Source organism: Acipenser ruthenus, chromosome 1 (assembly GCF_902713425.1).
Source record: "Acipenser ruthenus chromosome 1, fAciRut3.2 maternal haplotype, whole genome shotgun sequence".
NCBI classification, from domain to species: Eukaryota; Metazoa; Chordata; class Actinopteri; order Acipenseriformes; family Acipenseridae; genus Acipenser; species Acipenser ruthenus.
The window spans coordinates 63627699-63756788 of record NC_081189.1 but is presented as its reverse complement, the minus strand read 5'-3'; the positions used below and the strand labels follow the sequence as shown (position 1 = coordinate 63756788).

Below are 129090 nucleotides of genomic sequence, written 5' to 3'. Positions count from 1 at the left end.
ATACTGCATCAGCAAGGTCTCTCCCAGGCAGAAATTTCAAGGCAGACAGGGGTTTCCAGATGTGATGTCCAAGCTCTTTTGAAGAAGCACAAAGAAACGGGCAACGTTGAGGACCGTAGACGCAGTGGTCGGCCAAGGAAACTTACTGCAGCAGATGAAAGACACATCATGCTTACTTCCCTTCGCAATCGGAAGATGTCCAGCAGTGCCATCAGCTCAGAATTGGCAGAAAACAGTGGGACCCTGGTACACCCATCTACTGTCCGGAGAAGTCTGGTCAGAAGTGGCCTTCATGGAAGACTTGCGGCCAAAAAGCCATACCTCCGACGTGGAAACAAGGCCAAGCGACTCAACTATGCACGAAAACACAGGAACTGGGGTGCAGAAAAATGGCAGCAGGTGCTCTGGACTGATGAGTCAAAATTTGAAATATTTGGCTGTAGCAGAAGGCAGTTTGTTCGCCGAAGGGCTGGAGAGCGGTACACGAATGAGTGTCTGCAGGCAACAGTGAAGCATGGTGGAGGTTCCTTGCAAGTTTGGGGCTGCATTTCTGCAAATGGAGTTGGGGATTTGGTCAGAATTAATGGTCTCCTCAATGCTGAGAAGTACATCTGATTGGCCCCAAATTTATTCTGCAGCATGACAACGACCCCAAACATACAGCGAAAGTCATGAAGAACTATCTTCAGCGTAAAGAAGAACAAGGAGTCCTGGAAGTGATGGTATGGCCCCCACAAAGCCCTGATCTCAACATCATCGAGTCTGTCTGGGATTACATGAAGAGAGAGAAGCAACTGAGGCTGCCTAAATCCACAGAAGAACTGTGGTTAGTTCTCCAAGATGTTTGGGCCAACCTACCTGCCGAGTTCCTTCAAAAACTGTGTGCAAGTGTACCTAGAAGAATTGATGCTGTTTTGAAGGCAAAGGGTGGTCACACCAAATATTGATTTGATGTAGATTTTTCTTCTGTTCACTCACTTTGCATTTTGTTAATTGATAAATATAAACTATTAACATGTCTATTTTTGAAAGCATTCTTACTTTACAGCATTTTTTCACACCTGCCTAAAACTTTTGCACAGTACTATATATATAATATAGATATAGATATAGATATATATGTTAAACTGAATCTACTGTCTTCAGTGGGGTTTCAGTTAATGATCTCTCTGTTAGTTACTTTCTGTTATTGTTACTGCTAAAAGAGGTAAAGTGTTTTCTTTATATGTTCTGTTAGAAAAACGCACAAGTCTTCAAAAGAGATAAATAACATTTATTTAAAAAAAAACTGTGAAGTTAAAGTTAATTGTTTGAGAAACAAAAAAACACATCTTAATTAGAAGGAACACCATGTTTTTTTTATTATTATTTAGCATTTCAGTTAAGTAACATAAAAAGATGTTCTACAAAATAAATAAGGGGAAGTGTGTTTTGAAAATCAACATAATATGCCAGTATAAAAAAAACAATAATAGTCTAATCCAGGTTTTGATTTAACTGTATTGGCACACTCTCTTGCTTTTAAAGTTATACTAAAAAGCATCTGTATTGATGTAACATATTCTGATTACTATAAAATTTCACTCTTAAAGAAATTGTACAGAAATGCAAGCTCATTTTCTTAATTCAGGTTATTGTAGCAGATTATTTTTTAATTCACGATAGATCCATAGTGTATGTGCTACAACAGGAACTGAAAGATGCAAGGAATATGCAGTTGTACTTGTGTCCCCATTTCTTCAATAATGTTATTCTGTTAAGTGAAATAAAAAAAGGTGGTATACCACGCACATATCTATAGTTAGAAGCAATGGGTATGATGCTGCCCACTAATTCTGACCTATTGGAAGGTTTGCTGAACCAACATCATGATCTGTACACAATTTCTTTTAGTTACAAAGTTAACAACACAGGTAACAAGTTCTGCTGAAGTTTACTGAATAACAATTGGCAGAATTTAGATAAATAACTGATAATTTGTAGTTGGTTACATGTTTGCGTTGACAGTAACATAGTTTATCAAGGTTATGTTTTGGTAACATGGACATACATGACAGGATATGGAAATCCGAATAGAAACAAACCTACAAAAAGGGGGCTTTTATGTAAAATATATTTCAATTTGGCAATAAGCAAAATTAATTTGTAAAAGTGGAGCATTTCATTAGAAAACTTGCTTTGTTATAATTTTTCTCTTCTTATAAATACTCAAGACTGGGAAGATTCAGGCTAAAGTCAAGCAGCACTGTATAGAACAGATCTGAGGTCCTGTCTGGTCATTGCACTTTATTTTAAAACAATAAGAAATCCACTTCACAGTCCGGTGTTAATCATCATCTTTACCTCCTGTTTTGCTTAGCTTTGCAAAGGAAAAGAAAACAACATTATAAGATGTTTGCTGCTTTAAAATTCAATGTTAACTTTATTACAATTACTATGTCATATAATATGACTTTATGCCAAAAATGCAATTTGCAAATGCATAACGTATAACTGTAAATCTTACAAAACAAGTAACAAACCATTTGTAAGGTAAATTTTGTTACTACATCTGTAACATTAACATTTATTTTTTCTTTCACCAAAAAACTTTAGATGAATTAAAAAAAAAAGTTGGATATTCAGGAAACTGAATACAAAACAGCCATTTTAACACCAATTGACACATTAGAATATACAGTATTTATGAAAGTAATTTAATGGCTGAAAACTGTTTCTAGTTGTATAACATTAAAAGACTGTTAACCAACTTTCTTAAGACTAACCCCTTATATTGCGATGTTAATTCAGCATATGCAGATATTTTGAATACAACACTAAACTGCAGCATTCTGGAACCTGCACTAGGTCACACTGTGTGATTGCTGGAGTGGGTTTGAACAGCAACACATCAAATTATACTTACCAGGAAGCAGCAAACATTTTTCATTTACAACAATGCATTTGAAATACCTGAATACTCCCAAATTAAAAGGTAGAAAAAAAAACAACCTGAGAACCAATAGCCTTAACATTAACATTGCGTTTTCCTTTCTTAACACATGGTATAGATTGAAAGTCACGCTTTATCATTTCGTAAGTGAACAAAGCCTATGTTTCTGATAACGCTGTTCTTCATACTCTACCCAGTGAACTGCACAACAGGTCTGACGCAAAGCTACCCAACATGCAAAGTGGGAGATTAATGCACGAAAATGGCACAGCTATAGGAAACTATTTCCAGTCTGTCTGCCATCTCTGCACTTACTGGATATCAGTGGAAAATAATGAATCGCAGTTTCACATGACAGGTGCACACTGGTCTTTTGTCTTTCTATTGTATGACACTAGAATTTAATATCCTGCTGAATAATAATACAAATAAAGTTGATACAAAATTAGCAGCACAAATAAAAATAATAATTTTAAAAACAACTTACATGCTGTATGATGACACATGTTCAGTCAGGGTTGATTGAAAGAAAGAAAAAGAAAAAATCATTTCATATACAAATTATTCTTTCAAGCGAGGATAAATGTAATATGTCTATTGTATGCGAAAGCAACGTACCTTGATTACATCTACCCAGTTCCAGCCACGGGGCAGCTCACCCTTGTTATCTGTTGATTAAAGTACACAAAAATCAAATATCAAAATAAAAATAGTGCAGATAATATTATAATTTAAATCCAAATGAGGACATCAGCTGTATGTCAAGTTGCTCAAGCTTGTGAATGTTACTCACTAAGACTGGGGCAATACGTTACTGTAGGATGGCAGGCTGTTGGCATTGCGTTACACTTAACAGGACGAATTTACTTGCTATCTTTATTGGAGTCTAAAGCCCCTTTCACACTGGCATGATCTACCCAGGTCAGAACCTACCCGGGCAGGACCTGGTGTCATGAGGGTTGGGTACACGATTTCACACTGCTTTGCATTAATGATAACAATAATAAATAAAATTTGAGGGATTATTTAAATTATTTCAAAATCATCACATCACTGTTGTATAACAATTACAGACAAGGGGACTGTAGTTTTCAAAGGTTGGTAACTTAAGTTGAATATATTTTTTAGTAATTAGACTATGAAACCAAAAAACAAACAACATTTTTCCACATATACATCAACATCACTGTGCAAAACAGAGCATTTAACTTTAAGTTTTAGACTTTTAAAATTGATATCGCAGACTTGTTTATAAAAGACTGCAGGAATCAACATTTACCTGTTCACCACAATTGAAGTAACCTGTCATTGAAATATTGCCACCTTACAGTGGACGAGAACGACACTTGGGTTTGATTTAATTTTATTCTCAAATGACCAGTAACGATATAAAGTTCTTAGAATCATGTTTGTTATAAAGATTTTCAAATGATTTATTAAGATAATAAACATAGCTGAGAATAAATACAGGCCAAATAAACTATAAAAGACAATGCCAAGTCTACACATACACTTGTCACAGCGACAGTTTTTATAATAGTGTTGGCCTAATAATAATAATACACATTAAATAAAAAAAAAGAAACACGAAACGCTGTTCTGTTTTATTTCTTGCTACCACAATATACAGAAAGATGCTTTTAGGGAAGTTTGTTGATATTTTAATAATGCAAATATGTGTTTGTAAGTTTTTTTTTTATGATTATGTTACGTTACCGTGGTAACAGGTTTGTGACAGGTTTGGGATGACTAGGCTTCTGCTTAGTCACCTCGAACAGGTATGAGATGACAATGGAAAACTGGTTCTGACCTTAGTGTCTTGGTATTTAATTTACTGTGTAGAATTCCTGTTACAAAAAAGTCAAAAATGATGTTTAACTAGTGTCTAAAAATACAATAGTCTGAAACCGACTGGCCATTGAGTTCATTTATCCCAGACGACACTGCAGCATGTGCGGTAGGCAGGCTGGATCCTATCAACTTGAGCAGCTAATGTGTGCAAAACTTTTAATCGGGGTGAACAGTGTCGGAAAAAATGAACGACTGCTAATTCCGGGACTGCAGACAAAATGGAACACCAAGCAGTGTGGAGTAGTGGTTAGGGCGCTGGACTCCTGACCGGAGGGTTGTGGGTTCAATCCCCAGTGGGGGACACTGCTGTTGTACCCTTGAGCAAGGTACTTTACCTAGATTGCTCCAGTAAAAACCCAGCTGTATAAATTGTATGTAAAAATAATGTGATATCTGTATAATGTATGTAAAATAATGTGAATCTGTATAATGTGAAATAATGTAAAATGTGATATCTTGTAACAATTGTAAGTCGCCCTGGATAAGGGCGTCTGCTAAAAAAATAAATAATAAAAATAAATAATAAAATAATAGCTTCAGTATAGATTGGAGTTACCCGAAGTAGTTCATGCCAAAAAAGTAATGAAAGTTATTTCCAGTAAGCCAGTTAGTAGGAAACAGTAATGTCCAATAGGTCTTTACAGGTATTGTTAGAACTTACATGCACATAATACCGGCTCTTTAATATACGCTGGGAAAAAAAATATTAGTAGTGCAATAGTCTTAAAATGATCAATAGAATGCAGTGTAAAATTTGTTTTATAATTTTGAATTTTACAAACCTGTTTTTCCTGTTAACTTCCTCTTTTGTGATTTGGTTAACTGCTCTTTTTTTTCCTTTTTCTTTGAAGAGCTGAAATTAGGATTAATGACATTCTCACTGCTGGATGTCAACGTCTGCAAAACAGGATAAGTGTGTTACTTTTAAAATGCTTTTGAGTGCTGTTTTAAAGTGTTAACACGCCATGCCTTCTCAAAATTGTACGAAATAATTATTAGTTACTTCTATACAAATCTTATTTTTTTCATAGATGAAGCCACTGGAATGTTTAAAGGAAAATGTCTAAAATGCTCAAAGGGTTGCCTTTAGACACACATTTTGCATTATTTAAAGAGCTCAAATTAGCAGATGGTTGTTTCTCATGATTTATGGAAATGTCTGTATTCACAGAACGCCGAATTTCTCCAAGAAGCTTCCTTTCACTGACAAGGGGAAAGCAGACTTACCAGTGCATTGTTTACAGGCTGATGGGTTTCCATAAGCTGTTGCTGGTTTTCTTTTGCCCATTCAAACAATGTATACATCATGGCAGTCCCTAGATTTGCTTCAACTTGCTCTTCTAATTTGGTAATAATGGTCTTCTTTACCTCTGGGCAACTGATAAATATATATATAAAAAAAACACACAAAAACCGTCATGAACAATTAAATGGGATCCTACTGCTATTTCTGATGCAGGATGACTGGCTGATAAAGAATCATGTTTCCTTGTGTTCATAGCTTCCTCCTGACAAAAACATCTGCTAGACAGGAGGCAAACTACAAAACAGTGTCATCAAACGTCTTTCCCCTTTGCAACGTCCCCTCTAAGATAGTGAGCTTTAAATTTGTATTTATTGTTTTTACAAAGTTATCTTTATTTTGTGTGTTTTACATTCAACTTGCACAACTTATGTATGAAGACAAGATGTTCCTGTTAACTTAGATGTAGACTATGCCTTGGAATTTTAACAACTTGTTTGTTTCTGCTGTTCCCTCAGTGACAGCATCTAACCCCAGTGATGTTTACAAGTTTGTGTACTCACATTCTGTTATTAAAAAAGGCATCCAGGGAGATTTTGGGGGCTGTTTCTGGATATGTTTCAGGCCAGGAAATATCCAGTAGGAATGCTTTTGCATCTTCTAGGTCTCCTATCTGCAAAGTTTCAAATCATTCTGAGACTTAAAGCTGGCAAATTTACAACATGTGAAATTATATTATGGAAAACATATTTTTGACTTGCTATCTTAATGAGACTGTAATCCAACTGAATAAAATAAGAAACAGTTAGTTAATAAAAATGCATTTCACCACAGTTCCAGTAATAGAACGTGACTGAAATAATCATACATCTCAGCTGTGTACCAAATATAAGGCAACAACATAGCAACTGGCTGTACCGAGGCTAACCACACTTTGTAGGTGGCTGAAGGCATGAGATTTGCCTCATATCGAGCACAAGATGTGGAATATCACTGTACAACTGCACAAACATCTCATGTATTATTATAACAGAGACAATCCAGCCCACTGTAACTCACCCTGTATTGAAAAGAGACCGGGCTGAGCTCTTTAAAGCAGTCGTCTCCTTCATAGATGGACTGAAGAGCTTCCAACTCCATCTACCAGGAAAAATAGAATTCCCAATAAATTAGGATGGACCGTGTTTCTTAAGCACACATTTAAAGTGATAGGGCTCAAATGTGCAGTTTTGAAAGAATGAACATTATATTAAGCATGTAAAACAAAATCGGGTACTACACAAAGTTAAATAAATCTGTGTTAAAACCCTGCATCAGGATAGAGTTGCACTTGTCAGGAAGGTGAAATCGTCCCCTCCTCTTCAACAGCTTCCTTCCTGTCAATAACCAACCAGCTGCCAGTAACATGCTTCGACACAGTGACTAGCGACTTTAAGGGCTGACTTGGTGACAATTTTGGTCAAAAGCGACTAGCTACAAATCTAGCGATTTCCAAGACAGTCATCGGAGAATTTCAGAGTTATAAAACTGCCAAAATGTTTTGATTACCCTGTATTATGAAAAATGAAAATGAAATCCAATAATGCCCTGCCCAATTTGAATACGCAAGGAAAGTCAAAGTTGGTTTGAATGTATATAAAATTTAATCCGGGCAGGGGGTCATTTTTCATACGCTGATCAGAGGGGGACCAAATTTTGCGTGACACCAGCATACTCACTCTCTTTCACTGCCCCTCCACCAGAGTTCCAGTACTTCAGTACTTCTAGATTTAGGAATACACCACTGCATACCATGTGTAGATGTGTAGTTGTTGGTGTGTCGATGTACTTTGATTGTTTGCTGACTTTTGCTTTGAAATAGCAAGTTTCAGATCTGAAAAGCTGGCAATACTGCCCAGAAGACACTGCTGAGGTGAAATAACCCAGGAAGTGCAAGTGTAACAAATGTCCTGAGAATAAGGCGTGGAAACTGAGAACTGTTACAGATAACTTGTTTTATAATGTAAATACTGTATACGTGGCCATAACTAGCTATCAGGACACAGAGGTTGTGTCCTCGGTTGTTTTTTTGCATCATCAATGCTGATGCTCATGTAAAAATTATTTTAAAGTACAAAAAACTCCTTAATTTTATTTGCTGGTTTGCCGTGCAACATAGATTAGGAGGTTGAATAGTAAATACCAAGCACTCATATAAATATTGCCAGCTACAGCTTGAAACCTAAGTTTGACCTCGGTAGAATGTCAGCACTGGTTACAACACTGTCAGTATATGCTTTCTTAACATGTGTTTCTTCATAACCGAGTTCAGACCAGAACCCACTAACAAATAACAACACACTGAAGCAATACAGTACATTCACTTTTTACCATGTGTACAGTAACAGCCTGTCAAAAGCTGTCAAAAAGCTTTGTGACCAAGATGGAGGCTATATCATAATACTGTAATTCAAAACCCCAAAGGTACAAATTATATGAATTCTAAATAGTGAAGTCTGTTGTAAATGATGTATTCTATTTGTTATTAATTATTATGCTATAGTATACTATTATGCTTTCAAATACAAATTTAAAAACGTTTTATTTGGAATAGATAGTTGAGTGCTACTATGTTTCGTTTTTTTTTTCTTATTTATATGAAGCGTCTAGCTAATTTGAGGGATGAGTACTGGCAAATCAAGGTCTTTGCTTAATTGCTTGCTATGTTTTTGATTAGTATTTGTTTTAACTTACATTTAGTCTTTACGGGCTGGGTTTGGGATGTTGTGGAATTTTAAAATAATACAGTAACTTGTGTACTAGACTGACATAAATAAAACGACACAGAAAGACTCGTCGTGGTACGTTTTGCGTCAAGCTTTACACACCAATGCAATATTTCGGTAAAGTCTTTGGTATTCTGTTTTAATTTATTTTCCAAAAACATGTGTGTTCCACTATCCACCCTGAAATCTATCGGGCTACTAAGCACAAAAACAAATGTCAAAACTCGACATACACCTCACGCGTGTTATCCAAGAATCTGATCTCATCGAAATTTAAGTTCAGTAACTTACCTCTTGATCTTCGTTGGCTGTCATGGTTTTTACAAATCCCAAATGCTCACAATGTACACGATTTATTAAAAGTTAAAATGCTCCAGTTTAGCCTTAGTAATAGCACCTACGCTAGCTCCCCTGCCAGTCATGTCAGCGTCACACTCCGTGAACTTCCACCCCCGCCCGCTAACCTCCCAAACGACGCCATGGCCCTGTTCACGTGATCTGGGTGGAAGAGAATATTTAAAAAAAAAAAAAAAAACAGAGGACGGTTCCGGTTCAATGGAATAGATCAAAGTGACGAGTTAATATTTTGTTTACATGTAAGGGGTAATATATAGTTGCAGTGTTGTGTGAAAATACATTAATGTAATTTTCAAGAATTGTAGCTAGCAATAGCTGTATGTATAAGTAAACCAATGAAAAATGCATTTGAATCTATGGTTAACTTATACAGACGACTCGCGGATAAATAGTACAAACTTTAAGCACATGCTACCCCCCTTCGCATTGAGCATGGAGTGAGAAACTACATCACTTGCACACCAAGTTTGCTTATTTATAGGGCAATACCGTGTGTTCGTACCTCTACTGTCTGATACGGCTCTCTGACTTCCCTATATTTGATGTTATCACGTGAGGTATAAAGATCATATGACAACCCTGTTCCGCCTCTGGAAGGAGAATAATTGGATCGTGGCTTGACCGTTGTCGACACTCAAAGTCTGATTTGCCAACAGCTGTGTCAATCAGGGATTTTGGGTTCATCTTCCTGGGTCGTGTCGTTGGAAAACGGATTGCCTACTTATTGGAGCTCTGGATGAAGACGATAAACCACATATAAAAAAACAAAACAGTAAGAATTTGTGCACTGTACTGAATTTTCTAGTTCATATGCTACAGTTAATCATGGTACGATATGGAACTATGTAATGCAAGCCACAGAAATGTCGAGTTCAATAATGAATGTGCTACACCATGGAAAGTACTGTAGCTAGACTAGAGCTTTTATTTATATATTTTTTTAGGAAAACGGGAGGCGTAAGATAATACAACGTTTACTCGTTGTTATAGTGTGTCAAATCTCTGTATAAAAATATGATTGAAGATTGTGTGTTATGCATTGCCTTGCATTGTTTTTACTTAACAAGGCAGCAGTGTGGAGTAGTGGTTAGGGCTCTGGACTCTTGACCAGAGGGTTATGGGTTCAATCCCCAGTGGGGGGACACTGCTGTTGTACCCTTGAGCAAGGTACTTTACCTAGATTGCTCCAATAAAAACCCAACTGTATAAATTTGTAATTGTATGTAAAAATAATGTGATATCTGTATAATGTGAAATAATGTATAATGTGATATCTTGTAACAATTGTAAGTCGCCCTGGATAAGGTCTGCTAAGAAATAAATAATAATAATAATAACAAAGAAACACTAAAAAAAATTAAGTGCAAGTATTAACTATTGATTTTTTAAATATATATATATATATAAATTATACAAAATGAATACTTATGATTTTAGTTTGTATGTTGACATTTGATACAAGTCGATACTGGACATGTGCTTACTGCACCACAGTTATATTATTATTTATTATTATTTATTTCTTAGCAGACGCCCTTATCCAGGGCGACTTACAATTGTTACATTATTTCACATTATACAGATATCACATTATTTTTACATACAATTACCCATTTATACAGTTGGGTTTTTACTGGAGCAATCTAGGTAAAGTACCTTGCTCAAGGGTACAACAGCAGTGTCCCCCACTGGGGATTGAACCCACAACCCTCCGGTCAAGAGTCCAGAGCCCTAACCACTACTCCACACTGCTGCCCCTGCCTGTGTTTTGTGAAAAGCAATATGCGATGTGGTGAGAGAACACATCCAACATAAAACTATCAGTCGTGATCACTATTGCACTATGCCATTTCTCTACAAGTATGCCAAGGTCTAAAGATCCATCTTCATTTACTATAGGTTTTGATTCTTCAACAAGGGAAACAAGTTTGTTTTCCATTTTTTGACGGCCAGTTTTTCATGTGGTGATAAGAGTGTCTAGATCTATACAGAAACATATTTTAAACAATTGGGATAGTTTTCCCCATATGTAGAAAGTCACTATTGTTGTTCTGCCCATTATTCTAATTTGACAGGGGTAACTACTAGGATCCACTGAGTTAGACTATATAGCCTATATTATTATTATTTATTTCTTAGCAGACTCCCTTATCTAGGGCAACTTACAATTGTTACAAGATATCACATTATACATAAAGCAACCTAGGTAAAGTACCTTGCTCAAGGGTACAGCAGCAGTGTCCCCCACCTGGGATTGAACCCACAACCTTCTGGTCAGGAGTCCAGAGCCCTAACCACTACTCCACACTGCTGCCCACTGTACAGTTAAATATGTAATTACAACATGGCATGCAAACAGATAACTATCTGGTTATTGTTTTACGTGTGCAACACTATTTCTATATATGTATGTATTTCAGATTCTGTTCCTGATCCAGGGAAGATGAGCCCAACACAGTGGGATCTGCCTCCAGAGCTGTGCTGTCGGCCCATGGCCTTTGTGGCCCTGACTGGTCTTGACATGGTGTACAACGCCGTTCACAGGGCCATCTGGGATGCATTCTGTGCCAATCGAAGAGCCGACAGGGTCCCCATTTCCTTTAAAATCCTTCCTGGGGATCATGAGTACCCAAAATGCAGAACTAAGGTAAGGAGTTATTCTTCAGAAAACAAATTACTTTATTTATTTATTAGGAGACGTTCAGTGCTTGCCAGATTTCAGGTAGCTGATAGACCCCAGAAGTGTGTCTCGTCGGTTCATAAGGGGGGGGGGGGGGGGATGTCAAAAGGGAAACAGTTCTCAGCCTGTATGTCTGGCCTACAGGTTTGTGAGATAATAAATAAATAAATAAATAAATAAATAATAGTAATACTAATATGGTGAATACGTGCATGTGCGTGGGTTGCACAAACTCCAACCTGTCAGTGCATCGGGAGCATGCCTTTCCAGGGAAAAAGAGTGCCGTATTTTAGAATATAGCATGGGATTGAGAAGCAAGCACTGTGTCAGGTGGAAATCAGATGCGGTACCTTCAGTGCACATCAAATGTTTTTTTTTTTTAAATAAATATATCATTGAGGTTTTATAGGAAACCACCATGAACACACACACACACACACACACACGTATGCAGAAGTATTCATCCCCCTGCAAAGTTTTCACATTTTGTTGAATTACAAACAAACTTTTTTTATTCAAAGCTGTAGTGGTTAAAATGAACACTGTTATATGAGGAGGAGGTTAAATGTCAGCAAACCTTGCAAAGAAAAGGTACAAAATGAAATTTACTGGTTGCATAAGTATTCAGCCCCTTAAGTCAGGACTTGGTAGAAGCACCTTTTGCAGTAATTACTGCTATGAATCTTTTTGGATAGGTCTCTACTAGCTTTGCACAGTAGGATGGTGAAATGTTTGCCCATTCTTCACGGGATAATTGCTCCAGTTCTGAAAAGTTTGTTGGGGATCGTCGATGGACTTCAATTTTCAAGTCTTGCCATAAATTTTCAGTTGGATTCAAGTCAGGACTTTGATTGGGCCACTCAAGAACATTAATTCTCTTCTTGTTCAACCACTCCAGTGTGGCTTTGGCTTTGTGCTTCGGGTCATTGTCCTGCTGAAATGTGAATTTCCTCCCCAGTTTCGAGTCTTGGCTGACTCAAACAGGTTTTCCTCAAGGATTCGCCTGTACTTTGCACCATCCATTCTCCCCTCTATCCTGACAAGCTTCCAGTCCCTGCTGAAGAGAAGCATCCCCATAACATGATGCTGCCAGCACCATGCTTGACAGTTGGGATGGTGTTGACTCGGTGATGTGCAGTGTTGGGCATACGCCAGACATAACGCTTGGAATTTAGACCGAAAAGTTCTTTGTTCTTTTTTTTTTTGTAATAAATAAGATTTGAAAAATACAAAGCGCCTTCAAGTCAAGGCTGTTGCGAAAGTACGTATTGAGTACAGTATACAGTAATGAAAATACATAAAACTAGCTGCAGTGATCGTGGAAAAGAGTGGATTGAAAAGGGGTTAAGTATGAAAGTGGTTATGAAGAAGTTATGATGTCATTTTTAAGATCGTGGTTATCAGAAAAGCTGATTCATCCAGCAATTATCGTGCTGCTGAAAAATTAGTGTAATGTAAAACAACACAGGCTGGGACAAAATTGCTATTGTGCCCACTCAAAGGAAATCGTTTTGAGGACTGGGTCGTCTGTTTCTTAATGTCCTTGCTTACCTAACGAGTAAGTAAGTTACAGTATTTCAGTTACATTACTGTTTTTGACAGAAACCTACGGTCATAATATCAGCACTCACTTTTAAAATGATATAGAGACTTAATTCTTGTGTGTGCATCATCAGGATACAAAACATGTAAATAGTTCTTATGGCATTACCATATTGGAATATAAACCTGTATTTCTGGATTACAAACAACTATCCGAACTTTACTGCATTAGAAAATTTGTACCATTGATGTAATGGTGAGTAAAGAAACGTTTTATTTTTCCATATTCATTGCTGAAGTTGTCTTATCTGCTTTATATTATGCCATCTTATCAATCCTCATGTCTACTGTACATTATTGTAATGTTTTGTAATTTATCGTCTTTGAAAAGATTTCAGTGTCACTGTCAGCGGTCTGCTGTCTGTGACAGTCTGTGGCCTGTGATCACAGACAAAATGACAAAAATGTATTATAGGCCATAACAGACAATCACTAAACTAATTACAGAGTGTACAGTGCCTTGCGAAAGTATTCGGCCCCCTTGAACTTTGCGACCTTTTGCCACATTTCAGGCTTCAAACATAAAGATATGAAACTGTAATTTTTTGTGAAGAATCAACAAGAAGTGGGACACAATCATGAAGTGGAACGAAATTTATTGGATATTTCAAACTTTTTTAACAAATAAAAAACTGAAAAATTGGGCGTGCAAAATTATTCAGCCCCTTTACTTTCAGTGCAGCAAACTCTCTCCAGAAGTTCAGTGAGGATCTCTGAATGATCCAATGTTCTAACCTAAATGACTAATTATGATAAATAGAATCCACCTGTGTGTAATCAAGTCTCCGTATAAATGCACCTGCACTGTGATAGTCTCAGAGGTCCGTTTAAAGCGCAGAGAGCATCATGAAGAACAAGGAACACACCAGGCAGGTCCGAGATACTGTTGTGGAGAAGTTTAAAGCCGGATTTGGATACAAAAAGATTTCCCAAGCTTTAAACATCCCAAGGAGCACTGTGCAAGCGATAATATTGAAATGGAAGGAGTATCAGAACACTACAAATCTACCAAGACCCGGCCGTCCCTCTAAACTTTCAGCTCATACAAGGAGAAGACTGATCAGAGATGCAGCCAAGAGGCCCATGATCACTCTGGATGAACTGCAGAGATCTACAGCTGAGGTGGGAGACTCTGTCCATAGGACAACAATCAGTCGTATATACTGCACAAATCTGGCCTTTATGGAAGAGTGGCAAGAAGAAAGCCATTTCTTAAAGATATCCATAAAAAGTGTCGTTTACAGTTTGCCACAAGCCACCTGGGAGACACACCAAACATGTGGAAGAATGTGCTCTGGTCAGATGAAACCAAAATCGAACTTTTTGGCAACAATGCAAAACGTTATGTTTGGCGTAAAAGCAACACAGCTCATCACCCTGAACACACCATCCCCACTGTCAAACATGGTGGTGGCAGCATCATGGTTTGGGCCTGCTTTTCTTCAGCAGGGACAGGGAAGATGGATGGAGCCAAATACAGGACCATTCTGGAAGAAAACCTGATGGAGTCTGCAAAAGACCTGAGACTGGGACGGAGATTTGTCTTCCAACAAGACAATGATCCAAAACATAAAGCAAAATCTACAATGGAATGGTTCACAAATAAACATATCCAGGTGTCAGAATGGCCAAGTCAAAGTCCAGACCTGAATCCAATCGAGAATCTGTGGAAAGAACTGAAAACTGCTGTTCACAAATGCTCTCCATCCAACCTCACTGAGCTCGAGCTGTTTTGCAAGGAGGAATGGGCAAAAATTTCAGTCTCTCGATGTGCAAAACTCATAGAGACATACCCCAAGCGACTTACAGCTGTAATCGCAGCAAAAGGTGGCGCTACAAAGTATTAACTTAAGGGGGCTGAATAATTTTGCACGCCCAATTTTTCAGTTTTTTATTTGTTAAAAAAGTTTGAAATATCCAATAAATTTCGTTCCACTTCATGATTGTGTCCCACTTGTTGTTGATTCTTCACAAAAAATTACAGTTTCATATCTTTATGTTTGAAGCCTGAAATGTGGCAAAAGGTCGCAAAGTTCAAGGGGGCCGAATACTTTCGCAAGGCACTGTAGATACTGAAGAATTTTGGAGGGTCCACAACTCTATTTCTTGTCGATCCCCATTTAGTCGCTGCCTGTGTTGCTCAGTGGGATCCCACTGCCCCGCCACCGGTTCAAAAATGTAGGATTGTGGCACCTGTTCCCTAAAATTAATTGGGTCTTCGACTTCATCTTCGATGTTTTCAGCGGCAGTCGCCATGTGTGTTTACCTTTTCGTACGTAACTTCCGGTTTTATTCCGGCCAGCATGATTTTTGAGTGGGTGTGGCCATACACCACTCAAAATCCATCATACCTTTGAAATCTATACAGAAATGTATTGGTGTGTTTGACCTGCAAGATACACTTTAAGTATGTTTTGTTTTTAGAGGACATCCTATGAATGGTACATCCCCAAAGGAATTCTCAAAACTGGTTGGATGAACAAACACTTGAACCTGGTGCCTGCACTGGTGGTGGTCTTCTATGAGCTTGACTGGGATGAGGCGCAGTGGAAAGAGAAGCAATCTGAGTGTGCAACCAAAGTGGAAATAGTCAGGTACTGTATGTATGTTATCAGAAATAGCAATAATGTGTGAATAAGGTCTGTTAAATTTCATATTCCTCTGGATTTATTACGTTGATTTAGTGAAAGTTTGATGAAACCTTTCATCACAAAGTCATACTGCTTAGTCTTCTTACTCTAGTCATTAGAAGGGAGCCTGGGTAAAAATATAACAAACATATGGCAAGGGATTTTAAATCATTAAACTTTTTTTTTTTTCTAGGACAAGTTTACAGGGAAGAAACACAAAGGTAGCAGTGGTATTAATTCAGAAGAAAACACCTCTGCCCCCAGGTAAATTTGACCAAGGAGTGGCAAACCCATGTTTGCAAATTAGTTTAAATCATGCAATAAGGGCGATAACAGGGCGATAACACTTGTCTTTTGTATATTAAAGTTGTGTCAGATAGTCATTTTCATATAATTATTTATTTTATTTAAAATAGATTGCACATATTGGCTAAGCTCCATGAGATGCGTTTTTAGCTTTCAGCTGTTATTTAGACATTATTGTTCCTTATCTTCTATCCAGTTATTTGTGTCCTTTCTTTGGTGTCAATAGGTGAGGACCTGATTGCATCTGAAAGGGCTGCAGCTCTATGTAATGCCTGTGATCTCTCAGGAAAGTCTCTTTTTGTCCTTCCACACACTGATCATCTTGTGGGCTATATTATTAGGTGAGCTATTCTTAAGTGAGCCATTTCTTTTTTGATTATGTGTTTTGTGTGGGATTTTCCTCCCATTCCCCAAAGCATGTGGAAAATGAAGGATTACACGTAAAAGTACACTTTTCATTAAGTGTTCAGGTATGCGCACAAACACAGGTCGACTCCTACCTCTAGCACAAAACTGTGGGAGTGTGTGTGGGAGTGTTTTGTTTATAGACACAGAAATTAAGCAGACGTTTGTAAAACGTTTGTGTTTCCTGTTGTCTTTTACTGACTTGCTTTCTATTGTTTTTTTTTGCAGATTAGAGAACGCTTTCTACGAACATTCTCAGACCTATTACTATGCTGAAATAAGGAGGGTGAAATCACATAAAGAATTTCTGAATAAAACAACTCACCAGGTAAACGCTACACTACATGTTTGAATAGTTTCCTGAAATTGACCCTGTACGTTCAATTGTATTGAACTTTTATCTTCTTGACATTTCTTTTTTATGTTGTCAAACAGACTGCTTAAGAGTTACCAATTTAAACACTGATTAAGCTAGAAATAACTAACGTATTGCTAAAATTGTGAAGTGTCAACACTTAGAGAAACAGTACCATAAACAAGGATCACTTTGTGCCACGTTTAGCATTTCAAGTTCAAACAGTGTTTCAATGCAGCTCATTAACTTTGACATCATGAGGGTGTGATCTATACATGTTGGCTTCAGACATGCTAATTTAATTTGCTGCATAGTCAGCTCTACGTACATAGCTAAGGGTTTAACAATCTTAGTTAATTTTAACATGTCCTACCATGCATGCTGCACATTCAGAATAAGCCATGCTTTGCTTCAGCAGGCACTTGCATAAAGGCATCATATTGATGCATCTTTCCTGTAAATGGAGCAAAGCCCACAATGGACACAGGGAGCCTGGTTTATTGTAGATATGCAAAGAAAAGTTCTCATTGGGGTTCCCTTTGGCTAAAAGGTGTGTATATATATATATATATATATATATATATATATATAGCTGTAGACCTCCTAAATAGGCCCATACACGTATACATAGACTTAAAGAATAAGGACTGTTTTAAATACGAAGGCACAATAGAATATATTAAAAATAAGAACGATCCAATTAATCTTTTATACAACAATAACCATTTCTCAGTTATTGTATTTAAAGACAATGAAACCGGAAGAAAATCTGAATACTGTGGCATAATTAAGAAAGATAATCAAAATAAATCTAAAACAGTAAAAATAAACCAGGTTAAGGTAAATAATAAAATGCAAAATAGAGAGTTAAACATGAATAGGACAGAGAATTCAAAACAGAAAGATAGGAGACCCAAAGATAGACATGGTACCAAATACACAAAAGATAAGACAGAAGACATAGTATTCAATTTATCAAGTAAAACTTTAACCACACCCCAAAAAGCGGTACTGAGTAAAGGACTTAAATTTATACCGACTAAAAGATACATCGATAAAGATAAACTGGCCACTGAATTAAAGGAGTGGGAGAGACGCATGAGATTAGCAGAATATTTTTTCAATGAAAATATCTCGGATTCAGAGGGTAATTATGAACATGGGATTAAGGTTAATAGTACAAGCACATGGACTCCTCTGGATGGAAGAGATAAATGGTTAGATATGTATATTGAAGTAGTTAAACAAGAAATAATAGTAGGACTAAAGAAAAGATGTAAACTTAATTTAACCAATACTGAAGAACAAGCTATGACTGAGTTGTTAAATGATGATGATATAATGATAAGACCAGCAGATAAAGGCTCAGGAATAGTGATAATGAACACAGATGACTATATGAAATCTGTAGAATGTGAATTAAATAATACATATACATATGAAGAAGTTAAAAGCAATAAGATCAATAAATCGGTAAAAGAGGTTAAGGAAATTGCGGAGAGACTATACAATAAAGGCATTATATCAAAAGAATTAAAAAAATACATGCAGCCACATAATGCAAGAACAGGCCTAGCAAGAGGAAATCCTAAAATGCACAAAGAACATCACCCTATGCGAATGATAGTCAGTACAATTGATCCAACACACACAATAGCTGAAATAGCAGAAAAACAACTTAGGTCGCACGTTGAGAAATTACCAAGCTATGTTAAGGATACAACACAATTTTTAAAAAGACTTGAATCAATAAAACACAACCTTCCAGAGAATACAATTTTATTTTGCATGGATGTAAAATCCTTGTACCCAAGTGTCCCTCGTAAAGAAACTTTAGAAGCTTGTCAAAAAGCACTAGATAATAGACTAGATAAATCAATACCTACAGCAGAGGTACTGAACATGATCAACATAGTTTTAGAAAACAATTATTTTACATTTGTTGATAAGAATTACAAACAAAACGATGGCACCGCAATAGGATCTAAATTAGGAATGCATTTTGCCAGTACATACATGGGGAAATAGGAAGAACAATTACTTAGAAAATCAGAAAGAGAACCTTTAGAATACATTCGGTTTGTAGATGATATTTTTGGGGTTTGGACACATGGAGAAGAATCTCTTTTCCAGTTTCATAAAATGGCAAATGAAATACACAGTAATATTAAGGTGGACCTTCGATGGACAAGGAAAGAAATAGAATTTTTAGATACCATAGTAAAACTTGAAGAAGGTTCAATTGAGACTGACCTCTTCTGTAAACCTACTGACATGCACCAGTATTTACACATGTCCTCTGCACATCCGATACACACTAAAAGGGCAATCCCAAAGGGTCTAGGAATAAGAATACGAAGAATATGCTCAAAAGAAAGTGACTATGTAAAACAAAGAAATGTATTAAAAACAAATCTTAAAAAAAGAGGATACAAAGAAAGAATTATAGAGACGGAGTTAAGAAAAGTGGATAAACTAAAAAGAGATGATCTACTAGATTATAAAAATAGAGATAAAAAGGTCAAAAGAGTCCCATTAATAATGACTTACTCTAAACTTTTGCCCAATATTTCTAAGATAGTTTGGAAACACTTGCGGATTCTACATAATTCAGAAAAATTTAAAAAAGTATTTCTTAAGGCCCCAGTTGTAGCATTCAAAAGAGAAGCTAATTTAGGTGATATTTTAGTTCATAGTAAACATAAAAGAATAATTGACAAAATAGGTTCTACTAACATATGCACTAGTAGATGTAAAGTGTGTAAACACATAGACAAACGTAAAAATATAATTAAGCATAAGAACACCACATATCCACTAAAAACTAATACCTACTGTAAAAATAGCAATGTTGTTTATGGAATAGCCTGTGAAAAATGTGATGAAATCAAATATGTTGGAGAGACTGGAACTACTTTATATAAAAGAATTCAGAACCACCTTTCGTTAATTAGAAATAAAAAAATGAATGAACCAATAGTACAGCACTTCACCAGTCAGGGACATGACATAAATGATGTAAAGTTTGTAGTATTAGAACAGCTCAAATTAGACAATGCGACATATAGAAGAATAAAAGAAAGTAAATGGATAAATAGACTGAACACGATTATGCCAGCGGGACTCAACAGAAAAGAATGAACTAATTAACTTCAATAAATATATAACATTTAAATAAATAAACAAAATTCATTCAAAAGTTGTGCATGCTGATGCGATGTGGAGGCCAAATCTAGACTGATCCTCAGAGCCAGCATTGCATGATATAATAAAAATATAAGTTTATATAAAGTAGTGTTAATTAGAATTAATACAGATTCAAAGATAGAAGTAAAAATGATGTCATAATATATAGAACACCATTACATCATGTAAGAATAAATCATGAATTTGAATGTAAACAATAACAAGTAGTTGTCATGCCGTCAAAAACCTATAAATACCTCCAATGTTTGGATTCAAACACAGGCTCCCTTGAGAAAGATATGTACAACATATCGAAACGTTGGGCAGCTGGCTCTTTGAGCTAAAATATATATATATATATATATATATATATTTTTTTTTTTTAATCAAAACTATTGCATTGCAGCTTTTGTTTGTCAGACATCAGTTCAAGATTGGATTTTTCAGCGAACTGAAGCAGGATACACAAAATGCACTTAAGTAAGTACCTTCTTGATTAAACATTCATAATAATTTATAAGATAGAAGTTTCTAAATCTACATAGAGATATACAGATATATATATATATATATATATATATATATATATATATGTATAGCTTTTATAGGGATTCAGTATTATATGTACAGTACAGGGATGGCAATAAGACTCCTATTGCATAGCAGTTTCACCCATTCCAGGTTTTAGTACAAGCTTAATGAGCCACACTGTGTATGTAACAAGCTCATGTGTGTATTATGAAACACAAACCAGGAATGGATCAAACTGCTATTTCCATCCCTGCAGTATATGTTTGTTATGGTATTAAACATAATTCTTTTTTATATGTTTTTTGTCAGAAAAGAATAACCTGCATCCTGCCTCCGTAATTTTCTCTCTGTTGTATTTTAATAGATATTACAGAACTGCTTATAACCTAGTACATGAGCTGAGAGCCCATGAGACCAACATGCTGGAACTAAAGACAATGGCTGGGTTTATTAGCTACAAGGTGAGTGAAGCAAGATGAATTCCTTCAGTTGATGAAAGCTCCCTTGTTTTTAGTACTGTACAATACAGACCAGCCTAAGCATTTCCAACCTTTGTGAAAGTTTAAAAAAACTAAAAAAGGTGTGTAACTTGGAACACGCAATTTAGTCACATTGTAAAATATAATATTATCAGATGTATTTTACTTTAACAAAAACATTGCATTTTGGTGTAAATGCATAGGTATAATCTGGTCCATTGAGTTACAAAGAGTATAGCCACTTAAGTTGATTAACATGTTGTTTATCTAAAGTGACACTGGTAATTTCATGGGTTTATATAGCCAGTTTATTAAGGGTACCCTTCGGTACTTGGTTGTCTCCATTTAAAAAAAATTACAGATGAAATAGTGCAAGCATGAAACATTGAGGGATACATCTGAATGGCTATGCTGGTTGGAAATGCTTGGCAATTTAGGAATAAATGGTCCCAAGATAAATACATGTAAAATCTATACACTAATCATTATTAGAAGGTTGTTTATACCTGGTATATGTAATATGCTATAAGTGTGGTAAATCATATTTATTTTTTGTATCAGATATGCCGGCTCTGTTTCCAGCACAACACTCCCTTGGATGCCATTGCCCAGTTTCGGAAGCACATTGACCTGTGCAAGAAAAAGATAGGGAGTGCCGAGCTTGCCTTTGAACATGCTGCTTGGATGTCCAAACAGTAAGACAAGATGCACATCACTTGCAAAATGCCCATTGTAACTAACACGGCACAGATCATTTTTAAAGGGTCAGGCTGTAGGTCTTCAAAGGTTACTAACCACTGTAACGCTGTTCTATAATGGAATGTCCCAGACTGTGGTTCATACATGAAGTGATGAAATGGTACTAAATCTAAATTATGTACTGTTTGGTCAGTGGGAAAGTATTCAGGATCCCTTCAACAGGGTAAGGGGGTAGGTGCTCAAAAGAAACCCCTCACATTATTACTGAATTATAATACAATAAAACATGTTCTTGGATAGCTAGACTCAAGTTATAAACCAAAATATATAGAAAAAAAACTTGTTTGTACTTTCTGCAGGTTCCAGTCATTTGGTGATTTGTTTGATGAAGCTATAAAACTGGGTCTAACGGCTATCCAGACTCAAAACCCCGGCTTTTACTATCAACAGGCTGCTTATTATGCACAGGAATGGAAGCAGCAGGCTAACCAGCTCTGCTACCACGATGTAAGTCAGAGATTATATAGCTACGAGTGCTTGTGGCAGTAAAGGTGGCTGTTATGTTATCTCACCAGACTTGAATGGGGAAGGATAGTTTCAGCACTGATAAAGTAATAAGTAAACAAAAACAGACGTATGTTCTGAGGTGCTATTTTTGCAAGCTATGTGTTTTTTGGTTTTTTTTTTTAAACAATATTTATTATATAACAGCTGAAATTCTATGCAGTACTATTTGGATCATCTTATTTTTTTCTCTTCTTGAGTAAAGTGTGTTGCATTGCTTAATCACAAGCAGCACCGAATGAATCATTCACCATACTGATGCTAACATGTCAGTTTCTTTGAAAGTGCAGTAAATTGGTTAAACCCAGAGGACTGCAGTTTAACAACGCTTCAACTAAATCTATATCATTATACTTGCAGTCAGATGGTTTTGATTCTCTAGCAGTACAGTTAGCAAAGGTATAGTCAAGCTAGTTCATAGTGATTGGTATAGGCTTCTTTATTTATGATTTTTTTTGTTTGTTTGTAGCCGTTCATCAGCTACCCCAGTCCTGACCCTCTAGAGACCTCCACTGGATCACTCGATTTCTATGGACAAAGACCATGGAGACAGGGACACCAAAGTAGGTAGAAGTCTATGGATAGTAAGAACCCAGAATAATTGTGATTCATGGAAATGTTGAGCCAATTACATTATTGACAGGGTTAAATGTGTTCTTCTGCAAGACAAAGAGGTGTAATGTTTATGAAACAAATTCCTAGTAGTCCAGTATTTTTCCTTTTTTTTTGTGTGCCACTAGATATTAGCATAGGCAAAGAAACAAATAACAAAAAAATGCTCTCGAGGCATGTAACTAGCATTTTTCTCCCCATTACCTGATCAAATAAGTCAATTCCATAGTTTGTCATCTAATCCAGAGCTGGGAATTTGAATCAAGGGCACTAATCATCAGTTCAATATGTACAATATCTGCACAATAAATTGTAATCATTGCCCATTACTTACATCCCTGCCTGCAGTTTAGTGGTGATTTGTTTTAATGTTATAAGTAGCTGTAAACCAATACATATTTTATCTGAGACTTCACCTTGTGAGCCACATTGGTTCTATGTCAATAAATAACATAATAAAGCAAGAATATTGTAACGTTCATAAATTCATTCTAGAACTATTGGGCATATTGTGATGGCAGGAACCTTGGTGGTAGACGTGACTACACGAGCAAGATAAATAAGTCTCTTACTATTTTTTTATTTTTTTTTATCAGGAATCTTACAAACTTTCATTTAATAAACAATATAAAATTATTATTTGACATATTTACATGTACTATAATAAAGATAAGAATAGTGATGCTTATAAAGATTGAACTGAGGCAAGACGATGGACACAGATTGGGCTTACAATTGTTTTATGGATTTTAAATTAAACTTTGCAGGTATTGATCCCCCAGACCCTGAGAAGGAAAAAGGAGGTATCCTTGCTCTCCAGTGTAAAGAACGAGATGTTCTCCACTCTGTAAGTATTGCTAATTCATCTGCCCCCCCCCCCCAAACGCTTAAGTAATATTCCAGGTCTTCAAACACTCAAGTTTTTTGCTTCTCACTTTTGTTACATTTACACTGAATTAAAAAAAAAAACAGGCACTTGCATAAAGGCATCAAATGTTTGGGAAGTGGTGATATTCAAGTAACATGAATAATAACCCCTCATCATTTCATAGCATTTTTTGTTTTTACTTAATTGTCAGTTAAATATATTATTCATTTCTGATGTTCTTTCAGGAACTCATAATTGCTCTCCTAAGTAATGCTGTAGCTCAGTTCAAGAAGTACAAGTGTCCAAGAATGAAGAGTCACTTGAGTAAGTATCTTCCTATGTAAAAGGTAATAAATGTGGATCATCTTTTACATTTTTTTAAAGTTTTTTTGTTTTGTTTTGTTTTTTCAGTGGTACAGATGGGTGAAGAATACTATCATGCAAAAGACTATACTAAGGCATTGAAGTAAGTTGAATCATTTGGGTTTCGTCAATAGTTACAGTAAGGACACAAAACGTGTTAAAATGGGATAAGTCTAGAATTGGTAGCTTAAACATTTAAACCTTTTCTGTAAGTGGTGGTTTACCATCTAAACATTTTGAATAAAAAACTTGCTATTTATGTTTCTTTTCAATAATGCATTAAAATCCATGCTTGTCTGTCTTTCTTTCAAGATTGCTAGATTATGTGATGTGTGACTACCGTACAGAACGGTGGTGGACTCTGTTGACTTCAATCCTGACCACAGCTCTGAAGTGTTCCTACCTGATGGGACAGGTGAAGGACTATATCACCTACTCTTTGGAGCTCATCGGCAGGGGTATCCTTTGTTTGGGACTGCAGAAAATAAGGCCTGTTATGGTTGTGTGTGTTGTGTTTTTTTTGTTTTTTTTTAAGCAGTAGTGTTAACAAATCCTTTTTTTTTTTTTTTTTTTTTTTTTTTTAATCCACTTTGTAAAAATGACGATTTTAATTAAGCCAATCATCATACAAATGCATATTTCATACAGAGCCTGTAAACTATACCAGTTTCTAAATTGGAGCCACTGGAATAACTTCCAGTTATTCCAGTTCCAGTTCCAATCATGTTCTTCCATGCCTTTGTGGATCAGAAGAAGAGTGTTGTGAAATTTAACTGTCTATTATTGTTTGGTTTCCTTTATATAAAACCCAGCTTCCACCCTTCAAGAGGACCAGAAATCTCGAATTGAAAAGAATTTTATAAAAGTGCTGATGGTAGGTTGAAAAAAAAAAAAAAAACATATTTTCAATGTAATATTTAAAACAATCCACTATTAGACACTTAGTTTAGAAATCTACTGTAATTTACATAAAGGTAAACACCCTGTTTTAAATAGAATGCATCAGTTACAACTGCAGTCTTGTTTATTTAAATGTTAGGCAGAGACTGGGTTAAGCTTATATACAAGTTGTTGTTGTTTATTTTTGTCATCTAGCAATTTTTATGTTTTATATTACCCACTAATTGTATTAACTTGACTGTTTACAGAGGTATAATAGTAGTCAAGGTTAAGTGGAAACCTGGTCTTAAAGCTTCACAAGATTTCTACACTCCCAATTTCTCCTCTCTGCTCGGTATAAAGCTGCTTATAATACACATTACCATAACCGTAGTTAGCACTCCTTCCTTTATTTCTCTGCAGAACGAGTGTCCTGAACCGGAACCGGACTGTGATTCGTCCGCTGTGATGGCAGCACAGAACCTCTGGGCAGATCGTGTTTCTCTAGCAGGAAGCAATGACTTCACCATTGAAGTGCAGGATTACGTACCTTTTGGTGAGCAGGGCTGTGTTTTTAACCCTGAAATGCCTGGGGCAATTTACATAGTTACAAAGTATTTCTCATTTTACAAAAACATTTCAGGGCATTTTTAAAGTAATTTGAGAACAGAACATGTTTACAGATGTATCTTTCATTCTTTGCTACATTGATTTTGGATTATGTACTTGTGACCGGGTAGCGTCGACCAGAAAGCTGCAGTTCAAGCGCTCACGCTGCACAGCACCTTCACCATCACTATTCTACCTGTGATCACCCTTTTTATACACCTGTAGTCTAATTAATCATTTATTCAGTTTTCAGCTCCAGCCCATTCCCACATGTTTTTGTGGGGAGGAATTTAACCCCTTCCCTGCCACCCAATATTCCCCACACACCTGTGCACCGGCAGGGCTTTCACACTGCCACAGTGCTAAAATGTTAATGTAAGCTGTGCATTCTGTTAAACATACTTGGAACTATTACAGGGTACAGTACTCTTTAGATAAACTTTTTTTTTTTAATTACTAAGTATGCATGGAGATGTGTTCACTTTATTTTTATTTTTTTTTAAAGATTCTTGGAGTAGCTTCCCAAAGATGTGGTATGCTCAACATACCTTTCTCAGTGGGAGTGTGTTTTTTTAACTTTAAGACTGCCATGTGATTTCTTACTTTGAACAGAATCAATCTCTTGTGTTCATTTCCTATTATTTGTTTATTTACAGTGCAATGCAAAGCCAAGTTTTTGTCTCCAAGTTTCCACGTTGACATACCTGTTCAGCTGCATGTTTACCTAAAGACAGACTGCCCTCACCCTATCAGATTCTCAAAGCTCTCTGTGAGCTTTAATAACCAGGTAACTCAAAATATCCAAGTTGTCGGAGTTCATCTGTCATTGTTTGCCGCACATGAATTATAAATTCCTAGCTGTGAATGATGTTACTGCACATGCATATTGAATTGGCAATGAATAAATAAGTTAATCACTTAATGAAAAGCAGTATTTATTTAAGACAAATATTAGGTTTCAACATTAGGTTTTAACACTGGCACATATTTCCATTCTCAAGTTTTGCAGGTAATCTGAATATTTTTCTTTGAGATTGAAATATAAGCAGAATTGATAATAAATGAAATAGTAAAGTAAAACTTTAAAAATGTAAACAATCCTGCAAATTAATTTTTGTTTTAAACCTCAAGGTCTTTTTTCTGTAAGCAAAAAACAATCAAGAACTAAAACTGTAAGTTAATTGATTCTAGGGCAACCAAGTTGCTTGTTCTCATTTTTATAAAATCAAGACCAATTTTTCACTTAATTCAGTAGTTTTTTAAAATGTATTTATTAAATGAAATAAACCCAGTTCTAATCTCCGATTTATGTTTTGCCCTCAGGAGTACAACCAGTACTGTGTGGTTGAGGAACCCTGTCAGTCAACTGATTTCCTAGAGCCTTCTGCACAAGGGAACATGTGCCTGGTCCCCAGGAAAACAAGAAAATACACTTTTAAATTTGTTGCAAGGACTGAAGATGTGGGGAAAAAAATTGAGGTAAATACCATTATAGGTGACCAAATAAAAGATAATGGATGGTTGTGGCAAAGTGGCTGATTGTGTACAGGTGCAGGAGTGATGCAGTACGCCGTGAACAAACAGAGAATTGTAATCCAGTGGGAAACGGGTTTTTAATGATTATAATCCTGGTCTGGTGACCAAACAGTAACTCCAGGCAATACACAACAATGTGTACTGCACTAGAATAAATCAACGGGCTACAGTCCCAAATAATAAATACACGTATCTTTCCCACAATGTACAAAACACGGTCACCAGTCCTGGGTGCGTGCTGTAGTGCTCGTGGTGGGTGATACAGTTTATTTCGTGACAGTGGTGAAGTGCTGTTCCGGCTTTGTGCTGGCCCAAGGTGACAGCTCCGGATATCTGTTAGCCGTCTAGTGATTTACAAAACAAAAGACAATTACTAACAGCGACAAACAAAAACATTCACAAATACTTTTTCCTTTAGGGTTTCTCCCAGTCCTTCCAGTTTCTCTTTTTTTAAACCAAGCGAAGAAGTAGATTGCGATTCTCCGTCCCCTTTTATGCTATCACACATGACCCCTTGGTAAACGAGTGCAGCTGTCTCTACTATCTGCAGCTGCTAAGTTGTTTCCCTTCCGGGTCAAACAGAGTGTCGCCTTATTCTAGACTGACCGACTTCCCAGCCCGGGGAAAGAACTGTCAGGCCAGCCCGTCCAAAGAACTCTACTTTCGCTGCTTAGCGCCCTCACAGGTCGGGAGGGAGATTTACAACCAAAACTCATTGTATTTGTGTCACAATGTTAAACATCTGTAATCTGTCAAATATATCTATAATGACCCCCCACCCAACAAGAATGTATTTTTTTTATTTGTGAATGGCTGCCATGAAAAAGAGGTTAGTTTCCTTATAATACAAAGTAGGGCAGAACCCCAGAACACTAGTACTTCTTACAGGGAAGGATTTGGTGGGAAAAAAGGGAGACTGTGGTTAGCTTCAATAACACTGTACGCAATCTCTGTCCGTCAGATCACTGCAGTTGACCTGATGCTGGGCAGTGAAAACGGAAGGTTTGTGTTTATAAACTGGCGTGGAGCAGGTGGAGATGCAGCTTCTACCCAGGAGGCTTTGCAGGCGACTCGCTCCTTCAAGCGCAGACCCCGGCTCCCTGAGAACGAGGTGGCCTGGGATGCAGTCTCAATCCAGGCAAACACCATGTGAGTGCTTTAGCTCACCAATTTACTTTTAGTATGATAAAGTGCTTTTATTATGTAAAGTATTGCTCCTTTGCATTTGTAATACATACCAATAAATGAGAAGGCAGGCAACCACGTGTTTTCAACCACCTGGGCAAGGGAGTAGTCTCAATAATACTGCTGCATACCTTCCAAGAGTTTAGAAAAGGATACATATAATATATAAATGATTGCTATTGTTAGTGTGATGAGGATACATTGTACAATTGTATGGGTTAGAATTATTTTCTGCCAATTGCAGCACTTGGTTACAAGCTACTATAGAGGAAGTTCATTATACACTGACTACTGTTAATTTTAGCATCTCATGTAATTTACCAGTTTGTGACTATTTGACTTGTTCTACCTGTTAGGGTAATTTCCCGAGTTCCAAGGATTTCTGTGCAGCTTCATCATGAATCTCCGGCACTGACTAATGAAATGTACTGCATGGTGGTCAGCATTCAGTCCCAGGAGGACACTGTTGCCAAAGATGTCAAGCTTACAGCTGGCCTTAAACCAGGTCCGTGAATTCTGCTTAAACAGATAACCTGATTTTTTTTTTTTTAAAAACAATTTTATTGATACTAAATGCAATGTAACCCTTATTCATTCAGGTCAAGATGCTAACCTGACACAGACGACCTATGTCACTTTAAATGGCTCTGAAATGTGTGATGACTCCCATCCTGCTTTGCTGCCTGATATTTCTATTGGAGAGCTGCAGCCAGGACAGAAGGTAAAATAACAGTTTAAAAATTTGATTGAAAATAGTCTGAATCAATCAGTTCAAATGTAATGTTTCTAACTTTATTCACCTGCAGGTTGAAAAATCATTGTACATCCGCTGTGAAACAACAGGAACAAGAATATTCTTGGTCCACGTTTCCTATGCAGTGGAAACGACTGTAGAAGATAAAGAAATTGTCTGCAAGTGTCATAAGGTATATTAATGATTTTGTATTTGTGATGAGTCTCGTTCATTTTTAGTTTTGCTCAGTACTAGCATTGTATATTTTAACCTTGAGAAATTCTGATTTGGTTTTATAATCACAATAAAACAAAAAATAAAGTGAACTAAACCAACAAGTCCATTAATTTTCAAAGGAGATATAGAACCTTGAAAATAAAATCCCCCCAATTGTTGTTTTGTGACATTAAGGTAAAACATATCCTTTAGTCACAATTACCTTTTGCCTTTTTTATTTCTCATTTTCTCCTTGGAAGGAAAATACTTTAATTGAAGTGTAAATTAAATAATTGCCAGTAGTTGTCATTCATGAACTTATTTGTCTATGGAATAGTAAACAGTAGTAAAGGTAATCATAATGTTTTGTGTTTTTAGGATGAAACTGTTAACATAGAAACCGTTGTCCCATTTGATGTAGCTGTGAAGTTTGTTTCCTCAAAGGTGAGTGCATTGAATAGATCATTTGACTAAGTTGTATTGTTATTTAGAACCTTTTCCTTTTGAAAAAACATTTTCCCTTGATTTATATGAATTCACTTTTTGCAAGTAGTTTAGCACACTGTTTTAAGTAATACACTAAAAAAGCATTGGGATAGTATTGCAAGAGTATATCCAGTACTTGTTGAAGGAGAGTGATGTATTAGTTAACAGAGGTGGAAACACACTGATAAAGGAAAGTTCTCTGCAGTTTGAACATCTAGATCGAGTGTATGTAGACATCCCCTTCCTCCTAATGACTGACATCCTGAGTGCTTCTCCATGGCCTCTCAACTTGGTCTCCAGTGAGCTTCAACTGGCGCCTTCCATGGCAGCAGTGGATCAGCTGGAATCTCAAGTGGAACAAGGTGCAGTTTAACAAACATGTCTTTGTTACAGATGACCTTAATGATTATACTTTTGTGGAGGTTATGCATGTTATAATTAGAGGTATGTTTTGCTTGAACAATCTGCTCACTGATGATTTGAGATGCAAGTATGTTTGTGTTAACAACAAGCCTTGTTTCTCTTGTCTCTGCAGTTGTTCTGCAGACAGGAGAGGGTGCCAGTGAGTGTTTTTGCTTGACTTGCCCACCAGTGGCCAGTGGTGCAAATGGAGTAGCATTAGGTTGCTATGTTATCTCCTGGAAAAGGTATGTGCAATAGAATAAACTTAATCTAAAAGCCCACTAAAAAAAAGTTAAAAAATTAAACGTAATATTACTGTGGCCTCATACTAATAGTTATTAAGAAAAAAAAAAAACTCTTGCTTGCTGCCAAAATGTTTTTATTTAGTCACCTTTCTCTTGTCATTGTCATTGTCATTGTGAGTGACTCTGGGTTTGGATACTCCAATATTAAGTTATTCAAATGTTTCTCTATATCTATCTTTACCTGGGTTTGAGCCTGCCTGGAGAATTTTGACTGCCTAAAACTAACTTTCTCATTCCATTCAAACCATATGCCAGTGTGACATTTCAACTGAGCTCACAGACAGGAAAGGAAACGTATAAATCAATATTGGCTCAACAGAGCCACTCAAAATGATTGCATACAATATAATAAGGCAAGTGAAAGGCGAGAAACTTACTGACTATGAAGTCTCTTAAAACTCGTGTAAAAGGTTCATATGTTTTCTTTAGTTTTGAACAACATGTTACTTGTAGATAGATATTATTGGAAATGGTGTTTTAACTTATTAATAAATCACTAATAATTCAGACTGTCCATTAAATTCACTTATTGTTCTTGTCCAAACACATTTTTGCACTGTAGAAAACTGAAAATGGAATGGTTGCATGCCACTAATACCTTAAGGGCAGGATTTTCAAAAGTTCGTAAATGATAGCTCCAGTGTTAATCAAGAAATCAGTATGCAGCATTGATTTTGGCATTTTCAAGCGGTCGTTATGAAAATATTTTAGTGTTTTCTATACATGTGGTTAAGAATGAGATTTATGCACTTATTTAACCATTTCTGACCTTACGGAACGTTTGTTGTAGTGCTAAAATTATATACAGTTATTTGCACCCAGTGTAATGTTACTACCAAGAAATTATCAATGCAGCTGTATCCTATTTGAATTCTGCATACGTACATTATATGACAGCTGACATCTACTGTAGACTTTTTTTGAATTATACAACTGAAATCTTGGTATATAACATGGCATATTAGATATTACAATAAAGTTTCCTTAGGTGACTGTGGATTTGCAATGTGTCCTTGCCTTTTAATACCAGTGTCTTATCCACACAAGAACGAAGAACAGGCGTCAAGGACACAGAGCGATGCACTAGGAATGTGATTGAGATCATTGACATGGATTTTGCCTAAACGTATTTCGTAATGTTGTCAGACTCCCCCCACACTATGTACAATGTACACTTTCACCTTCACTCGTTTGTATGCATATAAAATGTTCTTATACTACTGTAAGTGTTCGGTGGCTCTTTCTAATCATGTTGAGTTTATTTATCGCGGAGGCGAGCAAAGAGTACCAGATAAAATGCACGATTAGAGAAATTCAGCAAACAATTAATTATAAACAAATTGTGTATTGGGTTAGGGAGTTCTATAAGAATTTTAAAAGCTTAATAAATATATAATGAAGTGTTATATGCATGCTATACATGTATAATAACTAACAACTACAAACACCAATGGCACTTGAAAAGTATGTATTAATAGCCTACAATCGTACATACTAAAATACATACAAAAGTAGATCTCATAAGCAAATAAATATACATAGATGGCTTATGGTATCTTTTTCTTTTTAACCAAATAAAGATTGCAAAATGCACATTAAAAGAGTTGTATATAGTAAGCTGTGGCAAAATATCCCCCTGAATGAGGGTAAATTACTAATGGGGTTTAAATTATTATTTTTAATCCATGCCGTCTGATTTTTACCCACACGCCAGATAATCGTAAATCAGCATTTTATATGTGATGTGTTCTAAATAAATATACATTCTGCATGACAAAATGCACAATTTTGAATTAACTTTGCAAATTATACACAACATAGATATTCTCATTATTTTTTATTTCCATGTGGCTGCTGCTCGCTGGTGGGAGAGTCGTCTCCCTGTACGCTAGTAGTTTCCATAACAGCGAATTATGCTTCCATTCATTTTTCTTGATCTCGTTAACATGCATTTTGATTAGTAAGTTATCTAGTCATTGAGACAGGAAGTGATGTATGTGTCCTGCGACAATTAAGCTTTTAAACAAAAAATGTGTTCATTAACAACCTCATTGACTCAATTTCAAAGCATTAACGGATTAATTTAATTAACACATTTCGTTTTGAAAATCACTTGCTACTAAATCTCTTGTTACTATACCACGAGTTCGATACAATAACGCTGTTTTTTGAAAATCCTGCCCTAAATGTCTAAAGTCTAGTTGCTTTTCAAAAATTCAAAACCTGCACTAAAATCCAACCCCCATTTTGGTATGGTGGGAAAGAATCGTCAGTTTAAGATATATCAGTAATTATCTGTATAATTAATGCAAAATACTGGACTGCATTCTACATCAGACCAGATACATGTGGCATTTAATACATATTTTAATGCAGTACAACCATAATGTATGTTACTTTAATATTTTGTTTTTTTATTTCCCAGAAAATCTGCTAGAGAAAATGTACCTGTTGTAAGCACTGTGATCACTCTACCACATGTCATCGTAGAGACTATTCCACTATATGTTCATGCAGGTAAGTTTACAAATCATGTAACTTACTGAGATACATTTAGGCTTTATTGGATACATTTATATTATTGCCTATTGAAAATATTAGTTTTACTAAACTAATAATGTATGCACATTTGTGTTACTAAGTTAAAGAATAGTTGATTTTATTGTTGACACTCAAACAAAAAAAAGTTGCTGTATTTACGTTGTTTAAGTATTAACATAAACTCCTGTTTGTAATTCAAGATCTACCATCTTTTGGCCGAGTCAGAGAGTCATTACCTGTCAAATACCACATCCAGAACCGGACAGGGTTAGTGCAAGATGTGGAGATGTCTGTGGAGCCTAGTGATGCCTTCATGTTCTCTGGTCTCAAGCAGGTAGAGTTCATTTTATTTTGTACAGGTATGTTTTACATGCTAAGCTCGGACAACATTACATCACTTGTTGAGTTTATTTGGTAATAAGGAAATATCTTCGAATGGCTGTGAAGTATCTGAGTTATCTTTATTATTATTTATTTCTTAGCAGACGCCCTTATCCAGAGCGACTTACAATTGTTACAAGATATCACATTATTTCACATTATACACATTATACATTATTTCACATTATATAGATATCACATTATTTTTTACATACAATTACCCATTCATACAGCTGGGTTTTTACTGGAGCAATCTAGGTAAAGAATCTTGCTCAAGGGTACAGCAGCAGTGTCCCCAGCTGGGATTGAACCTGGGATTGAACCCATGAGACCTAACCCCTACTCCACAGTAACAAAAATAGAAATTGTTAAAGTGCATCAAACATCAACAACAAAGCTCAACACTTGAATTGATATATGCCAAATTGAAAATTGTCAAATTTACAAAACTGAAGAATCAAAATGTAAATCAAAATCTTAAATAAACTGATTACAGTTCAAATTTCCAATTTCCAGTTGAGCATTCTATTGAAGTGAAATACTGACATTCTCAATTTGCCACTTTTTGCAAACTGTCAATCACAGGACCCTGCCCACAATGATCAGGGAACTCAGGGCTCAACTCCAGCAGTCTGCCAACCCATGCAAGCAATCAGGGGCCTTGGATTGCATGTTTCATGCAAGGCATGAATTCTCTCCTTTTTTAAAAGTTATATTAACAATAATATAATCTGTATATTCTACATTAGTTAGCTTTTAATTGTGTTATTATTTGATAACAATTTTAGATAGCATCAGTAACCTTGTTGTAGTTTAGAATTTTGCTACCATTTTTATTGACCTTTAACTAGCATTTAATTTATTAGTAAACATTAACATCAATTTAAGTACTGTTGTTTAAAAAGATAATTGTTTTCTTTTAAATCTTAATCTGAGACGGACCAAATTCAGCCAAACTGCAGGATCTGCGTGAGGTTCGGGATGGAGAGCTGCAGTGTTGTTCAGCCATAATTCATAAATACCGAAGATAATCTATTATAGAATATATTTGTTGTACCATATTTACTTTAATACTGGCAACATTTTAAATCGTTAGAACAAAGGAGCTTTGTTGTTTATTAAAACCATAATGTATCAGTACCCCAAATAAAATGGAAGTATCTATCCCTTTCTGAGTTTTAACCACATAAAAATGTATTTCAAAAACTAGCAGAACACAACTGAATTGAAACCAATACTGAAATAATCTGTTCTACAACAAAGTGAAGTCCTTTACTACAACAAATTTGCTGATGCTATCACACAGCTTGTATATTCGCACACGTTACCTGTGTAACACGTGTCATAACATGCAATCCAATCAGGTCTGCATGGGTTGTCATGTTGAGTTGAGCCATGCGTTCCTAATCATTGTTGGTGGGGGCAAGCCCTGTGATTGGAAGTATAGCACTGGAATAGAATGAGCGAGTGACAAACTGAAAGTACATCACTTGAATAAGAATAAACAGAAATAGGAAAATTATGAGTTGGAAATTCAAAGTTTAATCAATTTATTTCAGGTTTTACTTTCCATTTTGATTACTGAGCTTCAATTAGTGTTGAGCACTATTTATTTATTTATTTATTTATTTATTTAAATTTAGTCATTGCCAATTCATTTTTATTATTTTCTCCCCAATTTGAAATGGCCAATTATTTTTAATCTCAGCTCAACACTACCACCCCTGCGCTGACTCGGGAGGGCGAAGGCAAACACACGCTGTCCTCCGAAGCGTGTGCCGTCAGCCGACCGCTTTTTTTCACACTGCAGACTCACCATGCAGCCACCCAAGAGCTACAGCGTCGGAGGACAACGCAGCTCTTGGGCAGCGCCCAGCCAGACTACAGGGGGTCGTTGGTGCGTGGTGAGCCGAGGACACCCTGGCCGACCTAATCCTCCCTCCCCCCGGGCGGCGCTCGGCCAATTGAGTGCCGCCCCCTGGAAGCTCCCGTCCTCGGTCGGCAAAGGAATAGCCTGGACTCGAACTCGCGACGTCCAGACTATAGGGCACATCCTGCACTCCACGTGGAGTGGCTTTACTGGATGCGCCATTCGGGAGCCCCTAGCATTTTCCATTTAGCAATAATTAATTCTTATATTGAACTTTTATCTTTTTGACACTTGTTAATTCTGTTGAGTGTTGAGCTTTGTCGGTTTGATGCACTGACTTTCACAGTTTCATTTTTTTTTTTTTTTTTACTTTTGCCTCTCATCCTACATTCACTAGAGGCAGGGGGGGAAGGTTAATGGTTATACTCATTAATCTGCACTCTATATTGATGCCTTGGTGATGCTTAAAACTAAGTTAAAAAAATTCACTGTGATGTAATGACAGAAACTCAAAAGGATTTTGTCTGCGACTAAGCAGTGTGTATTGCATTAATGTCTATGGTGACCCACTCTGACTGTGTTTCCCATTTGTTCCAGGTTCGATTGCGGATCCTGCCCGGCACCAAGCAGGAAATGTTGTACAACTTCTATCCTCTCATGGCTGGATACCAGAACCTTCCATCACTCACCATTAACCTGCTGCGCTTCCCAGGATTCACTAGCCAGCTTTTGCGCCGCTTCCTGCCCTCACGCATCTTTGTTAAGGTATGGTTCATAGAAGGAAACCTGCAGTTGCAAATATAATAACCATCTCCGTTTTATCTGAAAACAGTTCCACACATTGTAATTTCTACAATGTGAGTAATTAGTTTGTTCACTAAAGGGCAGTCCACATTTTTTTTTTCCCTCTCAAATAAACTTTAATTACAGTATAGAAATTAAGATGGAGCATTTAAAATTAACCAACCTTCAACGACAACAATTTGTATAGTGACGAATTTAGTACGGACACCTATATATATACAGTGCCTTGCGAAAGTATTTGGCCCCCTTGAACTTTGCGACCTTTTGCCACATTTCATGCTTCAAACATAAAGATATGAAACTGTAATATTTTGTGAAGAATCAACAACAAGTGGGACACAATCATGAAGTGGAACGAAATTTATTGGATATTTCAAACTTTTTTAACAAATAAAAAACTGAAAAATTGGGCGTGCAAAATTATTCAGCCCCCTTAAGTTAATACTTTGTAGCGCCACCTTTTGCTGCGATTACAGCTGTAAGTCGCTTGGGGTATGTCTCTATCAGTTTTGCACATCGAGAGACTGAAATTTTTGCCCATTCCTCCTTGCAAAACAGCTCGAGCTCAGTGAGGTTGGATGGAGAGCATTTGTGAACAGCAGTTTTCAGTTCTTTCCACAGATTCTCGATTGGATTCAGGTCTGGACTTTGACTTGGCCATTCTAACACCTGGATATGTTTATTTGTGAACCATTCCATTGTAGATTTTGCTTTATGTTTTGGATCATTGTCTTGTTGGAAGACAAATCTCCGTCCCAGTCTCAGGTCTTTTGCAGACTCCATCAGGTTTTCTTCCAGAATGGTCCTGTATTTGGCTCCATCCATCTTCCCATCAATTTTAACCATCTTCCCTGTCCCTGCTGAAGAAAAGCAGGCCCAAACCATGATGCTGCCACCACCATGTTTGACAGTGGGGATGGTGTGTTCAGGGTGATGAGCTGTGTTGCTTTTACGCCAAACATAACGTTTTGCATTGTTGCCAAAAAGTTCGATTTTGGTTTCATCTGACCAGAGCACCTTCTTCCACATGTTTGGTGTGTCTCCCAGGTGGCTTGTGGCAAACTGTAAACAACACTTTTTATGGATATCTTTAAGAAATGGCTTTCTTCTTGCCACTCTTCCATAAAGGCCAGATTTGTGCAGTATACGACTGATTGTTGTCCTATGGACAGAGTCTCCCACCTCAGCTGTAGATCTCTGCAGTTCATCCAGAGTGATCATGGGCCTCTTGGCTGCATCTCTGATCAGTCTTCTCCTTGTATGAGCTGAAAGTTTAGAGGGACGGCCAGGTCTTGGTAGATTTGCAGTGGTCTGATACTCCTTCCATTTCAATATTATCGCTTGCACAGTGCTCCTTGGGATGTTTAAAGCTTGGGAAATCTTTTTGTATCCAAATCCGGCTTTAAACTTCTCCACAACAGTATCTCGGACCTGCCTGGTGTGTTCCTTGTTCTTCATGATGCTCTCTGCGCTTTAAATGGACCTCTGAGACTATCACAGTGCAGGTGCATTTATACGGAGACTTGATTACACACAGGTGAATTCTATTTATCATCATTAGTCATTTAGGTCAACATTGGATCATTCAGAGATCCTCACTGAACTTCTGGAGAGAGTTTGCTGCACTGAAAGTAAAGGGGCTGAATAATTTTGCACGCCCAATTTTTCAGTTTTTTATTTGTTAAAAAAGTTTGAAATATCCAATAAATTTCGTTCCACTTCATGATTGTGTCCCACTTGTTGTTGATTCTTCACAAAAAATTACAGTTTCATATCTTTATGTTTGAAGCCTGAAATGTGGCAAAAGGTCACAAAGTTCAAGGGGGCCGAATACTTTCGCAAGGCACTGTATATTGTTGTTTTTATTTTGAATTGCTGTACCAGGATTTATCAGTTTCTGCTCCAGACACCTTATCAGGCTTGTTTAAGCTTTCCGTGATATATTTTAGCACTTTTTTTATTTTTATTTTATATAAACAGTTCACCTTTTGCTGCTATTACTTTTTTGATGCAAGCTGTTCATCTTCTGAAAGTTTGAGCACATCATAGATTATGTTGTATATTAGTGTGACCTCTTTTTGCACAAGATCAGGAGACGCACAGTGTTGCGTGAAGTTTTAAAGGTTGTTGCATTCATGATAGGGGCGGCACGGTGGCGTAGTGGTTAGCACTGCTGCCTCACAGCGCCAGGGTCCTGGGTTCGAATCCAGCCTAGGGTACTGTCTGTGTGGAGTTTGCGTGTTCTCCCCGTGTTCGTGTGGGTTTTCTCCGGGTACTCCAGTTTCCTCCCACAGTCCAAAGACATGCTGTCCAGGCTGATTGGTCACTTTAAATTTCCCTCTGTGTGAGTGTGTGTGTGTGTGTGGTGCCCTGCGATGGACTGGCGTCCCGCCAGGCAGTAATCTATTTCAACCACACAAGCATATTGTGCCACAACTTGGCTAACCTTAAAAATGTTTATTTAACTAAGCTGAATAGTAAGGTTGGAAATGTACTGTATTTCAGAACTTTTCAAATAATCAAACAAGTTTTAATGAGATTTATGTGGACCAAACAAGTTCTTCTGGATTGAACCATCTGGCAGTTGTCTTTCAGAATGGGATTGAAGTAATCCGTAGAAATTACATTGCTAACATTTCGAAACGAATGCCTGCAAGTGGTATGTAGGGCAGCAGTTGTTTGTTTTAAACAAAGTTGTGTCAAAACATTCCCAGTATTGAATGGATTTTGTTTGGTGTTCTTTCTGTTTCTCTCAAGTTCAAACAACTATTACTTTTTAAGGAGACAAAAAGCAATTGTACTGTAGATTGAATTTAAAGTTGATCATGTTCATGTTTTGGCATACTTAGATATTTAAGAGCTAAACTGTATCTCGGTATAAACAGATTCTTGTATTCATTGTTCCTTTTTTTTTTATTAAGCCACAGGGACGGCAAGTTGATGATGCATCCATTGCTGCTGCTTAAACACTAAAGAAGAAAACATTTGTTGCATATTGTCAAATTAACCATAAATTGTTCCGTATCAGTATGGTGGAAATTCAGATGTGAACAAACAATTTACCGTCGGTTTCTGGCTAACTTTAGTTAATTAAGATTTTCATTGATCCAGAGTGTGCTGGTTTGAGATTTTCAAGAACAAGCAGCATATTTTTGTAACACATCTTTTGCTGAGTAACTAGATTATATTTACTACCCAGTCTTTGATCATGCATGTTAAATACTTTTGGGAGTCATTTTTACAAAGGGTTTAATGTTAATCCTGTATAATAAAATCGTGTTGTATGTGTTTACGAAATATGGCATAATTCATGTACTTTGCCATTAAAATTCAATTTAATAAGTTGGTGTTTGTGTTTATTTTACAATGGATATTGAAATGTATTGCTAGAATTTCACTTGGCATCCTATGGATTTTTATAAGTGACTGGGTAATGGAATCCACCCCCTCTTAATTTACAGCATTTGGATTGACCTATTTATTGAGCTTTTTCTTGTCTCATGCCATTTTTAAACTGTAAAAATCATGTAAAACTAATGAAGACATTCTATTGTTCGAAATCTTATCTTAAAGTTCACAAAGTTGGCTTTTTTATTTTAATTTTTTAATTTATTTATTTTTTTCACAATGAGTTTCTTTATTTGCTTTTTGTTATAAAAATTGTGCTTTTAAATCAGAAATGCACCAAACTTGGCACATTTGTAGACCTGAACATTTGTGAATTTGTAGACATCCCAGAGAAAGTTTTCCAGACTATGAAATGTACTTCCTGTACAGCAGGTAATATGCCCCACCTTAAGGGCTCTACACACCAGACATAGTAGTGGTTTTAGGCACACGCATCCCATGCAATTGCGTGCGGCCCAAGGCAGCAAGGAGGCCTCTGTTGAGGCTTAGTTACTATTAGAAAATGTATTGTAACACCCTAGGCAATGGCATTGTTGCAGGACTCTTTCGTTTTTTAAATGTAATTTCAAAATGTATTTTCTAAAATTAAAGATTGACTGGTAGGTCTGTCCGGCCTGGGCTTTTTACATCTAAATATCAAAACCTCACCTGACATGTTAATCTCAGCAGCAATTTCTTAAATTGCCTTGCTCCTTTCAGTTTTATCATGATACTCTTTCTTTTTTGTATTATATAAACATGGAAATAAACATGGGTATTTCTCATAAAGTAACTACAGACACCATTTCTCCAAGCTTGCTGGAACCATCGCTGGTAACATCACATGACCCCTTTGTTTGTTTATTTACTTTCTTTTGTATTAATAAATCCTGCCTGTGCCGGTGTTTCAACTCCAGCTCCCATGTCTTTCTATATTGCCTAAGCAGCGGCTACCCACACACATGACACGAGCACCCTGTCACCTGGGCGGATACTTTATTTGGCTAATTTGTTTGGATCGCCAATAATACCTCCACCAGTCAGAGGGTTGCATACAGTACTCCTAGCGATCCTGTGACAAGGACTGTTTAAAATAAATAAATAAAAACTTACCAGCTGGAGATCAGCAGGAACAGACTATGGAAAAACAAAGATAAAGAAAATAATCTCTTTGTTAATAATTATCTTTGTTTAATTTTTTTGTAATATAGTTATAAGAGATGTCTTCTTTTTATTGTGAAATGTATGTACCTATACAGGCTCCACCTAGTGTGTGGATGTTTGTATGGATGGCAGAGGGACTGCGCCCTGCTACTGAAGACAATAAAGCTTTCAATTGTGCCTGCCCAGAGGTCTGACTGACTGATTGACCAGCATGAGAATGTGGGGAATTCTATTCCCGTGATTGGTTGATCCCGTGATTGGTTCCACCTGGAGCAGGTACTGCTGTATAAGAAGAGAGTGAACTGAGTTAGAGCAGAGCTAAAAGCTCAGTCCAGATCAGGCTGAAGTAAGAAATATAGAACTCTGTAGCTAAATGAGAAAAGTGATTGACAGGTTTGAAAGGGAAATAAGCAAGCTGGCATTTGTTTTCTTTGTTTTGTTTTATTTTTTGGCGATGTCTGTATCTGTGGGCTCATCAATGTTGCAATGGATTGTACGAAGTTATAAAATAAATAACACATTTGTGTTTTTACCGCACCTTGCAGTGTTTTGCGTATCTAGTGTTTTGACTAGATACGAAAGAACATGATTAGTTTACTTACCGCGGCAAAGGAGCAGCGGGTCACAGTCCCTATTAACAAAGAAATTGAAAAGCTCAGCAATTTCTATACACAAAACTAACCATAAGTTTTTACTTAGCCAGGAAATAATAATAACAACAATAATAATAATAATGCCAGCGCACCATTTCAAAAAGAAAAAGTCGCCTGGTTTGCACATATGGTAAAAAAAAGTCAAATAAAGGATTAATAAAGAAACAAAACATTTATAAAGTAAATAAGTAGGCTATTAAAGAAGAAATTTATATATGTTTGCAATAAGCATCACTTGTTTGTTGTAAACACACAGAGGTATAACTAAATTGCCCATCATCTTTCTTTTTTTTTCTTTCTCCCTCCTTCCCTTCACTCCCTCCCTTTACTAGGATATATTTCAAACAAAATGGAGCAAAGAGTGATAAGGAAGACATAACAGTAACGGTAGTTGAACTAACAAATAAGACTAATTACAGATGTTTCTGCCATAATAAAATTAGATAAGTGTTTGCTGGACTAATTAAAAAAAATCGTTTGTCACTTCCATTTTGTTTATACATAGGCTATGCTAAAAATATATATGTAAACAATGCATTGTCCTCCGACGCTGTAGCTCTGAGGTGGCTGCATGGTGGGCCTGCAGAGTGAAAAGAAGCAGTCGGCTGATGGCACATGCTTCGGAGGACAGCGTGTGTTCATCTTTGCCACTCCCGAGTCAGCGCGGGGTTGGTAGCAGTGAGCTGAGCTTAAAATAATACAATTGGCTATTTCAAATTGGGAGAAAAACGGGGTAAAATCTATTGCTGACTACTAAATTTATAAAAAAAAAAAAAAAAAAGATTGAACTAACAACTAACAAATAAGACTAGTCACATGGTTTCTCACTTATGTATGAATAGTATTGCCTAGTATAAGTATTTATAAATGTTTTTTAGGCAGAAAAGGATGATGGCAATATTGTAACCGATAAATATAATAATAACACAAAAAAAACGGAAAAAAACCCACCACTGCCATAGGATGGTAAGAAAAATATTTTTTGTTTGTTATTTCCAATTAAAATAAAATGAGTTGTTTGCAACTTGACTAGTAATATTGTACCTGGCTAAGTCCGGTAAATCTCGATATGCTTGTGATGAAATGCCATTACGTTATGGCTTATCAAGCAATGGCATAATAGTGTCCTTGTAGAAGGCAGAAACTTCATGCGGGCTTTTGAAAATCTTGTGCACTCCGTTGAAGGTTAGACGGAGACAAGCGGGGTGGAGAAGGCCACATTTAATTCCGGCTTCGCGCAGTTGAGCTTTAACAGTGTTGTATTCTCCATGGCGCCAGGTCAGGCTAAATAAAAATCTTGCTTCCACGAAAGTGGAGCTGACCCTTTTCCCTAGACAGACGCATGATGTGTTCTTTCACTTTGTAGTGATGCAGCCTTAGAATTATTGGCCTTGGGGCTCTCCGTGCTGTGGCCTCAGTGCCAGGGAATGGTGAGACTGATCCACTACCGGTGGTGAATCAAAGCTTTACCTGCCAAACACCTCCAGGAAAAAAGTCTCAGTAAAAGTAGTAGGGTTACTCCCCTCCAAACCTTCGGGTACCCTGATGATCCTTATATTCTGTCTCCTGCTGCGAGTTTCTAGATCATCCACTTTGTTCAACAGCTTTTTATTTTGGGTCTCCAACTGATTGCAGCACAACTCAAGAGCCCCGATTCGTTAGCTCACATCTGTTGCCGTATGCTCTACATCTGTAAGTCTTTGATTAAAGGAGATTGCTTGAAGGGCAGCAACAGAGGAGCAGAGCTCAGTACATAGACCAGATAATTCAGCAAGGATGATGCATGGAGCCGCCCTGTTGTCACTAGCAGCAGCAGCAGCAGTCTGCAAATCGTTGGGCTCTGCTTCGGTCTGATTTTGCTTATTCCTAGACTTGGACATGCCAAATAGATGCGAGAGAGGTTCAAAAATACTGATAATAAAGAAAATCAAGCTATATAAATGTTTAAAATATTATGAATAGGACGAATGTACAAAAAAACCATGGGGGCTGTTTTGTAGCGTATCATACTCCATTACAGGCTTCCCACCAGTATTGCCTTGATTTTTCTAGCACTTTTCCTCCGCTTTGAGCGTCAGAAGACTTCATTCAAGCTAAATATTTGGTCTATTTTGACAGCTCTTATCTTTAAGTGAATAATACAGTGCTCACCCTTTATAACGCTATAGTGGGGAGCCATAGTTACAAGACCGTGCTATTTGTGTTCCACCTTTCAATTAGTATAAAAGGGCTACTGTAATGGCATTATGGCTGCAAATGGGAGCCACGACCCTACCACGTTATAACCAATTCCGCACTATAACGAGAAGCGTTATAACGTGTGAGAACTGTATATTTAAAAAGTCCCAGTAACTCATGTCCTTTACCTTTCTAATCTCTAAAATATGTGAGGTAATCCTCAAACTGATAACATATTTTCCGGTACCACAAAGTTATTTTGCTTATTAAGATACAAGTATATATAGAGAGATGTTTTCAATGTATAACACCAGCTCTGGTTAATTATTCCAGCCTTGGTCTAAAATATATTTCCTTCTCAACAGTAAAAACATACTTTTCAGTGTGTTCTCAATAAGCTTATTTCTTTTCATTTACAAGTGTTTAATAACAAACTTGGCTTCTCTGTAGCTAAAAATCCCCTACTTCAGCAGTCCTTGAGAACTTATCGATAAGGATTCGAGGGGCCCACTTTCTAACCGGAGTTACTTTTAATTAATAAGAAACTTGACTTTAAGCACTTTCCTAAATTCATTGCATGAAGTCATACTTTTGCTAGATTCAAGACTGCTCATAGTCATATCTCTATTGATAAGAAGAGGCCTACATCCTAATCCTCACTACCAAGCTCTCATTAATTTTACAGATAACATAATGAGGTAATGGACATTAGACCATTAACTTTTTCTTGTACCCTACAGTACTTCTCGTTAGTGAATATACAAGATTATACAGAGTAAGAAAATCTTGAATTTGAACAGCTGCTGACTCATTTGCCTTATCTCCTAGAAGTCCAGTGGTTAAAGAAAAGGGCTTGTAACCAGGAGGTCCCCAGTTCAAATCCCACCTCAGCCACTGAGCTCAGGGTCATTGTGTGACCCTGAGCAAATCACTTAACCTCCTTGTGCTCCGTCTTTCGGGTGAGACGTAATTGTAAGTGACTCTGCAGCTGATGCATAGTTCACACACCCTAGTCTCTGTAAGTCTCCTTGGATAAAGGCGTCTGCTAAATAAACAAATAATAATAATGTCTAATGCTGCTTTGCTAGGTACAGGGGCGGAGCCACGCTTGGGCCTGAGGGGCCTGGGCCTGCCTATTTTGCTCATGGGCCCACCCAGTTATGGAGTGATTGACAATTTTAATTTTCTCATGCCAAGCTGAATGTACAGGCAAATCCTGCATGCACCAATTATCAGACAATTAAAACCAAGGTTTGTAGAATGATCGTCTGACCATGCTATGCCTTTAACATACAGGCAATTTTTCTTTTCACTTGAAGGCACGCATGCAACCAGCTTGCTAGCAGCTGCTGTTTAGTTTTTACATTTGCAATTAGATATCTAATTACCTACAGAAAATTTAGCCAACTTAGCAGTAAACCGTAGCTATATTTGCATCTTATGCATTAGCTAAGTCCCGACAATCCAGTCTTTTTAATTTTGTAAAAAGAAAGAGAATTTTTATTGTGTAATAACAGTTAATGAAAAATAAAAAAACTGAAATGTCTTGGTTAGATAAGTATTCACCCCCCTGAGTCAATACTTGGTAGAACCACCTTTGGCAGCAATTACAGCTGTGAGTCTTTTGGGGTAAGTCTCTACCAGGTTTGCACATCTGGATCGTGCAATATTCGCCCATTCTTCTTGGCAAAATTGTTCAAGCTCTGTCAAGTTGGATGGGGATCATTGGTGGACAGCAATCTTCAAGTCTTGCCCCAGATTCTCAATCGGATTCAAGTCTGGGCTTTGACTGGGCCACTCCAGGACATTCACTTTCTTGTTTTTAAGCCACTCCAGTGTCGCTTTGGCTGTGTGCTTGGGGTCATTGTCCTGCTGAAAGGTGAATCTCCGTCCCAGTCTTAGGTCTTTTGCAGACTGAAGCAGGTTTTCCTCAAGGATTTGCCTGTATTTAGCTACATCCATTCTGCCCTCTACCCTGACAAGCTTCCCAGTACCTGCCGATGAAAAGCATCCCCATAGCATGATGCTGCCACCACTATGCTTCACAGTAGGGATGGTGTTACCTGAGTGATTTTCAGAGTCTCCCACATGCCTTTTTGTAAATTCCAAGCAGGATTTTACATGGGCTTTTTTTCAGAAATGGCTTCCTTCTTGCCACTCTTCCATACAGGCCAGATTTGTGGAGTAACTGAGCTATTGTTGACACATGGACAGTTTCTTCCATCTCAGCCATGGAGCGCTGTAGGTCTTCCAGAGTTGTCATTGGCCTCTTGTTGGCTTCTCTGACCAATGCCCTTCTTACCCGGCTGCTCAGTTTGGGAGGACGGCCTGCTCAAAATAGATTCTGGGTGGTGCCGTATACCTTCCACTTCTTAATGATCGACTTGACTGTGCTCCAAGGGATATTCAATGCCTTTGAAATCTTTTTATACCCCTCCCCTGATCTGTGCCTTTCCACAACTTTATCCTGGAGTTGTTTTGAAAGCTCCTTGGTCTTCATGGTAGTATCTTTGCTTTGAATGCACTACCCAACTGTGGGACCTTACAGAGACAGGTGTACTTAATCTGAAATCATGTGAACCACTTTTATTAAGAACATAAGAAGAACATAAGAAAGTTTACAAACGAGAGGAGGCCATTCAGCCCATCTTGCTCGTTTGGTTGTTAGTAGCTTATTGATCCCAGAATCTCATCAAGCAGCTTCTTGAAGGATCCCAGGGTGTCAGCTTCAACAACATTACTGGGGAGTTGGTTCCAGACCCTCTCAATTCTCTGTCTAAAAAAGTGCCTCCTATTTTCTGTTCTGAATGCCCCTTTATCTAATCTCCATGTGTGACCCCTGGTCCTTGTTTCTTTTTTCAGGTCAAAAAAGTCCCCTGGGTCAACATTGTCTATACCTTTTAGGATTTTGAATGTTTGAATCAGATCGCCGCGTAGTCTTCTTTGTTCAAGACTGAATAGATTCAATTCTTTTAGCATGTCTGCATACGACATGCCTTTTAAACCCGGGATAATTCTGGTTGCTCTTCTTTGCACTCTTGCACTCTCAGCAATATCCTTTTTGTAATGAGGTGACAAGAACTGAACACAATATTCTAGGTGAGGTCTAACTAATGATTTTATATATATTGTAATAAATAGGTTTATAATCACTAATGTTACGAATATAGAACAGTGGGGGTGTCTTATATTGTAACATAGAGAATTATAATATTTAGTTGATATGGGTTTTAACCTGAAATAGGTGCAACTGTTATAAAGTATGGTTTGTTGTAACGGCAATGGAGTGACCACTTTTGATGAGTGGCGCTGTTTCAGATAGAGCTATGGGAAATAATAGACCTATCTAGGAAGAGAAAAGGGAACTCTGTGATTGACCTGTGACCCGGATCTGAAAGGTGGCCATCTTTAAGAGGGGCAAGGGGAGTTTGCAGAGGGGGGAAGTGGTTGGAGTTAGTGAAGAGTGAGAGGGGGTTTACAGACAAGAGTTATACAAAAGGACATTTGTGTGGTCAAAGAGTGTCTTTTTGGACATAAAACAAAGACTGGACCTTTGAGTGTGGAGTCTAGCCTCGAAGTCCAGTTAAACCAAAGTCTGTTGGAAAAGCTGACTGGCCATGTGCTCAGCGCAGGAGTAACCAGAACAAGGGAACCAGAATGGAATAAAGGTTTCCTTGGAAGACAGTAAGTGAAGCAAATAAATACTTACTACAGTGTAAACAAAGCAACGGAGTAGTTGCTAAGAGACTGCAAAACCCCACTCAAGAGCAAACCAACCAAGTGCAGGTCAGGTATACACTGCCGAATGTATATAGTGTAAATAGTGGTCTGTGTGAGTGGAATAATCAAGGGTATGGTACACCAGAGTCTTACACAACTACCATTGTAGGTAAGGGTACTCTGGTGGAGGTAATGGTGTCAGACTGGCAGTGATAAATTGGCACACAGACAGTTTAAAGGCTACCACTGGTTGGTAGTGAAGATTTGAGTTGTGTTCTTTCTGTTACCTTCACCTTCTAACAAAATAAATATTGCCAGCGGCTGATGTACAGCAATTACAGTTGTGGACATTGTAATCATTTACACCACCTCGGCCATCCTGTTACACGTGGTGTCTTGTGTGGGATTCTAAGCAGCTGAAACAACCTCAGTCACCTACAGCACTCCAATCCACAACTGAGATGGCATCCTTAGAAGATTTAGTGAAGGCACTGGTACAAAGCACAAACGCTTTTGTACAGAGTCAAGAAGCAACTAACCGCTCATTGCTACAGGCTGCAGCAAAGCAACAAGAGGCTAGTGAGAGGCAGCGAGATGCAACAGCGGCACAGTATGAAGCAACCAAGGCACAGCAGGAGCAAATACAAGCTCTGGTAGAGCGACCGATCATAGCAACCTTAAGTTCAGATAAACCATCTTCCATCAGATCTAGTCATGTGCTTCAGAAGTTGACTGCGGAAGATGACATCGAAGCGTTCCTGGGGGCATTTGAGAAAACAGCCACCCGAGAGAAATGGCCAGCAGATCAGTGGGCGGGGATTCTAGCACCCTTCCTGATAGGAGATGCCCAGAAGGCCTACCACGATCTCCCCTCAACCGTCGCAGATAACTACGAACAGCTGAAGGCGGAGATCCTTGCCAGAGCCGGCGTCACTACTGCAATGAGGGCCCAGAAATTCCACTCCTGGCTTTTCAACTCAACGGTAGCGCCCAGATCCCAGATGTTCGACCTGTTACATATAGCGCGAAGATGGCTGGACCCAGAGGTGAATGATGCAGTGAAGATCGTCAACATGATAGTGATGGATCGCTATCTGAGAGCCATGCCAGCTCATTTGAGGAAGTGGGTGGGGCGATGTGATCCATCTACCATCGACGAGTTTGTGACCTTGGTGGAGCGACAGTATGCTGCGGAGGAGTTGGCCAGACAACCCCTTCCATCGCAGCCAGGGAGTCTTCAACACACCTCTGCATCCGGGAAGCAACGCCAAGCGCCCAGACCGGGTAAGATCGTGATAAAAGGGGGAGAAGTTGAAGAGCAGTCACCGACTGTGAAGGGACTTAGTCGGGACAGTGGGGTTAAAATTCAGGGGTATAATAGATTTGCTGAATACATTTGTCATAAATGCCACAAAAAGGGTCATATTGCAATACAGTGTAAAGGTATGGAGGAGCCTATGGAGTGTAATGTAGGACATAGTTACTGTGGATGTATCACTGTGGCAGGGGTAGCCATTTGTAATACACCTTACATTGTCAACATAATAGTAAATGGAAAGGAAGCAAAAGCTATCGCAGATTCAGGCAGTTCAATTACATTGGTACGCCCGGAGTTTGTGGAAACCAATAAATTGGATGAAAGTTTTAAAACCGGAATTACATGCATTCATGGGGATGTACGATACTATCCCACCACCAAAGCCAGATTTTGTTGCAACAAGACTGCACTGGTTGTACGGGTAGGAGTCATCCCTAGTCTGCCCCACCCTGTAATTCTTGGTAGAGACTTCCCAGGTTTTAAAAGCCTGGTACAATTCAGCGGAGAATTGGAATCATCCGAGGTAAGAAGGGAGGGGGCATTGGAACCTCCAGACAGCTTGTTTGCTATGTTTCCATTCACTGACCCTGACCTCTTTCTCAGACACAATAAAAGTAAAATAAGCAAATCACGTAAGCAAAGACGGCTAGAAAAGAAAAGAGGGCCGCCTGTGAGGTCTGTGTTGCTGGGTAATTTTGGTAATGGGAACCAAAAGGGGGTTGGCACCCAATGTAGCCAGAATGACATTTCTAATGAAACAGGGGATGTAATAATTGATACTGGACCTGAGAATGAGACATGGTTTGAGTCATTTAAATTATGTGGTCAATTCGGCAGAGAACAAGAGAGGGATTCAACTCTTGTAAATGTAAAGAAGAGGGTGGTATCTGTTAATGGTGTGCCAGTGGAGGGCACTGTTGTTAACCCTAGAGAGCATTTTATTGTGAAGGACAATTTGTTATGAGAGTGGAACAGTTGTTGGTCCCTCAGACCTATAGAAATACTGTAAAGAAATTGGCGCATGACCATTTGTTCGGTGCACACTTGGGGTGGGAGAAAACATATCAAAGAATCTCGCAGAGATTTTATTGGTTGGGGATACAGAAAGATGTAGAAAAGTTCTGTAAATCCTGTCCCGAGTGTCAGCGAGCTGGACCTCGCCCACACTTTAGAGCGCCTCTGGAGTCAATGCCCATAATTGATGTCCCCTTTGAGCGCATAGCCATGGACCTGGTGGGGCCTTTAAATAGATCAGCGAGGGGCCATGACCATGTACTCGTCATTCTGGATTATGCGACCCGATATCCAGAAGCGATTCCGTTAAGAAATACAGCTTCCAAGCACATTGCAAAGGAGCTAGTGCAGGTATTTTCGAGGGTTGGAATACCAAAAGAGATCTTAACGGACCAAGGTACTCCCTTCGTAAGTAAGCTAATGCGGGACTTGTGTGCAACATTGCATATTAAACCTATACGAACCTCTGTTTACCACCCACAGACGGATGGTCTCGTGGAGAGGTTTAATAAGACCCTGAAATCCATGCTGAGGAAGGTGATCAGCAAAGATGGAAAAGACTGGGATTTATTATTACCGTACTTGATGTTTGCTATCCGGGAAGTCCCTCAATCTTCCACTGGGTTCTCTCCATTTGAGCTGTTGTATGGGAGACAGCCCAGAGGGATTCTTGATATAGCAAAAGAGACCTGGGAAGAGGAAGTATCATCAGGTAAAAACGTTGTAGAGCATGTGCTTCAAATGCGGGATCGGATTGAGAGGGTGACCCCAATCGTCCGTAAGCATATGGAGCAAGCATAGACTAGGCAAGCCCACTATTACAACAAGTCCGCAAAAGCTAGATCTTTCCAACCTGGAGACAGGGTAATGGTGTTAGTACCAACTCCAGAGAGTAAACTGTTTACTCATTGGCAAGGACCCTTTGAGATTATTGAGCAAGTGGGTACCGTAGATTACCGGGTGAGACAGCCGGGAAGACGAAAACCTGAACAGATCTACCATGTGAATCTGCTAAAACATTGGACCGATAGAGAGGCCTTGGTGGTAACCCCCCATAATAAGCCTGATAAGTGCAGACCTCCTCCGAAGGTAACCCCACACAGAGTACCGGGTGGGGTAAACCTAGGACCTGATTTGAGTGTTAAGCAGGTTAGTGAGGTAGAGAAGCTGGTGGTTGATAACCGTGATGTCTTTTCCACTTTACCAGGCCGGACTCGAGAGCTCCAGCATGAGATTATCACTCCTCCTGGGGTCAGGATAAAACTGCGCCCCTATAGAGTGCCGGAGGCAAAAAGGGCGGATGTTCTAAAGGAGCTGAAATCCATGTTGGACCTCGATGTTATTGAGGAGTCCTCCAGCCCCTGGACCAGTCCAATTGTCATGGTCCCAAAGCCCAGCGGGCTATGGAGGTTCTGCAACGACTTTCGTCAATTGAACGAAGTGTCTAAGTTTGACGCATATCCAATGCCTCGTGTGGACGAACTTATAGAAAAGTTGGGCAAGGCTAGGTATCTGACGACCCTTGATCTAACGAAAGGGTATTGGCAGATTCCGTTATCATCTGAGAGTAAGGAAAAGACAGCCTTTGTAACACCTTGGGGCCTATACCAGTACAAGGTAATGCCATTTGGTCTGCATGGAGCTCCGGCTACATTCCAGCGCCTCATGGATAAGGTCCTGAAGCCGCACGCCGAATATGCATCGGCGTATATAGATGACATAGTGATCCATTCGGAGACATGGGAGGATCACATTATCAGGGTAGGTGCTGTCTTGCAGAGTCTCAGGGAAGCGTCGTTGACAGCTAACCCTGAAAAGTGTTATGTGGGGTTAACTGAAGCTAAGTATTTGGGCTATATTGTGGGAGGAGGACAGGTAAAGCCTCAGTCCAGCAAAGTGGACGCCATCAAGAATTGGCCACGACCATTGAACAAAAAGCAAGTGAGGGCCTTTCTTGGTTTGGTAGGCTATTATAGGCGGTTTATACCAGAATTCTCTACAATAGGAGCGCCACTTACTGACTTAGTAAAAAAATCTGCACCCAACATGGTCCGGTGGACTAATGTTGCAGAGCAAGCATTTCAGAAGTTGTCAAATGCCTTATGCAGTGAACCGGTGCTGGCAGTGGCAGACTTCACAAAACCTTTTGTGGTGCAGACTGATGCTTCGGATGTAGGCATCGGAGCAGTCCTCTCGCAGGTAATAAATAATGAAGAGCACCCAATAATGTACCTCAGCAGGAAAATGCTACCGAGGGAAACCAGGTATGCAGTAGTTGAGAAGGAATGTCTGGCAATCAAGTGGGCAGTGGAGGCACTGAAGTATTACTTGATTGGTAGGGAGTTCACTTTGGTTACGGACCATTCTCCTCTCAAATGGATGAAGGAGAATAGAGAGAAAAACGCAAGAGTAACCAGGTGGTTCCTTACACTTCAACCTTACAAGTACAAAGTGGAACATCGTAGTGGTTCGAAGAATGCGAATGCTGACGGACTCTCAAGAGTACATTGTGGAGTGAGGGGTTCCACCGAAACTAGTTGGTGGGGTAGGAAGGTCGCTAAAACCAGTAGGTTTAAGCTGGGTGGGAGGATGTGTAATAAATAGGTTTATAATCACTAATGTTACGAATATAGAACAGTGGGGGTGTCTTATATTGTAACATAGAGAATTATAATATTTAGTTGATATGGGTTTTAACCTGAAATAGGTGCAACTGTTATAAAGTATGGTTTGTTGTAACGGCAATGGAGTGACCACTTTTGATGAGTGGCGCTGTTTCAGATAGAGCTATGGGAAATAATAGACCTATCTAGGAAGAGAAAAGGGAACTCTGTGATTGACCTGTGACCCGGATCTGAAAGGTGGCCATCTTTAAGAGGGGCAAGGGGAGTTTGCAGAGGGGGGAAGTGGTTGGAGTTAGTGAAGAGTGAGAGGGGGTTTACAGACAAGAGTTATACAAAAGGACATTTGTGTGGTCAAAGAGTGTCTTTTTGGACATAAAACAAAGACTGGACCTTTGAGTGTGGAGTCTAGCCTCGAAGTCCAGTTAAACCAAAGTCTGTTGGAAAAGCTGACTGGCCATGTGCTCAGCGCAGGAGTAACCAGAACAAGGGAACCAGAATGGAATAAAGGTTTCCTTGGAAGACAGTAAGTGAAGCAAATAAATACTTACTACAGTGTAAACAAAGCAACGGAGTAGTTGCTAAGAGACTGCAAAACCCCACTCAAGAGCAAACCAACCAAGTGCAGGTCAGGTATACACTGCCGAATGTATATAGTGTAAATAGTGGTCTGTGTGAGTGGAATAATCAAGGGTATGGTACACCAGAGTCTTACACAACTACCATTGTAGGTAAGGGTACTCTGGTGGAGGTAATGGTGTCAGACTGGCAGTGATAAATTGGCACACAGACAGTTTAAAGGCTACCACTGGTTGGTAGTGAAGATTTGAGTTGTGTTCTTTCTGTTACCTTCACCTTCTAACAAAATAAATATTGCCAGCGGCTGATGTACAGCAATTACAGTTGTGGACATTGTAATCATTTACACCACCTCGGCCATCCTGTTACAATATATATATATATATATATATATATATATATATATATATATATATATATATATATATAACCATCTATGGTACACACCTCAGTATTTGAATATATGCAACTGAAAAAAAATGTTAATCAAAATGTAATTTTTTTTATTGAATTTTAGTTTGGGGGACATGAATCACCACAGATAATACATATGTTGCAAATAAACCTACCAAATAATGCCTGTGCAAGCTACATACTGCAAATCCCAAACTGTTTGTGAGCCTTTTACTAAGCAATTTCTGCGACTATAAAAAAGAAAAATCACTAAAATGTTTGGGATTATTATTATCACGCTATTTTCAATAATTGTATAACATCGCTCAATATTAATGTGGGTGTGTGACAGAGATCAAATGATTCTTGATGTTAGATCTCCCTCCCGACCTGTGAGGGCACTGTATAAAAGGAACAGAGTACCCTTAACTAAATGGCATGACAATTTATTCCTTAGGGTAGGTGGAAGTCGGTCATTTAGGAAGGGGGCGGAGCTACGGTACCCAAACTCAATGACTCGGACGGGAAACGGCGTGGCATCCCGGGATTGGAGGAGCGAATGCGCTCGTTAACCTAGGGGTCATGAGTGAGGGTATAAATAGGGGTCGTAGTGTAAGTGATCTGTTCCTTGGTAAATGGTTAGTGTTTCAAATCTACAAGGAGTCTGCGTTGCAGTATCGTGAACTGTGAGTTTTGTCTTGTGTTTGTTAACTGTCGTCTGTTTTTAATAGACTACCAGTAGCACGATCCGGAGCTGTAGCGAAAGCCAGCATAAACCCGGACATCACTTTCACCCCTGCATTTCACGGAGAACTGTAATACACCACAAGCACTTATTCACTATCACTAAGAACTGTGTTTGTGTTTTGTGTTGGTTTGTAAAACTGGACTTTTGGTTACGGGTCAAACCCGGGGATTTACAAATACGGAGTGATACACGCCGCTGTATCGCTTCAACATTATTATTTACAGGTGTTCGCCATAAAGCTCTGGACATTGTTCAATAAATCAATAAACACCCTTGCACCTGGAAAACATTGTCTGTCTGTTTTGTATCCACTCTGACCTGCACGCACCTGTATTCACTAACCACTTTGCCACAGGGTGTAATAGTACTGCCAATATAGTTCACAGGCAGGCACATTGGCAGGAATTTCAACTTTGTATGCAAAGCTGCTAAGATGTTCTGCACCACCCCGCCCCTTTTTGCCTCTGGTGTATACTCTATCAGCATATGAAATACAATACAAACCATAAAATTGCAATTAAACTACCCAACTATACAACTAGTTAGAATTAGTTTATTTAAAACATCTAAACAGTGTGTTTTACAACAGTTAACATTGGTACATAAGTAATGTTGTATTCTGGCGAGCACCACATGAGTCAACCACAACATTTGCTCTTCGACATCCTCACGTTTCAGGAACAAATAAAAGAGGCTTTGTGAGTTGCAGGATTGACTCTGCACATACCAGACTGACAAGGAAGCTACACTTAGAAACTACTAGAAATGAAGCTTAACCCAATAATCTTTATATGGGTTAACAGAAGTCAGGCAGCATATAGTTTACCTGCACTTACCGTATCAGAAAAGAGCACATAACCTTAGACATCTGTACTTTTTTCTCTTGCTGAGAGCATTTTGTCTTTCTATGCTGGGCACCTGACAATTGTTTCCTTTTACTTTTTGGCTCCATCTTGTCAAATAATAATTTAAGAGCAATCGATGCTGACAAACAACAATGACTCATAGAGCAGAATGAGCAGAGTACTCCTCGCAGTACAGCCTTAGCACCAACGCTAACTCACCCGTCTCTGCATAAACTTAAATATTCTAGCGTGGCTACAAATGTTTTGTTTAAAGCAAAGTATATGGGTTAAGTAAAAGCGAAAAATCATCATACAAAATAAACAGGCTAATGGGAAAACTTTCAAAACGTTGACCCCACCATTGAATGTGTTGTACACAATTGCGTACACAGCGTATGTCTGGCTACGCCACTGTGCACAGGGACTACACCACTTTACTTCCTCAGGTATAATGTCTTTGTTTGATGTAAACTACTCTCAGGCCTGCAGGCTTTAGATCCTTAATTGCACATTGTTTTGAAATATTCTTGAGCAAGCGCTGGGCAAGGGAGGTTTAAAAATACTGCACTGATGTTTATTGAAACTACCCTCTATGTTGTTACACATCAAGAAGTTAAACTGTGGGGCTCCTGAGTGGCACATCCAGTAAAGGCGCTCCATGTGGAGTGCAGGATGTGTCCTATAGTCTGGACGTCGCAAGTTCGAGTCCAGGCTATTCCTTTGCCGACCGAGTACGGGAGCTTCCAGGTGGCGGCGCTCAACTGGCCGATCGCCGCCCGTGGGGAGGGAGGGTTAGGTCAGCCAGGGTGTCCTCGGCTTACCGCGCACCAGTGACCCCTGTAGTCTGGCCGGGCGCCTGCGGGCTTGCCTGTAAGCTGTCTGACAGCTGCATTGTCCTCTGACGCTGTAGCTCTTGGGTGGCTGCATGGTGAGTCCGCAGTGTGAAAAAAAGCGGTCGGCTGACGGCACACAGTTCGGAGGACAGCGTGTGTTCGTCTTCGCCCTCCCGAGTCAGCGCAGGGGTGGTAGCGGTGAGCTGAGCCTAAAAATAATTGGCCATTCCAAATTGGGAGAAAATAATAAAAAAATAATTGGCAACAACTAAATTAAAAAAAAATAAAGGATAAGTTAAACTGAAATCTAAGTAGTTTCCCTCATCGCCATTCATGGCCTTTATTTTTATACACAATTCAAAACTCGGTTGTATCTGCTGGTGTACTGTAAGACGTACAGTATACACTGTCTTGTTACTGTGAATGGTGGGCCAACAACAATCATCATCAAGAAACTATTCTTTGTAAATAAAGTATTTAAATATTTATTTAACTACATGTACAACAGAACACATGTTCCCAATATTCCTGTACATAAGGTTCATTTTTATCTATATAGGTCTACTGCTGCTCCTACTGCTCTCCTGTAACTTTTCACGCTCATCAGAGCCTCAGGCTGAGCCAATCACAGTGGTACTGCACCATGTTTGTCACGTGACACCACAAGTTGCTTGATTTCTAGGCAGGTATAGCACGGGGCACTGCCACGGGGATGATTCCTTCTCAAAAAAAAAAAAAAAAAAGTGCCGTCAGCCATCCGTTTTTTTTCACACTGCAAGCCCGCCATGAAGCCGTTACAGAACTACCAGCAGGCGCCCGGCCAGCCACAGAGGTCGCTGGTGCGCAATGAGCCAAGGACTCCCCAACCGTAGTAAACCCTCCCCGCCCGGGCAGCGCTTGGCCAATTGTGCGCCGCCCCCTAGGAACTCCCGGCCACGGTCGGCAGTGGCATAGCCTGGATTCGAACTGGCCATCTCCAAGCTATAGGGAGCATCCTTTTACTGGATGCACCACTCGGGAGCCATATGAGTAAATTATCTTGATTAATTGGTGACAGCCACTGTCTATGCATTCGCAGACTTAAACTAATTACTGAGAATACCAATCTGTTCTGCAATATTACCTACAGGCCTTTACCCCTTTAACCCTTTACATTCCAAGCAATTTTTGCCAGTTTTACATTAATTGCATTTCTCCCTGTAAAAATCTTATTTTTTAAGTCCTAGAGGCATGACTGTTGTATAAAATCAAAAGAACAAAGTTATCTGGAATAAAAATGCTTCAGAAACTCTTACAGAGGAGAAAATGTAGGAAACAAAAAACACATTTACAAAAAGTAACAATTTATTGGGTTATACACTATGAAAACCTATATAACAAAGGGTCCTGACAATTTGAAATGAAAGTTCAATATGTTGGGAAGTTGCATACAAAATTTCAGCCCAAAGGGACAAAAAACAACCAAAATATGAATCGTTTCGAGTACGCACAGCTCCGTGCTTCCTCAAGATGGCCGACTTCCTGTTTCCGCCCACCGTCGAGTTGACCCGCTATGGGGAAGTCTACTACCAACCTTACACAGCGCCCTTTCTGGTCGGGTGGGAGATTTACAACATTGATTCTTTCTCTCTTTATCACACTGTCCTATTGTAAGCGACTCTGCATATAATCCACAGTTCACAGCCTACCTCTGTAAAGCGCTGTGAGCCTGGAGCCGATCAGCCAGCCATGCCCTCTGTAAAACTGGTTCAACAAGTATTTGCACACTGCCTGGGGCAGTAGATGTGGATGGATACTGTTCTACATTTCACAGAGGGCAGTCTCCACTCTGGGTCTGTAATTATACGCGTAAAACAATCACATTTAGATAACTTATTACAAGTAATTTGCTGCTGTAACAGATACAGTTGTAGTCAAAAGTTTAAATACCGCAATGGAAATTTATATTTTATCGAAGTTTCTCGAAAACAAATAATTATATGAACAATCTTTTGTAGCATGAATACCTTTGAATTAGCATTTTTGGAATTGTGCAAAAGAAAAATGCTGAAATAAATAATTGTAGACATCTATTTCATGTAACTCTTTTTTCCTCATCCACAAAAGCAAAACTTTTGTTACAAAAGATTTTTCCTGAGAAATTATACATTTTCATTGGGGTATGTAAACATTTGACTACAACAAAGCATGTGAGAGGAGGATCCGGTTCTAGTGAGTACTATTATGTTTTTAGTAAAACTGATTATTAAAACATTACTTTCTGTCAAAAATACATTTGATAACTAGAATTGACACATTCACACTTAGAACAAAATGGTCTGCAAAATATTTATTACAGCAATAACAGGGTTTTTAAAGTTTTTTTTTTTTTAATATTTATTTCCCTGGAGAATAATTCAATCTCACTTTTACATGAAGTGATGAAAACTTGGGGTAAAGTGAATCTTCTGCATCTCAAGGGGATCATTCACAAGACAACCCTAGGCCGAACACATCACGATTTCAGCTATCTCAAAAAGTAATTTAACCCCAAGCCGATGGGGTCGTATTTCGGCTTAGGAGCCTAACATACACTGACCCTTTTTGCACATACCATGTTGTTCTGATCAGCAACTGCTGTATTCAGGTAATTTCCAGACAGTGTTTTTGACTCATTGCAAGAAACCCCTTCACCTGAGTTTTCAGTACAATCATCCTGAAAACAATCCTAATCTAGTGTGGTTTCTCTAGTACTCCCATGTTTCATTTTCTCCATCACTTACAACAGAAGCTATTAACTGATCAATATGTCTCTTGATAACATTACCCTCTACTTCAACAAGGTAAGTAACAGAACCCAGTGTCTTCACAATTTTACCTTTTAACCATTTCCCTCTATCGTCCCTCCCTCTGTAATTTTTCACCAGTCCATTCTGACCAGATTGGAGAACTCTTAATGGAGACCTGTGTCTGGCATCCTGCTGCTTCTTTTGTACCATTTGTTTGTTCTCAAGCTCTCTTTGGAGGCTTGGTTTCAACAAGGACAACTGAATTCTTACTGTCCTATTCAGGAAAAGTTCTGCAGGTGTTTTCTGAGTGGTTACAAGAGTTGTGTTTCTGTACACAAGAACATTTGCTAACCAATGTTTCAGTGACTGATGTACATTTTTTGAATTGCACAAAACACGCAGCAGCCCCATTGGAGGCTGGATGATAGGAAGCTGACTTTGTATGTCTCACACCATTCTGCTTTAAGAAATTGCCAAATTCTTCAGAAATGAACTGAGGACAATTATCTGAGACAATTTCTTCTGGTAGCCCACATGCTGCAACCAAGGTACGCAGTTCCTCAATTGTTTTAATGGTAGTGGTAGAACCCACAGGTATAACCTCAGGCCACCTAGAGTATGCGTCAATTACAACTAGATACATCTGTCTGCCTTTCTCTGCAAAGTCTATGTGTAGCCGTTGCCACAGTCTATCTGCCCACTTCCAGGGATGAAGGGGTGCTTTATCAGTTTAACTGGCAAGTATTACACTCTCCAACTATAGTTTCAATATCAGCATCTATGTTTGGCCACCAAAAGTAGCTTCGTGCTAACAGTTTCATTTTTACCATCAGTGGGTGTTCATGTAAGTCATGTAGCAACCTTGGCTGCATTGCATCTGGAATGATAACCCTTATGCCCCAAAGAACACACCCACTTTGAGTAGAAAGCTCCAGTTTCCTATTTAAGTAGGGTTTTAGTCTGTCATCACTTACATTATTAGGCCAACCAGACATTGTATACTCTACACCAGGGGTGGGCAATTCCAGTCCTGGAGGGCCGGTGTCCCTCCTGGCTTTTGTTCCAACTGTGCTCTAAATTACTTAATTAGACCAATAATTGGTAATAATTGGTCCAATTAAGTAATTTAGGGCAAAGTTGGAACAAAAGCCAGGAGGGACACCGGCCCTCCAGGACCGGAATTGCCCACCCCTGCTCTACACCCTTGAGAGTGTGGGATCCTTTCTGATATATGCTTACCAGTTACTGGCAACTTTTCAGCAAAATAAATCTGATGCAAAGTCTCCACAGTACTACAATCAGGCTTTTCTAATGGCAACCTTGACAATGCATCTGCATTGCCATGCTTAGTTGAAGGTTTGTACTGTAACTCATATTGATAGGCAGACAGTGTTAATGCCCATCTCTGCATTTCATTAACACATGTGAAGCAAAAGCTATGGGTTTCTCAGACCCATCCTGCATTACATGAGAAATTACCGCGCCAACTCCAACAGGAGAGGCGTCACATGCCAGACAGATAGGCAATTCAGGATCATAATGCACTACTACAGTGGAAGAAACTAGCTGCTGTTTAGCTTCCTCAAATGTCCTCTGATATTTTCCTGACCAACACCAACTTTTCCCTTTTTCTAATTGCTCAGTCACTGGTCGAATCAGGGTAGACAGGTTCTTAATGAATTTACCATAGTAGTTAAGCAGGGCAAGAAAAGATCTCACTTCCGCTACATTTTTATGTATGGCTTCCAACTTTTCAGTAGTTGGGTGAATTCCTACTGCATCTATGTAATGTCCTAAATAAGTCACTTTAACCTGGAAAAACGTGTATTTTCCTTTTTGCACTCTTAATCCATATTTTGCAACCTCTGCAACACCAATTCTAGGTTTGTAAGGTGCTCGTGCTCAATGTGGCCTGTGATGAGAATGTTGTCTAGATAACAGATTACATTGTCTAGCCCTTGTAAAACTTGATCCATAGGTTTGTTTGTTTTTTAAATACAGCAGGCGCACATCGTTTCTTTCCCCTCCTTCATTTACATCAATTTAACCAATCAGAGGATATTACAGGCATGACCAATCATATTACAAATGAATGACAGAACTGTAACCAATACTTTTCTTACACAACACAAGTATTTCCCGCCAGAGTATCTTAACATTAACGTCATTAATATTAATATTTGCTTCAATATACCACACATATGGTTGAAGATTTTTTTAAATTGTATAAGCTTTGTGAAATTTGCAGTTAACATGGTTCATATCATATACAAGCACACAATGGCTTTCGTTGTTGTAATAAAACTGTTACTGTGCAAATTGGAGATTATTGATTATTTTGTTAACATTAATTATGCAGGGCGATTTCATAGATTGCGCAATATTGTCGGAGCGCCGCAAAAGCTGCATCGTTTAAGGATCATATCTTATATGTACAGTGTCAAATATTTTCCTTTGCAAAACATGTTTTGGAGCGGCGTTAAACCTGGAGCGGTGCCAGAGGCTTTTCTTGCTCACGTGCCTCTCAGGCACTTTATCCACCACTCCACGCTCCTGGCAAAATGGTCCCACTCCGCAAATAAGTGCGAAATAATAATAACAGAATTAGAAAAATATTATTAAAATAGCATACTAATAAATACAAATTTTAAAAAAAATGTTACAACTTCAATGAGACGTCGATTCCTTGAGAAATCGCCTCCTCTTCTTCGTCCTCGTCAGATGACAGCAAATAATTGTCAGAATTATCCCTAGTTTCTGACTGGTGAAAAAGCATTTCTGACACTTCTTCCACTGTAAATTGCTGCCCTGAAGTGACAGCTTTTGTTTACTGGGCTTGTTTTGAAGCCAAAATAACAAACTAAATTATCTGTGCTGTTTAAGCACAGTGGGCTCTGTTCATAAAAGTGTCAGTGTTTAGAATTTTTTAAGAAATCTTTTCCAAACATTCCGTGTTTACAACTTTTCCTTAAATCACGAGCGATACATGAAAGTTTCATTTCGAAAAACCGACAGTCGGAGCGGGCTTTCTGTCGGATTGTCATGCATAAATTAAAATAGACGCTGCCCACGGACCGCCCACGAGACAGAACAATCGGAAGACAAAGGGAGCTAAGTCGATCCACAAATTGTGGCTGGAACGCAAAAAACTGCAAACCAACTTTGAAGAATGTATCAACTGCAAGGGACATAAACACATTAAAGTTTGCTGCAAGGTTACATATATTATAATGGTGATGGTCACCGAATTGTAAATTTGGAGTCGCTGTTTGACTGTAGCCTCAGCATCATTATTTCTATAAATGTTTCTCTGAATCGAGTCACGGTAGATGTTATTACTGCTCCTATTTTATGTGTAAATAGTTGCTATTTCTAAATTGTCATAATTACATATTTGTTTATGTAGGTCATGACTACTGTCACAGACACCCATAGTTATGTATTATGTATTTATTTTATTTTGTAATGCTACAGAATTAGTGTAATGATCATGAACTATGTAATATGTATCCATACAAGTATGGCTAGTTTCATGAGAATATTTGATTTTTATTGTCAAGGTTAGTAAACCCAAGTAAATAATGGTACCTACGTGGCAGTAATTTAAAAATATATTTCATTCTTTTGGAAATTGTATGTATTATCGATGTTTTTAACATGGGTGTTTTGCCTCATCCGACTTGTTAAACTTTGTTCTTGTAACATAAGATATGAATAGTTGAAAAATAGTGTTATTCAACATTGCCACGCTCTAATAAATAAAACTGCTAAGCTTTATTTAAAACCATGATTATAGTTTTCAATCTAGATGTTTTCAGGAAAAAAATGAAAGAATACAGTTTGGTTAATGAATATGAATCTGTATTCATGCAAGATATGAAAACCTATTTTTAATATTAACCATTTAAAAAGCTAATATGGTGACATGCATTTTGGTTGCGTTTCATGAACATTTAAACCTTAGGCATCGACATACAGCTATGGCCAAAAGTTTTGCCACCCCCATATAGAATTAACACATTTTGGTTCATAAAGTCGAATGAAACCTGCTGAATAATGTTACGTTACCATATTGAATTACATACCACTTTGTAGTTTTCCATATATGGACAAAAATGTAAAAATGTAACATTTCGAAATCTAACATGAAATACTGTACTATTATTATGGCTTCCGGTAGACTTTTGCGATATCATTTTGTAGTTTCTTTGATTACATGATAAATAAAAAATATAAATTATGTTCATTATTTTTTTATTATTTTTATTTAATATATGTCTCAATCCTAAAATTCTAGGTGCTGCAAAACTTTTGGCCATAGCTGTACTTAAAACTGAATCAGAACAGGAATGCTTGGCAAAAATGGAAAGTTTCTAGAGATATTTGTTTTTTTTTTTGCTGCACTGGCAAAAATGTTGTGGCTATGCCAGTGCTCCTTACTGATCCCCTCCGGGTCTCTCGAACGATCCAGTGGCGTAGAACCCCATTACCATTTGAACTTTCATGTGCACTGGTAAAGCATGAGTTCTAGTCATTTGGCTTTCAAAATCTCCCCTCAGTTCCTCACACAGGTCGCAGCTGTATTTAGTCTGAATGTTCTTTTCACCTCATGATTGGGCATGTTTAAAAAAGAAAGAATGTTGCATAGCAGCCTTGTTTTTAAGGTGATATGCTGCGAGGGCTACGATTGCAAATGCATTTGCATTAGCATGTTCTGCCAATACCGCAGCCCGCCCATGTTTTGTCCGTGTTAAGAACAGCTGAGACGTGGTGTGAAACATCGACTGAAAAAAAGGTCCTTCTTTAAAAAGTGTATGATGAATCGCTTCCCTTTTGCGACTTTTATAGTCAATGATATGCAAATTAGGAAACTGACTGTTTTTTAGGATTTGTCGGATTGTGGAAAACTTTTTGGTATGACATGACGTCATTCAGTTGTCGGAAACGACGAAATACGTATTTGATGAATTACAATCAGTTCTTATACCGTTCTTGTTGATAATAACGAATTTTGAAACTGACAATTTGACGGATAGTGCCCAGTATCTCACTGAACCCCGTTGTCAGGGTTGCCAGGTGCTACTCATAAAATCCCTCGATTGGTGATCCAATTTCCCCCCATTAACAGACCTTTCCCCCCATTTACACAATATCCGTATTGGAAAGGGGGAGTTGCATAGAGAGTATTTACCGTCCTAGGATTCAAAAATAATTCAGGTGTTGCTGTAACTAACTAAAATATTAGGCATCACTAAGAAGATTTTCAAGGTAGTCCTCACTGCTAGAAATGCTGTAAATGTGGCTTGTGAATTTCTGGAGCATATGTGTGATTGGCTGAAAGCTCCTGCAATCTTGTCCCCTCCACTGCAAGCCATATTTAACATCCAGGAGGCTTCCTTGTGTTTTAACTTGAAGGCAATTTCTCAGCTTTGTCTACCACAATTAATGTATTATTATTATTATTATTATTATTATTATTATTATTATTATTAATAATAATAATAATAATAATGTACAGAATTTCTCTGAAAATATTTTCTATAAATCAAGAGCCAACATAATCTAAATATTACCTATATACTATATTCGATGCAGTGGAGGAGTGCGTGTGTGGATGATGGAGGAGTCAAGTGTAAGGCGGGACTTATGGTAAAAGGCATGTACTATTGGCTATTGCAGTAGGCCATCACTGTCAGAAGTCAGGGTTCATATTTTTAAAATATCATGAGAACACTATGGAAAAGTACTAAGGAGCTCACTAGAGGACATAAAATCCCCCATTTTGATCTGAAGCCCCCTATTTGAAAAATATTTCCCACCACATTTCCCCTCCATGGCTTTGATTTCCCCCTACAAATGGGAGGTTCTTCCCCCCCCCCCCAATCTGGCAACCCTGCCCATTGTTCGCCTGCCTGTATATTCCTTATATGGCAACCTGTGATGTCTTGGTTTGGCATGATGACTAGAGTGAAGCCTCATCTTTCAAACAAGACCAGTCTGTCGATGATCCTCCCCTGGCAGTCAAAATATGCAGTTGTATTACTTGATAAGGAAGTTCAACTTTAATTTGTCTTTTTGTGTTCATTGTGCAGCCTGGCCTCCCATGAAGGTGTTAATCAGGTGGAGTTCAAACAAAACCAAAAAAAGGTGTGTAACTTTAACAACTGAAAAACGTAGCAACAACTAGGAACTGAGGTAATGACAACAGGGAGATACAGACAGTACTGCAAATATTCAGTTAGATATTAAAATGCAAAGCTTTAGTGACAAGACTTGAAAATGCTCTGTGTTTATTCTGGTATGCTGAACAGTAAACTCCTCCCATAAAGGTGTTAGTTAGGTGGGGTTCAAACAAATAAAAAAAGGTGTGTAACGCTGACATCTGAAATACATAGCAGCAACACGGACATGAGATAATGACAACCAGAGAGATACAGGCAGTACTGCAAATATTCAGGTAGAAATTAAAAGGCACAGCTTTTAGTCTTGTATGCTGGTGTGCTGAACAGTATTACTATATTTCAGAAAAAGTTCCAGGGTTATTTATGAAACAAAAAATGAAACTCTAGCAATGGTATGGTTGTCTTGAAATCTAACAAATAGGGTCAATATTAGATGTGGTTATTATTGATTTAAATATAAAATACATTTGTTTAAGTGGAAATGCGAAATTATGACGATATTACGTATTTTTTGGGTGACTGGGGTTTATTCCAAAAGACTATATTTTTACTATTAAGCATTAGTACTATCCCTAATGGTTATGTGGGGATGTCCATGGTATTTCTGGCTGACATCCCACCACACCGCTGCAAACTGCCATACCTTAACGGGACCGGCGTATATTTGAATCAGTCTTTACCAACGCAAGTGATAAATGGAGAAATGATTTACAGCAGATGCTCTCGGTACAAATGGGTCAATACTTCTAGGACAGAATTTTTAAATGACACAGAAAGCTGCTTGGATGGCTGGGAGTACAGCACAGAAAGATACACCTCCACCATAGTTACAGAGGTAAGTGGATAAATACTACAACACTTCTTAAAGAAATGTGATGATTTTATTATGCTATGTACTATTTATAATGTATAAAATATATAAATATATATATTAGATAACTCAAAACTGACAACCAGAAATAATAAGGTCATCAAACTGGGCAGTTTTTTGCTATCTTCTTGACATGTTTTCTGACAGACCCATAATACCAAAATTACTGCCATCAGCAAGCTCTGATGTGCCTGAAAACAAAAATATATATATATAAACAGTAATATGTTTATTTTTGTTTGTTTGTTTGTTGTTGCTTTAAAACATTATACAAATTGACAGGAAACAGTACTTAAATATGCATATATGGAAAAATGAAAAATGATAGGGCAGCAGTTTGGAGTACTGGTTAGGGCTCTGGACTCTAGACTGGAGGGTTGTGGGTTCAATCCCAGGTGGGGGGTGCTGTTGCTGTACCCTTGTGCAAGGTACTTTACCTAGATTGCTCCAGTAAAAACCCAAATGTATAAATGGGTAATTGTATGTAAAAATAATGTGTACAAAATAATGTAATTGTATGTGAAAATAATGTGATATCTGGTAACAATTGTAAGTTGCCCTGGATAAGGGTGTCTGCTAAGAAATAAATAATAATAATAATAATAATAACTACATGAGGCATCATATGTTGGACAGGAGGGCAGTGAAAGTCCCACATAAAATATTGTGTGATGGCAGCTTTGTAAAATATAACAAGGTTAATTGTACTTGTATTATAGCCACAGCCAAACTATGTAGTGAATGGTAAAATACAGTCTACACCAAGTATGAATATAAATCTCGAAACATTATGTCTTTATCATGCATGCCAGGCATACTATGTCAGAGGTCAAAATAAAAAAAAATATATCAGGTCGCCATCTGACTAGGTTAATGAGATGTGGACAGTTAAGTAGAATTGGTGGTCATTTAATGACATCTCTCAAACTACGGGCATCTCTCAAACTTTGTTTGAACATGGCACTGGCAGCTGAGAAAATTAGACAAGCAAACATAATTCTGAAGGTGTGTTTAAAGCTGCAAGTACCGGTAGGTGCATCCAGCTGCTGGCAGCTCACAATACAAGTTTAATATAATTACAGTGTATTAATATTATCAACATGACTGATTGAACATGCCAAACATTTCCAGAATTGGCTGGTGCTCAACTAATTTTACAGTTTGTAGCATAGGCCAGTCATGCTGGAGCGAGAGGGTGTAAAACGAGTTGAGCAGCTGGCTCAAGCAAAGAAAACAATCAAATGTCATTTATAATTCTGTTTATTATTTATTTATTAGCAAAGATACATTATAGAAAATTAGATGCATGTCCTTTTATCATTACATCTGTTATCTTACTGTACTATAATGCATCTAATAGCTGTAAAACTCGATTGGTTGTATATACTAGATTTATATTAAGAAATTGTACATATGCAGGGATCAGTGTAGCAATTTTTCTGATTTTTTTTTAAAAGTCAGAAAAATCCGATTTATTTGATTTAAATCTGGTTTTTTTTTAAATTTAAAATAGATTTTTTTTATTGTTTTATTTTTTTAATTATGGAAATTTGTTTTGTAGTACCGTAGCTGTAGCTCTACACCTCGAAACTGTAAATTTAAGGATGTTGGAAATGGTGGTTTGTGAATATTTACATGCCAAACTAAATTACTCAATCTTAAATGAATACATAAATAAAGCAAATTATTTATCATTGTAGCTTCCTCTAAATGTGAAGTAAAATATGTGAACTACAAGAATTTAGCGATGGAGTACGCCAGAGAAAAATACCCCTCACTCTTCCTATTCATTCTTTTCTTTTACTTTTCTTTCTTTGATTTCCTCTTTCTGTGTCAGTCCAAACACACGCAGTTGTTACTTAGGACTACTTTGCTTTTTATAGTGTGTTCAATTATTAAAGTTCCTGATTGATTACTAAATAAACCTGGTTTCAGAAGGTCTTAACACAGTGCTCAATTGTCTATTTGGACTGCACTGTCACCAGAATCGCTTAGGCGAATATTTTAATGATGGGGCAGGCGCTCTATAACAGGGCAAGACAAGGCAAGCCTTCAGAATACCGTTTTAGTGCAGTATTTTCTTTTTACATCTTCACTCCATTTATGTGCACAGAATCGGGGACATGCGCCATTCACGTTTGCACTCGCACTTGCGCTGTGATCAGAATACAGCCCTTTAGTTTATAGACAGTTTTAGTAAATAGACAGTGAGTTTAAGATGTTTGTGTTAATAAATGATTTTTAAAATATACGTTTCATGTATTTTCCTTGCGAAACTATATAAAATAGGTAATAAATGAAACAATGATTTAAATCAATTATTTTTTTGTAAAAAAATCAAGTGATTTAAATCAGCAATTTAAATCGACTTTATTTAAAATCGGCCAACCCTGGCAGGGATGAAAATAAGACTCCTATTGCATAGCAGTTTCACCCATACCAGGTTTTAATACGAGCTTGGTTAGCCACAGTGTATAGGTAACAAGCTCAGGTGTGCCTTATTAAATTCATAGTAAAACAAGGAATGGATCAAACCACTATGCAATGGGAGTCCTATCTCCATTCCTGATATGTGTTCCAGTTCCCAGTTCCCAACTCATCTTCCAAATTCCAACTCTTTCAGCAGGGTTTTGCACCTGACCTGACTGGTAATAGATACTTGGAATATTGTAAAAAAGTTTAGTGGTTCATCTCAGGTCTTTTTAATTGTGTTTAACATATCCTCCCCCAACCTTGTAGTGTTAATTGTCATGTGATGGTATTGTCAAATGGTATTCACTGGTAAGATCTGTGGATGAAATGACAGCAGCTTGGTCAATTAAATTGGACCATTTAATATTATCAGTTCAAAATAAGTGTTAGTTAGACTGGTAACAGATGTTGAATAAATACTGTATTTTTTGCCATGTAAGTGATTTTTCAACATCATGCCATCTTTACAGTACAAAAGATATTATAAGAGTGATGTCCAAACTTTAAACTCCACTTATACCTCTTATTTATTTTTCACTACTGCAAACCACTTATCGGCCAATTGGAGTGAAGACCAACAAGCAGCCTCTCTTCCTGCTATCAAGCCATCACCTTTAAATGTTTAATTGAACCTAGGCATTCAGTTGAATTGAGTAAGTATAGACCTGGCTGGAACAAGGTCCTGGTTCGGTCTGTACAGAAATGGCCACAAGTGAGTACCACTTAAAATGGTTTAAAGATATCCTCCAGTTAAACCACTGGTCTAGAAACAAGATTGTATTGCACATGACTTTGGTCATAAAGCATAGAGCCAGTGCTTGTTTTTTTTGTTTTTGTTTTTATCTCTAGCTGTGAACAGTGCCGTGTCCTGTTTTCTGTTTAAAACCTTTTTATTTATAATAAATCGGCGCAAGCAAACACCTTCATCATTTCATTTCATCTGTCTGTGTGTTATTCATTTCCTGGATCTGACGGCACCACTCAGCCAGCCGTGTGACATATGGTGTCCTGCGTGGGATAACAGCGCCTCCAAGCATCAGACCAGGAGAGGTGTTTTTGTGTAAAAAAAATAAATAAATAAAATAAAAAATTATTTTCCCTTTTGGGAAAAAAAGAGCAAATGGGAAGAAAGGGCCACAAGCAGCAACCTCAGCAACAGCAGGAGGAGGTGAAGGACACAGAGGAAGTCCGCCTGAAGGCCAGGAACCCAGGGCAATATGACCAGCCATCGCCGGTGTGCCCCCCTCTGCGAACAGAAGCATCTGTTTGCAGACTGTCCTTTCCACAGCCCAGGAGGGAGGAGACAGAGCCTTTCCCATCCTCTGAGGAGATGCTGGACTGGGTGTCGGACCTGGAGTGTAACTGGGAGGACCTCCCAAAGGTTGTTGACCTGCTGTGGGCCAAAGATGGGGAACATTGGGAACACTGGGAACAACAGTACTACCCAGTGCCCTTTATGAACCCGGCAGCCGTGGTAATCAACTACTTGGCTGCCGATATGGGACTTCCCCAGCAGGTTGACTTCCAAGTAGGAGGAGCCACACCTATCTGCACCCTCACTGGGCTCGAGGGAAAATGCCAGCTGTCCCCATCTCCACCAGCAGAGGGTGAATGCCTGCTGGGTCCACTTCCACCAGCAGAGGGTCAATGCCTGCTGGGTCCACTGCCACCAGCAGAGGGTAAATGCCTGCTGGTATCACTTCCCCGACCGCCATCTTCACCCCCAAGAGGAGAAGCAGGAGTTACCTCTGCCTCCATCACCACCAGGGGAAGAGGTGCAGGAGCTGCCTCTCCCTTCACAAGAAAAAGTACCAGGACTTGATGCTGGCATTCCTCAGCAACCACTGCATAGTCTGCTGAGGGGAGCACAGCGGGAAACAGCCCGGCCGCAGTGGCTACGAAAAGGGCCAGCACCGCCGCAGCCACTGCCACAGTGGCCAACCACAGCACCACGACTGGTCCTGACTCCGGCACCGCCCAAGGATGCCAGCCTCGCTTCGCCCAAGGATGCCAGCCTCGCTTCACCCAAGGTTGCCAGCCTCGCTTCGCCCAAGGATGCCTGCCTCGCTTCGCCCAAGGATGCCAGCCTTGCATCGCCTGGGGCTGCCTGTTGCTCCTCATCGCCTGGGGCTGCCTGTTGCTCCGCATCGCCTGGGGCTGCCTGTTGCTCCGCATCGCAGCAGGAAGTACTGTGGCCAGAATCCCACCAAGGGGAGCTGTCAGCCACAAAGAAGGGGGAGGAGGTCTGGAGACCACCAACCCCAGCAGCAGTTTCACTGCCGGAGATTGTGGGGGAGGTCAGGAGACCTGCTCCCACTGCAGCACTTTCGGCTGCAGGAGATACTGTGGCCGGAGCCCCGGAAGAGGGAGCTGCCAGCTACAAAGAAGGGGGGAGGTCAGGAGACCACCCCCCAAGCAGCTTTTCCGCTGCCAGGACTACCCCGGCTGGAGGAGCCAGACTGGGGACTATTAATGTCTCTGCTGACAGCATTTCCGCTGTCAGCTGGGAAGCTGCCGGCATTGCCACAAGCAGCAGAAGAGTGGCAGGAGTATGCCACCTCGCTGTCAGCATTGCTGCTGACAGCCTTACGACCTGTGGGCCCCTTGAAGCCTCCGGTCCTGGCCCAGGACTTTGTGCTGGACTTTTGGGCTTTTAAGGGGGGAGGTGGCCGTTGAGGCCATGTGTGCTGCACTCAAGGGGGGGGGGGGGTATATGTGGCAAGGTGCCCTGCCCCTGTGTGCATTTCTGTATTGTATGTTGCGTGTGGTGTGTTAATGTTGGTGTATAGATATGGCTGCACGGGATATAAATTGGTGTGTGCAGCACGAGTTATTTAAAATGTATAATTGTATTTAGGCACGGGATTGCACATCACTTCACGTGCATTTAAAGTATATAATATGTGAGCACGAGGTTGCACATAATTAATTCACGTGCTGGGATTCAAGTGAATAATTAATTAGTAATTGAATCCCAGCACAACAGTATATATAGATGCACGTTTCACTCACTCGGGGTTGTGTGTTCGGTGAGTGGAGAATGGGTGTGGAGAAGGAGGTAAAATTAACGAAAATAAACTAAAATAATAATTGATAGTTGTCTGACTAACCGTGTTTCGTTTGTCTGTCTGTCCACTGTTTTGTTTAGTGTTAATCCTTTTTGTTTGTCTCTTTATTTTGGCCTCAAGTGCCGTGTCCTGTTTTCTGTTTAAAACCTTTTTATTTATAATAAACCGGCCCAAGCAAACGCCTTCATCATTTCATTTCATCTGTCTGTATGTTCATTTCCTGGATCTGACGGCACCACTCAGCCAGCCATGTGACAAGGGGATACAGCTTGGACCAAACCCTTAATCAAAATGAGGGCTCTGTAGTTAAGAGGTTTCATGTTTGTTTTTTTGAAGTTCAGGACCAAATGGTTGAAGGATTAGCAACTCTTCTAAAGCAAGAACTTGAGACTTACAATTTACCACACAGACAATCAGAGTTTTCTTTGCAAATCGTTTAGCCTTCTCAACGTTTTTTCTCAACATCTCTGAAATGAACAGCTGTTCTTGACAACTAAAGTTGGATTTCAAGTTCTGGGGCAACATGGTGGAACTTTAAAAGCAGAACAGTAAACACAGTGTATGAAAATCAAATGGCTCTGCACGAGTGCTTTGAGAAAATTCATGACAAGGACATAGTTCAGCAATCTTGTGGACTGGTTAAGCTTCTGGGAGATAACGGTACCGAAGGAAACATGTAACATTATGATTCTGCAGGCAAAAGAACTCTTCGACAAAGTAAATCACTTGATGTCATTTGATCTTATTGATTCAGAACACTTCCATCAATTTAATGTGGATTTTCCCAATGAACTTCTGCACATGGCAGTGACGTGTTGCCCAATGCTGTGCAAAGAAAAACTAGAAAGTGAATTAACGGTTTTGTACAGCAGTGCAGAATTTGAAAGTGTAAAAAAGAGTGTTGACATTCTTTAAAGTGATGGAGGAGAACAACCTTCAGGGCACTTCTTCAGAAACCTTTCAACTGACAGAGATCGTCTTTACTTCCCCAGGCACAACAGCGGAATCACAGAGATGTTTCAAGACACTGAAACGTATAAAGACTTTCATGTGCAATACAACGATGACCTAAAACAGACTTAACACACTTGGTGTACTGATGATCGAAAAGGAGCTTATCCGCAGTATTCCCGACTTTAACCATCAGGTCATAGAAGTGTTTGCTTCTCATAGGCCTCGTACACACACAGCCTAATGCGGTTGCGGGTTCACCTTTTGCTCTTAATACGGTTTAAGTACACACACAGTTTTGTTGCAAATGGCAGTGACAACCTCGCTAGTTAATCCTGTTCGGAACAAGTAGCGAGTTGTGTATTAATTCAGTATATATAGAGATATATATATATATCAATCAGAGTAGTTGTATAATATTCTCTTGTAAGAATTTTATTTTTGGTTTTGGAAACAATATGAGACAATTCGTGTCCCCAAACGCCACAGTCTCATCTGTGTGTTTTGGCACTCCAGGAAATGTCTCAGTAAATGACAAAGCCGCATACGACTCCTATTTAGACATGGGTACATTTTTAATCCAGTCATTTGGAGAGCACTCAAGTTGTTCCCACCAGCCTTCTGGTCAGAAGATCGCCCAAATGTTTCGATCTACCGTCATGGTACTGCAGATCGTCACCACTGTATTTAGCAGTAAAAAAAAAAAAAAAAAAGCAAAAAAGATTCAGATCGATCTTCTAAGTCAATGCATAAGACATTTTACAATGCTATAATAGAACAGTGTGAGAATTTAACGGAATATCATTACAAACATTTTAAAATGTATGCGACATATTAATTGTATAACTGTTAGAAGAGATCAGCGCTATAAACGTAATGATCAGCAAACGCTAAACGTTTCTACTAGACTACAATAATGTTACGCAATAAATAATAATAAAAAAACATGATATAACACAACACGGTTGTCATAGCATATATATATATATATATATATATATATATATATATATATATATATATATATATATATATATATATTAGCTCAAAGAGCCAGCTGCCCAACGTTTCGATATGTTGTACATATCTTTCTCAAGGGAGCCTGTGTTTGAATCAAAACATTGGAGGTATTTATAGGTTTTTGACGGCATGACAACTACTTGTTATTGTTTACATTCAAATCCATGATTTATTCTTACATGATGTAATGGTGTTCTATATATTGTGACATCATTTTTACTTCTATCTTTGAATCTGTATTAATTCTAATTAACACTACTTTATATAAACATATATTTTTATTATATCACGCAATGCTGGCTCTGAGGATCAGTCTAGATTTGGCCTCCCCAGCGCATCAGCATGCACAACTTTTGAATGAATTTTGTTTATTTATTTAAATGTTATATGTTATTTATTGAAGTTAATTAGTTCATTCTTTTCTATTGAGTCCCGCCGGCATAATCGTGTTCAGTCTATTTATCCATTTACTTTCTTTTATTCTTCTATATGTCGCATTGTCTAATTTGAGCTGTTCTAATACTACAAACTTACATCATTTATGTCATGTCCCTGACTGGTGAAGTGCTGTACTATTGGTTCATTCATTTTTTTATTTCTAATTAATGAAAGGTGGTTCTGAATTATTTTATATAAAGTAGTTCCAGTCTCTCCAACATATTTGATTTCATCACATTTTTCACAGGCTATTCCATAAACAACATTGCTATTTTTACAGTAGGTATTAGTTTTTAGTGGATATGTGGTGTTCTTATGTTTAATTATATTTTTACTTTTGTCTATGTATTTACACACTTTACATCTACTAGTGCACATGTTCGTAGAACCTATTTTGTCAATTATTCTTTTATGTTTACTGTGAACTGAACTAAAATATCACCTAAATTAGCTTCTCTTTTGAATGTTACAACTGGGGCCTTAAGTATATATATATATATATATATATATATATATATATATATATATATATATATATATATATATATATATATAAAGGTTGGGAAGCTAGCAGTGAGCTACCGAAAATACGAGGTATGACACAGGCCCGGTTTTTGGGATGGAACCGCATAACAGTCTCGCGTTTTGATTGGTCCATGTCTGTCACATGAATATGTCGTCACACGAGTGGAAACGCTTGCAGGCATTTTTAACATTGTGATCAGAGAGAGAGAGTGATCTGCTTTCCACAACCTTACCATTAAATATAATGTGGTATTACGCTGTACTGATATAACAAACTATGGGTGATTACTTTATATGAATTATCATGTTATGCACGAATGTAAGAATTGGCTTTCTGTAACGGCGTACTTTTTAGCATATATCTATAGTCGTTTACGCGATATTTTTTAATATCAAATATATGTCTTCCACACTATTACAGTTTTGTTAGAGGATGTATTAGTTTAGATCTAATGTAATCATAGATTTACACATAGACTGCCCATGTTTTCATTCACGTCCCAAATTCTGGCCCGCTTTGCTTTTTAGATAACGTCCCAAATTCTGGGCCGATTTGGTTTGCAGATAACGTCCCAAATTTTGGGCCGCTCTGGTTTTTAGATAACGTCCCAAATTCTGGGCCGCTCTGATAACATCCCAATTTCTGTGCCGCTCTGATAACATCCCAGTTTCTGGGCCGCTCTGATAACATCCCAATTTCTGGGCTGCTCTGGTTTTTTAGATAACGTCCCGGAATTCAGGCCAGTTTTTGAGATATTCTGCTTAGCCGACAGCCGAGTTTCTAAGTCATGCATGCACAGTTTTCCATAAACTGGACCGTTAATTCATTTAAGAGTAACCCTTAGTACATGAATCAAAGTTAATGTATGTAACATTTAGGAACATGGTATACCAAAAAAAAAAAAAAAAAAAAAAAGGACATCTCATTTGCTTATGTAATGTCCATCAATATATAGTGAGGCATAGGGGTTTATCAGAACTTCTGGGTTTAAGAGACCAGTGCCCTTCAACAACTTCAAATAAATCCTATGTATTGTATTAATCAACATTTCCCTTATCTATTCCTGATAGTTTATACTGTAGGTCAGGGGTTTTCAACCTTTTTTTGAAACTGTACCCCTTCTATCTGGAGGTTTCTCCCCCCACCCTGTTTATTTAAAAAATTTGGGTGACAAACTGCTGGTTTAGGACAGAACAATAAACAGTAGGCTTAATTCTTAAAACTTTTAACTACAAGTATTTGGATGCACAAAATTAAAAAGACAAGTATTGGGTTAGGAGCACACCTATTTTTTTGTAACCTTGATGGCCTTTTTTAAATTTTGACAGCCTTTTGTAAAAGTGAAGGCCTTTTGATACCCAGCATACACTGCAATACCCAGCAAAGTTATACACTGATATTCTGATAGCACAGCAATTCAAATGAAGTTTGTAATTGGTTGTGTTCCTCAAATACACAATAAAAAGTGATATTTATAGGGTATACAGTTATACAGCGATACAGTGGTTTCGGACATCTAAGAACAGGTACTGCAAGCATCTGGATTCATACCCAGAGGTACTCTGTAGCCTCCTAGGACATTTACAGCTTGTTTGACACCCTTTTGTAGTTGCCCGTTTCTGCATATAAAGCAAAATGTTGTTTGTCAATCTCTCTTTTTTCTTATAAATCAGTCTTTGCAGGAATCATTCCAAAAACACTTGAATCAGTTTGGGACTACCAGTCTGACACTACAGGCCTTTAAATTGCAGTACCAATTTGCAAGTTGCTAACTGGTTGCGTTCCTCAAATTTGCACTGCAAAGTGATATTTTAAAGAATAGGGTATATAGTGCTTTTTTTCGCCTCTGCTCGCTTTTGGTGCAAAACTATGCTCCGATACACTCAAGCTGATACTGTGATCACAAAACACTTGGAATGGACTTAAATTGGTGCTGCTGTTGCATAAATACACTACAAAATGTGCACATTTCAGGTCTTATATATAATGGACATTTTTTGTATGTATTTTGCTATAGGAAATCGCGGTCGGGGGGGGGGGTGGGGGGTGGGTCCTCCTGTCGTACCCCATGAGTCCACAAATCCTGGGCCAACAAACTCGCTAGTACTCTCTTTAGATGCACAACAGTCTTAGCTAAAGAAAATGGGTTCCTTCGAGTTCGTACGACCCACGACCGCCATTGGCCGAGCCTTACCCCGATGGTGTTTTTATAATGGGATTTGCCATAGGGAAGGGGATGGTCTCTTATCGTACCTGTATCTCCACGACCCCTGGGCCAACGAACTTAGAAGGGCACTCTTTGCGTGCACAAGAGTCTTCGCTAAAGAAAGACATCAGCCACGGGTTCATACGCCACCCCACCGCCAGATGGTGTGCGTTGACCCAAAGGGGTTTTATAATGGGATTTCCCATAGACATTTTTCAGGGTGCTATATCTCAGGTTCCGGGGGTCCAAGAGACTTGAAAATCGGTATGGAGGTCCACCTCGGGGCCCCTGTCGCCTCTACACGTTACATACAATCTTTGCAACAGTACAATTTAACATGTTTAATATTTAACCCATTACTGCATGACTTTTTTGTTTTTTGTAAAATTTTGTTTGCACGTTTCATTTGGCAAGTTAGGAGTATGTATATTAATATTTTAATTACCTTTTGGTTATTGACTTATTGTCATAAAAAAAAGCAATTTAATGTAATACAAGGTTGATTTTGGTCAAAGATCAAAATGCTAAGAGTCCTGTAGATTGTAGTGAATATGCATTAATTTTCTTATCACTTACAGTATAGATTTAATTTACAGCAGCAAAAACTTAAATATAGAAATGTATAAACCTCTTTTATTGATTGCTTTTACTGTACAAAACAGCAAAAACTTTGTAAAACTGCAAAAGTACAAACTAAATTGTAAATTTCTTCTCAATTAAAACTAAATAAAATATATACATTAATACAATAAATAAAACACACACATAGGTAAACACTATACATTTCAAAATTCTAAATTCAGTGCAACTTATTTTAAAAACAATTATTTGAACAGCTAACCATTCAATAAATAACATTTAATTCAAGGTTAAAACAGATCTGTAGATATTTCATCAATAAATACACATATTATAGCTTACTTTAAAACTGTCTTTTGAAGTTTTTATTCTAATCAGTATTAGAATATTTTATATTTCATTACATAACTACAATTGGATTTGAATTCAAATATAATATTAATAACTTGTACTAAAAATGTTGTTGTTTCTAAATATGAATACAAGATCTCAACCAGTTAGTAACAGACTACAAGAATATTTCTGCCAAACCATGTGAAGAAAAAAAACAACTTATTTTCCCGTTATCTTTGACATTCTCCAGCCAGTTTAACGGTGAAATAATCTGAAGCAGAATCGTGGGTGAAGCCCAACTTCGCATTTGATGCATTTATACATTGTGTTTTTTTTGCAAGTAGCACATCTTCTTGGCTTCTCAATTCCATCAATAAGGTGTTCCTTTCCATCCCTGCGCACACTCAGTGGTACTCGTTTGTCAAGGAGCTGTGGTTTACCCATTTGATGTCCAATAGCTGGTCGAGAGGCATAGGACAAAATGCAGGTTTTCACTACCTCCCATCGAAAATCCAAAAGTGACAGTGTTTTGGTCTTGTGAGCAGGTGAACGGCGATAAAGCAGCCAAGCATTCTGCATGGCAACATTAGGGAAAAATGCAAAAAAGGGGCCACCACCACTTCTTGCTTCTGATGCCAATTCGATAGCTGCCAATATTCTGATCCATGCGATCAGTTCCTCCCATGTACGTGTTGTATTTGGACAGCAATTGCGGCTGAACAATTTCAATATGCTGTTTTTGTGACCGTGACCATCTTCTGGCTGTCTGTAATGTGTTCACTCCAAAGGCTGTACTGGCAATTGTTACAACGCTGTTGTCATTCCATCTACAGATAACAAGATCAGAATCAGACACTTCCCTCCTGAAGTCAAAGCTTCCTCTTTCTTCTTTTTTCATAGCATCAACAGCCTTCAGTGGACACTGTTCAATCCTGTTGGCTCTGATTGTACCTGTGGCAAGAATATGTTAACTGTACAGCACATCAAAAAGATAGAGTGAGGAAAAAAATATATAACCGATAATCTAGGTCCTTTGGCATAGGTTTAATCAATGACATCACCACTGATCTCCCAAGGCCAAGCTCAGGATGGTATTTTGGTGATGCTCCACAGTAAGGATCAAACTGCAGCAAATAGCCGAGATGCGTGTTTAGGCACCAGATCTTGTATCCCCAGCGGATTGGTTTCCCTCTGAGAAACTGCTTGGCGGAATGTCTGCCATAGTAAGGTAGCATGACTTCATCGATATCTAAGTTCTGCTCAGCTGGCCAGAATTTGAGAAAATGTTTGTTTAACAGGTCGAATACTGGGCGCATCTTTCCCAACTTGTCACCTTGAGGCAGGTTGGTGTTGTCAGCGCAGTGAATGTTAGACATGATTTCTTCTAAACGATTGATGGACAGCCCTTGGGTAACAGCTTGATTTATCACATCGTTTTCCCAGAACATCCTTCGCCTTGGCAGTGGGACATAACCAGAAATGAACAGAATGGCAAGAAAAACCTGCATCTCTGGTTTTGTGACACTGAAGTTGGCTTTTCCTTTTTGCAATGCATAAAGGTTTGACATCTCCACAATCATCTCAATGACTTCATCGTCAAAGAAAAGTTCAAACAGACCTCAGTGACTTTGAAAGAGGGGTGATTGTTGGGGCGCATTTGGCAGGAGCTTCAGTGACCAAGACAGCTCAACTTGCTGATGTTTCACAAGCAACGGTGTCTAAGGTGATGTCGGCATGGAACTCCGAGGGAAAGACATCATCAGCAAAGAGTGATAGTCGTGCATTAATTCGAAGTGCAAGGATAAACAGGCGAGCAACTGCAGATCAATTGACTGCAAATTTCAACCTGGGGCGTGAGCAGCCAGTTTCATCAAAAACGGTCCGCCGAGAACTCCACAGAGCGGGATACCATAGTGGCCCAACGCCCTATTAAGTGACTTTACATTGGTGTTTCCATTTTTTTGTCCACTACCTGTATCTAAATGAATTCCTGTGAAAATGCTTTGCATTTTGAATGGACTCACTGTCTATTTAGAGATATCTCTAATTGAACAGGAAGCTATTGAGAGATATCGCTAAATGAACTGGAAGTTATTTTGAGATATGTTAAAATGATATGTTAAAATGAAAAACTATTTCACAGACCCTGATTAGTCTACCTAAAATTACATAAAGATTAATGATAATCAGGTTCTGTGAAACCAGCCATTAATGTATTTGCTGTTTGCAAAAAAGATAGTAATTTGTATTTCAGTGTTTTCTGACTGGGTGATGTCTACAGTTTGTGGTAGAATTCAGAACTAAAAAAACAGAGATGTACAGTAGGTACAAATGTAGCATTTGGAGTACAAAGTTGTCTTGCATTATAAATCCTTTCTTAATTTTTTTTCAAAATAATAAGATTGATCGAGACACTTTTTGAAATCCATAAACAAAGTGCTGTGAGGTCTTGTCTTGCAGATTCTTTAACAGTACTGTACGGCAGGGAGCTGAGAAAATGCCTGTTGCTACCAGTTTGTAAAAAATACAAGTAATAGGGCTCCCGAGTGGCGCATCCAGTAAAAGTGTAAAGATGCGCTGTATAGCCTGGACGTCGCGAGTTCGAGTCCAGGCTATTCCACAGCCGACCGTGGACGGGAGCTCCCAGGGGGCGGCGTTCAATTGGCTCACCGCGCACCAGCGACCCCTGTAGTCTGCGTTGTCCTCCGACGCTGTAGCTCTGATGCGGCTGCACGGTGAGTCTGCAGAGTGTAAAGAAGCGGGCGGCTGACGGAACACGCTTCGGAGGACAGCGTGTGTTCATCTTCGCCCCTCCCTACGTTATGATACCAACATGTCGTTAGAAATAGTTGTAGTAATACACGCTGATTAGTTTTAGATATAGTGCCAAGCTCAAAAATGCTTTAACGTGTGATGTTATTTTTTTTAGGTTTTTACAACATTATATCCGTGTGTACACATATTTTTATTTGGTGCTTGTAGTTTCAGGAATATATTACTTTGCACTCTCTGTGCCATACTGTATGTATCAATACATTTACTTTAATTAGGAGGCTATGTGGTCCAGTGGTTTAAACAAGGGCTTGTAATCAGGAGGTCCCCAGTTCAAATCCTGGCTCACTCACTGAATCACTGTGTGATCCTTAGCACATCACTTAACCTCCTTGTGCTCTGTCTTTCGGGTGAAACGTTGTAAGTAGCTGCAGCTGATGCATAGTTCACACACCCTAGTCTCTGTAAATCTCCTTGGATAAAGGTGTCTGCTAAATAAACAAATAATACTAATTAACTTCAAATTCAATGTAATGTTAAATGAAAAACAAACAACAAACTTGGTATATGGTGTTCTTCGGGGTACTATTTTGCTCTTGTTGTGATCAGAAATAGATCTGGTTGCTGTTCTGGTCTATTTTTCACAAATTTCATTTGAATGTACACCGTTATGCAAATAACACTCAAACACAGGATTACTGACTCATACTTGCACAAAAACAAGTCACAATGTCACTCCAGTTCTTAGGTTCATGCATTGGCTACTTCATTTTTGTATTGATTTTAGTTTTGCTTCTGGGTTACAAGGCACTTCGTGGCATTGGACCTGTCTATTTGAGTAAGCGTCTTAAAGTTTTTAATCAGCAAATGCTAGGGTGACCAGATTTCTAAAAGTTCAGAACCAGGACACAGATTAAAAATAGTTTTAAAACTATACACAGGTAATTATACTGTACAGTTTACAGCAGTTAGAGTAGATATTTACAAATATACTGTAAACGAATCGACCCTCTTCGCGGTTCGTTGCCCCTTTTAAAACACTGACCCAACACACACAAATGGATTTTGAAAGCGCGGTTGCGCTATTTTTAATGAAAACACAAAAACAAAAATAAACAAACACACACCTAGCTCTCTTTGAGCACTAACTAAAACAAAACAGGAACCTAAACTAAACAACAGGACAGCTAAGCTGTTTACCTGCATCAAAAACACACAGAACAGCACACACAAAAAGGACTCACACTACCTTTTCCTTTTAAATTATGGCTGTATCCACACACCAGCACAGTCGGGCTTCTGCCCTCTTCAGCAGCCGCCCTGAGTAGACTGACTGCTCTCCTTATAAACCCTGCACTTGGCTCTAATTTTTATTAATAGCCAGGTGCCGGTGATAATTAACAATAAAATAATTAAACAATATAAACCAAAATGTGCCTTACGCACATGTTTTCCTATAGGGAGGATTTAACCCCCTCCCTGCTGTCTCATAATACGTAAATGTGGAAACCTTTTACACTTTTTCATTCTGATATGAGCATTTTCTGTTTGTTTAACAGTGGAATCTGGTGTGTGAAAAGGACTGGAAAGCACCATTAAGTACCTCTATATTTTTTGTTGGTGTGCTCGTAGGCTGCATTGCATCAGGACATCTCTCTGACAGGTATATTTATATATACACATTCATTTTGCAGTTTTTACATGCTTTCCCCATGATTATACTATCCATTTACTATCATTTGCTATTGCTTTCCATGTTTATTAATAAGCTTTGCCATACATCTACAAGCTTTACAATGTTTACCAATCTTTTACCATGCTTTCACTATCCTTAATTAGACTTTGCTATGGTTTTACTATGGTTAACCTTTATAAAGACAAGGCCATGTTGTATTATTTCATCTTACATAAAATATAAATGCACACTCCCTGTATAAGACTCTGTTATAGGAGACCAATACAAAATCCAATACCGAAACATACAGAAGCATATTGTAATCCAAAATATAATAAACCATGCCACAAAAAGTTATACCAGCAAAATGTAATCAAAATGGTTCGCCCACTGTGACAAGGATGTTGAGTGGTGTATGGTGAAATGATCAGGCAACAACAGTGTTCACTCCAAAAATGTCTGTATTTATTTAATTGAACAAAACAAAAGGTTCTTTAAACAAAAAACAGGTCGCCCCTATACCAGCAATGGTATAGGAGAAGAAAACATGGCGGGTTGCAGTCCCAAACAAAACAAACAAAAACACTCCGGTAACTACTATGTGCTTCCGCCAAGATGGCCGACTTCCAGTTTCCGCCCACTGTCGAGTCGACCAGTCTACAGGGAAGCATACCCTCCATTTACACAGCGCCCTTTCTGGTCGGGAGGGAGATTTACAGCTTAGACTCTTTCTCTCTTTGTCACACACACCCAAAAGGTAAAATGTTATTTTATCTGACTTTCTGACAATGAGGTTAAAAAAGCATTTGAAAACAAGTTCAAACAGTATTTTTAATGAAACATTGATTGCCTTTGTACGCAACTGAACAGCAAAGCAAGAACAAACTTATATTTAAAGCTGCAGTGTCTCACAGTGATGTGTAATTAATTTACATCTAGCAACAACAGAAAACTCATAAGGGACTGTGACAAGAATGACGTGTGTGGTGACGTCAGGCCAGGAAATGAATGCACAACAACAATAACAGACTGGAGTACAACTACGCTGCTGCGCGTTTATTATTAAATAAAAAGTTTAAACAAAACAAAACACTTTCTCAAAACAGAAAGGCACATTGGCCAAACAAACAAATATGGAACAAACAGAACACTAAAGGTGTAAACCAGTGCTGGTAGCAATTACTTACTTGTCTCTTTCCTCATATGGACAACCCCCACCCCCGTGCAGCCAAAGCTGCATGTCTTTTATATTACGGCTGAGGGATTAACTGGTTATTAATGATCCTGTTAACCCCTTGGCCATAGTCTGCATGAGTCTAATAATGATGTGTTACAGCTAATCAGTAGCTGACAGTCACACATTCTCATGAGCAAATTAAAACAGTAATAAATAATGGCGGACGGCACCTCGCTCATCCTGCCAAACATAATATAATACAAAATACAAATCATAATATGCACAGGGGCGGGTAGTACCCCGTCACAGGGACAATGTATTAAAGTGATCCCACCCCATTTGTTTGCAGATATGGCAGGAAGGTGGTCCTCTTTCTCACCATGGCGCTGCAGACTGTCTTCAGTCTCATTCAGGTCTTCTCTAATAGCTGGGAGATGTTTTGTGTTCTCAACTTTTTGATCGGACTTGGACAGATCTCAAATTATGCTTCAGCTTTTGTTTTAGGTAAGTAGAAGTAAAAAAAGTTTTTGGCTTTAGTTCTCTCTAGAATTGGTTGATGAAATCAAGTAAGCATATCAAATGGACTACATTTTTTAATGTTTCTTCTTGATACACGCTACACACACTGAACTGCTCTTCTAGTTAAATCATATTGTCAACATATTACAGTGGTCCCCCTTTAAGGCAGCCCGTTATACTGTGGAACAGGTTATAAGGCGGTACGGTCATGGCTCCCATTTGCTCATTTATGCCATTACACCAACATGGCAGAACACAAACAGCTTGGTCTCTTAACTATGGCTCCCGACTACGGCGTTATAAAGGGGGAGCACTGTATCTATTGATGACCGTGAATGTTAGTGCGATGGAACCAAATGGATAAAAAAAGTACAGTGACACCAAAAAAAATGTCATATTGTACCTTCAAGAACTCCTGAACCACTGTAGTTATCGCCTTAACTTTTCAGCACGCTGGAACTCAAAAAGGATAGCAGATACACACTTGTGCTTTTAATATGTCCTAAAACTATTTTTTTATAAGTCTGGAAAAATGTATCCTTCTACTTAACTATGCTACACTTTATCCTTTATCCTTGGTATTTTGTTAGAATTCATTTAGCAAGGTTTACATGATTGATGGAACCGCAAACTGTGGTTTCTGTATAAATTATTATCAGTTAAACTACAGCGGTGATAACTACAATGGCTAAGGAGTTCTCAAAAGTACATTATGATCTTTTTTATTGGTGTCATTACTTTTTTCTACATTTGGCTCCATCGCATTAACATCCATGGTCTCCAGTAGGTAACACTGAATGCTGACACATTATTAAAACAGAAGAGCCATTCTGTGTGCAGTGAGTATCAAGAAGATATCTTGAATCTGACCTCTCAAACATGATCTGACCTCTCAAACATGGCCCCTGTTCAGTGCAAGTTTTCATCCATAACAGATAGGTACCTCCATATGCGATTACTAATTTGAGATGGTAAGGTGGAGACCATTGGTCAGTGTGATGTGGAATGACCCAAAAGTGAGCAACGATACCTTGAACCCCAGTCTTTCTTTTGATTGTTTTTTGTCTGGCCAAAATAAATGACCTTGGGTGGCAGTGACACACTGTATAATGCTTGGGGTTCTAGTGAAAATGAGAAGCCTGCTTATAGAGTTCTCAATGGAGACATGGACCTCACCAGAGCCAAAGTAAAAATGTCTGGAAAACAAAAAATATATAGTGTAGGATTCAAAACTGTTCTCCATTTGGTATTAATTTATACCCTGTTAGCAACATTAACATCACTTTTCCTCAATAAAGGCCTCGATGCGACAAGCAAATGTGTCCTACGATATACCGCACCACGACAAAAAAAATTAAACATGTATTTTTGATATGAGCCGTTCACACTGCCTGCGATGAGACGTGCGACACTAAAGCAACACTGAAGCGATGAGAAAAAAATAGGACTGGTGTCTATTTTTGAAATTTTGTCATGCGGCAGCTAGGGAACTGACCAATGAAGAACAGCTTCCATTTCCGCTTTTGTGCATTCGAGGAGATTTTTGGAATCGGGTCCGAACCGGGTATCTGTCATTGGAACCGGGCATTTTGTCTGATTCCGGTTCCGAAACTATTTTGAAAAACGTGTCCGTATATGTGAGCGGGGGCATCTTATATACATATAAACAAGCACTAATCCTACAGGTCTACATCAGCATAAAAACCATTAGAAAGACTACAACTATCACAGAGCAAAAAATAAGTCAAACTAAACTCATCACAGCCACAATCAGTCAGTAGTCGAAACATGGACAACAAAAAACAAATATACAGCCTATCAAATGTATTTTGGACAGAAAATAATTGTAATGGCTTTATTTTTTTAATAATCAGTTTTATGAAAAACATAATATTTCTTACTGGCACCGGATCCTTGATATTTGTATCTGGTTCATCAGTTCCAAAGCAGGAACTGGGTACCCGGTTTCAAAGGAACTGGTTCACATATCTCTAGAAGAAAAGATCTTTCTCGCAGTATCAAAATACCCAGAGCTGTACAATAAAGTACACAAAAATTATAAAGACACTCAATGAGGGAGAACATCTAGCAGTCCATGTCCAGGGAACTGGATATAGCTGGTGTGTATGATTTGTTTACCTTTACTGAAATAAGTATTCTGAAAAGCTATTATGTATTCTATATTTTTATTAGCTGTATAACAGGACTATCATACATGTGATTTTTTTCCAGCTGATGATACAATCAGAGGAGAATTGTCTATCACATCGCGCGCACCTGTCGCCACTGGTGTGAAAAGTAGTGTGGCAGCGAAAGTACTGTACCATTTTATCGCAGGACAAATCGCATCGCGTCTGGTGTGTGGAGACCTTAAATGCTTAATTCAATTCCTGCTGATTCTTATTAAATGAAATATAAGGCTCTTAAGGTTGAAAGGACATTATCCAGGACATTCAGCACCTTATTGCATAGAGGATACCCTTCCCTACACTATGAACATATCTTAAATCTTGTATATTTTTTTAAATGTATTTTAATGTTTTTCTAATCCATACCAATCCAAGTTATATGCCCTTTGATGAAACTTTTCTTCCCCTTATCCATTATATGATTTGTATACAACTGCAACCCTACAAGATATGTATTTAAGCATCTCCTGTAAGATATACAGTATATACAGTGCCTTGCATAAGTATTCACCCCCCTTGAACTTTTCCACATTTTGTAGTGTTACAGCCTGGAATTAAAATGGATTTAATTAGGATTTGTTGTCACGGATCTACACAACATAGTCCATAATGTCGAAGTGGGGAAAAAAATCTACATATTTTTCAAAATGATTTACAAATAAAAAACTGAAAAGTCTTGATTGCATAAGTATTCACCCCCTTTGCTGTGACACCCCTAAATAAGCTCTGGTGCAACCAATTGCCTTCAGAAGTCACATAATTAGTTGAATGGAGTCCACCTGTGTGCAATTAAAGTGTCACATGATCTCAGATTAAATACACCTGTTTCTGGAAGGCCCCAGAGTTTGTTAGAGAGCATATCTAAACAAACAGCATCATGAAGACCAAGGAGCTATCAAAACAAGTCCAGGATAAAGTTCTGGAGAAGCACCAATCAGGGTTGGGTTATAAAAAAATATCCCAAACTTTGAACATCCCCCGGAGCACCGTTAAATCCATTATTAAAATATGGAAAGAATATGGCACAACCGCGACTCTGCCTAGAGAAGGCCGTCCACCAAAACTCAGTGACCAGGTAAGGAGGGCATTAGTCAGAGAAGCAACCAAGAGGCCAATGGTAACTCTGAAGGAGCTGGAGAGATCCACAGCTGAGATGGGAGAAACCGTCCATGGGACAACTATAACCCGGACGCTCCACAAAGCTGGGCTTTATGGAAGAGTGGCGAGAAGAAAGCCATTGCTGAAAAAACCCCATATCAAATCCTGTTTGGATTTTGCAAAAAGGCATGTGGGAGACTGTGGCAAAGTGCCCCCCCCCTGTGTATGTTATGTTACGTGTTGTGTGTAAATGTTGGTGTATAGGCATTGGTACACGGGATATAAGCGGTCTGTGTTTCACGTGTGTGTAAATTGTATATTTGTATTTAGGCACGGGGATGGCACATCACATCACGTGCAAGTAAAAAGTAATATGTGAGCACGGGGAATTGCACTTTAATTAATTCACGTGCAGTTGTACCGAGATTCCAATTGAATGATTGACTAGCAATCGAATCTCGGTACAACTGCATAAAAGCTGCATGTTTTCACTCACTGGGGGTTGGTGTTCGGTGAGTGGAGAACGGGTTAGGAGACGGAGGGTATTATAAAGTAAAATAATAGTAAAAGAAGCTCACCGTGTTTGTCTGTGTAGTTCGTTTTGTTTGTCTGTTTATTTTGGCTCAAGTGCCGTGTCCTGTTTTGTGTTCTGTTTGTTAAACCTTTTTATTTATTTGTTATTAAACGCTGAGTGCAACCATCGCACTCAGTTGCTCTCATCATCACCGTCTGTCTGTGTGTTTCTCTCTCTGGTCTGAGTTCCTCCCTGCAGCCGTCTTTGTCACACGTGGTGTCAGAACCGGGACAACAGCGCCTCCAGGGCTCAGGCCAGAGCGGGAACCGCAGTTTTTTTTGTGGAAAAGTAAATAAAAAAAAAAAAAAAAATGGAAGGCTGGAACTGGAGAGACGGCTGCAGTGAGCTGGAGGATCTCCTCGGCAGGTTGGAGGACCAAGGTTGGTGCCTTGCCTGCGGGGTGTATGGGCACACGGTGGCTGTCTGCCCCTTCCAGGAAGAGGAGGAGGAACCAGCCCAAAGGAGGAAGGTGAGCAGAAGGAGGCAGAGAGGGGGAAAAGTGAGGAGGAAGCAGAGGGAGCCAAGGTGGTGCACCATGTGCATTGCTTATGGGCATGAGGACGAGGACTGCCCAGAGCAGGAGCCAGGGGAGGAGGAGCCCGAACGTCCTGCGCCTGAGTGGGAGGAGCCCGAACGTCCTGCGCCTGAGTGGGAGGAGCCCGAACGTCCTGCGCCTGAGTGGGAGGAGCCCGAACGTCCTGCGCCTGAGTGGGAGGAGCCCGAACGTCCTGCGCCTGAGTGGGAGGAGCCCGAACGTCCTGCGCCTGAGTGGGAGGAGCCCGAACGTCCACAGCCCGAGTGGGAGGAGCCCGAACGTCCACAGCCCGAGTGGGAGGAGTCGGTGCGTCCACGTCCCAAGAGGGAGGAGTCGGTGCGTCCACGTCCCAAGAGGGAGGAGTCTGTGCGTCCACGGCCCAAGAGGGAGGAGTCGGTGCGTCCACGGCCCAAAAGGGAGGAGTCGGTGCGTCCACGGCCCGAGAGGGAGGAGTCGGTGCGTCCACGGCCCGAGAGGGAGGAGTCGGTGCGTCCACGGCCCGAGATGGAGGAGTCGGTGCGTCCTATGTCCGGAGGGGAGGAGCTGAAGGCCCAAACCCCTATTTTTTTTTGGGAGGGACGAGGGCGTGAAGCTCAGGCTCCACAGCAGCCGCTGTTTTTGCTGCTGAAGGGAGCCCAGCGGAGACGCCTGCCACCAGCTCTACCCCCGCTGTCGGAGGAGCCGGCAGCGCCACCAGCCCTACCCCCGCTGTCGGAGAAGCCGGCAGCGCCACCAGCCCTACCCCCGCTGTCGGAGGAGCCGGCAGCGCCATCACCACCACCCGAGGGAGAGGAGCAGGAGCTGCCTCTGCCTCCACCACCACCCGAGGGAGAGGAGCAGGAGCTGCCTCTGCCTCCACCACCCGAGGGAGAGGAGCAGGAGCTGCCTCTGCCTCCACCACCTGAGGGAGAGGAGCAGCAGCTGCCTCTGCCTCCACCACCACCACCCGAGGGAGAGGAGCAGGAGCTGCCTCTGCCTCCACCACCACCACCCGAGGGAGAGGAGCAGGAGCTGCCTCTGCCTCCACCACCACCCGAGGGAGAGGAGCAGGAGCTGCCTCTGCCTCCACCACCCGAGGGAGAGGAGCAGGAGCTGCCTCTGCCTCCACCACCACCACCCGAGGGAGAGGAGCAGGAGCTGCCTCTGCCTCCACCACCACCCGAGGGAGAGGAGCAGGAGCTGCCTCTGCCTCCACCACCACCACCCGAGGGAGAGGAGCAGGAGCTGCCTCTGCCTCCACCACCCGAGGGAGAGGAGCAGGAGCTGCCTCTGCCTCCACCACCACCACCACCCGAGGGAGAGGAGCAGGAGCTGCCTCTGCCTCCACCTCCCGAGGGTCCGCTGCTGCTGCCGTCGCCTGAGGTCATCGAGGGTCCTGCTTCGCCTGGGGTCGCCGGGGCCTCTGCTTTGCCTCGGGTCGCTACACTGTGGCCGGAGCTCCATGAAGGGGAGCTGCCGGCCATAAAGAAAGAGGGGGAGGTCAGGAGACCAGCTCCCCCAGCTGCACTTTCGCGGCAGCAGATAGTGTGGCTGAAGCCCCGGAAGAGGGAGCTGCCAGCCACGAACAATTGGGGGGTGCCAGACATTCCACCATGGCCACCCCCAGAAACAACTTGCTTCCCCCTCTTCCGGGACTTTGGGACTGAGGGGGGAGGTGGCCATTGAGGCCATGTGTGCGTTGCACAAGGGGGGGTATATGTGGCAAAGTGCCCCCCCCTGTGTATGTTATGTTACGTGTTGTGTGTAAATGTTGGTGTATAGGCATTGGTACACGGGATATAAGCGGTCTGTGTTTCACGTGTGTGTAAATTGTATATTTGTATTTAGGCACGGGGATGGCACATCACATCACGTGCAAGTAAAAAGTAATATGTGAGCACGGGGAATTGCACTTTAATTAATTCACGTGCAGTTGTACCGAGATTCCAATTGAATGATTGACTAGCAATCGAATCTCGGTACAACTGCATAAAAGCTGCATGTTTTCACTCACTGGGGGTTGGTGTTCGGTGAGTGGAGAACGGGTTAGGAGACGGAGGGTATTATAAAGTAAAATAATAGTAAAAGAAGCTCACCGTGTTTGTCTGTGTAGTTCGTTTTGTTTGTCTGTTTATTTTGGCTCAAGTGCCGTGTCCTGTTTTGTGTTCTGTTTGTTAAACCTTTTTATTTATTTGTTATTAAACGCTGAGTGCAACCATCGCACTCAGTTGCTCTCATCATCACCGTCTGTCTGTGTGTTTCTCTCTCTGGTCTGAGTTCCTCCCTGCAGCCGTCTTTGTCACAGAGACACAGCAAACATGTGGAAAAGGGTTCTCTGGTCTGATGAGACCAAAACTGAACTTTTTGGCCTTAGCGCAAAACGCTATGTGTGGCACAAAGCCAACACTGCTCATCACCCTGAGAACACCATCCCCATGGTGAAGCATGGTGGTGGCAGCATCATGTTATGGGGATGCTTTTCATCGGCAGGGACTGGGAAACTGGTCAGGATTGAGGGCAAGATGGATGGAGCCAAATACAGGGAAATTCTAGAGGAAAACCTGTTTCAGTCTGCAAGAGACCTGGGACTGGGGCAGAGGTTCACCTTCCAGCAGGACAATGATCCTAAACACACAGCCAAAGCTACACTGGAGTGGTTTAAAAACAAGAACCTGAATGTCTTAGAATGGCCCAGTCAAAGCCCAGACCTCAATCCGATTGAGAATCTGTGGCAAGACTTGAAAATTGCTGTTCACCAACGGTCCCCATCCAACTTGACAGAGCTTGAGCAATTTTGCCAAGAAGAATGGGCAAAAATTGCAGGATCCAGATGTGCAAGGCTGGTAGAGACTTACCCAAAAAGACTCACAGCTGTAATTGCTGCCAAAGGTGCTTCTACCAAGTATTGACTCAGGCGGGTGAATACTTATGCAACCAACAAATGTCTTTTTTTTTGTTTAATTAACTTTTGTGTCACAATAAAAAAATATTTTGCACCTTCAAAGTGTTAAGTATGTTGTGTAAATCAAATGGTAAAAATCCCAATTAAATCCATTTTAATTCCAGGTTGTAACACTACAAAATGTGGAAAAGTCCAAGGGGGGTGAATACTTATGCAAGGCACTATATACAGTATATATATATATATATATATATATATATATATATATATATATATATATATATATATATATGCCATGTAATACCAATATCAAAAGTCCAGATAATAATAATTATGCAAGAAAAAAAAAGCGATTGGCCAGCAGTTTAATTTTACTTAATTTTATTATTTAGGCACTGAGCTCCTTGGCAAATCTTCACGAGTCGCATATTCAACCCTTGGAATCTGCGTATTTTATGGGCTGGGCTACATTATTCTTCCCCTGTTAGCATATTGTCTTCGAGGCTGGAGGATGCTGCTGCTTGCGATGTCCCTTCCAGGACTGCTTTATATACCATTGTGGTGGTACGTGTGCACATGAAGTAAATCATCTCCTTTCCACTAAAGCCAGAGCTTGAAATAGTCCCGTTATTATTTACACTTATATTGCAAGAGCTTTTAGAGCGTTCCAGTGCAATTGTATTTAATAATGTGTGGTGTAAAATACGCTCAAGATGACCTGCAATCCCTCATGTGTTTTTTTACTAGCATTCTAGGTCTATCTCCACCATAGAATAACCTGCATTGCAATACTCTTCACAGTCAAATGAATACTTTATACCCTCGGAATATACAAAATATGTATGATATGCATGCTTAATCTGTATGCACTATTTTTGCACTGATAAAATGTTTAAAAACGTCACCAGGATATGCTCCTTTGTATTCAGTTATGCTATAAATATTATCTGAATATAATAACACTAAGGGTTATGACTCCCTCAATTACAGGTTTATACCCGAGTCACCAAGATGGCTGCTTTCCCAAGGCCGAGTTGAAGAAGCAGAAGCAATCATTCGAGGAGCTGCTGAGAAAAATGGCGTTACACCACCGGAGAATATATTTAGTGAAGAGGAATCTATGGAGTTTTTGGTATCTCTTTCTTTATGCCTTTTCTAATAAAGATATTTCACTTTACAGTACATTTCACTGCAGCTATGTTGTGATGAAACTTGGCAAAGACCGTCCTTAGCACTAGTTATTATCAGAATCTCAGGGTAAATGGAAGCTGTCTTTCTGTCCGACTGTCTGTCTCTATATGCCACAGGCACATTTTTGAATATCTGTAGAAAAAACCCTTTAGCACCAGACCTTATAAAAGTTTACCACCATATTTTTTGCAGTTTTCACATACTGTGCATTTCCCATAGTTTACCCTGGTTTGCAATGTTTTTTAATATGCTTTACCATACCTAGCTGTTCTTTACAATGCTTACCTATGCTTTACCATGCTTTCACTATACTGTATTACACCTTGCTATGCTTTTACTATGGGAAACTTTTATAAGGGTGCTACTGAAAGTATCAGAACCCAGGTGTGTTTTACAGTGGATATACTGTAGATCAATGCAATCTACTTGTTAGAGCACTTAGTAAGACCTGCTTTTTAAAGCAAATTCACTTCTAAACACTTCAGAAATCAAATATATTTATTGAAATCCTTAAGGTGAGATGCTTCAATACCATTTGATTTTGACCAAACAGGATGGACAAAACATCAGTGCAAAATTGCACTGAAAGAATTACAATATAAAGATTTTAGTTATTAATTTACGATTAACATCCAGTCAATTAAAAATATTTCAATATTGATTAAAATATGACCATACAAATAGCTCTTTACAGCTGTGGCAGGAGAATGGAGGGTAACTGGCACTGATTTGGCTTGCTTTTCATCCACTTTCAGCAGCTAACCTCTAAAGAGAAGAGCCAACATTCATACACCTACATTGATCTTATTAGAACTACTAACATAAGGAATGTGAGCATTATTACCTTCTTCATCTGGTAAGTTAAATGTCTTAACCAAAACATCCAATCACTGGATTGTGAAATAGGAAAGGTTGTATTTCTATTACTACAATGTGATCAAAGAAAGCAGTTGTATAGATTATAGATGGGCAGCCCTAAATTACAAGCTTCTCCAGAGCACCTCAATGTAATGTACTTTATAATTTAGTCACCTTGTAGCCTAAAGTAATAGCAAATGCTCATGTGTTTCTTTTAAATATGTGGAACAACTTTGTCAAAATTATTTTTTATTTTATTTTAAAAACACACTAGACCTCTCATTGAAAAAAACAGCTAAACATTCATAGTGTGCTTTAAGCTTGAAGCTCGAAAGGTGGTAATGCGTGAATCAGGGATTTGAATAGGTAAAAAAATACATAGGAAATAAGGTCCACAATAATTGAGTGACTTTTTTTGTTTTTCAGGATGGTTGTTACCATCGGCTACTATGGCTTATCCTTGAGCACTCCAAACATGATTGGGGATCCATATATAAACTGCTTCATTGCAGCTGCTACAGAGATTGCAGCCTACATTTTGACCTGGGGCATCTTAAAATGTACTCCCCGGCGCATTGCCTTTTCCAGCACGTCACTTCTTGGTGGAGCTGTGCTACTGCTCATCCAGCTGGTTCCTTCCAGTATGTCATTTCAACCTTTCACTCTCTCCACTGTTTCAGAATATGGTGCCTAGTTGATTTGTTTAAACAGGTTTTGTATTTGCGTGTTTTGCAATATACTGTTGAGGAAAAGACTGATGCATAAAAGGGGATCATAAAGTATATATATATTTTTTGCATGGTATTTCTGTACTTTTCCCATGGTTATACTATGCATTTACCATAAGTTACCCTGCTGTGTCATGTTATTAACCCATTAAGTATAAAATACATTTTCCTTTGAAAAAAACAGAACACAAGCTGTATTTATGTTATTTGATACATTACATGTAGACTTAACTTTTGTGGTTAACAAAATTAGAGTAAGTTATCATAACAATATAGTTAAAGAGAATATAAAAATAACAGGTTAAAACGTGCTCCAAAAATTACAAAGTAGCCAGGACAATTGGCACTTAATGGGTTAATATGCTTTATTGTAGCTCTTTATGCTCTACAGTGCTTTCCTATGCTTTCACTGTGATTTATTACACTTTGCTATGCTTTTACTATGGGAAACCTTTATAAGGGAATGCAAATGTATGTTTTACATGTGATTCAGATTTAGTTATGCATTGTATATAGTGGGTTAAAAATGTATTGAAAAATACATGCATTGTAAGATCAGTATCTCATTTTGCACTGTATTTTATTTTAAGTTGAGAATCAAGCCACAGTCTCAGTTAAAAGTAATTATTTCCTTAATAAATAAAACCTTTTTTTTTATATATATACCTAACAGACCTTCAAATACTGAGCACTGTACTGGCGATGGCAGGAAAATTTGGAATCAGTGCAGCCTTTTCTATAGTGTATGTCTTTGCAGCAGAGCTCTTTCCCACAGTCGTTCGGAACATGGGGGTGGGTGTGTGCTGCATGGCATCCAGGATTGGTGGCATCATCGCTCCATACATCGCCTTCATCGGTGACTACTGCTGTAACTCATTGTGATCAGACAACCATCTAGATCAGGGCTTCTCAAACTCGGTCCTGGGTACCCCCTGTGTCTGCTGGTTTTCATTCCAACCGAGCTCTCAGTTAATTAACTATACCCTTAATTGAACTGATAATTTGCTTAATTAGACATTTATACTTGTTTTCAGCTATTGAACAGTTGCATATAACATTTGGCTGTAACATTTGATGAGTAACTTAAACTGCAACTGTTTAAGAGCTGAAAACAAGTAAAAATGTCTAGCTAAGCAAATTATCAGTTCAATTAAGGGTCTAGTTAAGTAACTGAGAGCTCGGTTGGAATGAAAACCAGCAGCCACAGGGGATCCCCAGGACCGAGTTTGAGAAGCCCTGAGCTAGACCCTTAAATCAGCAATACTGCATTTGTTTATTTGTATTTCTATCCTCAATGTATGTAACACATTTTAGATACTGTATCTTGGACAAAGCAAATAACAGAAGCTGCTTTGCTTAATTGGAGTGTAGGCTATTTAGTGGCAGATCAAACTAGATATTGTCCATAGAAAACAGAATAAATGTTTGTTATTTCTGATCATACGAAATGCAAAAGCTTAACAGATTAAAATTTTTGTTCTGTTTTGGCCGTCAGTTTCTTTTAAAGGTGACTCAACATATGTGAAAGTAGTTTTATACAACCAACAATAATGTAATTAAGCATTACCATGTAACAATGTGACAGTTTGTCTTTGGAAATAACCTTACATTTTAAAATATGATTTGCTCTTTCAGGAACATATAATAAGGTCCTGCCTTACATCCTGATGGGAAGCATTACAATAGCTATAGGTCTCCTGTCCCTATTTCTACCGGAAACAAGAGGTCTGCCTCTGCCTGAGAAAATCAGTCAAGTACCCCCACTTACATGGTATGTTTCATACCATCCTTACACCTGTAACAATCAAAAAGTATTGTACAGTATTTCTTCATAATTCCATGCAGTGCCATTAAATTGATTTAATCTGTCCTCGTCACTAATACCCAGATGTTTATAAAACCATAACATGCACATGTGTCTGATTACACCTGTTACATATCTCTGACTACATCTGATATATTGGTTAGAAATGTGCATACAATCTGCAGAGTTTGGAGATTTCTGTAAGCTCTGCAGTTATGGTGTTCACCACCAAGTAGAGTTGCCAATAGTCTTCAGAATTTACAGACACTTTAAGCCAGGTCAGGTCTTTTAACTCGCCTCTGTAACCGCAAATTGATTTTATTGAGCATGTAACGTGAGTGTAAATTGCACGAGCTGTCGCTAAATTGTTTTGCTAACTATATTACTAAAAGCACACAGCTGTCTGGGGGCGGGAATTACGTCCTGTGAGGATCGTTTCCATCAATCAGACCTATACCGCTTGCTGATTTGCTGTATTTGTCTGATTGGGGCGGGACTGTGCGAAGCAGAAATAAGTATTACATTAACAGAAACTTAACCCCAAGGTTAAATGAGTGTGGGTGAGTGCATAATTCTCTATAATTCTCTATAACAACAGAATTGCACTATTTTGATACATATTGTTTACTATATAACATTTTAAGCAATATGATTTTAATACATGTTATGATGCTCTCTGGATAGAATTGCCACCGCAATTAAACAATTCAACACATTTATTGAATTGCCGCTCATGCAATTCACACCCACTTTACTTGTTGATTTAACATCAATTCATGTGTGGTTTAGTGGCGAGTTAAAAAACCTGGCCTGCCTTAAAGTGTCCGTAGATTCTGGAGCCAGTTGGCAACCCTGTTACCAAGCTTGAATAAAAGGCCTCCATTTGTGATCATGCAAACAGTTAATAATGATCAGAATAACCCTGTGGCATGGCAAAAGCCCTTAATGTGTATAGCAGGGCTACGCAACCTTGATCCTGGAGGGCCGCTGTCCCTCCTGGTTTTTCTTCCAACTGTACTCTAAATTACTTAATTGGACCAATTAAGTGCTTATTAGAAGCTTAATTGGTCAAATTAATCAATTTAGTGTACAGTTAGAACAAAAACCAGGAGGGACAGTTGCCCTCCAGGACCAGGGTTGAGTAGCCCTGGTGTATAGTGTGTGTGTGCGGGAATGTAAGGTTGAGGGGGGAGGGGGAGGGGGAGGGGGATTGATTTTTGTATTGGTTTGTACGTGTAGTGAAGGCTAATGTTTTTTTTATTTTTTATTTAATTTGATCGTTTTTAATTAAGGTTGCCTACAAATTAATGTCTGTCAGATCTTTTGAACAGTTTTATCATGTATTGGAAGCAGTGTTGGTGAAATTAATCTCAGTTGTAACATAGTTAACATAAAAGATCTTACCTTGTTTTCATTCCCTATGTTGCATAATAAAAAGCTAGGGTATGTCTTTTTGATAAATCACTGTTTTAAGAGGGAATCTAAACATCTGGATCCATAAAGAGGAGGTACCATCTTGTTTTGCAGACATGTTGTGTTATTTTGTTAGAATCATATTTGTACAAGATTTACCAAAACAGTCCAACAGTTGTGTGCTTATTTGTGGTTTATAGTTCAAATAAAATATAAATACTGACAGCGGTAGTAATCTACGAAAAAAAACTGTTTGGAGCTCATCATCCTGAACATTAGCTGGTAAGTACTGTCAATACTCTGCAAACAGGTTTGGTATGCTGCACAACCATTAGATAATCAAATACAGCATGGTGAACAAGCACATATCCTGTCACAAAAATAAAATGTCATAGAAATACAGGTACCTACCCTGATACTGTAAATGAATGTACAACAAGTTTCAGAAAAGTTAATAACTCCCCTAAACCCTGTCAACCCACCACAGGTACAACCAACCAGTGAATATCAAAGCTATGATATGTAAACTTTATTTCTCTCGTGTTTCTTTTGAATCCAGCAGTACAGCTGTGGTATCTTGGTTGCATGTTTTTCTTTATTATATCTGTTGAAAGGCTGCCAGAATATAAAGTCATTCTGTTGGGCTGAATCCACAGTTTCAGCTTCAACTACGAAGCTAGGCAATTATCTTGAATGGTCTATCCAAATTAGCCATTAAAGTCTGTTTCTCCAGCCAATGACCTGACATCTTGAGTCGCACTTCAAACTTTGCTCATCTCTTTGCTCATCACACTGGGCACTATTTCAGTTAAATCTGAATTGCCAAACTGGCTAATCAGAAAAAACACAAGAAGCATTGTCCAAGAAATACAGCAACTCTTTATGATGCATAGTAGTCTCTTGTTTTGCTAAGCTGTTTTTCAAAAGAGTCATTCAAACCACTTTTTTGGACTTGGTTGGAATGGCCTTTTTTTATTTACTGTACCAGTTTAATGTTCACTCAACCCTACAGTTATGAAGTAGATGGATGTACACCAAATAAAGGCTACATCCCAGCCAGTCAGTAGGTTGTGATTCCAGATACCTGAACTATCCCTGCCTCCTCCTGATATAAAAACCTAATATCTGTCATCCTTGTCAAGGGCATGATATTAGTGCTCCCTTTTAATTACTATTACAAAATGTAAAAATAAGTACTAAAAGAAACTTCATAATTTCAATGACAATACATTCTCATTGTCAAATAACAAATGTCAAATAAAATGACATTATATCACACATTTATCAGGGATTGAGAGTACTGAGTAGTAGATAGTAATTACTTTAATTCCTCCACTCCAGCATCAACATTGTTCTAGGGAGGGTTTTCCAATCCTGGTCCTGGGGACCCACTGTGTCTGCTGGTTTTCATTCCAACTGAGTTCTCAATTACTTAATGAAACCCAAAGTCATTGTATTTATCTTGCTCTTATTGTATTATTACTTGTACTGTAACACTTGAAATTTATTTGCTTACGATTGTAAGTCGCCCTGGATAAGGGCGTCTGCTAAGAAATAAATAATAATAATAATAATAATAATTTGCTTAATTAGACAGTTTAACTTGTTTCCAGCTCTTAAAACAGAGTTCAAGTTAGCTATAACATTTTATAAGTAACATGAACTCTGTAACTGGTTAAGAGCTGAAAACAATGAAAAGGTCTAGTTAAGCAAATTATCATTTCAATTAAGGATCTAGTTAAATAATTGGGAGCTCAGTGGGAATGAAAACCAGCAGACACAGTGGGTCCCCCGGACCAAGATTAGGAAACCCTGTATGTCAGTCGGTGTCACAGGCATAACACTGTGGTCTGGCGAGCACAGTTCTGTGGACTACTGAACCCTACATTTAAGGAATTATTACTCTATTCTATTGCGTGAAACTTCAACAGGCATCTATTCTGTGCTTGTTAGCTTGTTTACAATTTTGCAACTATTGTTTCCATCTAATCTGCATGTCCATGTATAACCAGCAGTTTGACTTGTTTGTGGGGAGTGTGCAACAGACGCAATTATGGACAAATATCATTGCACACATAACTTCTCATCGCTTTTCAGTCTTTACTTGGGGTCAGCCCTACAGCTATGAACAAGTTTTGCATCACCTAAAATTTTAGGATTGAGACAAAATAAAATAAAAAATATATATATATTACATAATTTAGATCTTTTATTTAATATCTTGTAATCCTGGAAACTACAAAATGATACTGCAAAAGTCCACCGGAAGTCATGATAGTAGTACAGTATTTCATGTCAGATTTCAAAATGTCACATTTCTACATTTTTTGTCATTTAAGTATATGGAAAACTACAAAGTGGAATGCAGTTCAATATGTTAACGTAAGATTATTCAGCAGGTTTCATTCGACTTTATGAAGCAAAACTAGTTAAATCTATAGAGTGATGCAAAACCTTTGGCCATAGCTGTAGATATCACCAGAGGACTAGTTATATGGATTATCAAGAACAAACATTGGGCCATCTAAGGGCTTCATATTACATCCTATTGCTTCTCATCAAATCTTGTTGCCTAATCGCACTCCTTTGGCTATACACTATATTGGATCCATCCTATCCATTGCCAGAGGATAAATGCCAAAATTACATTGAGCAAAATGCGGCAGATATCTATTGTTGGTCTGTTCTAGGCCAAAAGGTCCAATTTTTTAGTCTAGCTCTTAACCCAGCTTTATCCTAGGGATCAGCCATTTGTTTGTTGGTATTTTGCTGTGGGGCAATTTAAAATAATATCATTATCATTACAATTAAATTATCAATGGTACTGAAATTCTAAACATATAATTCCTTACCTTACTCATCAGTCACTGATGATCAAATGACTTTATTACAGTTGTACATTAATATAGACAAAGAAGGTTGATTTAAATTTGATCTTGTATCATTAAAAGTAGTACACCTGTACTCAGTAGAATAGGTGCCAGTTGATGTGCACACAAACCTCAGGTAACCATTTGAGTCTGTGTGTGAGCTAATGAATCTGGTATTTGTTAAACTGTCAAAATGATGCCCATACCCTGACAAATTGGCCTGAAATCAGATATTTCATAATTATGTGCATGTTGTGTGGTATATTCAGCTCAATGAATGCATAGCACAAATTAATAACTGTAATAAAGTATTTTATGGAATTCTCAGTCTGTGACTCCAATTGGGGCCATTCTCTGCACTACACAGTGCCACATGCTGGTGGAAAGACACAAAGATATTTAATAATAGTAGTTATTTCTGTTTTCATTTATCTTTCTGTCATATAGATACCAAGGCTTCTACAACATAAAACACTGAACATTATCTTCTTTGTTTCCTAGCTGCTGCAGCAGAACAGACCCATCTCCTGAAATTGGGTTGGACGATAACAGCAAAAGAATTACTGGTCAGCACAGCTCTTCAGATCTATAAGTGGAGGAATCCATACCAATAGGATATTTGACCTTTTCAGTAAATATTTTTCACATTTTTCAGTGCAGTTTTTTGTAATTTATAGATATGACATTTTGAGATATAACTGGCTTTGCCAAAAAAAGTAGCAACTGTAGTGCAAAACAAACATATTGTTTTATTTATATGATGTATTGCTATATATGTGTTTTAGGGGTTGGCTTTGAACTAGCAGATATTACACAGGTTGAGGAACAATAATATTAATATTATGTTAATACACAATTTCAGGAAAGACTACAAGGTACTAAAAAGTAATTCCAGCTACCTCACAGATTACTGTTGTTGGCGGTTTGGCATATGCTAATGTAGATACTTATAAAGGCATTATATCAGGAAGTTTCAAAAGTCCTTCGTCAGCTGGATGGAAAAAGCAATGCTTTATATTGTTTTAATTATTGTTTTAACTTGTACCTTAATAATTGTTTTAACTTATATATAAAAACAATACAGTAAAAAACAGCTAATTTATTAAATGTCACAGAAAAATAATAATAATAAAAAAAATCCTTTTCACAACCTAGTATTGTATGTTTTTTTTTTTTTTTAAACTTGAGATTAATTCAAATGAAATTAAATATGTGTAATGTTAAATTTGTTCTATTGAAAAAATAGTGAAAGTTTATAAACGACAATGATTGGCTGCAGCAATGTCACTTCTCTATAAAACTGATAAAAAAGGAATCTATCTGAACACACACAAAATGATACATTTGCCGCTCAACCCTTGCGATATAAAGTATACTGTAGGATTCAAATGCATTCTGTAAGCATCTGAGGGGTCACAAGCAGATCTCTAGATAATACAACTCTAGGGCCTGTTTACTGAGTGTTTTATTTTTGGAATTAACCTGGATTGCATTAACCACTTACAATATGCACGGCTTTTATGGCTACAGTGTGGGTGGCTGACATCAAGGACCATTGGGAGGGGGACCGGACTGGGAGGGGTGGCAGAAGAGAATGGACAGAGCTCTTATCGGGGCTCTCCCAGTATATCCCAGTATACCAGAAGATGGGGGTCAGCTCCTACCTCCGTGGTTGCCGGTTTCTGCTCCGCACTGACCACTTTTCGCTACAATGGCTACGCAAGTTTCTGGAGCCGGATGGGCAGGTGGCTTGCTGGCTTACAGTCCAACATCAGCATGGAGTGAAACACAGAAATACAGATGCACTGTCCTGAAGACCGAGCAATAAAGCAGGGTGCCGTCACAGTGAGCAGTGGGAGGCCAGAGATCAGGAAGCTGTGGGAGAGGACAACGAGGTTGTGCACGTCCAAGAGGTGCAGGCGGTGACCCTGGAGGAGTGCCGCAGGCAGCAAGCACAGGATCCCAATGTCTGCTGCCTGCTGCGCTGGAAAGAGGGAGACAGATGACCAGCTTGGGAGGAGGTGGCTCCCCTCAGAGGCTGTCAAGGGTTTGTGGTCACAGTGGGGTGCCCTCAGCCTCCGAGAGGGTGTGGTATACCGGCGAAGGCAGCAGCCAACCAGTGGTAGTATTGTGGTGCCAGCTCCGCTCTGGGACACCATGCTGCAGGCAAACCACAGGGTCCCTGGGGTAGGGCACTTCGGCATAACAAAGATGCTGGCACGCCTCTGTGCTCGCTTTTACTGGGGGCTATGCCCGCGAGACATTGAGACCTTCTGTCGCCACTGTACAGCGAAGAAGGGGATAGGAGAGCGCATACCAAGGGTGGCTGCTGGACACCCCTTCATCTCCGCCAGCAACCAGCTGTAACGAACCCATTGTCCCCTACACCCCGACCGACCGAGGATTCGCCCACTGCAGTCTCGCCATCTCCAGCGGCAGCAGGAGCTGCCTCACTGCCATGGGAAAGGACCGGGAGATCCCGCCGTGTGCACCGTAGACCTGCCCGGATTAATTGGGCTGCTCACTGAACTTTTGAGTTCTGAACTTTGCTTTGAATGCAATGCTAGGATTTTGTGTTGTGTTGTGCTGTATATGGGAAATGACTACTCCAGATATGCTAAGCTATGTAGTGTATGGGTCTGGGCTGGGTAGCTTTTGGGGACGAAAGGATTTAAGAGGGGGGCAGTGTGATGTATACGGGGTGCTATGCAAATTAGTTACACAGCACACCAAATTATGGGTAACTTGTAACTGGGAAAAGGGGTCATTAAACGTTGAGGGGGTCTGTTATAAAATTTGGGGAGAGACGGGTGGGGGGTTGTATGCTTGTGTAAACATAGGGGACATTGGGTGGTGGTGGTCTGGGGGAGAGGGCTCTGCAATAATAAACTCCCTGAGCATTCATAAAGTGTGTCAGTTGTCTTTCCTTTCTCTGTTACCAATCACATCAGTGTGATCGCTTCCACTGAGTCCTTGTAAGGGATACCCATTACCCCTGTCTCGTCACAATATTGTGAACGTGCAAATAAAAATACATTAAAGTAACACTGTGTTACATGAACAAAACATGTTACATGTACAAGAAGCCTGGTAGCTAGCTGGGCTAGTGGCACTACCAAGATAACATTTAAAAAAACAAATAGACCTGGTCCAGGAACTTAAACAGAATTTATGAATTATTAAACACATAATCTGAATTATTATGCAAATAATCTATAATAAGATTATTTTATTTTTTAAAAGGCGTTAACACAACCGAATACATGAATCTGCTGTTAACTTGCTGATCATACTGATACAGTTTTGTACTTGTAATGTGAATACAATAGCAGAACCTATACAACAAGTTTACTGTTTCTGACTAGACAATAAAAGGCTGAAAACGGGGACAATCACTGTTTTAGTGCGATCGTCTTGAATAGTAACAAATATATTCTACAAAGATCCTCAACTCCGCCTTTATGTTACTTTTGATATAAATTTAACTTTTCCACAAGGTCTCTTGAACAAAACAGCAACACTGACAAATTATGACAGTACGTAATTATTATGAAAATTGCTATTTTCTGAACAGTCCCGTTTTGTGGCGCATGCGCAGAAACATTGTTCGCAACTTCATCACCTGTGACCTGTATGCAAGAAACATTTATCCCTGAGCTCTCTTTGTGTCCCATGATTCTTTGCGCGCAGCGTGACGGAAGTCCCCATAGAGAATCAACAGTGAGTATAGAATATCACTATCAGTACCCAGTGCCACATACTACAATGTGTGCGCTTCCCTCGGTGGCTGTACGTTAGTACTAATATTATGTGACCTTTCCCAGTCCACGCCCTTGGAGGCGGGTTATACGGTCTCCGAGTAACATTGGAGAAACGTAGGAGGATTCGGTACTGGTTGTGTAGCATAGTCTCAAAAAATAAACAACTCAAATGCTCGACATTTCAAACCGAGACCGGAATAGACAGTTTGACAGTAGGAAACTACAATGTGCTTGGTATCATTCAACCGCACTGACTAGGAAGTGTAGCTGCTATGCTATGCATTTTTTCTTCTGAATAGTATAGTAATACCATATTCATGCTATAAAAGTAACGCTTGTGGCGATAACTGTTATTTATTAATAAGAATATACATGTGATAATTATTGATTTGATATACATTTATTAATTTGGAAATGAGAGATTATGATGAAATTACCTCTTTCTTGGGTGAGTGGGGCCCTTTCCAAAGGACGATTTTCTTTTTATTAAGCATTAGTACTATCCCTAATGGTTATGTGGGGATGTCCATGGTATTTCTGGCTGACATCCCACCACACCGCTGCAAACTGCCATACCTTAACGGGACCGGCGTATATTTGAATCAGTCTTTACCAACGCAAGTGGTAAATGGAGAAATTATTTACAGCAGATGCTCTCGGTACAAATGGGTCAATACTTCTAGGACAGGTTTTTTAAACGATACAGAAAGCTGCTTGGATGGCTGGGAGTACAGCACAGAAAGGTACACCTCCACCATAGTTACAGAGGTAAGTGGATAAATACTTCCTGTTAATGAGCGTTCACGTGAGAAGAAATAGTAGAATGATTTTGAAGAATAGCGGTCCCAGCTGCATGTTAATGTCATTAAATAGGCTTACTACAAAATATAAGGTTTCTACAGTATATATTTAAAGTAGATCATAATAATGTATTTATGTATGTAGTGTTTATCATTTTTGTAAATGATAAATTTTAAAAATGTCTATGGGGTAAATCAGCAGATCCTCACGCATGGGTAAGTGCTGTAGATTAGGAAAAATAGGTTACAGAAATTCCTCCTTTTTTGTTTTGCTTGACTGTGGGTAGATTGACGACTCCACAAATCACTACGAACAAGACAAACTGTAGATCACCCACAAAATCGTTTATGTTTACAATTTTACATGACCCAGTTTGTTAAGTATACAATTCCAGAAACGAAGAGCATTATGGAACTAAAGAAAGAACGTGAAGAGGAAGTTGATGAACATTAGCCTATATGGCCTAACGATTAATAGCTTGTCGAGAAAGGAAGGGGGGGGGGGCAATAAAGAGAAAAGATAATAATTTAACATGTTAGGGCAACAGGAAAAGCAGGATTTTTATAGAAGATGAATTAAGACGATATGTAAAAAAGGACTAATGACTACAGGCAGAGGGCGTTAATCATCTAAATGTATAGATAAAATGCGTTTCTAAAAATAATAATAATAAAAAAGATTGCTCATTAGTTAATCACATACATTTGCAGAATTGTGACAGTTATAGTAAAAAGAATTTTAAATGTCCAACTCAGTACCTCGTATCCCGTTCAGATGGGCGTTTCCTTGTTTTCTGAGCTAAAATCATTTACAGGGCAAGCGCAGTACACGGCACCACGTTTTAACGCGTACCATAAAATAATACCACAACGGTTCACTGTTTTACAAGTCATGGAGGAAGGCGCCTTCTCTGGCCACGACATCGTATTTCATTTTGAATTTGCCAGCTTTTCTTGATGAAAACCAATCCACGTCTGTGAGGCTACAAGAGTTATCCGCTATAGACCAACTCCTGATTTTTAATCCCGTGCGAATCATGCTTAAAAATAATATACAGTAGAAACTCGTTCATCCGAACAGCTTGGGGGACATAGAAATGGTTCGTATTAATGAGTGTTCAGATGAACGCAAGTTTACAAAAAACAGCAATACACGTACATACACCGCGCTCTAAAGGTTTATTTAAAAGTTCGCAATTTTCTCATAGCCCCAAACACTGTTTTCCGAGTTTTACACTGCATAATGTGCAAATAACATCTGACCGCGATACTGTTATGATCTATACAAGTACAACAAATGTAAAACTGATTCAAACAATATACTGTATGTTTATATATATATATATATATATATATATATATATATATATATATATATATACTGTAATAGTTAGATCCCTGCAGTTTTTAGTTATTTATTGTTAATAAATAGTGTTATACACTAATGTGATATGGAAATTTAACTTACCTGTCAAAGTTGTTTTTAGGCGTCTTGTTAATGACAGAAAAGTAGGACAGTATCCCATTACGCTTTTTTTATCAGACAGAGCAGATATGTTTATACAAATCCAGAGAAAAATAGCGGTCTTTTTCCAAGGAGCATGTAGAGAGGTTGACGGTCAGTGACTTGACGGTTGATCTTAGTCTATGACCATGCTCAGGCAGGGTGAGTTTGCTGTCGCAACGTCCCGTACGAGGCGATGGTGATATTCTTTAATACATTTTCACATGTGTGGTCAAATTTCAAAATAGTTTACTGGAAAAGAGATTACATTTATTGTCAGAAAGGTTCCAAAAAGTGCTGGAACCCTGTTCCGGTGTGTTCCGGCAGGACTCGAGCACTGGTTTTATACCAACAAGCATGGCATGGGTTTTAGAAACAGTATGGCACCGGGATTGATGAGAGCAAACGATCCACGTCTGGGAGTGGTTCGGTTCGATTGAAACACCATGTGACTGCTTCCAGTCTACCCCACCCTGTGAACAATACGACCCGAGATAGGTGGTCTCGGCTTGCTTGGAGAATTGCTTTTAATTCAATCAAATAAACTACAAGTCTACTGGAAGCCATAATAGTAGTATGGTATTTCATGTTAGATTTCAAAATTTCACATTTTTCAATTTTTGTCTTTAAGCATATTGAAAACTACAAAGCGATATGTAATTCAATATGTTAATGTAACATTATTCAGCAGGTTTCATTCGACTTTATTTTTCGATATTTCTTTTGAAATTATTTAATTCTGTAGGGTGATGCAAAACTTTTGGCCATAGCTGATGGTATCTAAGCATGTTCATTTTGTTTAGCTAATGTATATCATAAATATAATTTCGTGTGTTTTCATAGTGGAACCTGGTGTGTGAGGAGGACTGGAAAGCACCATTTAGTTCCTCCATCTTTTTTGCTGGTGTTCTCACAGGCTCCTTGATATCTGGACAAGTCTCAGACAGGTAAGTATAGCATCTTTTCACACCCTGGGTTCCAGAAATCAGACGATTCACATGTTATCATGATTCACAAGTGTCTTTTCCTGCAGGTCTCAATCTACCACAGTATTACCAAACCATTACATTTAATACGCACTGTCTACTTAATTCTGCTGGTTTTCATAAAGATATGCATACAGTATGTATTCACATATATATATATATATATATATATATATATATATATATACACACACACACACACACAGGTAGTGGACAAAGAAATGGAAACACCAATGTAAAGTCACTTAATAGTGCGTTGGGCCACTATGGTGTCCCCCTCTGTGGAGTTCTCGGCGGACCATTTTTGATGAAACTGGCTGCTTGCGCCCCAGTTTGAAATTTGCAGTCAATTGATCTGCAGTTGCTTGTCTGTTTTACCTTGCACTTCGAAATAATGCACAGATATCACGATCCTGGAGTATGCGCTTCCGCCCGCTGTTGCCCTTTGCTGATGATGTCTTTCCCTCGGAGTTCCATGCTGACATCACCTTAGACACCGTTGCTCGTGAAATATCAGCAAGTTGAGCTGTCTTGGTCACTGAAGCTCCTGCCAAACACGCCCCAACAATCACCCCTCTTTCAAAGTCACTGAGGTCTCCTCTTGCAGCCATGCTAGCCATAATTATAGGCAACCAGGCCTGTTCAGCATTTTTATACATGACCCTAAGCATGCTGGGATGTTATTTGTCTAATTAACACATGAGCCACACCTGTGTGGAAGCCCTTGCTTTCAATATGCTTGGTGTCCCTCATCTACCCCGGTGTTTTTATTTTATTGTCCATATATATAAATATAGATTAGTTGAGTCTTCCAATGTACACCCTAATACAAGTTTCCCATAGTAAAAGCATGGTAAAGCCAAACTAACAAACATGGCAAACCAGGGTAATGTATAATAAATGCATAGTATAACCATGGTAAAACTGCAAAAATACAGTGCACAAATTCTGTAGGAAACTTTTATTAGGACAGAGCTGCTATAAAATCTCTTGCCCTGGGGGTACATCCACACATGCTAGGGCTTATTTAATTGATGCAGAATAAGGTAGTTGTTCTTTGGATTTCGCCATTACAAACCACGTGTCGAAGGCAAAAAAACAAACAAATGGTAATATCACAAATCTGTCTTAATATGCTGTGTAATATGTTATTTTTCTTATTCCTCCCATTTGTTTGCAGATACGGCAGGAAGGTGGTCCTCTTTTTCACCATGGCGCTGCAGACTGTCTTCAGTCTCATTCAGGTCTTCTCTAATAGCTGGGAGATGTTTTGTGTTCTCTACTTTGTGGTTGGACTCGGACAGATCTCAAATTATGTTGCTGCTTTTGTTTTAGGTATGTTTGAACTGTCATGGCTACTACCCTGACAGCTCCACTGGCCTCCCTCTACTGAGACAACCCCTGCTCTATATGCTGTCTTAGGCTGACTCCTCCCTGGAACAAACCAAGGGCAGAGATATACATTTAAAAATGTAATACACAAACTCCCCATATACATAACATATCTACAAAACAATTATATGTTCATGAAAAAATTAATATTAAAGGTTATTAGCTTGTAAAGGCTATTTTCAATTGGAAATAACCTTTAAAAGTTAATGACCTTTAATATTCATTTTAACATTACACAACCGTTATTTTTTCTTATCATAGTTTCCTGCAGTTGTATACCAGAGCTGCTGTAAACAGTACCTTGTCTGCACGCTATTTACCAGGCTTCTAGTAATGTACAAGGTCATGTCAATGCCTCTCACCAAAATAACGTCTCAGTAGCTTTACCTAATGCTCCACAACATGTAAATGACCAGTCTTAGTTTCCCGATTGGCTGTGTTCCAAATTACTCAATAATCTCTTTCTAAACATACACAAAAGACCTATTGCCTATTTACAGTTGAGCAAAAATAGAAACAGGTAGATAACTGAGATTACAGTTCTCTTTTTCGCAAGGAGTGTTCTTGCATGAGCACATTTAAGAACACTTTCAAAAACACACATACATAACTTTCATGAATTGTCTCCAGTCCCAATACACTACCAGCAGCGGACAGAACTATTACAGACTTGAAGGGGAGAATGGTAGATATATATTTTCCCATTGTTGAAGGAAAAAAAAAGATGTATACCGATAGTGGATTATCTTGCATTAGGAGTGTCGTCTGTCTGTCTGTCTGTGTGTGTGTGTCATCAGTCTGCAAGGAGCCTATCTAAGTGTAATAAAGCATAGACTAGCATTGTGGGAAATCAGGTTAAACTGTTAAATGCATAGTATAATCGTGGAAAACACATGGTAAAATTGCAAAAATACCATGGTTAACTTTTGTAAGGGTTGAGGTTAGGGGACAGAGAGCTCACAATTGTATTAAAATACATGACAATCACAATAGCACAACAACATACACTCTAAAACACAAGTTATAACCGTATGTACTGTATAACACATTCAGTATGGTAAGGGGTTCAATTCTTAAATTATTTTGAAGGGGGAAGTTGTAGTTAGAAATAAAGAACAAAGTCTGATCTCCATACTCTTTAGTCATCGCTTTTGTGAAACATCAGTAATTGATACAGAAGTAATTGCCAACAGAGCATCTACTATGAGTGCTAAATCGAAGTCACTTGAGACCGGAACTTTTTATTGTATGTTTTACATTTAAAGATAACTGTTGGTAAATAACCTGAATCTTGATATGAATACCTCCTGCCAATCCGTCCTCTCAGGCAGCTATTGAGTGTGTAAGGAATAGATGTGCATTTGGTTTTTTTCTAATTTACATCAATGATTGCAAATACTAATCCTAATTCTGCTGTCACGTACAGGTATGGCCTCATACACAGGTATGGCTACATTTCAAAAGTTGAACGTACATTTCCATTTTTTTGTATTGAACTCACTCCCTGTGCTGTAGCTCAGTTTCACTGCAATGGCCTTGTTGCAATCAAGCTATGTGACCTGCACAAGAAGTGGTTAGATAACTGACAGCATTGGCTATTGGGTTTGTTGTGATCTCCAGCTTTGTACTGTACAATGATAATTTGGTAATTATTGCTGTTACCCAAGTGCAAGAAAGAAAGGAACACAAATCTGGAGAAGTTACATTTTGTTCTTAATTCTTGTTTTTCAGGTTCTGAGCTCCTTGGCAAATCTTCACGAATTGCCTATTCAACCCTGGGAGTCTGTGTGTTTTATGCATTGGGCTATATTATTCTTCCCTTGTTTGCATATTTTATTCGGAGCTGGAGGATGCTGCTGTTTGTGATTTCCATTCCAGGATTGTTTTATGTACCTTTGTGGTGGTAAGTGTGGGTAATCTTACAGTGTTTATCACCCAAAAGACAATGCTTGACCATTTTATTTCATTTGATTTCCTATTACAGTGCACTCTGTTTATAAGGATCAGGGATATAAGAATCAACCACATATAGTGATCAACACCACTGGGACAAATCATTCCTATACTATCCAATGTAAAATAATCTGCTTGTAAGAATTAAGCAATCCGCTTATAAGAATCATTTTGGGGCAAACTGACTACATGTAAAAGGTACTTGATCAAGTGCAGTGACGTGTGCAGCCAATAAAACTGTTTTTAAATTTGATCACATCTTGCGTGATAAGGAACGTATGCAGCGTGGATTGTGCAGTGATGCAGGAAACTCTGCATTGTTTGTAATCAAACGTGACTGCACCACTGCATTGTGCAGGTATGTTTTGTGTGTTCTTTGTTAGTGAAAATTTGTTTCAATAAAGTGAATATATAAGTAAGTGTGTGTCCGTCCTTCACAATTTTATGTTTGCACACAGTAGAAGTTTGTGGTGAGCTACTGATAGTTCTAATGATTCATCAAGCCAGATTGTGAGGAAATGTGGAGGTGGAAGGATATAAGTGTTGCACAGGATTCAGTGAACTGTCCAATAGGCTTGCTTTTTAGATCATAGATTTTGTTTCATTATATTTAAATAGAGGTTTACCAACCCTGTTTATGATGTCCTTATTACAGGTTTATACCCGAGTCACCAAGATGGCTGCTTTCCCAAGGCCGAGTTGAAGAAGCAGAAGCAATCATTCGAGCAGCTGCCAAGAAAAATGGCGTTACACCACCGGAGAATATATTCAAGGGAGAAGAAATCATTGCGTTTATGGTAAGGCTTTGTGCATTGCTAACAGAGAGGTAGGGGGTGGAGGGTATTTTTAATTATCTAAAACGCACTCAATTGTAATGTTCCAAAAAGTAAACTTTTTATAGAATTAACATACTATATTTCTTGCTCAAATTAATTTGCTATTAAGGTTGAATTAAGCAATATAACCCTAAGAAGAGGGCTTTACCATCTGGTGAGGTCATTTAACATAACGAGAAGGGCCATACCAGACAGTAAAGCCGTCTTTTGAGGGTTCGATTGCTATTAGAAAATTGATACATTAAAAAAACAGACATTTAAAGTGTTTCTCTGTTTTTCTCGGGATTGTATATTTCAGTATTTAAGCTACCGTTAGGTCCTAAAATGTTTTAGCGAAATAAAAATACAAATGTTTTAGTAATTTAAAATATATAGTAGTCTGTGTGTTAATGCTGTTTGTGCTGTTTGTTCAGTAACTTGTTCACAGTGTGTTCAGAAAGTTTATTCAAAGCCTCTTTTTGGCTTTGTTAGAGAACAGAGTGCAGTACCTGTTATGATATGCTGAAATAAAGTTGCTAAAAATAAACGGACTGCATCCAGTTTGATTTCTTCAACTCGTTTTTCAAACCAGAGACTAGTTGCTATTGTGGTTACTGTATTGCAGCTGACAGCAAACACTATTCTCTTTTTTAATTATTATTATTATTATTATTATTATTATTTTTTTTACTTTATTTGCTATACTAAATTTAGTTCAGGTGTTCACACTTTTGTACCTATATTCCCAAACTGTTTTGGTCATACTGTATATTACAAAAATGTGACTAAATTGTGAGAACCGTGTTTGTTTTGTTTGGTAGTGGACTGACTGTAAATCTTCCTAAAGGGAAATAGTAACTTGCTTTTTTTTTATCCAATTTCAGCAGCTAACCTCTAAAGTGAAGAGCCAACATTCATACACCTACATTGATCTTATTAGAACAACTAACATAAGGAATGTGAGCATCATTAACTTCATCGTCTGGTAAGTTCAAAATAGATTGTGTTCATTCTCACCAAAATATTGTGACTGTGAAATTGGTATATTAACAACTTTTATACTAGTACTAGTACTTAATAAAATAGCTTGGTCATATGAATTAGTTAATTCAACTTATGCGTTTATATTTAATATGAATATAAAAACTTGAAAGCACTTATTTGTAGCTAAATGTATTGACGAGGGCTGTACACTTTAATTTATTAAGATAATAATAACACAAAAGAATGTAACATATTTTGTTGGTGTGCATTTAGTAAAGTCTTTAAAAAACAGACACGTATTTCATCGTGCTGTTAAATTTCTCAGTTTCCTTATTAGACCATGATGAAAATATAATATGTGCCCAAAAGCTTACCAGGATAAAGTAAGCTGCCAGAAACTGCAATTCATTGTAAAGGGAGAATTATTGTGGGACACTGTAGATTTACTCTTGGAAAATTGTACTTACAGTAGCTACAATAAAGATTTTTTATTTTATTGCAATTAAAAAAAATATATATATATATATATATGGCATTACACATACTCTGTTGTAATTTTTCTTTTTGCTGTTGACATCCTGACAACTTTGTTTCAAAGCTCTTTTCAAAATGTCCCCTCTAGTGCACTGTTAGTGTAAGTATTATTGCCCACATTGTCAGACAGGGAATACAGCAATAATGCTCTTCCTGCAGTGATTTAGAGGACAGATCTCAAACCCCAGTGCACTAGAGTGGCCATTTTGAAAAAAGGTTTGAAACACTTTAAAAAGTTGTCAGGATGTTAACAATGAAAAGAGAAATTGCAGGTACATTATTTAAACAGTTACAGCAACACATGGGGACGTACAACGCTATATTTTTTGGAACCCTATTACTTACTCTTTAACATTAATGGTGGAAATTGACAAGGGTTTTTTTTTTTTTTATAATGTATATGTATGTATTTACAGGATGATTATTACCATCGGTTACTTTGGATTATCTTTGAATACTCCAAACATGATTGGGGATCCCTACGTCAACTGTTTCATTTCAGCTGCTACAGAGATTGCAGCCTACATTTCAGCCTGGGCCATTCTAAAGTATACTCCACGACGCATTGCGTTATCTTTCCCATTGCTGCTTGGTGGAGCTGTGCTGCTGCTCATCCAACTAGTCCCTTCCAGTAAGACATTCCATTTTCCATTGTCCTTCCACTTTTTAGTTGTCACTTGAAACCCTTTAAGTGATGGACTATAGAATTGATAATGCATATTGTTAGATTTCTTTTTGAGGAAGGTTTTCCAAGCATATTTGAACTCTTGACCTTTTTTTCTGCTTAGGATTTTGAATTTTTTATTGGGTTTATACTGTTCTTGTAACTGTGAACTGGTTGAGAGACCTTTTGTTATTGAACGGGGATGCCTTTAGAAACAGGTTATATATCTCGCACTTATTCTTTCCTTGATAAATATAGTTAAATAAAATAATGTAAATGTGTGTTTATTTTTCAGATCTTCAAATACTGAGCACTGTACTGGCGATGGCAGGAAAATTTGGAATCACTGCAGCCTTTTCTATAGTGTATGTCTTTGCAGCAGAGCTCTTTCCCACAGTTGTTCGGAACATGGGGGTGGGTGCGTGCTCCATGGCATCCAGGATTGGTAGTGTGCTTTCTCCATACATCGCCTTCATCGGTGAGTACCGCTAGTTAAACTGGTTCAACTGCTTGGGCCACTTTCTGACACTGTGTGAGTCCCAGGCAGTAAACTTTCCAGTTGACTGCCAGCTTGACCATTCCAAGAAGGCTAGGCTGCTGTTTTGGATGGTCCGCATGTTATTCTTTACATTTAGTTTCCATTTGTGATGAAACATGTTTAGGTACTTTTTAGAAGTTATTGAGAGTTTTAAAATACTCTCACCACCTTATGTGGCATAAAATATTAGTTATCTTTACTAATGCATTTCTTCTCATTTAGATTTATTTTGTATTATTTTCTGTTTAATTTATCATATCCTATAGCCTTTTTAAAACTTAGAAGTTTAAAGAACCCCTCTGGTCTCAATAGAGCTCTTTTTTATTTTATATAGCGCCTTTCACAGTGGACCACCTTCACAAAGCGCTTTTACAAGATGCAGTAACAAGAAAATCCATAATACTTTAAATACAGAGAAATGCATAATACATGATATACAGTAAAAAACAATGCATAGTAGATTAAATACAGTAAAAAATGCATAATGCATGATAATAGCCTAATACATTAAATAGTAGCAACAACACAGCAGTTAATAGCAGATATCAGGCTTGGAGCATGGAAAGCAAGAGAGAACAGGTGGGTCTTGAGAGTTGATTTAAAGTGAGCGACGGTGGGAGCATCACGCACCAAAGCTGGGAGAGAGTTCCAAAGAGTCGAAGCCATGTAGCTAAACGAGCGTTCTCCAAGTGTGGTGTATTTTTGCTTGGCGATAACAAGCAGGCCAGAGTCGGAGGACCTGAGCTTGCGGGCAGGGACATAGCGGGTCAGCAAGTTAAAGAGGTACTCGGGACCTGTGTGATGAAGGGCATTGTAGGTGAGCAGGAGAGTTTTGAAAGTAATCCTGAACTTTACAGGTAGCCAGTTCAGCTGGGCAAGACGGGGGGGTGATGTGATCACGTTTTTTTGCATCTGGTAAGGATCCTGACAGCGGCATTCTGAACTAGCTGCAGCCAGTTTATGGTGTGTGCTGGGAGACCACCATATAGAGAGTTATATAGTAGTCGAGTCGAGAGGAGACAAATGCATGACAAAGTATTTCCGCATCCGGGAGGGAAAGGTAGGGATGGAGATGTTTCGAAGATGGTAGAAGGAAGATTTGACCACGGAGGAGATGTGGGCATCAAAGGAGAGGTTGCTGTCAAGAATTACACCAAGGCTTCATACTGTAGGGGAAGGCAGCAGCAGACAGTTTCCGAGGTTCAGGGCAGCTATATTGAGATTCTTAAATTGAGTTTTAGATCCTACTAGGAGGAGTTCAGATTTGCTAGTGTTCAGCTGAAGAAAATTGGCAGACATCCAGGCCTCGATGTCTTGAATGCAAGCCAAGAGCCGGACCATGGCAGAGGGGCTTCCAGGGTCGAGTTTTAAGTAGAGCTGGGTGTCGTCAACATAGGAGTGAAACATGAGGCTGTGTTGGCAGATGAGGTGACCCAAGGGAAGAATGTAGATACTGAAGAGAAGGGGCCCAAGAACAGATCCTTGGGGGACACCACAAGTGACCGGGTTAGCGACACCACTGCTGCATCCAACACAGAAAACAGACAACATGCGTCCGGATAGGTAAGAGGACATCCAGGACAGACAGGTTCCAGAGATCCCAGCATACTTCTGAAGGCGGTCAAGAAGATTGCCATGATCTATGGTGTCAAAAGCGGCTGTTAGCTCAAGGCACCAGCATCATCATTATGCAGGAGATCATTCACAATCCGGAGCAGACTGGCTCCAGCCCTTTCGAGAGTTTTGGAGAGAAAAGGGAGATTGGAGATGGGACGGAAATTAGTTAAGTCAGCCAGGTCGAGGGAGGGTTTTTGGAGTACCGGCGTTACTCGGTCAAGCTTAAGGGCAGCAGGAACCGAGCCAGAGTCCAGGGACAGGTTGAGAGTGTGCATAATGGAGGGAGCAAGATCAGAAAGAAGCACAGAGACGGACAAGGTTAGTTGGCCAGGTGTTCAGAGGGCATGTGGCAGTAGCAGTACGTGACAGTTGATCGTATGTGGCAGTATGATGTCTAAACCAGGTACATAAGAGTACAGCCATTAACACAAATCCCCCCAGCAATACATTTCTTTTACAAAACTACTACCGGTACACATTATAAATCGTTTCCAAAAGGGGAGCTTGTATGAATCTGGCTGCCGTCGCACCTAGTACTGCTATCTCATAAACCATTTTAAGCAACTTCACATTATGTTTCGTAAATAAAATATAATGGCACCCTTCATGTTGGCCTATGACCTAAGATGCTTAACAAAATGCTTAAAAAAAATACTGTGTACATAGGTGCATTCTGTAGGTCAAGTTCAATTGTGGGTGTCATACAAAAAAATGAACACCTTCCTGCTTGTTTTTTGTAAAGCTTCTGCGACCAGTGTCAAAGCCATGTATGTATCTCAGAAGCGATTTCAGGTAATGACTTCATAATTTGCAGGATTATATAAACACTTCACGCAAAATGGATTTACAGATGCATAGAGACAGTACACAGCTGTATTATTTTTACTTACTTAAGTTCCATTACCAGTGTTGTGCTGTAAAATTTACCATTCTTCTGTCGCATTGCTTTAAACAGATTAAATATGTTAACATTAATATTGGGCCTGACAAAGCAAAGAATGTGCAAGACATATACTCTTAACTTGATTAAAGGCAGCAACCGAACACTTATAAGCATACGTTACAGATGGTGTCCAGTGAACATTAACCATTTCAGTACTTTTGAAGTACTTTTAGCTTATAAATGATTCTGGGATTTCTATAGAGGCTGCAGGGGTGCGTTTAACTTCAGACTGAAACAGACATGACACAAAGTGAATCTAAAAAACAAGAATTATTTCCTACCTGTAACAATCTCTTTGCTCTTTTTTGTACATACTCATGGTTTTATTCTTGGTTTCTTTCAGGGACATATAACAAGATCCTTCCCTATATCCTGATGGGATCCATTACTGTCGTTGTAGGCCTTCTGAGTCTGTTGCTACCAGAAACACAGGGACAGCCTCTTCCTGAGAAAATCAGTCAAGTACCGCCACTTCACTGGTTAGTTTTATAACGTCCATTCTTTAGTACTGTCACAGTCAACATATTTTGTGTTTAATTGTTTGGGGAAATGATAAAGTTTGCCAAAAAACAACAACTTAAAAGCATTTTCCTTTTTTTTTTTAATAGGGGATATCAATATATTTAGTGAACAAAGGGGCTGATTGGGGTTAAATGGGCAATGAATGTCACACAGATCTCACCCAACTCAAATCAATTTATGTGAAATTATGTTCCCTCACTGCTGCAACTCCCACAACAGCTCAGGAGAACTGAAGGTCAGTGGGCATAGTCCAATCCCACCAGCAAGCCAGTAGACTCCCTTGAATTAAACTGAAAGGCTGTTATCAGAGAATGTAGTACAAGTAATAAGTGTATCAAATAACACTTTCAATGTCAGTACATAAGAAAGAGGTGCATGTTGACCTTAAATTGATTTTCTATCAGTGATCGCTTCAGTGTCACAAAATATCCCCTAACAAATGATGACAGTGGTATAACACATTTTTAGGGTTGAAAGATCCTAGGGCCAAAATACTACACAGGGTCTATTACATCCTATATATTGGTGGATCTTTAACCCACATTTTCATGGACTAAGGGTATTTCAAAATGACGTTACTGAGCACTATATATCTGTATACCATCCACATAACTAGTATAGAGTTGTCCCACCGCATCTACGACTTGGAGCATTACTTGGTTGAGTGGTATTCCTAAATAATGCCAAAAAACATTTTGGTATGTACTATACTGTAATTATAAGTATACCCTCTTTGTACCTGAATCAAGCAAAATAATTTGTATTAAATTATGTTTTTGATTCCCAGCTGCTGCAACAGAAGAGACCCAACTCTTGAAATTGATTTGGAAGATATCAGTATAAGAAATGGAAAAAACTCTGGTCAGCACAACTCTTCACAGGGCTATTAAGAAAAGTACATTAAATCCAATTTAATACTTCTTTTGGCGCTTATATAAGTTAGTTTTGATAATATATCTAGGCTTTTTTTACAATTGAGTGCACATTGTGTTAAGTGTTACCTAAATGTATATTTTATAGTAGAATAGTTTCACTATATATCTAGTTCCCTATCAAGTATGAAATGTAACTATTACCGAATGGGTGTTTACCTGTAAAGATCCCAGAACCTGACTAGAATACCACAGCTGTGCGCAAGTGCTTGTGACATAGCCATGCTCGCCCCCGAGAGCTTACAGACACAGGTACTAGTATCATTCTCCTTTAAGATCCTGAGGAGACAGCATACAGATAAGTACCGGTTACTTTACTCTGCATATATTTCACTACTAATGCGATAATTATTTTTGAAACGTTGTATTTTTAGTTTACTAATTACACTTAATTTTTGCACACAGTCTGTTGCTTGTTACTTCCCATAGCGGTTTTGTGCACCGCGTGGAGCCGACAGCTTCTGTCGCCCCTTCCAGGGATCAAGCAGCTTAAGTCTGCTGACTTGTACTCTCCTGCAGGCTGCTAATAACTCCGGCTGGAGTTAAAATAAAGGAAACAGAAGTGTTTAGTTTAGGAACTATATTCTTATTTCTGAAATTGTTGCTGTCTTGTGAGAAAATATTTCTCGTGTGTGTGTGTGTGTTTTCTGTCTTGCACAGAAAACGAGCACAGCAGCTCTGGATGTGTGTGTATTTTTGGTTTAAAATAAATAAATACAAAATAACATGGTTACAGCTGCTGGGCTCAGCAGCTGTGTGTTGATACACTTTAGGTAGATTGTTTCAGTCTGCCACAGTAGAGGTTCAAGGGAGACATGTGCTTGTCCGGACAGACAACACTATCATGGTGGTTTGTATAAACCACCAGGGCGGCCTAAGGTCTCCAAGTCTCCATCGTGTGGCCCGCAAGCTGTTGCTCTGGCACACAAACACCTCCTCTCACTGCGGGCAGTACATCTGCCCGGGGTGGTAAACTGGGCGGCGGACCTCCTTTCCAGGAGAGTTTCCAGTTCCTCAGAGTGGAGGCTTCACCCCGAGGTGGTGAGCCTCATTTGGGACCAGTACGGGAGAGCAGAAATAGATCTCTTTGCCTCCCAGGAATTGACCCACTGCCCCTTTGGTTCTCTATAACAGGAGACGGGGACCCGCTGGCAATAGATGCCTTGGAACACCAGTGGCAAAGGCAACTGTTGTATGTCTTCCCACTGATATTAGTAGCCCCTTACTGGCCCAGGAGACTTTGTTTTTTAGCTCTGATGCAGCTCCTGAGGAACCAGCCTTGGAGCCTGCCCAATTGCTGCGATCTGCTCAGTCAGGTGCAGGGAACCTTATGGCATCCTGACCCATCGAGCCTACAGCTCTGGGTCTGGCACCTGAATGGCTGCAATTAAGCCATCTGGGTCTGTCCAGTAGGGTCATTGACACCCTGCAAAATGCCAGAGCAGCATCCACATGTTCCCAGTACAGGTACAAGTGGGGTGTCGTTCAGATATGGTGTCTGCCTCGTGGGTTTGACCCCACGATTTGTCCCATGGCAGCAATACTACAATTTTGCAGGACCTATTTGACGAGGGGAAATCCCCATCCACATTCAAGGTCTGTCTGGCAGCCATTTCGGCCTACCATGTCAAAATTGACTTGGTCTCCGCAGGAGCTCACTTTCTGGTGGGACAATTTTTGGAAGGAGCTCGGCGGCTTCGGCCACCTCCTGAAGGATATTGTTCCTCACTGGAGGCTTAAACTAGTGCTTGAGGCACTCATGAAGCCTCTGTCCTGTGCGGGCACTGGCTTATTATGTGGACAGGACAACGTTTTTGTGTCTGTTATGGGACTAAGTCCCATGGGCAAGCCCTGTCTAAACTGAGGCTATCAAAATGGATAATAGACACAATCAGGACGGCTTATGAGCAAGCCAACTTGCCCCCTCCAGAAAAGCTCACTGCCCATTCCACCAGGGGCATATCAACTTCGTGGGCTTTGTTCCAAGGTGCGTCTGTCAATGCCATTTGCAATGCAGCGGTTTGGGCTACTCCCCATACCTTTACAAGATTCTATCGACTGAATGTCATGGATCCACAAAACCCTTGCTTTGGTACTAGAGTGTTGAGGGCGGCTTCAGGGTCCACCCTTACAGCGTAACATAGAGGTGAGTTCTCCATCAATTGTTTAGCCCTAGCTACTTGTTTCTGGGGTTCCGAATGGTAACGCACAAGGCTCAGTAGCAGTAGCAGTCCGGTCTTTATGCAATATTGCCTTGCAATGGCTTTGGTACACTCACCCATTCGGGAATGGTTACATTTTGTACTTGATAGGGACCATTGGGTTATTTTCTTAACCATGGTTCCCTGAAATAGAAATGTAACCATTAACCTTCAAGGTCACTGTGTCCATGATTGCAGCATGTTTGAAGGAAAAATGATACTAGTACCTGTGTACTAGTATGGCTATGTCACAGGCGTTTGCTCGCAGCTTTGGTGTTCTATTCAGGTTCCGGGATCTTTACAGGTAAACACCCATTCGGTAATGGTTACATTTCTATTTCAGGGAACCAGGTTTATGATGATAACCCAACGTTTTAAAATGTTTTTCTGTATTAAATTTTTTTTTAATTTCAATCAAATTTCAAATTGACAAATACAGTACAATATTAAAAAATAATAGTACATCCATTCACATATTTTATGCATACATTAAGAATATTGATATTATTTTAATGCAAGCTTAAATAGTAGAAACATTCGACCACAGACTCGCTTTTTACTGCAGAAGGAGTAAAGTTGCATGTGTTAAGTGAACAATACAATATTTTATTGGAGTACAGTGGTTTGCAGAAGTATTCACCCCATACCAATAATGTCACATTTTGTTGAATTACAAATAATGTATGCAGTTTTTCAAATTAACTTTTTTTTTATTTAAAGCTGTAGTGGTTAAACTGAACACTGTTATATGAGGAGGAGGATAAATGTCAGCAAAACAAAGAAAGCAAAGAAAATGTACAAAATGAAATTTAGTGGTTGCATAAGTATTCAGCCCCTTAAGTCAGTACTTGGTAAAAGCACCTTTTGCAGCAATTACTGCTGTGAGTCTTTTTGGATAGGTCTCTACTAGCTTTGCACAGTTTGCCCATTCTTCACAGGAAAATTGCTCCAGTTCTGATAAGTTTGTTGGGGATCGTCGATGGACTGCAATCTTCAAGTCTCACCATAAATTTTCAACTGGATTCAAGTTAGGACTTTGACTGGGCCACTCAAGAACATTAACCCTTTGCGGTCCTATATTGGACCTGGTCCGACATCGCAATTTTCCCTTTCCAGTCGAATGTCGGACCCTGTCCGACATCATCAAAAAGACGCAAAAAACAGGTCTCTAGTCATTTTTTCTCCGGAAAAAGCCGAGAAAACCATTCAATGGCCGAGTGAGACCGACAGGAGCCGAGAGAAGCCGAAAAAAAGGGGCGTATCTCATGAATACTAATAGACCCGACACCACATAGATAACATGGACATAAACAAACAAGATAGCTGCTTCCGCATCCAGCGCTCAAAGAACATCACAGACATTTGCAGAGCTTTTTTTAGATGTTATAGTAATAAAATAACGACTTGGATCGCATTATTGAGGAGTTTGGTGATAAAACGAGTGATCAGGGGATAATTTATCGGTATGTACTACTACTACGAGGTATGTAAAAAATATAGCGAACGAGGGGTGGGGTGGGGCTGGAGATGCAGTACTGAGTGTCCAGTGCCTTTTAAACCTGTTTTACTGTGGAAAAAAAATACTTTTAAACAGCTCAAACAGCTTTTCCTTAAGGATTCGTCTGTATTTTGCACCATCCATTCTCCCCTCTATCCTGACAAGTTTCCCAGTCCCTGCTGAAGAGAAACATCCCCATAACATGAAGCTGCCACCTCCATGCTTGACAGTTGGGATGGTGTTGACTGGGTGATGTGCAGTGTTGGGCTTGAGCCAGACGTAACGCTTGGAATTTAGACCGAAAAGTTCAATTTTTGTCTCGTCTGACCACAAAACCTTTTTCCACATGTCTGCAGTATCATCTACATTCTTTTTCTCAAACTCCATACGTGCTTTAAGAGGAGGCTTTTTGAGTAATGGCTTCTTTCTTGCCACCCGTCCATACAGACCAGCTTTGTGTAGGGACCAGCTTATTGCTGATGTGTGAACACTGACTCCCATCTCAGACACAGAACTTTGCAGATCTCTTAAGGTCATTTTTGGCTTAAGAGTGACATCACAAACCAGTTTCCTGCTTGCCCGGCTGCTCAGTTTGGGAGGGCAACCTGATCTGGGTAGTGTCTGGGTGATATGATGCATCTTCCACTTCTTAATGATGGACTTCACAGTGCTGAGAGAGATAATCAGCGCCTTTGAAATGTTCTTGTACCTTTCTCCTGCTCTGTGCCTCTCTACCACTTTATCCCTGACTTGTTTCAAAAGCTCCTTGGTCTTCATGGTTGCTTTGTTGGATCACTATGTGAGTTGCAGCTTGAAAGTCTTTATATACCTGAGGGAAATTATCTACAAGAAACCACTTTGAGTACACACAGGCTGAAACCATTTCACTAATTTTGTGACCTTTCAAACAAATCATTTTCACCTGAGCTGATTTAGGGCTGCAGTAGCAAAGGGGTTGAATACTTCTGCAACTGAGATTAATCTGTTTTTCACTGTAAATCTTACTTATTTATATTCTATATGCATTTTTTTTAAACTTTATCAATGTGGAGTACTTTGTGTAGATTCTACATGTAAAGTCTAATTTGAAAGCGTCGTGGAGTATGCTCAGGTGCCAACAAAATGTGAAAACTTTGCAGGGGGGTGAATACTTATGTAAACCATTGTATATGTACAAAGAAATGATTGAGCATTGGTTCTTGAAGGAAACATTATTTATTTATAATAACTTGAACAGTTTGGTGTCCGTTTTACATTATTTTCTTAAAGTGAAAACTTTCTATAATTAAGTGAAACTGGTAACTGATTACTGATTAATGAAACTGTTTTATATACACAGAAATTCTCTCAGACATAAGCTCTCTGTAAACATTTCAATGTATTATTTAATAATCTTTAAAACTTGACTGATGCCTGTTTTTTGTTTTGTTTGTTTTGTTATTATTATTAATATTATTTGTTATGATTATTATTATTATTTAGCAGACGTCTTTATCCAAGGCGACTTGGAGACAGAGACAGTTGTTTTTTTTTTTTGGATGCTGGTGATATGGAAATAAGAAAACAAAAAACACAAACTTTCAGTTTCTTCATAATAAATAAACACTCACCCCATGTGCAGCACTCTCAATAGGACCCTGATGCGATGCAGTCAGCTTTTGAGAAAATTGCACATATACATTTCTGTTAAGGTTTGTTTTAAAAACAGGCCAAATATTTAAATTCTTGGTCAGTTGTATCATGTATAGGACATATTCTATTTATTGCACAGATTATCAATACAACATTTCTTAATGTAGGTGAACTAACATTATTACGTTTGCACAGCAGAAATCACTTTGTTTTTCTTTTATATGCAAAAAGAGTACAATACAGCATGGAAACAGCAAGGGAAACTATATACCTGCTCATATAAATATGCATAGATATATACACATTTATACAAACAAGCATGCACAGTTTAGCCATGAAAATTGAATTTTATGATTGAGCCTACTATCTAGAAGCTTGGTAAGTTGTCTAAAGTAGAACATTTACAAAAATATAATATATATATATTTTTTTTAAAAACTGAACGAAGGGGTACCAAGATAGCCTAATTAATTCAGACTTATTTTTAATTCCATACATTATTTTTTCCATAAGCATACACTTCTGTATTTCTGGTTAATACAGATTGGTAACCTGTATAACATTTTTTATTATAGTCCAGTGGGATTTTTATTACATTAAAGTTCTGCAAAACCGACAACTCACAACTAACCTTATCTGCTCTAAACAAACTTTATTTTTCACACAACAAAACTCAATGTACTGTAACTGTTTCTTCTTTGTCTGATATTATTGTAACCTGTGTGCAATAAACTATGACTCTGCATAAGAATGTTTCAAGGGAGTTTTCCATTTCACATGTTGCATGCGCAATTGCTACAAGTTTACATACTGGCATCTTTTTACATTTTTGGTTGTTCTTACAAGGTGCAAGAGTGCGAAACGAGACAATGCTCTCATATTGTTATTAAACTTTGTAAATAGAATGGCTTTTAGCTGTATTTTATTAATAAATGTATTGTTCTTCACAATAAACAAAGCATCTGATCACACAAGCTACAGTCCTAGGACCCCTTCTATTCTCACTATACCCGCTGACTAGGTACTCTTCTCTTTTGGCTTCTCATATCTCCTATATGCTGACAATACTCTTTTTCTCATTTCCTTCCTTTGACTCCCATATCTCCTCCTGCATTTCAGATTGTCTCTCAACAATCTCATCTTGGACACATTCACATCACCTCAAACTCAACCTTTCTAAATCCGATCTCCTTTACTTCTACTTCTCCTCTGACCTCTCCATCTCATTCTTCCTTAGTGCTATCAATCTTTCTCCTTCTGCTAGAAACCTAGATGTATTTTGGACCCTTCCCTCTTCTATTCTCAACACATCTTTCCACTAACACATACTTGTTGTTTCTTTCTTAACAACATCTATAGAATCTGCCCTTTTTTGATCTACTTATTCCACCCAGCTCCTGGTCTTGTTCTTCTAGATTGGATTATTGTAACTCTCTCCTCGCTGGTCTCCCTGCTTCAGCTATTCGCCCTCTTCAACTTCTTCAAAATTCTGCTGCTCGTCTGGTATCCTCCAAGCCCCCCTACTCTCACGCTACCCATCTGCTTCACACTCTCCACTGGCTACCTATATGTCTCTGCTTGCATCCAATTTAAGACCCTTGCTCTTGCCTATCGCTCTTTTCATCATACTGCCCCTTCCTATCTCCAATCCCTCATGTCTGCTTCTATTCCTTCTCACCCTGTGCTTATCCTCTACTGACCGACTTGTTATGCCTTCTTTTCACTCTCCTTCCTCCTGTGCTCGCGCCTTCTCTTCCCTCTACCGGTTATCCTCAGGACTGTACAGTCTTTAACTGCTTTCCATCGTCTTCTCAAAACCCAATTATTCAATCTTTAGTTGTAAATTCCTATTTTATATATCTTTTTGTATTTTCCTTGATTTATAAAAATGTTGTATATATTGTACAGGAGGCTGTGTGGTCCAGTGGTTAAAGAAACGGGCTTGTAACCAGAAGGTCCCCGGTTCAAATCCCACCTCAGCCACTGACTCATTGTGTGACCCTGAGCAAGTCATTTAATGTGCTCCGTCTTTCGGGTGAGACGTAATTGTAAGTGACTCTGCAGCTGATGCATAGTTCACACACCCTAGTCTCTGTAAGTCGCCTTGGATAAAGGCGTCTGCTAAATAAACTAATAATAATAATAATACATATCTGTTTGTTTTGCATATTTATTGCCTGTAATTTATATACTTTTTATATTTTGCTTAATTTTCTGTAAGTCACTTTGGATAAAAGCGCCTGATAAATAATTAAATAATAATAATAATTGATAGCTCTTTTTGAGATTTAAAGAGAATGTGACAACTACCAACTACCAGCCAAAAATGCCTTTTCTTTTAAAAGATTTTTTGAGGATCCATCTCTCGTATGGAAATGAGAATGCTATTGTGTAGTTGGCCATATCCATGCATCAGGATCTTTAGCATTGATTAAGGAATGTCACACAAGACATTAACAAATAGCTGCAGTAGCTTTGTGAACAGGACCTTGCAATCTTATCCATAGCAGAAATGTAGTGCTTGCTCTTGTTTGTCATCTATCTTCAGACAAAGCTTTAAGTGCTGAATTTCATTGTTTTTGCTCAACAGACTACCGATGCTTTAATAATAGTGAATAGTCTATGATTTACACATCCTATTTAGATTCAATTCTTAATTTGTGCACATAACTGGATAATTATTTCCAGCCAGAGAAATTCAGTTTGTTAATAATAATTGTGCATATAAAATATCAATATAATTTGTAAGGTGATGAACTATTCTGTATAATCTGTGTTTCCACTTTGGAACCTGACATACAAGGAGGACTGGAAGGTGCCTTTTAGTCTGCTCTTTTTCTGGTGCTCAGAGGCTACCTTGCATGTGGCCAGTTCTAAGACCGGTAAAGCATCATGACTCACCCTTTTTTACAGAAATCAACCTATACATAATCACTTCTGTGCTTGTAGTGTTATAGTTATGTAGTGTTATAGTGCAGTATTTTGACAATTTACCAAATAAGTACATTTTAAGCTTGCTGGATTTCATTTGTATGTTAACGGCCAGTCAATACAATTCGATGAATAAAGAAAATAACCAGGTTTGTGGTGGTCTCTTTTTTTATATATTTTTTTTTATTTAGAGATGCATTTTTAACGATACTTTAATGGGGCCCCTATTTATTTATTTATTTATTTTTAATTGCTGCTTTGTCTTCTTTACTGAACAAGCGACCAAGAAGGGACTTTTTTTTTTTGGAAAAAACAAAACAATAACAAAAAAAAATCATTATTATGAAATATTGCCATCTTGTGTAGGAAATAGGTAAGTCTTGCTACTGAATGAAATAGCTATCAGAATTTAACATCCTTTTCAAGGTCTTGTTGAGACAATGAACCTTTGAGAAGTTTTGTGTACATCCAAAAAAATTGCTATTTCGTTTTTAATAAATTTCAGTGAGCGGGCTGGGATGGTCTTTGTCCTCCAGAGACCGGTAGCCTGCAGACAGCCGCTTTCGAGTTCCTGGGAGATTGTAAAAAGACGACGATTGGCCCGTTGCATCGGAGGACCTGTGTGGGAAATCGCCGCGGTAAAGGAGAAATAATAAATGGCATCCCAAATTGTGAGAAAAGCGGGGGTAAAATAATTGATAATTCTAAATTAAAAAATTAATTTATTAAAATGGAATACAAGTACAATGTGTGTGTGTGTGTGTATATATATATATATATATATATATATATATATATATATATATATATATATATATATTAATGATATTGTTCTAAAAACTTTAAAAAAATAGTATTTAACTCTTTCTTCCTGTTTGTTGTTTCAGATATGGCAGGAAGATGCTATGCCGCCCACATCTGGAACCCTAGTCTAGAATGTCGAGCACTGCCATGTTTCTAAACGGGGCTAGGTTAGTTGGTGTATATATATATATATATATATATATATATATATATATATATAGATAGATAGATAGATACAAAGAATGTCGTTGCTCCTGCTGCCCACAGTTTGGGAACCCCTGCAGTAACATCACATTAATTCAGTGATTTCTTATTTCTCATTAAACATCTCTTTGAGGTGAGCTTGTATAAATTTGAAAATCTGCCGTCAAAAACAGCTATATCTCATTATAGTCGTGACTTTTTGCTTTACAGGTAATAAAGCCAAAATGCTCCATGATATTGGCTTCATTTGTGGTACACAGCTGTATTGTATGATTCTCTCAGTTAAGTTAAATTGTGAGAATCTTCCAGTTATTTTATTAAGCTGCCTCCGCCACAGTGTTAAAACCTCATACTGTATCTCAAAAAACATTTTAGTTGATGACTTATGACATTGACCCCTGGCCTCATATGGATATTGTGTGATGTTTTCTGGGTGCATTCCTTTGTGTCTTCTGGAAGGGTGGTAGAGTCTGTTGTGTCACTTCATTGCCTTATACCTCTTCCAGAAGAAGTCTTCTGCTCTACTGGGAACTGTATTTAGAGAAAGGAAATCAATTGTGCATGTCCAATTAAGCACATTATGCTTCAAAAACTTGACATTACATACAAAAAGGGTTTCGTTATTTGTTAGAAAAAGTTTGTTCTTGTTTGACCAAGTATATATTTTTTCCTAACGCTGTGTAATAAGACAAATACAAAAAAAACCCTGCAAATGTAATCATTTAAACTTTAAATTTAGAATTAAATGTAGAAGCATGTCTTAACAGGTGGCTTGTTGACATATTAATAAATCATATTTTTAAATAGTTTACAATGCGCTTCAATGCTACATAGACCACATCAAATCATTTTAAAGCCATAGCATGCTGCTGATTAAGTATAATGTCAGGTTATGGATTGGTAAAATCTGTGGCTCAAAAAATAGATAGATTTTAAAAGGGTATTACATTTCATGTTCCAGTAGTTTTATTATCGGACCTAATTAAATCAACAAGACTTTATCCCTCTCTTATAAAAGAAGGTGTAGTAAAAAGTATTAAAAATCAAAGATCTGAATGACAAACTCAACCATTGGTATGCATTTATTTAATGCATTAGGCTACCTCATTCTTTCCCTGTCTACTTGTTTAATTCAAGGTTGGAGGGTGTTTCTGCTATCTCTTTTTGGACTCCAGTATATGTGTTGTTTACTGTGGGTGTGAAATAAAGAAGTGTTTAGCACCACAGAGATTCCACATGGAGATACATGTTTTATCCCAGTGAAAAGGGAAATAGTTGACCTTTTTATTAACTGACTTGTGATGTGAATGCTCTTGATTATAAATGGTCACAGTTAGGCAAGGTGTAGGTCACACATTAAGCAGGTTTCCCCAGAAAGCTAAGCCAAGTTTAACCTCATATCTGAAAACAAGAACATGTTCCCTAAGTTTTATGGCTACTAGACTAAAATGTTTCTGAATTCTGGTTGTTTCTGACATGGGTGAGGTCTTTTTAATGTTTATCTGAAGGGTTGAGTAGTTGCCCCCCCCCATCATCACCACCACCGCTGGTGAGTGCTGCTGAATCAGACCTTCGGTCCAGCAGGTGTCACTGTTAGACACTGGTGATCGAGGAATCCTGAAATAGGGAACATGGCAGTATCTTAACAGTCAATCTTTAAAAAGCTTACATATTTCTCACTGCCTGTACTGAAAAACAGACTGTAGTCTTTTTTAAGTCATGTGGCAAGTTGGTGTGATATGCCATATGATATTATACAAATATGAACATGTAAGGTTAAAGTAGATTGAATTGTCCTCTCTGTCACACGTATTGTTTATGCTTTAGTATCTCTTGCTTTCGTCCTCTAATGTCACTTGATCTGTGATATCGTGTGGCTTGCGGAAATTCCAGAAACACTATTATTTGTATAATGAAATGAGGAGGTTACGGGCAGTGATAAATATTTCTTTATAATGTGCTTGGCTACCCTACTAAAAAAAATAAATACCTGTGCAGGTTTGTGGTGTGTTTCATTTGTTACCTTTAAAGAAGCATCAGAGCATTACGTAGGTCTTATAGACACTACACTAGCACACCCTCTGTAAACTGATTTGGGATCGTTCAGCGATCCCCTAAACCAGGGGTCTCCAACCCTGGTCTTGGTGAGCTACTGGGCCTTCTGGTTTTCATTTCAACCGAGCTCTCAGTTACTTAATTGCACCAATTAATGGCTTAATTAGTCAAGATTAACAGGTGTTCCAGATCTTTAGCCATTGATGACATTGACACCAGGGTTGGAGACCCCTGCCCTAAACCAACCCTAGCTCTACACCGTATAACCAACCCCAGTTGCAACACATGGCCGTT

At 38.8% G+C, this 129090-nt stretch overlaps 4 protein-coding genes across 6 annotated transcripts; 3 read left to right on the top strand and 1 right to left on the bottom strand.

Annotated features, from left to right (window-relative positions):
- Positions 1-1336: 1336 nt before the first annotated feature.
- Positions 1337-9599, bottom strand: LOC117421261 (RWD domain-containing protein 4-like). Its single transcript, XM_059027442.1, has 7 exons — positions 9083-9599; positions 7086-7166; positions 6590-6699; positions 6011-6161; positions 5566-5680; positions 3551-3600; positions 1337-3422 (listed from the first exon to the last, which is right to left on the bottom strand). Exons 1-7 carry the CDS (start codon positions 9104-9106, stop codon positions 3405-3407), a joined length of 549 nt encoding a protein of 182 aa, XP_058883425.1. The 5' UTR covers positions 9107-9599; the 3' UTR covers positions 1337-3404.
- Positions 9600-9649: 50 nt separating this feature from the next.
- On the top strand, positions 9650-39717 carry LOC117421260 (trafficking protein particle complex subunit 11-like). The gene is made up of 30 exons (XM_034035419.3): positions 9650-9920; positions 11569-11795; positions 15855-16024; positions 16254-16324; positions 16593-16707; positions 17000-17099; positions 20719-20792; positions 21208-21304; positions 21884-22017; positions 22381-22528; positions 23055-23148; positions 23965-24044; positions 24311-24389; positions 24477-24531; positions 24741-24886; positions 25241-25302; positions 25731-25863; positions 26573-26703; positions 27240-27395; positions 28414-28601; positions 28994-29142; positions 29237-29358; positions 29444-29563; positions 29965-30030; positions 30278-30434; positions 30608-30719; positions 33205-33296; positions 33521-33654; positions 36169-36336; positions 39297-39717. Exons 2-30 carry the CDS (start codon positions 11592-11594, stop codon positions 39339-39341), a joined length of 3402 nt encoding a protein of 1133 aa, XP_033891310.3. The 5' UTR covers positions 9650-9920; positions 11569-11591; the 3' UTR covers positions 39342-39717.
- A 24924-nt stretch (positions 39718-64641) lies between these two features.
- On the top strand, positions 64642-100698 carry LOC117420662 (organic cation/carnitine transporter 2-like). 2 transcript variants are annotated; one of them, XM_034034183.3, is made up of 10 exons: positions 64642-65613; positions 81574-81677; positions 83216-83370; positions 91055-91226; positions 91653-91794; positions 92609-92709; positions 93138-93352; positions 94197-94295; positions 95075-95210; positions 100028-100698. In XM_034034183.3, exons 1-10 carry the CDS (start codon positions 65260-65262, stop codon positions 100116-100118), a joined length of 1569 nt encoding a protein of 522 aa, XP_033890074.1. In that variant the 5' UTR covers positions 64642-65259; the 3' UTR covers positions 100119-100698. The 2 variants fall into 2 exon arrangements, with proteins under 2 accessions (XP_033890074.1, XP_033890073.1); XM_034034182.3 differs by having other exon boundaries at positions 94113-94295.
- Positions 100699-103183: 2485 nt separating this feature from the next.
- LOC117421503 (organic cation/carnitine transporter 2-like) lies at positions 103184-124954 on the top strand. 2 transcript variants are annotated; one of them, XM_059027414.1, is made up of 10 exons: positions 103184-103246; positions 106435-106538; positions 107758-107912; positions 109701-109872; positions 110578-110719; positions 111622-111722; positions 112672-112886; positions 113215-113397; positions 116361-116496; positions 117327-124954. In XM_059027414.1, exons 1-10 carry the CDS (start codon positions 103199-103201, stop codon positions 117427-117429), a joined length of 1359 nt encoding a protein of 452 aa, XP_058883397.1. In that variant the 5' UTR covers positions 103184-103198; the 3' UTR covers positions 117430-124954. The 2 variants fall into 2 exon arrangements, with proteins under 2 accessions (XP_058883397.1, XP_033891887.2); XM_034035996.3 differs by lacking the exon at positions 103184-103246 and adding an exon at positions 103273-104055.
- Positions 124955-129090: the final 4136 nt, after the last annotated feature.

Coding starts and splice junctions, on each gene's coding strand:
- LOC117421260 (XM_034035419.3), top strand. CDS start 11,592: ATGAGCCCAACACAGTGGGATCTGCCTCCAGAGCTGTGCTGTCGGCCC. Junction 24,045..24,310: donor AACGAGATGTTCTCCACTCT/GTAAGTATTGCT, acceptor ATGTTCTTTCAG/GAACTCATAATTGCTCTCCT. Junction 33,297..33,520: donor TCCACTATATGTTCATGCAG/GTAAGTTTACAA, acceptor TTGTAATTCAAG/ATCTACCATCTTTTGGCCGA.
- LOC117421503 (XM_034035996.3), top strand. CDS start 103,702: ATGAGAGATTATGATGAAATTACCTCTTTCTTGGGTGAGTGGGGCCCT. Junction 104,056..106,434: donor CCTCCACCATAGTTACAGAG/GTAAGTGGATAA, acceptor GTGTTTTCATAG/TGGAACCTGGTGTGTGAGGA. Junction 112,887..113,214: donor CATCCAACTAGTCCCTTCCA/GTAAGACATTCC, acceptor TTTATTTTTCAG/ATCTTCAAATACTGAGCACT.
- LOC117421261 (XM_059027442.1), bottom strand. CDS start 9,106: ATGACAGCCAACGAAGATCAAGAG. Junction 5,681..6,010: donor AGCCTGTAAACAATGCACTG/GTAAGTCTGCTT, acceptor CCTGTTTTGCAG/ACGTTGACATCCAGCAGTGA. Junction 3,601..5,565: donor GAAGTTAACAGGAAAAACAG/GTTTGTAAAATT, acceptor TTTAATCAACAG/ATAACAAGGGTGAGCTGCCC.
- LOC117420662 (XM_034034182.3), top strand. CDS start 65,260: ATGCGAAATTATGACGATATTACGTATTTTTTGGGTGACTGGGGTTTA. Junction 93,353..94,112: donor CATCCAGCTGGTTCCTTCCA/GTATGTCATTTC, acceptor TATACCTAACAG/ACCTTCAAATACTGAGCACT. Junction 94,296..95,074: donor TCCATACATCGCCTTCATCG/GTGACTACTGCT, acceptor TTGCTCTTTCAG/GAACATATAATAAGGTCCTG.